General features: G+C 31.1%; 1 protein-coding gene and 1 long non-coding RNA gene across 2 annotated transcripts; one reads left to right on the forward strand and one right to left on the reverse strand.

Moving 5' to 3' along the window:
* Nucleotides 1-12,819: 12,819 nt before the first annotated feature.
* LOC132733967 (cGMP-dependent protein kinase 1-like) lies at nucleotides 12,820-96,890 on the reverse strand. The gene is made up of 17 exons (XM_060720664.1): nucleotides 95,931-96,890; nucleotides 90,131-90,297; nucleotides 57,923-58,036; nucleotides 56,599-56,704; nucleotides 26,965-27,028; nucleotides 23,248-23,325; nucleotides 22,824-22,918; nucleotides 22,025-22,096; nucleotides 21,189-21,260; nucleotides 20,898-20,985; nucleotides 18,344-18,483; nucleotides 17,939-18,028; nucleotides 16,355-16,496; nucleotides 15,614-15,777; nucleotides 15,079-15,201; nucleotides 14,114-14,243; nucleotides 12,820-13,850 (listed from the first exon to the last, which is right to left on the reverse strand). Exons 1-17 carry the CDS (start codon nucleotides 96,242-96,244, stop codon nucleotides 13,752-13,754), a joined length of 2,058 nt encoding a protein of 685 aa, XP_060576647.1. The 5' UTR covers nucleotides 96,245-96,890; the 3' UTR covers nucleotides 12,820-13,751.
* An 18,751-nt stretch (nucleotides 96,891-115,641) lies between these two features.
* Nucleotides 115,642-118,853, forward strand: LOC132733968 (uncharacterized). Its single transcript, XR_009626235.1, has 4 exons — nucleotides 115,642-116,441; nucleotides 116,924-117,016; nucleotides 117,696-117,883; nucleotides 118,491-118,853. It is a non-coding gene; the product is annotated as an uncharacterized LOC132733968 (long non-coding RNA).
* Nucleotides 118,854-124,935: the final 6,082 nt, after the last annotated feature.

Raw genomic sequence — 124,935 nt, forward strand, 5'->3', positions numbered from 1 at the left:
CAGGCTTGCAAAAAGTATTATCAATGCAATTTGTCAGGAAAACAAATGTCTATGATAGATTCGCTAGTGTATTTGTAAACATTCCACGTGATCATTACCTTTAGGTTAGAATGCTTATAGGCAGTCTCGTAAAAAGTAGTACAGTATGAGTCATTTTAGTTTGAAGAAAATATATCGCTAATAGAATGATCGTTGAATGTAAAATGGCCTTGAAATGGAAACAATATTGTTAAGTACAATACTTTATGCCTAAGATAATTTTTGCTTCTGCAAAAAAAAAACAATATCAATAAAATCTGGTAATGGTAGATTCCTCGAAGATCGGTGCAAACTATACTTAACAATTGCTAAAGGGCGTTGATGGTTGCTTGCATTTTACCACTAACGACCACGAACGGGCTTAATCAAGCCGAGCCTGTTACATTTTTAATTGTCCGATTTTGGATCTCTTATTAATTCCATGCCCTTTCCATTACTAATTGCGGAAAGCTATGGCAGTGTAAATAATATATAACCTGAGGGGAAGATTGAAATTAAAATGTAGACTGTTGTACTTATGTCAAAGAAAACACATAACGATTACAATTATTTATATGTCAATAGAAATGGTTGATGCATGCAGCAATTACAAAAATTGTAATACAAAAGAGATTGGGTTAAAACAAGTTATATGAGTCATGTTCATGATGATAAATGATGATGATTCTGTGTCTGCAAAAGGCAGATCCAGGTCAATCAAACAAATGTTAACATTTTTGTTCTGTTCTTGTTGTTATTTCCTATATCAGTAGAGCACGACCATCTTAATATAGTTAAACAATTGTTTAGTGCTTTATAGTGATTTGTATACATTGAAATGACTATTTAAGCTCCATGTCTTACTTACTTTGGTATTTTAGCAATAATTTACAAATAAATATACAGTATTATTTTATTTAAGGTATACTGCCTTACTTAGATTGATATTGAATCCGACTATACAAAAAAGAAGAAAAACCAATATTGGCATCGCATATTACTATCATCAAATTACTATCATGACATAGTGCAAGATAAGATAAAAAAGCTGTATTTACAAAAGCATTTGGTCGATTTTTGTGTGAATATTTGACATTGGTTATTGCGTTTGTTATATTCAAATCGTCAAAAGACGTGGAATTTAAATGTGTTTTGTTCTCATCTATTAAGTCCTAAGCCTGCAATAAAAATGAAATGGTTTTAATATTTCTTGTAACAAAATAACTAGTTTCCTCGAAACACAATAAAGTTGTTATTATCATTCTATTTGTCATATAATTAGCATTAAATTTTTATGAACGCAGAATAATATTTAATATTTATGTACAAGCATTCGTAGACATACTTACACAAAGGTAATTATAATTGTGATTCTTTATTTAGGACATGTCAAGAATGCCAATAAGGTTTTGGTATAATAAATTATCTTTGATATTTATTTTCTGCGTCATACTCGGATTGTTACCATTGATTTATTGATAAAAAACAATACAAAAAACATTCCGTGCTTACAAAAACTGCAGACGTGAAAAGTTAAGAGTTTCTTGAACAATTAGCAAATATGATTAAATAATGTAAAGATAATATTAAGATATGCAAATAAATATGTAAAACGTAGTCTATCAATTATAATGGAATATAAACGAAATTATCGTTTTACGGTATCTTTTATGCTGATGGATTTGACGTAAAAATGCATAAAAAAGCAAATTATTATGCAATGATATTAAAAACAAGACAAAAAAAACCCCAGAAATATAGTTTTACTTTTTTACAGCAAATCTTAGTCTCATTTTGTTTGCATGCGATATATTTTGTGTCAATCCTGAAACATTTTATTGCTCATATGCTCTCGATTTTCGTTCAAGATTAAAGCGTGACATTATGGCGAAGTTTCAAGTGATTCCACTTTTTATATAAGGGGACAGGAAATAGTTATCAGATTTGTGTAACACTTTATTTATTTAGGTCTAGACCAAATCAAATGGCCCAAAAATGTAAATCGTTGTAACATATTAACTCAAACTGGGCTAATAATCGCATACATTTTTTTTTTGTAAAAGGCACACAAACATTGCTGTTTGTATAAAATGCGTGTATATTTAGCATGCCATATTATAAAAAAGGCACGATGTTTTACATTTGGCGATTATTGTTTTCAGCAAAATGCCAACATTGATGGTCAACAGTTATTTTTGATTTCAGCTTTCATTTGTAATGGAATACCGTACTATACAATTGTTTTTGTCTGTAATATTTCATTGTTTAAAGACTATACATTTATTTCCTTGTCTCATTTACAGTTGCATTGACCTTGATCCAAATCAAAACAATTTTATTGTAGACGATATTCTATATAATATTATTGACTTAAAGGATAATGACGATTCCTTAACCGTTGAAGAATGAATAATGCTAAGGATGGTGCTCTTTGTATCATACTGTCACTTTTTTATGTAACTGATATGAAAATTAAGATATTTTGTCTTTGACTTGCCTTGACAAAGAATAATGCGTCAGAAATGTTGTATTATTTCTCGTTTGCATTCCTGCTACTGTATTATTACTATGCTGATTAATACAGTACGACGGTTACTCTGACGTTGAACTTTGCATAAAGGTTATTAGTTTGTCCACATTTAAAAGAAGCTAATACTTATTCAGTTGTGCAAAAGTATCTCTCCCATATAAAAAATTTCTTAATATTTTGTCGATTCTCTTATCTTGCATCGCACAACTGTTATGTTCCAAAGATTAAACAAAATACAATCGAGGTCGAAAATTTGTCTGATATAAAAAACTCTCTTCAACAATATTTAAGTGTCTACTTAGACGGTTTTGTGACTTACAAAGACTGTGAGAATGCCTCCAAGGATTGAAACCGGGGACGAAACTGTATATATCTATTGTTGATGAATACTTCTGTGTGTCCAAATATAAATAACATTGCTGTATACCAGTCATATATTGTTATTGTTCTTCAATGTATGCAAAGTGAATTTTGATAACAAAAATTGAAAATGTGTTGACAAAGAGTAATCCAGCGGCGAGAAAATACTTTCAGTCATTCTTAGTACTGCAGTATTTCAATCTACAGGATATAAGTATGTTGATATATTACTTGGATATTCAAGATAAGTAAATAACTCAAATCTAACCGATATTTGACCTATTTAATAAGGCTTTAGTTTTGTTTATGAGATATCATACCTTCCAATTTGGTAAATAGATGAAAACATATCTTATAGCAATGCAAAGTAAGATATATACTTATGTTTCAGTCAACTGCAGTTTTAAACGATGGATTGTATACATTTGTCGGGAAATGTACATGTATGTACATTCGCCATATGCTAGCAAAATGTGCATGTTCACTTAGAACTATGCGAAGCATGTTTGTTAACTCCCCTTTTCGGTATCCGTGTTTGAATGTTTGAAAGCTTGCAATGAAAGGAGTACACTGTATATATTATTACTGAAATAAAAAAAACATATTTCTTATAAAAACGCCGAAAATTTAACCTTTTTACCGGCACCAAGGGGTTAAGGTCGCATTTGTGATCACCTAATATTTCTTGTTCAACTCCTTAGAGAATACCATTGTAAATGCTCATTTAGTGTTTCTGTCGATAGACGCAGTTTTCAGAAGAGATGAATAATTTATTATTGATATCATTGCATAATTTGATTACTTTTTATATTGAAAGTTACATACTATTTTTTATTTTTGTTTTGTCAATTCCAGAAGAAGATTTGTGAAAATGTTACCCCACCGATGGCGGAATTAATAATTTGGTGTAATCTTTCCTACCATACATGACGTAGTTAAGTACTTTCATACATACTTTTAAACAAAGTAGGCATGCTATATCAATGCCAATAAACACACTTGACTTGACTTGCTATACATTTGGTAAGAATAATTAAGTACTATGTAATAATACTAATATGCAAGTATCAAATTTGTAAAAACAAGCATTTATACAGGATCACAATGTTATCATATAAACAATCTGACTAAAATAGTCTTTACCTGGTTAATTGGAAACTAACGAACCATTACATGTAACACTTTAAGTGTTGTACAAACATTTCCAGATGATGGCGAACACCAACAATCAGGAAATTAAACAACTGAGCCGCGTCATGACTTAACTTAATAAGAGGAAGATAAACATTATGGATAGCGGCAATAAATTACATATGGTCAGCGTACTTGGAACATGGCATGGTTCTAAATGTTTCCTAAATAGAAACTGCCTAACGGTGTTATATAAAGATTAAAATATTAGCATTAATAGATTTGCGATTATTTAAGCTTACGGTGAATGTCCTCCAATATGCACTTGTCTATCCTTGACATGATTTAACAACGTGCTTTACAGATAATTTGTGTTTCTACAACAACTGCAAAGAAAGCATGCCTTCATAAAAATGCTATGTTATTTCTGCATATTTTCTGCCACTTTCTAAGCTCTTTCATGTTGTATGTAAAACCAAAATGAATTTGTATGCCACATTCCAGTCTCGCATAAAACATAACAACAATAAATAACAGCCAGTTTCGCCTTTCATCGCAGTAATATTGTAAAGTGTTGTTTTTCGTGATTAGAGTAAATTGTTGCGTTCAGACGACCAATATGTTACTATAAATACATTTTTAGATTTTGCATGTACGATGGATGACGTTTTTTGCATGTATCTTGAACAAGTTTATTTTTGTTAATTGTAATTATATTTGTACCACATTGATCAAATGGCCTTGTGGAATGGTATTAATTTTTAATTTACTTTATCTTTGAAAAATATTCATTGTTTTCTTTACTTTGAAATGGCCATGGTTGTTTTCAAAGCTGTGAAAACTGATTTTAGGCACAGTGTTTGGCACCGGACAAGAAGGCAGGGGATGATGTAGTATTTTCAAAGGCAAACACTAAACGTATCTCGTCTTAAGAAAATCCCTTTATTTAGCCACATACAAATGTTTAACAATATTACCGGTAATTAATAGAAAAAAAAAAAATTGCGTAGGAATACTTATATAAAGGTAATGCATTACTTACATAATGACTTGATCACTTAGTAAAAAAGCTTTAACAATGCCAAAGATATTTTTGGGGTAATGCATTTCTATATTATCAATTTAATATTCTACGTCATACTAACTTATAAAAAGTTAGATTTCCATATTCATAACAAAAGTAATTTCAGAAATACATTCCGTGCTTCTAAATATAAAATACGCAAAACACAATCATAATGATTCCATTATGTAGGAAATAATCAAAGAAATTAGTCAAACGAAGTAAAACAAACCTGGCAGAAGTAAATTACTCATCACAAAATATGTTTTACGTAGTTTTACGTTGACGTAATTAGCAGAAAAAAGAGTACAAAGGCCGGAAGTCCATAAAAATCGCGATAAAAAGTGTGTCAAGGTGGACTTGCCTATTGACAGTGTAAGTAAAAGACGCCATTTGATGTATAGCTGATTCCCACTTAAGCCGGTACTAGAGTGCGTGGTCGATATCTTGCAATAACCACTTCCAAACATTAACAGGCTAACATCAATTTTGCCGTTTTCGTGCGTTTTAATTGATTGCATTTTCTCTATAATTTTATTTCGACACTAACGTCCCTTACATTCAAAAATATTTTGTTTTTGATTATCAAAACGAATAATGATGGAAGAAAAAAATTAAGGAACAAAACGGGCGGGGGTGTAAATATCACCTCCCTATGTTTTTGATTCATCTGCCCGTGAAACCGATGATCAACTCTAAGACTCAACTCAAAGACAGATAACTCAAATCAAGCATACTGATTTTGTCATTTATAAGTTACAAACAATTCTATCTGCGATAATTGCAATATCTGTCTTATTTCAATTTGCTTTAAAAAGAAAAGCATAAGTGGAAAAAATGCTTATTTCCATCATATATATCTAGAAATGCAGCAATTTAAAAATGATTTTTTTTGTAAATTTATGAGTGATATACAATAATTGTAACAGTTTTGGCATTAATTAGCGCATTGAATGCGACCATTTTGTTTCGTCGATATGTATTTATACAACAACGCATATATGTATTAACTATTGTTATATCGGAGACATTTGGCAAACGACTTGTTTCATACTACAATGAAATTAGCAGGCAAAATATGACAGACCATTTTTACACGTGCACCATCGAAAGGCTGGTCATCTCATATAAAGATACCTGAAAAACATTGTATCTGCTTTCTTTTAGGGTTATATGAAACTAGTAGTTTGGCAAACCGAAAGTCTTTTTAATTATTTAAAATTTAAGAACAATCTTGTTTTCCGTCTTTGTCTGTGTAATACATGAAGCAACTCTACTGAGGTATATTTTAGTATTTCATGCACTGTGAATATTTTTTTCTGTATTTTTGCCTCGTGTATTAAATTTATACCAACATTATCACTTATAAAAGTAGTTCTCTCGCCTACCAACGTTATCAAATCATTGGTTAAGGGCGTAAAAATAATGTAAAGCAGCCATGAAGCATTGTTATAGAAAGCTGTTTTAATTGATTAAAACATTTAACCATTCCAAACTTCCGCCATGTATTCTGTGCTTCAACAAATATTTTTTATTATTCCTTCGCTTCGACATAGCACTTGCACCAAGTAAGAATTAAAAGAAGCATTTTCGGCAACTTATTATTCTAACAAATATTTTAGCAAATACTTTCTGTAATTCTAATTTTGATGTCAAATAATAGAAATATTGTTATACAGACATGTGAATCTCGAATACTGTTTTGTATTCAACTTGCATAATGTTGAAGACATGTATTTTGTTTGTGTGTGCATGTATTTCCATGACACTTTCTTATTTTCCAATACAGATTATAATAATTACTTGACAAATGTCCCAATCGAGTTGTTCTTTTCCAATAAAGATGAAATTTATTCTAGCAAATCATGAAAATGTCCCTTTATATCAGTTTGCATAGTTTGTATGCCATAAGCCCCAGCAGATAAACGATATGAATAAAGTAGAATAGTTGTAAGACTTTTCCTTAATACGATCTTATATACTGTAACGATATAGACATACGCTTAGCTTAACAGTACATGTAACAATACACATTCTGTTCAAAGGTATTTTTTGATGCTGAAAATCAAATTATATGTTGATAAATATGATAATTTATTTTGGATTATATCATTCACAATTTGAGATCTCTTGTATAAGATAGTTAATGATGCAGGGTAAAATAGACATTTCTCCATCAGCTGTATTTCGTGTAGTAAGTATTAATAAGTGCATTTTCCTCTTATCAAACATCAATTTATTTAGTTAGATAATGTTCTATAAGAACATACAATTTCTCAGCTTTTATTGCCAAATCACTGTGTTCATAGATATCATATCTGTTTTATGTGGGATATTTATTGTTTTTATTTTATTTTCAGGAGAATGAGTAACTATTTGAAATGTTGTAGATTTATAAACATCATATACCTGTCCTAATATTAAAACTTCAGCATGGCACCTTTATATCACAAACAAAAACATGCATGTTTTCCTTCTACAATTGCCTCTAAGTCTAAGTATTTACTCAAATCATCTTCAAAACAATTCCTTCCTCCTAACGATTTTTTGTACATCAGAATGTGGACTTAAGTTGTTCTGGCAAAATGTATCATTTATGTTAATAAATTGAAAAATGTTTCACCACTTTAATCTCATATTGTTATATACGATACAAATTGACACATGTAGTATTTTTAAATAAAATAACAATGAGACATAATGCATTAATCTTTTAAACCGAGCATATATCCATATGATTATAGAACGATATAGCTTTATAGCTTTTTAATCTAATTTACAGAATAATTTTGTTCAGCAAAGCATAGTTAGTTTATTTCAAAGCCTTAATCAACTTGTACATGCAATCATATTAAATTTATGGAATAAGTCGTTAATTTCAAGGTACGGGGTAAAAGCAACGAAATCATTCAGATTTGATATTTGAGTTTAATACTTTGTTTCATATACTTAGATGATATATAAAAAGGAATGCATAGTCTTTTTTATGGTATCTATGGTACTAAAACTCATTAAGCCTATATCCATTAAGTTTAGATTCTTAGACAATATGATACTTAACAGTTCAATGGCGGTTCAAGTTAAGACATCTTTTAAAATATATTTTGTGTCTAACCCTACAGTTAAAGAAAACGTATTTACAATAAAAATAATCATCAATAGACTTAACTTTAAGCAACCACAAATGGCATGGGACAGAATAATGTAGAAGTGCCATTCCTTAAATGGTATAATTTTAATATAAAATGTCGATTTGTTAAAGTATCATTACTGCCTATCGATATAAATAAATTATTAGCTCAAATAGCACGTGCAGCTTCTGTGAATTTCCTTGGTAACAACAAATTATGCAAACATCTATCTGTCTACACAACCGCAATGAAAACTTTACTTCTTAAAATCATCACAATATTCCAATATATGTTATGCAATTTTCTTAACGCTTTGATGGTATATACAAAAACAAAATCCGCGTGTGAATGCTGCATACACGAATCATACGAAGCAAAGAGAAAATAAATAACAATGGTTTTCATCATTCAACATAGAAATATTGTTTGCTGTAGAGATTTGTTGATTAGAATAACACTGTTGCGAGATCATATTCTTTGATTTACGAGACGACCAAAAAACTTACTTATATTTAAATGTATATAAGCTATTTCTTATAAAATATATTATATTTTTTATAGGGTAAATTTATGTTGTATTTTTACCGTAATCTCCCGATCAATGCTAAACAGAGCTGTAAGTCTCTATTATTTGGCACATATGAATGCTGTACGTAAACAGAAAAGGAATGACTCGAACAAAAAAATGCTGCTATTTCGAGTTAGCAATTATTTCGTGCATGCGATATTCGCTCTTCTTCAAAATTCGAACAATATTTTTTATAACCTAGTGGCATGTTTACACCATTATATAAAAAGACCAGTATTTGAAACATGCACGTATATGAATGACCAAAATTTGAAATAATCAAAATATTTAAATGATAATTTACATGGTTATATTTTAAACATTTAATATTGGTTTTCAATTTTGCCGTTTTGGGCTTTCTTTATAGATTCATATATTCTCTATTTTATTACCACATCAGCGTTGTTTGTACCGAGAGGAAGCTGTGAAAAGTCGCCCCATACATTCAATCAGACATGTGATATTTCCGATCCTTAAAGATTGTTCAGCATAACATTATTGTTGTGTTTTGGCATTTTCTATTTGGGTGGTTCCAAAATTCCTACTTATATAATGTTGAATCCCCCTAAAGATATATTGCCTGTTTTTTAACTTTGTCTTTTGACATTTTACTGTGATATGTAGGCTTCATATCCTCTGACCAATCCCCTTTCAAAATTCAATTTTGTATAGTTAAGCCCATTGTTTTCTCGTTTAGGGCACATGCATTTTATTACTTGGGGACCATTTGGCGCTTTTCATGGCATGGCACGGAAGTGTCAGATTGAAGGTTCCATGATAACCGCCGTATGAATACTTCTGCGAATGTTTCAAAATTTTACAATTTCATTTTTTCAATGTTTAATTCCCTTAAGCTGGTGCTAGGGAGCTAGGACGATAGTTTGCACTTGACAGTACCGTCCATGAACAGACCCAATCAAACCGAGTCTGCAACATTTTCAGTTTTGCCGTTTTTGGCTTTTTTTTATAGATATTTATATTTTCTCTATTCTAGACACAATCCAAACAACGGCATGTATGTGCTTCTCACATCTATATTGCAACTGCATGCACTTTATGTCGTGATTAGTTATTGCCAGCTATTGCCAGTTCCTGGGGATATCACGCGACATATGATTACTGGCCAAGTTTGCTAGAACTCAGTGGGGAAAAAAGAAATGTGCATGCATAACGGGTTTGATTACGTCTTTCCTTTTGGCATTTAAGATTTGAATTACAATTATTCATCTGTCTTTGCTAGACAAAGCAAGCTCCTCACTTTTGACACACGGTATTTAGTTATTTGACTGTCATATGACTGTGCTCAACAATGATTGTATTAAGACAGCTGTCTTTCACCAATGAATTTTTAATCATGTCGCAAACATTTTTCTCGTATGGTTTAAATAAAATCACGGAGAAATTAGCCTAATATACTATTAGGCGATACAAATAAATAAAATATCATTTTTATGTCAAACTTGTACAACTTAATCACCAAAAGAGGCGCATATTTAAAGATTTTAATTCTCATTTATCAAGTAAAATTAGTATTTGTATACAATCTGACAATGACAATGAATATGTTATTTATTTGCATTTTGATTACAATGATAAATACACCCTGTCAGCTTTAGCCCAAATATATACGATTCTATTGTTTGCACTTGTAAAATATAAAACATTAACATATAAGTCATGCTGCTCTTGTTCTTGCATCGATACACAATATGATAACAAGTCACATTAAGTGCAATTGTTTGCATTAATTATAATTTGCTGCATATACTTATCTTCCTATGATGGCCAATTTATCTTTTGTATATCGTCGATAAATGGTGAAAACAGTCGACTTATGATATTATTACCTCCATATAAATTAGTCAAATGTTTCCATTAAACTGATTTTTAACGAGCTTGTTAGTACCTGTTGAGTATTGCAATTTTTGAAGAAATAATGTGACGTATTTTGTGTATTCAAGATGAATTCAAGATGAATTACCCTTTACCTGAACATAGTGCAATATGCCCTTTTTCATTACCTTATTTCCAGATTTATTTTGCTGCGATACACAAGTGGATATAAACGATGTTAAACAAATTTGTCTGTCTTTTTATTGTGGTTAGAAACAATAGAAAACTAATTAAACTAACAATTAATTCTGTAATATACATGTAGTTTGATTTTGCATAACGACAGCAGTCCTGTAATATATTTCGGTATTGCGTTATGGAAGTTTGATATAACCATCCCTTTGATTATATTGCTTAAGAATAGTTCATAATAGGTATACATTACAAATAAATATTTAAATGTTGGACGATATCGTAATATAACCTTACGATCAATTCATACAACTCAATTATTATTGTTAACAACAAACAACAACATGTGCTTAAGACTGCACTTTACTATAAGGACGGATAGGATGATAGTAGATAATGACAGCAATTACACCAATTATAGAAATATACTGGATAGGTATTCTTGAGTATGTCCATGACGGAAATAATTGTTAAACAATCCGGATACATAGGTATCAGCAAGAATAAATCCAGGATCTAGCATTGGCATAGGAAAATGTTACGAATTGTGCTATCAGCAACGTAAAAACTTAGCACTGTCGTTTATAATATTATACGTAGGAAAAAATATCTATGGCATGTTTAAATTATTTGTAATGCAAAAACAATACTTAAACTGTTAGCGTGTTCATTTAGATGTCATAAATTAAAGGGCAGTCATTTGAATTATCCTGTTAGTTCATATACAAAATGTATAATTAAATATATTCTTACATATTCTTTCAAGCACAAAAATGATTTTCTGAGCAAGCCTTCAAGGCTTTATATGCACTTAACTCGCTGTTTGATAACTTGTCTGTGAATGTTTCTGAAAAAATTAAACTGTTTGATTTTATGATAATGCCTATTCTTAACTATGGGTCTAAAATATGGCGCTTTCAAAATTCACCAGATATTAAGCGAGTGCATAATACGTTTATGAAGCAAGTATAAGGTGTTAGACAACAAACATGTAATGCTACCGTATATGGTGAATAAGGTAGAGTTCCCCTTATTGTTTTACATAAGATTAGTATTGTAAAGGTTTGGTTTAGAACTGCTGAGAATCTAGATTCATTTTTGTATAAACTTATGATGATGACAGATAATAACAATCAGTTTGTTAATAAATTGACCAATGATGTAAAATGTCTCTTACAAGACTTAGGCTTTTCTTATTTATAACCCTCATTCTATGTTTCTTAAGTCTGTTATCCAACGTATATATGATCAATATTATCAACAATTATGGTTTATTCTAGTAAACTGGATACGTACATGTATAGTTTAATTAAAAACACGTTTGGAAAAGAGAACTATCTTGATTGTATAATAAATAGTAAATTTAGAACAGGCCCTTTAACGTTTTAGATGTTCTGCTCATAAATTAATGATTGAAGAAGGAAGATTAAGAACTACTGAAAGAAATCAACGATTTTGTTTAAAATGCAATTTGAATGTAGTGGAAACGAAATATCCCTTTTTACATGCTTGTCGTAATACATTGATCTACGAAGAGATATTTACCTAAATACTACTGCTCTTGACCAAATGTACGCACATTTAAAATGTTAATGAATAACTCACACAGAATGTTATAAAGAAATTACCTAATTTTTTTTTAACTTTGCAACTTTAGCCAGAAAAACAACTAGAAGCTAATTCCAACTAATTTTAAACATTAATTATTATAGTCTAAGACTTAATATTGATTTCATGACTGTGATATTATATATGTAATATTACTTTTCTCGTATTTAGATGTTTTTGCATTTGTTAATATGTTTATATGTATGTATACACGTTTTTCTTGTTCATGGCAATATACATTATGTTTGTGCCTTAATAAAATTTTGATTCTTGAAAATCTTAAAATCTTATATGATTATACGGAAGCAATGGCGGCAATACATCAGTTCACTGTCAATTTTTAATCACAAAATGGAAACAGAATCATGAATGAAATAACAACAACTAGGTATTTATTCTTTATTTTGTTATGACAAGTAAAACTTCTGCTAATTCTAGCTTATACACAAACGACCGGCACTAACCGTGTCTAAAATATATTGAAAACAGAATGTTAATTACTGTAACAGTTATAAAGAAAAACAATATAATAAAAATAATACATGTTTAATATACTTTGGCAAGTATGCAAAGGCACCGAATTTCAAATACTTGGTATAAATAAGTCCAAATAATAGTTGTTGACAAAAAGTATATTTAAACAGGTGCCATTTCGTTAAAGGTTAATTTTGAAATAATGAAAACCAAGAAAGACGAATTACCACAGAAATGTATATATGCATTACAAATACAAACTTTGCTAACTAGTTTTTTTTATATATGTACACACGATTCTCCTATCGTTATAATATACAAACTAATTTCCAACATCGTTTTTCTCCGTCGTCAGTCGTGTTTATAACAGATGCATATGAAAAATCTAAGTCACAACCAAGTTGCATTAGCAATATTCATTAATAAACAGCTTTGTCCGTGGGTCAACCACTATAATATTCATGTATCCTCACACTGGCAAAATTATGTCATTATGAATAAAAAATAACCGTTCATATCACAAAATGTCCTTTGTATATCTGTCTTTTTTATCACGGAATATTTCAATAGATAAACAACAACATTTTAAAATATCGTATACAAATTAATATAACAGCTCATGCCGCCTTCATAATAATATCCGATATACTCTAGATATAGTCAATATCAGATCAGAACATCGTTACGTTTATTCTTTGATTTTGTGTCACCCTGAATTCTAGTTTAATACTTTTCAAGTCCACTATACAGATTGTTCATGTAACTATCAGCTTGTTAGATAACAATAGCTGAAAAAAGTCCAGTACTACTATACCAAACTTTAAAATGTCTCCAAAGACCCTATCAAAAGTCCCTGTCCCATCCGGTTAGATCATCTGGAGGAGGGGCTTCGTCGTCTTCGGGGTAATCATCAAAGTTGGACGTATCAACAGTGCTTTTAATCTGAAATTTATCGATCATAAGAACGTTATGACAAAATTACAACATTGTCAAATTAAAAAAATCAGGTAGCTACATAAAACAGTGTAAGGACAGAACAAGGAATTTGAAAATACGCAATCGTTATTTTGAAATAAAATAGAGGAATTCTTATTGAACTATTTTTATCATTCTGATTATTCAAAGTATGATTTTAAAAATAAATTCAATAACGGATTCTGCAAGAGAACAAAAGAAATTGTTGAAGTTAATATTTCATAAAATACCTTTGGCTGTAACGGGGCGGTAAGCGTTCTTTTCTTCAATCCCTCCCAGTTAAATCCCTCGAACCATTTATGCTTTTGTATCTCCCGTATTCCTCCTCGCCCGAAACCCAATCTCTCTGTAGGTATGTCCCTGAAACAATCATTGTTTAATTTATATGTTTTCTGTTACACAGTGTTGCTTAAATAATTGATGTAAGACGAAACCTTAAATTCAAAATGCGATTTCAATTTTGTGTGCAATATTTCAGGCACCAACTGGCACCTGAGTAGAACCACAGACGTTCCGTAAGGTATTTGAATAGCTTCATTGCATGAAAGAATCCAAAGTCCCTTTCAGGATTTGAATCCACAGTGATTAGAGGGACAAGTGCTTTGACATTGACCACTCGGGAACGGACTATCCGTAAGGGCAAGAAACGTAACAAAAGCAAAGCGTTTTCAAAAATCAGCACCCTTGATAACATTGATAAAATGAAAGAATTCATCTTTCTGTATGGTTTAGCTACGGTTAAGTGGAGGTAGTTGAGATATGCTACTTGACAGTTACGTCAATATGTCAACCATTTGCTTCTTATAAAACAATGATCAATGCGTTAAAACAATTCATAAAATATTAGGAAAACAAGAAAATCGTAAACAAATGAACTCATATTGCCAATAATCAAGGATTCATGAATACATTAAAGATTAAGATGAATCATCTTTAAAAAGAAAATTGTTATATCTACAATTAAAAAACCCTTTTGATCATTTTGGAGATTTTAAAAATGTTAAACGTAGAATCATAGACTGACTTAGATAATGTACATATAAATATAATACATTCTTTCCACGTTTGTGACCTTAGATATTATATTGTGATATGTTTTATAACCGAATAAGAAAGGTCGAATAACAAAATAAAGTAAAAAGAAATGAATGATTTTGTAAAATTAAAGTAGAATTTAAGTTTTGTATATTAGTACCTGCATAATTTTTTGATAAGGTTTGTAGCATTTTTCGTTATCTTTCTCGGGAATTCTATCGTGTCGATGCCTTTGAGTATAATGTTATATGTTTTCATGGGATCCTGCCCTGAGAACGGTGGACTGAAACAAATGATGTTATGTTGTTAAAAACAAATAAATTATTCATTATCATACATTTTCCAATACTTGTTTGTAAACTGTTTACCTTTTTTTCCAAAGCATTTTTGATGTTTGACTTGTTTTTTCTTTATGCATTTTGGGTCGGTTTTTTTTATTAGAGAAATACCACGCTATAATAATCATGATTAACAAGTCACTGAATAATTCTAAATCTCATAAACTACTATATGTAGTACCTTCGTAGAAGATAGATGACTTTCAAAAATATAAATGTACTTTACATATTCAATACGTTGTGCTGAACTTAAATTGTACATGCTTCGTTTAAAGGTCCTAAAACAAAATATAAGCCGTAATCAATATAAAATACAAAGAACGAACAAAATTAACTAAAGTATTAAGAGTTACTCACCTTCCAGTAAGAAGTTCGAACATTAATATTCCTAAAGACCAATAGTCGGCCGTAATATCATGACCTTTGTTTAAGATAACTTCTGGGGCAACATATTCGGGTGTACCGCAAAAGGTCCAAGTTTTACGCCCTAAACCAACTTTCTTTGCAAAACCAAAGTCAACCTTGAAAATCAAGAAAAGAGATTACTAAACATTGAGCACATACCAAATTTCAAATTAGTTTATCCGAACGAGAATTCAGTTAATCTGCCTCATTCGGAAATATTGCAAAACCGTTTACCTCATCATTCAATATTATGTTTTCAAATGCTTTGTAGGAAAGCAATGATTTCATTACAATAGCGTTTAAGACTTTTTAGCTATATTTCAAACCACACGACGGAATGGATGATAACTAATTTATTTTAGACAAGTAGCTAATCGTAAAGATCGAATTGTACATAAACATTCAATCATATTCCAAAATTATTATAAAAGGTATGTGATTTTTTTTGCATTACGTCTCTAACTTTAAATGTCAGACACTATAATGTATTTTTGTAATGTAATAAATACTGTTCCCATTGCATAAACGACACTTGTCTATATTTCGCAAAATTATAGGGCTTCTTGTGGGTTTAACGACAAATGTATAAAAACTTATAATGTGTTAAAATAGTTTCAGCTAATCTCAAATCTGTTGAACATACTTTTTCAAAAAACCTTGTGTCATATCACGAGTGACTGTAAATGTACTTACTAGTTTGCAATACCCGTGCGAATCAATGAGAAGGTTTTCCGGCTTGAGATCTCTGTACACAATACCTTTACTGTGAAGGTATGTGAAGGCTTCAAGAACACAACCTGTGTAGAACCTCGTTGTAGTGTCGTCAAATGATCCCCTGATAAATCAATAACAATTTTTTTAATCATAACGAGGTTAAAACAGTTCACTATAATTAACGTAATTTGAGAATACACAAAAATGCGTTGAAGAAAAAGATTGGTAAATTATTTGATACAATTTTACTACAGTTATGTTTTAAGTGGATATAACATTAATCATAATGGACGCTCAACATATCAAATTTAAAAAGGTATGATGGTTTCTTAAAAAATGAGACCTACATGTTTTGGTAAATATCCACATTGTTAAACCCGAAACCACAAATATGATATTCGTTCGGAATGGCGAGAAATACATTAATGTAATGATACACCTTATTTAAGAAGAACACAAAATGTAATGATATGCCGTATTTTCAGAGGTTCAGAGGACCACTAAATCGAAGAGTACAAGAGGATAGTATACATTTAATTACTGGATGAATATCCAATATGCAATATAAATGTGTGTTATGACTACTATGTACTAAATGTATACGCAAATAAATTATCTATATATTACTTGATTATGGTAAACCACATTCATATATCTATAAATATATATATATCAATTGTTTTCACAGATTGAAAATAACACAGTGTTTCTAGAATCTAATGCTATCAATTTAGATTTACACTGACAAAACATTGGCCGGGTTCGTTTTTACGCATGGTATGATTATATATATAAGATACTGCTTATATATGCATACCTAGGTATTAATGATAACACTGATGATAACATTAAAGTATGTAATATGTCAAAATATGATACCAGACATACAGGAACAGCGAGCATATCAATTAATGTCAATTTAGCTGAATTCACATGGTTAGTAAACTGGTTGCATAAAATATTTGTCGGTTGTTTCAGCCTTGAAAATATACTGAACTAAAGGCTAATAGGGCAAAGCAAGGGCAGCAGTAAAATGATAAGCCTTAACCTGGGAGTTTAGCTTATTAACTGATTTCGTTTATACCTAGACTTTATTTGAACTTTAAACTTATACAATGAGTAATTTCCACAGTATTTCGGTTAATGTAATTCAGGTATTTTTATTTTGTGTCGAAGGCAAAACGAAGTCGTATGTTTGATATACATGTAAAATCGAAATATGCAAATGTTAATATTTTGTTGTTGCTAGTTATATTGTACCGACCATTCCAAAATCATATGCAAATGTCAAAACATGCGTTATTGATCTTTTTTATAATACTGCACATATGTAACATCGCTTTTCATTGAATAATCGTGACGTTTAAATAGTTTTTTATACACGGCTGCTGAAAATCTTTGAAAAAAATACACTTATTTTTATAAGTTTGCTGTATTATAAATTCGTTATAAATTTATATGGCCTTATATAAACGGTGGCGGCTCGGATTTTATATATAAACATTTTATATAAGGCCATATAATTAATATTATTATAGTATTCCTAAACAAAGTAATACATACTTATCTCTCAGGACAGTCCACAGCTCTCCACCTAAACACACTTCCATTAACATATAGAGGTACTTTCTATCTTTAAATGTCCGAAACAATCTGCGAAAGAAATTATATTAATTTGTTTAGAAGAATGCATTGGGTATTAATAAGTTGTGTATATAATTACAGAAACTAACGCATCTTATGAATTAAAACATTTAAGATAATCTGTTTATTCAAAATTATAAATCAGTCGATTAAGGGATTTAACATCAAATTTCAATTCATATGAATCACCTCTTGTTGACATGCTTTCCCAATTTTAAATAAAAAATAAAAGATAAACTGGCACTATTGATAATAATAATGTTCATCGAGGCTACCAGATAACATTTGGCAATCTTCATTTCAACTGCTGCACAGATAACATACCTCACGATAAATTCTGATCTTGATTCAGACATAATTTTCTTTTCGTTCATGATATGTTCCTGCTGTCGTGTTTCCACTATATGATGTTTTCTCATTATTTTCAGAGCAAACGTTCGACTGTCGTCATTGTTTATTTGTACCTGGAAGTAAAATAAACATTTAAATAGAGTAAAAAAACAAACTTTGAAGGTCGTTCGACATGATTAATTTATTGAACGTATTGCAAGCTACGTTTCCCTGAACCGTCTAAGCTGCATGATTGGCTTAAACAGTGTGTAAAATTCAAGAATTTTGCAACAGACGTACATGCCCCAATGGATACAAGTGTTTATACGGCAGTGATCATGTAACATTCATGTGACTCTTTTAGATGATTCAATGCCAAGTGATACATGTACCATAAATTGTTCAAATATGAAAGAAGTTTGGGTTTCAGTACAATACAACGCAGTATTATCATAGATTTTCATCAGCAGAACAAGGAATTTACAATCATAAGTTAACGGTCGGTTCAAAGAGCATGTTTTCTTATGCAAATAATTAATATACCATATGTAGTACAAATACACACTTTTGAGAAAACACACTTTCTTCAAAACTGAAAACTTTACCATTTACATAACTTTAACCGACATATTTTCTTTTTCGGTGGTCAAGAAAAAAGTACACAAAACGAAAATGAAATGCATAAAACTTCAAGAGTCCATTGTGGAGATGTTTCGAAAAAAATATCATGAATACACACATTTTTAGACACAAAGTAAACTACAACAGGATTTAAACCCTTAATGCTCGAAACTGACGTGTGAAAATTAGCCAGATGCATTCTTCCAAATATAAGAGCTAACCTGAATATTTCTTCTGAGATTATGAGTTCGAATATTTGATCAACGACGTATAAATATTATGGCGGTAACGTGTAAACTAATGGAACATATGAAAGGAATATGATAATCTAAATGAGGATTTGTCTCGGCAAGGTGTCTGTGTTTTGTCAAGATATAAATAATTTGAAGTTCTTGTCCTAAATATTTGCAAGGATCTGACAAAGATGTGAATATGAGTACGGATTTGTTCGTCCAACAAGGCATTAAGTCAATTGACCAGAGACGTAAATATCGTTTACAAAAGAATTCAAAAACTCCATTTCAAAGTAAATTATATATTTAAAACTGATTGAAATTAAGCAAACATATACATATGCGCACAGCACTATGCAGTTTGATAAATTTAATTCACATGTAAATAGAGATGCCAATTTCTTTTCTACAAACTTGTAATCTTTTCGAAATTTACATTCATACCAAATTACGTAAAAAAATCATACATTTTTGTGTTGCTGTCAGTTATCATGCATAGTTGTCATGAATATAGCTGCTGACAAAAGTGTCGGTTTTTTCTTTCTTTCTTTTAATATGTCTTTTGTCTTTTCAATTTATGCTTCCAGAGAATAATAAACAGACACAATTGGTTTGGGTAATTTGAGAGTAACTTTTAATTTGGTGTTGGAAATCGTAACTATCTTTTAATTTGGTGTTGGAAAACGTCTCTTGGAAAACGCGTTTATCAAGAATATAACCCAAATCAAATACCAGAAAACATTTTGGTATTCAGAAATATTTTGCTAATTATAAATGAATTCATAAGTATTACGCAAGTATAAAACAGGTGAATGAACGATAATTAGTTTAATTTATATAAATACTATATGTGTCAGTAGCACTTGCAGCAAGGGCGGGCCAGTAACAGTGAAACATAAAATGGCATAACAACTGTTTATGTTTTTCATCAAATGATAAATGTTGAGAGCTTTTAAAATGAAACTCTTCTTCAATTATCATTGTTAATTATAATTTATGACGGCAAGTTTAATGAAAACTAGAAGTATTCCCTGTAGAATAGACTTAAATCACTGATTGTAGTGAAAGTAGAACACATCTTGTGAAATATGAAACAGGTTTTTTGTTGATGTAGCTAAATGCACACGTAACAACCGCAACAATGTAAAACAATCTGTTTTGATGTTGTAGGTCGCTGTTAGCTCAGACATGCAAATGCACCAACCTGCACAGATACAGCACAACCTCGTCATTTGTTGACATTGGTTAATGTTGTTGGTTAGTGCTGTTACTCTAGAGAGGTAAACTGTATTGTGAAGTTAATGATGATGTTGTAGTAAAAATTGCTTTTTCCTTTACTAATATCACTAAGCAGAGGGTAAACTGTAGTCCCTTGTCTGCATGATGTATCGTTTACTCTTCTTAACTTCAACCACACTGACGTTAGTGAGCCGTGTCATGACAAAACCAACATAATGGGTTTCGACCAGCATGGATCCAGACCAGCCTGCGCATCCGCGCAGTCTGATCAGGATCCATGCTGTTCGTTTACCAACTCTATTACAAGTAGAGAAACCGACAGCGAACAGCTCCGGATGCGCAGGCTGGTCTGAATCCATGCTGGTCGCAAACGCACTATGTTGGTTTTGTCGTGACGCGGCTCATATGTTAATCTAACACGTTGACTGTTGAATTATTTTTATTGAATCACTCACCAATTCAACTCGACCAAAACCACCGACCCCGAGAGTGGTAACTATGCTGAGATCTCCAAGTTTGAGTTTAGCAAATTCTGCCGCGACACTGAAAATCATCAAAAAACAGAACACATTAAAATTGCCATGAAAGAGAAACGAAATGGCTTCACAGTAATAATTAAATAAAAGTTTAAGTTAAAATAACTCGTTCAGGCTAAATATTATTCAGAACAATCCAATGTGTTTATTTTTGAAAGATTTTGAGGATTTGAGTTTGCTCTTCATAATTTGGAATATTTTAGTTCTTACTTGTTTACAATTTCATCTTCCTCGTAGTTTCGTTGTAAGTCGTCCAAGTTGCTAATAAGCTGAGTGTACGACCTGTGAAAATAAATATAAAATAGAAATTCAAGCTTCCGAAACGTTAACAAAGTAATACAATTTGTATACTGATGATGAAAAAATTGTTCACAAAATTGTTCTTTGTTTGTTTTTTCTTTCTTCTTTTTTTCTACAAATCCTTAAGGATATAGTAAACACATGATTGCATTTACACTGAATTTATGGTTTACGTGATGATATAATGATTAATGTACAAAATATGTTCATCAGTTGCAATCAATTTATTACCATCAAAGCAAACTACGTAAAAACACCACCAACAAAACAATGCCGTGGAACATCTTAAAACCATTAATCTAACGGAAATGACTGTATGTCAAATGTTTCATAATTTTGTATTTTTAAGGAAAATATCATTTCACATTTCTATATATTTGTCACGTTTAAATTAGAGAAAATAGGAATACAAGCATTAATGGTCAGCAAAATGAAGAGACTGCAATTTTGTGCGTTTTTCTCTCTTTTTGCGTTTTTATTTCTTTGATTCATTTATAATTTTCTTTTTAAATGATTTTCATTTCTTCGGCTTTATCAACATATGATAAAACAGAATATTATATTCGTTGCCATTTCAAACAGACCTACATAAAACTCATCAAAATTATTATAACCCTCGTTCTACAGGCTCTCTTAATAATTATTGTTGCCTAAACTCAGTAATTCTAGTAAGCTTTGTAATTCTATACAATATGTTATATTAACGTGCATATATGTAAAAGAAATGTATAGTTTTGTTAACTTACTCTCTGTCTAAAACTAGGCAGTCAACTCCATCTGGATCATCTGCTATAATATTAGCTGTTCTTATATCTTCCCTAAAAAAAAGAATCAAAGAATTTTCATAACCAACAGTCTAAATGTTCGAGACATGTTTTGATACCAGGAATGTTTTGCTTCTTTCAAGTATTGTAATTTTCAAATAGCAGGACGCTCGTTATATGTTTGCCCTTTATTCTTTATGTTGTGTGTCTGCAAGAATGATCCAGTGAAAATATTTACTAAGAATGTCCTTATTTCTGACATTGCTTGTCTTTTTATGCATCAATTCTCCAGAGATATATATTTTCATAAACTTTAACTTTGAATACATTAAACTATACGCTATCAGTCACTGTACTTGTAATAGAGTTGGTTAGCGAACAGCATGGATCCTGATCAGACTGCGCGGATGCGCAGGCTGGTCTGGATCCATGCTTGTCGCAAACGCACTATGTTGGTTTTGTCGTGACACGGCTCAAATGTTGTTGCTTCAGTAAAATTTGTTACGTGTTTTTAAATGTTCTTAAAATCACAGAATATTATAAATATTGTAAACAGGCTAAAGTTGTTATGCTACTCCTATGTTGTGTTTCGACTTTATTCTAACGTTCATATAATGAAATACCTTTACATAGAGTAAAATCATGCAGAAACGCTTATTAAAGTAATCATCAAAAGTTTGTAATTTTACTAAAATATAACTCAATATTAACAAGTAATCCTTATCAGCAAGGACTTTAAAGTGTGCAGCATGGTAATAATGAAGATGAAATATAAAAATACCCTTGTAAGGCTCTTTCACCGAAGAATTCTCCTCGTTGGAGATAACGTAAAGATTGGTCCTCTGAACCTTTTGAAGTTCTTTTGGTTACTTTAACCTGAAAACAGAACGCTAACAAGTAAAATTTGTAGTACTTTTTCCTCTTAGTTTTCACACCATAGAAAAAAGTAAAAATATAATTGATTAATGTTTATATTAAAGGCAAGTATTTTGGTATCTAATATATACAAAAGAGAATGCAATGTGGTTACTTAACACGCTAATTAGAAGAGTTTCACTCTGCTTCTAAACACTAGAGGTGAAGTACCAACAATGTACCAATTCCAGGGAGCAATTGTGTTTCTCTTATACAATCTCTAAAAATCTGAATAGGATGTTTTTGTTAGTTTTTTTTATCGTTAATAAGTTTGATTCAACGCTGCCTACCTTTCCCTTAGAAATAATATAAAATGTGTCCCCTCTCGCCCCCTGTCGGATAATACACTCCCCATTGTTGTAATGTGTCTGAAAAACAGAAAAGAGATAAATTAATATAATATAATGGTAGGAATTAGACTAGAATTGTACTTGGATTTCCTAAGGTTCAACATGGTTAATTTTTCGTTATCATTGAAATATCAATGATTATTTGGCACAATGTTAATAAATAAGTGGGCTGTAACAAAGGCAACTTGTTAGAAATATTAGCTTGTACCAGTTTAAGATTCAACCAGTATAACTTAACTAAAGAGGTTGTAGTTTTTTGTACTGTTTATGGAAATAAGATGTAATTAATGTTGAAACAATACAGTTTTGACAAGTGCATACAATGTTGTTGTCAGTGTGTTTGTTTCCTACAGGTTAACAAGTTCTTGCAAGAGGCAAACTATTATTGTTTTTTCCTCTATTTTATCAGTAGCAAAGCAACACATCTAGACGTTCGTATTAATTATATCATATTAATAGGAATTGATGGCTAACTACCAACTTGAACTTTTGCTGTGTGGGTCACTACGGTTATCTGTTTATATACGGGGTAATATTTCTTTGAACGTGATATATGATAGAAAATAGATTATCAACAAAATCATCGTCTAGTGAGTACAGATGTTAAATATCTACAAGCTGAACGTACAATGCAAAAATGCTTAGGGTCAAATGCCGATCTCTGATTCATTTCTATCTAAGACTTACAGGATTTCAGTAGAAATCATTTGTGTCTAAATCACTGGTGAACGCATGTGATTTTAGAGTTTGTTGTTAAATCGTCCAAATTTCCATAAAGGATTGACCACCCGAAAAATAGTTTTTATAAACATCAATAAATACATTGTGTGTACTTATTTTGAAACATCCCATGCACTTTAGTTTGAAATGATACAAGAATGTCTTAAACATATCTTTATCAGATAAAATAAAAAATGTGCAAATTATTGTGAAAAAAAGAAAACGTTTTGCTTCAAAGATAATGAAGCCATTTTGTTGTTGTTGTAGTTGCATACTGCAACAGTTATGAGAGAAAAGTTTTGTTTTTATTTTATTTCCTTCTTGATCTGTCCGCATTATCAAGCAACAATTTTAATTCATTTGATAAAAAGAGCGGTTTAAAAATAGTAAAGATAGGAAACAGCGCTATGTTTTCCATTTAGTGATAAGGATTTTCTCGGGCGACGCGGGGTTGAAATTGTTGATAAACATATATTTTGAAATAAAAGTTTGTATCTATGACTCATATCAGATATTCGTTCTGAAAATAAAGTCATGCAATAGTTTTTCCCATCTATGATAAATTAAGAGAAATGCATTTTTTTTCTAATTCTGTTGAAACATTTTTCACTTTCATATATTTCTAATCTATGTAACATATATTTAATTGAAAATATCTGACTAATTTATAAGGAATGCGGCATTAACCAGACACATGTTTCCCCGCCGGTCGTTTTAAATGATATGAATTAAAATAACAAGTTTCGTAAGTTAATTACGTTGCTAATTTTAGAAGCATGTAAACATGTATAATTGTGCATGTATTGTTATATACATATGAGTCGCGTCATGACAAAACCAACATAATGGGTTTGCGACCAGCATGGATCCAGACCAGCCTGCGCATCCGCGCAGTCTGATCAGGATCCATGCTGTTCGCTTACAAACTCTTTAACAAGTAGAGAAACTGATAGCGAACAGCATGGATCCTGATCAGACTGCGCGGATGCGCAGGCTGGTCTGGATCCATGCTGGTCGCAAACACATTATGTTGGTTTTGTCATGACGCGGCTCATTTAAGTCCACGAAATTCTCTTGGAATAAATATCTTTGTCTTAAAAAGCATTTAGAACTTGTTGTATATAAAAGCTCTTGTAACATATAAGATATACTTACAGACATAATTAGTGCACTAGATAAACGTATTATAAATAATGCCGATTTTAATTCCTACTGCTAAACCCCTTGTACTTAAAAAGAGGTATAAATAAAATTTATACTATTGTGTAGGGATATACAAGAGGTGACCGAATGACCTTTTACCCAAAGGTGACGTTTAACGTGATTAAGCTTTGCCGCCAGTAAAAACAATATTCAAACACTGGCAACAAGTGGTTTTAAATGGTTTAGAAAAATCGTCATAATCTAAATATAAGATCATAAAAAATGAATTTTTTGTCTATAAAAACATTATCATCAAAACATCTGTTTTTAAACTGTAATTCGTTCTTTCGTCTGTAAATATCTAAAAAGAAATTGCGTCGTTTCGGATGGAGATTAAATGTTTTACTCTCTAATTCATTAAAAAGTATAGATACAATCTGATTACTGATTTACAAGCATATGGAACAGTACAGATAATCATATAATAACTCTTTTTCTGGTATCTTATCTAACAAACTGAAAGACAATTTGTAAATACGAAAATTGAATTATTTGCAACGCAGAAAAACCAACATAACATCCGTGTTCTTAATGATGTCTTCGCATGACATTGATTGTATCTGATACAAAATGTATATTACAATCTGCATGATGTAAACATTTTCGGCGTCCCAGGAACGAAATTATTTTTACGTTTTTTCTTCAATAATGAATGTCTCATAACTGCAGAGGTGTTCAAGGTTTTAAATTATTCTATTTATTCATATGACTTAAATTTATATTGAACACATGACTTGTTTTCATTTTCAATTTAAATAAATTTAACCAATAAATAGGTGGTTGAAAACTTGAAAAAGAAACAAACTACCGGTATTTCTCAAAGGGATTTGTAAATATGTCTACGAAAATGCATTATGAAACACCTAACGTAAAAGCTATAAGTGTAACAACAATATGAAGAAACTAAAAATTAATATTATTTCATTGATTTGATGAATTTTTTACCGAATCTGAAAACTGTTTTTATAAGGGAAACAAAAGAATATTCATAAAAACATCAATCCCTTTAACATAACTGTGAGGCCTTACCACAAATGAAATTTCAATTTTTTGCGAATTAACAAAACAAAACAAAATGCGTTAATCTTATTACAAATATATCTTTAGAAGTATTTTATGAATAATCATTATAGTAAAAATTATATTATTATTACTATTATTATTATAAAAAATAATAATAAAGAAACATTATTATACATATATATATTACTCATAATATACAAATAAACAAGGATGTTCTAAGTGGATTTCCGAATAATAGCATCTGCTTTAATTACGTTTTCGTAAAATAATGTTTACATACATAATCAGGAAGTTAAAACATATCAACGCGATACAGTTTCTGCCAAAAGGTGATTGCACACATCATCGCGTTTGTACCATAAACATTTTCATCTAACAGCGGTTTTCATAGGCATACACGGTTTGAGCTTAAAAAACCCCTATAATTGTATTTTGTTAAGTTAGAATATCTTTTAACCTACCGTATGCCTTTTATTTATGATGGGCAACAGTTTTATTTTATGGAAGTGATCGCTAAAAAATTGTATAAACATTTACACACTCTGGCATCTCAACAGCTTATACAGCTGTTTAGTAAATGGATTGTTAAATGTGATTGATATGATTTTAAGAAATATTATAATAGGTACCCAATTTGCTAAAATTATCTACAGAGTCATTCAACCATCTCTTGACCTTTTCTTTAACCAACTTTATGAATAGTTCGCTTACCTCCTCTAACACATCCGCTATTTTACTAATCGTCTCTTCAGGTAGGTTTTTAAACGAGGGAACACTGAAAATAGAATAAAGATAATTAGATAATTGCAACTTCAAGAGAGGGGCAACCTATCAACCTTTGTTGAACAAGAATAACCACTCGACAAACATTAAGTGTACTTTATTTGAAACAAAGTTTTTTTTTATTCCTGTAACAATTAAACATTTGGATTTGTCAATCAAAGCAATTGATATAGTTTTTTGCGCAGCAGAAATATAGGTTTGATTGTCTTAAATGTGATTTTGATTGTCGATATATCTTTGATGAAACATGCTGGTTTTGTTCAGTCAATCAAAGCATATTTAAAAATACGATTTATTGTACTCTTCAAATGAAGCATTCCGACAGTTGCAATAAGGGGAGTTGTATTCATAAATAGTTTATTGTCATTGTTCTATTTCTCTACTTGCATTCTTTAAACACGATCTTTTTCACACTATTGTATCGATACTCTCTCTTTTATCTACTTGAGGGGCTTCATTGGCTGATTGGTTAAGACTGTTGACTTCAAACAACTTGCCACTCACTGCTGTGGGTTCGAATTCCGACATGGAAGCTATCTAGCAAGCTTATGGAACGTCGGCGGTTCCTACTCAGGTGCCCGTTCGTGTCTGAAATAATGCACGGAAGGGTTCCTGAGGTCTTCCGCCACCAGTAAGGCGGAAAAGTTGCCATAAGAGCTGTGCTGTGTTGGTGCCACGTAAAACCCAGCAAAAAATAATTACTTCTACTTCGTATCAATACATTAATCATTTATATCGTTAAATTCTCCTATAAACTAGTGTACACTCCCTTTGTTTATCAGCTTTCATGAACTATTTAATTTATTTTGTCGTATTTTACAAGACAAACACAGCAATATCAAAAATACAGAGGGAACAAGGGAACAAGAACGGGATAACTGCAAGTTAACAAACATGATTATCGAATGTTCTTTTTTTATTGTCCTGATATCTTCAAAGAATTCTGGAATTGCCTTTGGTTGAGATTTTAAAATTGATACATTCGAAGTACATTTTGCCTGCACGATTCTTTATTTTGGACAGGTGCAGTCTTTTAATGTTATACAATACGATTAAATTTTATGAGGATTTCAAGCCTGGGGAAGACCCTTTCGACATGTTTATGACAATTTTATAGTCTCTATCCCCCAGCAACGTGTTACATGTTAGTTTTCTGTTGTCAATAAAAGTACAAAGGTGCGTTTTGTTAATCTATGTGTATACGGTTGAATCACACTCACATGAACATAACTTGTGTCCGTCAGTGAGTAGCAGAATCATTTTGTCTAACGTGTTACTAGTTTTCTTTAAAGATGTAACAATTTATCTAAAAATCACAATAAACTTGGTGTCATACGATTATTTAGGACAGAATGTACTTAATATTTGTACATATTGCAAGACATATTGCTTATTTCAATTTGCAGAACATTCCTGTAAGATAATAAGGATAATTGTAATGTTGGACAATACAAAATGTAACGGAACCGTAAATATTGTGAAGAAAGATTACGCCACATGCCAACTAAAATTCTATGACGTGCTGACAACTGGACCCTGTCCAATCCTGTCAAGGAAATTATATTGAATCAATATCTGAATCACTTACACATAGCTTAATTACAACCGTATTATAACGTTGGCATGTTTAGGCTATCGGATAAACCAATTAATTAATTGATTTATTCCTTCAGATTCTTTAATTAAATTACTTTCTGAAAACAACCGCACAATTGGTTAAAGCTAAGGAACATTGATCTAAGCAAACAAAAATATCGCAATTCAATTGAATATGTATCCTTGCATCACTACCATGAAGGTGTGTGTAAATCATTTCATCAAATAAAAGTCAAAGACATATAACAACTAATATTAAGTCTTATACAAAGGTGCACGAAATAAAAGATGTTACCGTGTGAATGTCATTTTTATCTGAACTAAAGTTCTCAATTGTATTCTTTTATTTGATCAAATATGGCATAAAAGTGTTAATAGGATCACTCTTTTGCCTTTATTTTCCATATACGTTTCGAGTTTAACAATTATTCTTAACAATTTATTTATGTGGCAATCATTTAAATGATATTAAATAACACAGGCGTGTCCTATCCGAAGAGATTTAACTGCATTTCAATGTAAAAACAGCGACAACAAAAGTGGTTTGACCATTTCGAATAGCCGGATTCAATCTATCATAATGCCATGTAACAACGGAAAGTAAAAACACTGTGTAAAAAGGCATTTAAAAGCAAATTGATATCATACATCAATTAACATAGTTCGGCTTTGTTGTTTTATCTAACGTAAATACAGGTTGCCATGAAGAGAAAGTGTTTCGCCACCTGCCAAATCAGTTAGCATGTCTTAAGAAGACTTATCGTGACAAGTATATCGTAATTCAAACTCAGCATTTAACGTTATACATTATATATTTACTGCGTGGAAGATCATTTTAGCAAACTTGTGTTGATTTTTATCGTATATTTATACATTAGCAAGCAAGCTTCATGCAAACACATCTATCAATAGTGTGAACTCGTAATGTCTGTACAAGGAACACCTTTTTTATATCGCACTTTATGGATTATTTAAGTTATATCGTTAAATGAACTACTGTAAGTCAGTATACTATGTTTACAAGAATAAAGAGAGTATATTAATACATTTTTCCTTTCACTATAGTCATTATAACATTACCATGTTTTTTCATATTGATTTCTTTCCTTTTTATATTATATGATTTAATCAAGTGTTGACTGTATTTGTAAAGGAGATGGGCAATGGCACATTGTTGCCATTTACATGTACATGTTTTTATAGTCAGACTAATCTTTTTTCATTGCCCAAATTTTATGTATTTTCCCATAGCTTCTTCCTGGCTTATTTTGTTTTCTAAAACGTCAACATTCTCAGAACATTGTCCAAATATCTTTCAAAAAATTCTGAACAGTTTATATCAGTGCATTATAAAGTTTTGGAAGGTGTTCAGGAAATGCATTTTATTGATAAATATATATCGCGGTCTTTATTATTTACATTAAATGCTTCAAGTAGGTCACTAGAAAGATTTTTAACACAATATCTGACGTAATTTATTTCTATTGAAAATTAAAAAAAAAGCATTTGTATTCCTAAACATAAAAAGTATGGTCACTTACATAAGTATTCCAATGCTCTTATAGGTAATGGGCTACACAACAGATTATAACAACATATTTACTTAATTTATACGATTAAATTAGTAGCGAAATAAAAGCAATTGTTTTTTGTATAGAAATACAAAATTGTTATACGTCTGCATTCCGTTTTAGCTTCCATAAATCTCATAAGTTTACAGTACAACTGTAAAAAACGTTCAAGGAAGTGGCAAATTATCATCTTCTATATTGCGGCGACAAACATCATTGACAATTAGCAAAACATGACAGTAGATATGCACGGTTTTACAGAGAGAAAGAAATGCGAATAGCGCTGGAACCTATTGCAGCAGCGAATACGCTATTTGCGGTAAATATCAAAGAAGACTTTGCTGCTCTTAGAGAATATTTTTACAGACATGCTAAATTGCTGTGGTGAATGGAAGACAAGTTAGACTCATTTGTCAGTTGAAGTGTCAAGCCAAATATTGTTTTGTTATGTTTATTTGAAAAGGAAAAAAAAACAGTTATTATTGCATTTGCAGTACCGTTTATTTCTACACTGTTAACAAAGATCTACAAAAAATACTTCAGGACCTAGAATGTGTTAATGTCCACCTTGCATACAATTTCCTCCGTTTTCAAATAGTGTTTGAAAATTTGAAACTTACTGTATTTTTGAATTGATAATGAATGGTAAAAATCAGATTAACTGTCAAATTGTCAATTTCTTCCTCTTTGCATACAATCCCTTTCGCTTTCAAATGTGATAAAATAATTTTACAATTGTTGGGAATATTAACAAAAATGGTTTTAGGTTTCTAATCAAGGATAGGATCAAATGTTTTAAGTTTCTTTTTTTTAAGTTTCCAATATTTAAGAGGTCCCGCGCTCTGCAAATTTTCTTCCAGACAAACGAGCACTTAGCATAGAAAATTCTCAAAATCTTCAGAATTTATATAAGTGTTTTGAAATCGTCTTCTTCTTTATTATTAAGAAGCTAAAAAATATTTTTCGTTTACTCATCAACTTCATGCGCCAACAGCATTCGGCGATCGGATTAAAATGTTCATTTGGACGCAGATAGTATACTTTATTTACAAACATCATTGATGGATCATAGATAAATAGAAGAAAGCAATGGTCTTGGAACAAAATTATTAATTTAGATTAGAAAACAATACAGGTGTTATAAAATTAACTTTTAAGGCTGTTTAATATAAATCTAATTTGTTTCTGGTCGCTGTTAGTTCTTTCCTCTACAATAAATGAATACATAACATTATTAGACGCAGATAATATGTAATGGTACTTTATTCAAGGCTGTGATGACTGACAGATTAAGTAGGTATATTATGTCTATCAACATGAAATTTACATTTCATTTTTTTACCTAGGTAAACTTCTAGTTTTACAGCTGTCGGTTCCCCGATGGGCTTCACCTGTTTCTATGTTTCTTATTCAATTTCATCTTTGATAATAGCACTAAAATCTAATAAGTACTCCTATTGGCTTAATTGAAGTTTTAATTGAAAATACCACTTGTTTCGCTGCAATTAATGAAAGATATAGTCTAAAGAAAATGAAAGCCTCTTAAAAATATTGCATGGCAACATAGTAATTCTGAGCAACTTGATTTTGTTGTTGATTAACATAAGCATAAAGTGTTTTGAATGTTCAGATAATTGTAAAATACCGCCACGCAGTAAATGTATAGAACTGAAAAAACACAAATTTTAGCTTTTTTGAAAAGAACATTTGATTTAACACATTTCCTATTATTGTGTGTACTGTTGTTCATCTAAAGTAAAATAAAAATCGTGAATGCAAATAGATAAATCATAGCCGATATACCCCTTTCTTCTGGTTATTGCCAATCGTATGTCAATGGCATATTGCGGCAATTTAGTTATATTTGTGCTATTTTTATGACCTATGTGTTATTTCTAGATTACTTTTATATCAAACTAGTTCACTAACCGTTTATTTATATAACCGTTTGGCCATCTGGTCGAATGCTTGATTCGGCATAACGATTTTGATAGAACGTTTCCAAATACAAACTAGCATAGTTATAACATGTCTTTGCATACTTACGATGACAGAACAAATGTTTTTTTTTTAATTTTCACATGCTAGATGGCACGTAAAAGTCAATTTTACATTAAACCATAATAACCGAATACTTAAAAAAAACTTTTCTCATCTGATTGATACATCTCTACGTTGCATTTTGCTTACTGAATTGACACTTTTTAATGTCATCAAACTTAATACTTTCAGGATATTTAATTTCGTCAAAATATAACTGTCATTACTTTTAGGATGAAAACTCATTTTCAAATACTTGCAATTTTGTGGAAGCAAGTGTTGTTATAGTGTTATATCATATCTAAATCAGTATAATGTACCTTGTAAATAATTATTTTTAAAACTCTCAACATAATATAACAAAACTCCAATACTTGGTGAAATTAAGCGCATTTATAAAAAAACATAAATTACAAAGATCAAACATTTTGCGCCTAATGATTATAAAAGATCACATGCGTCTTCTTTTTTAGGTTATACATGGAAATTCATTTTAAATACTGTAAGAATTATTTAAACAAAAATATAAAATATTAAAAAAAAATATTTTTAATATGTTTTGAAAAAAGTTAAAGTTATCAAAATAAATCCAAGTAATAGTATAAAACATAAGTAGAAAATTAAATTTTATATTCCTGTGACGGAAATTAAAATAATGCATCTATTTAAGAATGTTACAAGTAAAAGCAAATATATAAATACTAAAAAAAAGAATATAAATGTTATTAAAAGTTTAAATTGTAATCTTACTTTCGAGCAACCCTTTCAAATCTCCTCAGAAGTAATTTATTTGTTACTTTCATCCGGGTGTTTGGTCCTTCAGCCGTTGTGAAGAAATAAACAATGAATAAAGGTAATATTTTTGCATTTTCTTGTCCTAATTAGCTTATCAACTAAAATTCACAATTGCTATACAATTACTAACTGGTCACTTGGCTCTAAGTCCTTTCCCTTTTCTTTATACGAAAGAGTTTCTAGATAAAATACAACTCTTATTCCATGTAATTGTTATTTTTTGTTTTCGTATTTTCACTTTCTAATTGTTTTAAAGACGTAAAAAACGACTATAAAAACGGTTAAATAAGTTATATATTAATTTTGTTTTAGCTATTAAAAATCATCAATAATCCAATTCTGCAAACTGTATAAATCCGGTTTGTCAATAATCTGCCGGCTCGAAACACAGTTCTAATACATAAGCACGTATTCTGATTCCGATATGCACCCATGCGGTTCTGTCTACGGACTTTTAGTCTGAAATGATAACCGTTTGCCTAACTTCTAATGATTTATCTATCATCTACCGTTTCTCCCTCCACCTTCGGGGTAGATGATGCGATAATATATCACCATACAATCGGTTTAATGTAAATTGAACGGCCTAGTTCGGCTCGTGAAAACAACTCAACACGTATTTGTGAAAATCGCGGAAAGATTGTAGTGGTATTATTAGAAATGATGAGTCTCTAGCGGTATTATCTCAGCAATATTACAAAAAGTAATCCGTCAAGAAGTTTATATCTGCTGTGTAAATTATGGCAGGCTATTTTGGCACAATTGTTGATATGATTAAATGCAGTGATCAGAGGTATCAAAGCAAACGGGAGACAAAATGTAAATATATCCTGACTGTTCTAAAGAACAGATGAGAGAAAACGTCTCCCGAGGCCAATTTGCTATGTAAAAAAACAATAGTACGGATAAAAAAACCACCTTTTTGTTCAAGATAATTACATTTTAAGTTTTAAAACAGGCCTACGATTTGTTTTGAAAAATATACTCGTATTTCTAACTGACCTTTGCCATAGTGATAAAACAATCAAGATTTGAGATCGTACTTGCAAGTATATATATATATATATATATATTTAAATAAGTCTATTAGTCAATTATATAGATTTTAATTCTTGATATGTAATGATAAAAATGACTTTCATTAAATGAAAGCTCATATTTGTCACCTTATTGTCTAGGTATTGTGTTGTTTTTTAAAGTTATAATACGTATGATTTTACGTTGTTTCAGTCCGTTGAGTACTATGACTGATTTTGAGATACTAGTTTTTGCTCATTAATATTACGAATATTTCCATCACCCTGCAGTGTGCATATAGTTTTATTTCTTTCTGTACATAGGGAAGTCTTGAAGATTTATATTTTCTTCAATTATAAATATGATTAATAGTTTTTGGCAGCCTATTCACTTATTAACACTTAACGTAATATTTATCCATATTGTAAATAATTAATCGTGCATTATTGGACAGTGAATATTCTAGATCAACATATTATTATTCCATTATTTTTACATTGTAGAACGAGGTCAACTTCCTAGGTGCCTTTCTAGGTCATGACATAGGTAAATAACGCGTATGTCACGTGACCTGATATTACGTTTTGATAAATATAATCTCTATAATAACATTTCAGAACAACTGTTACAAGAATATTAGACAGACAAAATAAAATATATAAGTCGAGTGCTTTCTCATGTTAATAAATAAGTCATTAAATGTGTTATCGTACAGGGTTTGAAGAGTTGTTATGGAGGTACCCGTATGTTAGTGCCGATTGCCACCAGATTTACGAAAATATGAGAGTGCATGTAAGTACACAACACAAAAGAAATAAAATCGTTAAAGTGTAAAACGAAAACATGAAAGGGCATGTAAGTAGCTAGTGCGTAACACAAAACAACAACAAAAAGACTTTAAAGTGCGAACGAACAAAGTCCTTAACACGAGGCTGATTTTATTAGAAAGTTAAATAAATGCAAGTCAATGAAAATAATGTAGTTCCTAGACAAAAAGACACTAGTTCTATGACGCTATATTACGATATGTAAAACTTATTCTTTATAGTTATGATGTCATTCATTATTCTGTACATGATGTACTTCCTAGGCTTCGCGTTCCTTTAAAATACATTTTTTTGTTTATGTTATTCGGATACTTATTTACTCGATGGTATATAAATGTATGTACCATCTCAGCCGTACATTCAGGTACACTCACATCAGGGTTTCGATATAAAAGCCTTAAGGATGTTTTCCTTTTAAAAGAATCTATGAACTTGCATCATTAAAAGTATATCTGATCAAGTTTATAATAAAAATTTAATTAGTTTTATACGTTTATACACCGTCAAATCCTTTGTATTTTTTTTTAGATATTCTATGGGTATTTTTTATAATGTTATGATGGTAAATAAGTTTTATTTGCAGACAACAAATATATTAATATAAATGCAGATCAAAGGACTGTAAGGCTTTAAAACAAATTAACCAAGTACATTATATTTTTCATATAATATAAAATTGCACATATAAGATAAATTGCAAAGGTGAATATGTTCAAAATAGATTTATAAGCATTAAAATGGCATCAGTGGATCACGTTCAGACAGGTTCTACAATAAATTTAAAAACAAAGAAAGTTTGATGTTATTCACAACATGTTAAATATTTTAAAAGGGTTCATTGCTTTGTGAAAGTACAGGTACTGACCTCACAAAGTTTTCTCCTTATCACATATTTAATGTTTCCCTTATCAAAGACATATTGGTAAACACAAACCGGTTATATAATATAATTATTATGTTTTTTTTTTAAAGGGACTATTTGCTATCACGTGTCCAATCATCGCCTGAACAACCAGATACAAAATGTACAAATTTATTGTCACTTATATTTTTTCAGGATTGTTCTACAGGTATACTTCTGCATAACTTTAATTACAATAATACATAATAATATGGTTATTTAAGTCAACATTGAATAATGAATATCAATAATCAATAATGTATAACAATAACTGTTCAAACGATCTAATGTAATAAATGAGAAGATATCAGAACAATCCTAAGATAATATGTTAGAGTAAACGCAAAATACATATCATCTCGATCATTACTTTCTATTAAACGAGTTGTATATAAGGAAAGAACAAACACCACGCGTACGGAACAGTACTTCTATTATAACATATGAAAAATTGAGTTTTTATTATCAATCGCCAAATTACAAAATATAACGTTTTTCATTATACGAGTATATCTTAATCTGTATTCGTGTATGTTATAATTTCGCGCATTGTTATATGTTAAGCAATTTATGCATGAATTGGCCGCCTGTTAGCCTATAGCTAAACATTCGTTATGATTCTGAATTGGCCGCCTGTGAGCCTAACATTCTTTATGATTCTATATTCATTGATTCTGTATTCTTGACTGAGACGATAATAAGGAGACAGAAAGTGGAACATAAGCTACGATGATATTCAGACTCAATCACATTGAGCCCGCAATATTTGCAATTCGATCGTCGTGGACGTTCTTTAGGAATTATTTGTTCTATATCTTCTCGATAGGTTTGGACCAAAGAAAACTGTTATCATAAGAGCAAATGCAAACTATATTTATTTTAGCAGGAAACCTGTAACTGGTATAAAGTTGTGTGACATTCTTGTTCAACTCAAATGAAACTGCTTAAATGCATGAAAAACAAATATATCATCGACTTTTATTTTGGCATCCTGTTCAGGGACCAAACCACTGTAAAAACCTTAATTTCATTAGATATTTTACAGAGTAAGAATGATACGTACTGGCTACATAATTTCGAAGCATAATTGTACCAATTCAATTCACAAATAGAATTGCTTTTAAGCAAAGAAGACAGAAAATGATATTTTTGTTCTTTTAAGGGGCTACAGCTCAGTTCATAATAGGATTTGATCATTAAGTAAGGGAAACAAATATATTCAACGGAGACATATTAAATGCAAGCTTGTTTCTAATCATATCAAACCCGAAACTAATACCATGCAGAATAAAGCTTAACTAATGCAGTGTGACAAAATATGCATACGTTTTGCTCTCTCAGGGGCCATGATTTTGAAATGCATACTCAGGTGAGCAGACCATCAGATTAACGATCTATTTGTGTAATTTTATGAATAATAATTAACACGTGCATCGTTCGTGCTTTTTTGTCTTCCTTTGAAAGATCTTCAGCTGTATCTCAACAGCATCAGTTGAAGCATGCTGTGATAATTTTCTGATATTTCCTCTAGCCATGAACTCAAAATATAAACAACATATTACTTTTTACTTTAGATTAAACCAAAAAGGAAATAATAATCTTTCCTCTCGCTTAATTGCTCCCCATTACTTTGAAATCTATTAAACAAAGTATGAAAGCAACGACCTGACGATAAGATGGAATATAATAAAGCTTGCAAAAACAAGACCAATAAATCATAAAGAGGTTTAGTCTTCTATTTTTTTTCTCATAAGGGTCTTATTTTAAGTTTTTTGCTCCGCGAGTTTCATGTCTCCAGCAAAAGCCGACGATTCTCGTATAAAGAACATAATGATAAGTGTTAAAAGAAAACAGAGCTATATGCCAACATTTTAACATTTTACGATTTCCATATCTCAATTTTGCAAAGTGAATGACGTATTTATGTGACACATATTTGTTTAAAGAGGATCCATATTATAAAGAGTGTGAAAAAATATTTTCCCTCTTTATAACGACGGTTACAATTGCTTTTTTGTGTAAATTGATCTGACAACAAAGCTACCATATGATAAATGGCAAAGAATTACAATAGATAGAAGCATGTAATATGTCAACACATACGAAAATAACGGCTCGTCGTGGCTGTCTAATGAACAAAATTTCTTTCGAACTATTCCAATAAACTTACTGAAGTTTAGATACAAATGTAAAACATACTATCTTTTACTTCATGTACATATTACACAGTAGCACATTTCTTTGTCAAAAAGTTTTATGTTTCAAAAGAACTATATCCTAAAAAATTAGAAAAAACTTTCAGAAGTATCGAATGAAAAAGAAGTATCACATCACTCAAGAGCCCTTACCAGACTGAGTATTTTGAATATTCAAAATCTCCATCAGCTATATAGATATATACAACGTGCAAGCTTTCAATCAATATCTTAATTAAGAACACTTTGCAACTTGATTAATTATGCACACCATGCAATTCAATTGCTTTTTGTAATTTACTGATCCATGACTTCTCACTCCTAAAAAGCGAACAATTTAAACGCTATTGCAATACGCTACAGCACCAATAGAAAAGTACGTATAGCATTTTACATTTAAAATTGAATAAATTATTTTCATAAAGCACACGAAACTAGATTATACTGCTGAACTACAAAGTTATCTACTGCAAATCTTGTACATCGTTATGATGATTTAATCTATTTTCATTTTATGGAAAAGAAAAACTAAACAATTATAACATGTGTCAAGATAAATTTATTGCAAAGACCAGCCGGTTATGAAAGAAATGGGCGACACGTGTTGTGCATCATAGTAAATGCGTGTCTTTACGCGTTATTTCTATTTTTCTTAATATAAAAATTATACTTTAGTTATGTATTAACACGTGGAGACGATATAAAAGTCAATTACATCATAAAAGACAGTTTTTTGTTTCTATATTGCCCTGTAAGTCGCTCCAAAGACACTCGACAGATATGATAATCTCTCTAGTAAAAGTGTCAAGAATCCTACTGATTTTGTAACAAAAATAAAACAAGCATTTGTAGACAATTCTTGCACACTTTATTGTTTAATGGGATAAAAATACTAAAAATATTAGCATAAAACGTTAAGATAGGCACCGAATGTATTGCATTGCAAGCACCTACTGACAATTGTAATAATAATCCATCGGTCTTAAAAAAATTGTGCATGAGGGAAGTTTCACGGATATATCAGCAAAATGTTTATGTGGAAGAAAAACGATGTTTCCAGGCCCACTAAGCATAATATGATATTATTTTTTGATAAGCTTTTAAGGTTTTTGTTGTTCTGTTTGTAGGAGCATAATGTCACTTTAATTTTGTATTACGTCTGAAACAAAACAGGTTTATACCAATCTAGTTCATAGTTACATTCATTCACAAAATTTATAGATAACACACATGCACACTGCTTCAAATGTCTTTGATTGGAAAAGAAAGCCAATGATTTATTTTGTAAACATGTTATATATACATGTATATAAACAATTCAATAGTGTTTTATTTTGAAGAATTGCCTGTTATAACTGAGATGTCTTCACAAAATGAAAACAAAAATACACTATAAAGTTCTACTGTAACACTGAAATCAGACATACTACATTGCAATGTTCAATTGATTGAGGTATATCAATGGAATAAAATTGGTGTCGTTTAACATTTCTAGTCAATGTTTTAAAGTACACAAAACCGCCAGGTATGGTTTTGTTGTTGTGGTCTGAACTGGCAAATACCAACACTTACTATTTAGTCTGACTTATCGGAATAAAAAAACCTTCATTCCCTTAGTAGACATTTTCCAATCATCAGCCTTTCTTCCTGAAGATCCGTGGCTGTTTTATTCTAACGCCACTTTAATTATCACGAAAGAATTATGGTATGAATTTTCTATGTTTTATACTGTTAAGTTAGTCATGCAACGAAGACATGTGAAGTTTATGTATGTCGATTATATGATAATATTGCTTTTACAATATACTTACATAATTATCTTTTTCGGTGCAATTTGAGAAAAATTACTAACAAGGACATTGGCTATATTTTAACCGCTTGAGATGCGAAAGTCACACTTGAGTTTAGCGTCGACATTTTTCGGTTGAAGTCAAAATATGTCTTTTTACTTTCAAAACTAAAGACATTTTAACGATACGTGGGTATGATCTCTCTTTTCACACCTTCCCTCTTTTTTTAACTTTCAGCTTTCTACTTTTTTATGAAAGATATAAAAAAGCTATGACATAAGTAAAATTAAAGTTAGAAAAAACATTCACTAAAAACAAATTATGGTATGATTTCATATTATGATAATGTATCGATGTGAAATGAATGTATGTGAAATGTATGTACATGTATGTCATAAAGGTATAATTAATTAAAAAAAATATTTTAACCGCTTTAATTGTTAAATGAATAGAAATAGAACAATCAGCATAAAATTGTGAAATATTTAAATGAAGCTCAGGGAAACCTAGGCGTGATTGCCGAGTGTTATCCTTCAGATACCACACGTGACCTAAATCTAAATCAGACAAAAATTCATTCGCAAAACATATCAGATATCTTATCAGGAAGTTTTTTCTATTTTTTTCCTTGCTGTTTTGGATGAACTTCTTGCCTTGTCAGTCTTTTTAGACGCTTTCTACAAAAAATCCACATTATTAATACCCGTCTTATCATAGGTACTTTATTTTTGGGGATGATTTGTATCCGAGAAAATGTTTTTGTCTACTTTTTCAGATTTTTAAGTTGATTTATCGTTAAAAGATAATTGTGTTGAGAGCTTACAACGGTGTTACCCTTGTTGGTATTAAAAGGTCAGTTCTTTACCAAGGTTACAACCTGTAGCTTAAATAACGTTAAAATAAAGTCATTGGGTCTTCATCAATGATCGGACCACTAAGACGAAGTTTGAAGCAACGGCGTCAATGTGATACTAAATCAACGAACAATATTGAGACACGCAAGTCAAACTTGAGTTTAGATTTATTCAAGATAATGAACTTGGTAATCGTCGACATTGTGTGTTTGAAGTCAAAATATGTCTTTTTATTTTCGTAACCAAAGACATTTCAAACCAGTTATATAACAGAACTTAAAATATCAATAAATAAGCGTATCACATATTGTCTCAACCATCTGCATACTTACGTTTGAAAGTCGTTCCAAACTTATATTTTTAGTTTTCAAAAGAAGCAATGATAACAATTACGTATATGTATATAACGATCTTTTTACAAATTAGTTCTTTATTGACAAATGACAATTAAACATAACGTTCTGGTACTTGAAAACTCACTTGCTGTTTTGAAGCCAACAACATTGACGGCCAGGGATATTTGTAAGCAATTTTGTTTTCAGTGTAAACTTTGCAAAATTTTAGTGTCTGAATAAACAGTTTATTGTATTCTTTTCAAAAAAAGGTTGACATTAAGCTTATATTATATTCTGTTTAAATGTTTCTATGAAGTAACCATCAAACACTTACTAGTTATAATTTCATTATATTTGTTGACACAACGCCACGGAGGTACAAAAGCTCTTACCAATCTCATTTGTAGAAACATGAACAAGATAAAATGTTGAAACACACCTATGTTTTCACAAGAAGTTAAAATAACAAATGTAAAATTAATTTAACTATAATATATTATTCGGTATTGTTACAGACATATTTGTTAAGTAATGACAAATATACAAAAAACGCAATGTGTACTTTTATAGCATGTTTCCTTTTTACAGAACAATTTTTTCAAGACAGCTCACTCGGTTTAATTCTATAAAGTGATTTTTAAAAACACATGAATCAAACATTTTGTTTTCCACACTCTGGCTCAAAAAGTGACATAGAGCATCGTACTTTCAAGACAATAAATATATTTTGGTATTTCTCTTTTTTTTAAATCATTTAAAAAATTCAGAAATCATAACTTTGTTTAACATCTTTATAAATTGATTTTTAATAGCACATGAAACAACATTTATATTGTTTTGCTTCCAATCTCGGTCAGAAAGTAATATAAAAACACCCCACAGAACATAATACTAACAACTTTGATAGGGAATGTAATTAAAATTATTTTTATCAGACAACCTTAGTGTTATTTTTGTGGTATTATTAGATATATTGCTGATATAAACAAGTAGAGAACATAATGCTCCAGGTATAAGATACAGAGCATGTTCAATAGCATAATGATTTAAATGTGTTCTTAACAAAGTGCAGAAATATAAAATATAAGGACATGCATTAAAAAAACTTCGTATCTAGATTTACTTGATATTAATTTAATTCAATTCAGAAGGAAAAGATTTCATGTCGGATCAAATCATGGTTCCGTTTAATCATAATAATGTAATAAATGCAACTGTATTATTTTTCAGCAATGAACTTTCAAAGGCTAATTTTGATCAAAGATATTGAAGGTAACAAGGCAGTTGCCTTGGTGCAGAGCTATTTTTAGATCTATCTGATTTTTTAATATTTCATTAAAATAGTTCAAAAACATTAAATAAGGGTGCAATAGGGTTCAGAACTAATTAAATTGAAATAAAAAGTAGTAAAGTTTCGTGATTTCCTGAAAGTTTTATTTTAATACACTTACAATTTCAGAAGTTCACCGTGTTTATCAGTAAATATCTTATATTTCAAATTTTCTAGAATAATAAGGACGTCTATTAAAACATTATTGTTATTATTGTCATTGCTGCAGAAAAACATTATCCTTGTACGATTGTTAGAAACACAACATTACTATGTTGGTTAACATATATTATGTGTTTTATACATCATTATTTTCTATTTTCATAATTTATTAAAATACAATTTATATGCATTTGTGACAATAATAAGCATATGTGTAAATTATAAAACGGTGTATTAATCTTTATCGCATCGCCTTGTGTATTACATAAATAAATATTACACAAGATAAAATATTCGTATCTTAAACTAAATCTGACCTGAATATATATGACAGCAAATTTATCAACCACAAAAGAGTATCTATTATCTTATATTCCTATAAAGATTGTTCCTCCGGATAAAATGTTCTTGCCTTGTCAATCATTTAGACAATGTAAAAACTTAGCATTCTTTACGACTTTCTATCAAAAGCTCAATGTTCAGTTTGTCCTGACATAGTTGTATTTATTCCTTATGGTTTTCAAGTTTTCAATCTTGATATCAATCGCCGAGTTTTGCAAAATTTGAAGGTAATGCTTCTAATGGAAATAGAAATGTTAGCTGTGTTGCAGCAAATACATGGGGCATCATAAGAACATTATCATTCTAGCGTCACGAGATAAAGCTTTCCGACTTATATGTGTTATTAGTTAAAAAAAGAGTAACAACACGTATGCTTGTTCATCTAATCCCATGCACCTGCGCACTAAGTGCACATGTCAAACTGTTAAAGACTTACACCGCCTTTCTAAATGTTTTTATCTTTGCTGTTATTAGCTCGTTACATCAACAAATTAGCATGATTTTACACAAATTACTTGGTTTGGTTACATTTTATTTGTAAATATGAAGAAGAATTACTCTTTGCTCTCCCGGTTAAACTGCTACACAGTCCGTACATATTATTTATTTCACAATTTGCGACAAAATGAACTTATTTCGTTCTTTTTTTCTGCTTTTCCTTTGTTTTCAAGAATCTTTTGAATGGTCTTGATAACAATACTATTTGATAATGCATGTTTAAAAAAAATGTAAATGAATTTATTATAGTTTACTTCAAAATTACAATGTAATAAAATGAAGAAAGTTAAATAAATTCTATCGTTAATTTTTATTTTCGAAAACTTCAAGTTCAAAACCTTCCATCATAATATTGATGATCTATAAATGTATGACTCAGCAATCAGATCATTTTGAATGAAATGTGTCTCTATCAAGTATGGTTTATCGTTAGCAAATTATGAAATCATAAAAATAGATTTCTGATTGGTTAATTTGTTGAAGACGGAGTATTCTCCAATGACAAATCATGGTTGATTAAAGTGTGTACCGGATTAAAATATTTGAACCGAATATAAAAAAAATATATTCAAATTTGTTATAATACTCAACGCAAAGTAAATGTTCACCTATTTCATACTCCCTTTAGCCATCGAAACTGATAAACTATCTTATGAAGAATCCTAATATGAACTTTTTAATATACTTTAGATTACATGAATTTTCCATAAGTAAAATATTTTGAATAATTGAGTTTTTATAGCATGACGCTAGGTGTATCCCAAGTAGCAAATTCCTCCATTTATCTCCGAAAAAGAAAGATATCAGTAATGTTTTTGTAAAAAAGGCATTTTTAATGAGAAGCTTTCAAAAATTGTTTCAAAATAATCACTGAAATTACATCGAAAGTACGTTTTTGTAAGTATAACTGAATTTGGCATATAAAATGATATAACAAAGTAAAATTATTAGAAATAGAACATAAATTGCAACATATTCAAATGATAAATATAATTTTGGCATATAAACAGAATACAAATTTTGTATCTCATTTGATATTAGTGTAATTAATAAAACCGTAATGAATTACAGGAAAACACTTCAGTAAGTGATTAATATACTAAAATGAAACAAACAAAAACACTAACACTTGATGTTATGAAACCTCATTAAAGACTTGTTTATACAGTAGATAAGCGTTGCAACTATTGTTTCCTCCATAATTATAATCATTAGTAAACTGGAATAATTCCAGTTTTGATAAATATTTTGTATTTTAAAATATGGGCGGTAGTATAAATGGATATATGATAAGATTTAACTGTTTGAACATAAGTTTCCACTTATTTTAAAATGTAACAGGACACGTGGTCAACTTGAAAAATATAAGAAATGAGAGCCGAAGAAGAAGCACATGTGCAAACCATAAAGAAAAGCCAAAACAAAAAATAGATAGATTAACATGCAGCGACTAACACTAATATATAATTATCATTCATTATTTTTTTCTTTTCTTATTTTATAAGTATGAACAATTTGAAAGTTAAAAGCTTGTAGATGCATTTCACGAACGCTTTAAATAACAAACTTGTTGTTGATTATTTCTTTTCACTATATTGATCATATAATTAAATATGGAAAACATATTTAATTCGATTGTTATAAATGTAGTATTTCCCGAGTCTGCAAATACCGGTACGTTTACTTACTTATTTGCTATTCTGACTCCGTTGCTAAACATTTTAACCCTAATTTGTTTCCTTATTCATTTGAATTATCTTCGTTTTAGAAAAATCATTTTCATATGCAATTGTAATGATGGCAGGCATATGTGTTTGAATACTTTGTCAAAGTTTTGTAAACTCTATTTCTCACAAATTATAGTGCTTGAAACATGTTAAGTTAAAACATCACCGTATAGATCCTAAATTCTGACATAAATATACTCGTAAGTCAGCAAAATTATCAGCCATACAAAATATCTATTATCTCTTCTTTTTATAAACTTCAAGATAGTTCCTCAAGATAAAATTTCTTGCCTTGGCAATCTTTTAGACAATGTAAAAAACGCAGTATTATTCAAAAGATCAATGTTGGTTTTGTGCTGATGTCAGTGAATTTGATTTAAGTTGTATTTATTCCTTTTGGTTTTTGAGTTTTCAATCAAAATAATAATCAATGTGTTGATTATACAAATTTTGAAGGAATTGCTTCCAAAAGTGATAGGAATCTTAGCTGTGTTAAAGTAGGAGACACAACCGTATACATTGTACAACAAAATAAACACGTTCAATTTTAGCTTCACGGGATAAATCTTTCCAACTTATATGTGTTATTCGTAAAAGAGTAACAACACGTATGCTTCTTTATCTAATCCCATGCACCTGCACACTAAGTGCACATGTCAAACTGTTAAAGACGTGCACCGCCTTGCTACATGATTTCATTTTTTTGTGGTTATTTCCTCGTTACTTCAGCCAATTATTTCAATTCTACATACTTTACTTGTTTTAGTTGTGACTGACTTTGAAGAAGAAATGACTTTAGTTTACTCATCCGAATTTTGTAAAATAGAGTTCATACAATTTACTCATTGAAATAAAAAAAGAATCCGACATAATTATATTTGCTTTTCGGTTGTTTTTATGCTCCTTCTGTTGTCATAAAGATTCATCTAAACTATCTTGATACCATTTATGTGTGGAAATGTATTTTCTGCAAAATTTGAAAATATATTTTAGATTTTACATAGAATGATTATTTTGTAAGATGATAAATGTTATATAGCTTTTGTTCTTTGATATAACGTTATATTAAGATCTGCCTATTCAATTCTGAGTTTTAAACCATACATCATAATAAAGATGATCTATGAATGTATGAGTCACTGCTTTTAAAACAGCGTTGGGTATGTATTATTTATATAGCATTCTGAAATATTTCTCTATCACGTGGATTTTATCTGCAATTGTACTACTCTAATATTGTAGACGGAAAGAGAGAAGTCTTATTTCTTCCATTTGAAAAAAAACCATTAATATGACGCATACATATATCTTCTTAAGTTTATATTAGTTCATGAATCGGGGGATCTACAGAAACACAAATTAAATCAGTGTTGAATAACATTTTTTACAAATTATTTAGATATTTTGTAAAAGACACAGATACATCCTTTAAGTATCGTGTACAAAAAATGGCAAAGTTTGATGTTTGGACAAAGTTGAAGACGGAGTGACAATACCAAGTGAAATTATTTGGCTTAAAATCAAAACCGAAGTAATGCGTTTTCATCTATGAAGGAATACTTATATGAACTAATATAATAACTAAATGTATTCTTAATCAATATAAAAATGCATTAGTTTATATAGCATTTGATCTATCTTCAAGTAATAATGTAAAATATCGATCGGTTTTTTCATTTAAGTTTCAACATGCATTGCTTTTTTTTGTTTTGATTTTTTTCCATGTGTATGACAAATATATAGTAAACAAGTCCTGTATTCATTTTATTGTTGTCTTATTTTTCTGGCATTCGGGATTATTGATTCGAGCCCATCAAGTGTAAAGGATTGAATATGCTTAGGCTGGTGATACGGGGCGTCAGAGCTATACACATTCCCATTGACCCTCATGAATATACTCAATCTAACATAGTCTGCTATTTTAATTTTCGCGTATTGTTGTATATCACCCCTTTTCTAGATTAAGACTTTGTGTCGAGAGTCCAGCAAGTTTTAGACTAACTAGAGATATGTATATGAAGTATATGTTTTTAACATCTTAATATCCTCAGTACTTTAACCCGAAATGGAGAATCACTAAATTAACATGCTTTATTTATTCAATTGTATCAACCAAGAAGTGATGATGTGAGTATATCAATGGTTTCATTTCAGGTATATATATATAATAGACATATTTGGTTCAAATTGAATGTTTTTTGTTTTTTTCAACGAAACTGTTCTTTTAACTAGCATAAGTATATACTTATTGTTAGATTTTATTTCAAGGAATTGCAGCTCATCCAAATGAGAATGGGATTTCGTATCTCATTTAATATCCATGTAGTTAATTAGACTGTTATCATTTACAGGAAAACACTTCAGTAAGTCATTAATACACTAACCAGAAAACAAAAAACTAAAAATTGATATAATGAAACTTCATTCCAGACTTATATAATACTGCAGGTAAGCGTTGCAACTTCGCAATCACTAGTGTTTAAAGTTGGAATATTTCAGTGTTTTTATTTCAAAATGTGGGCGGTAGTATAAATATAAAATATTCTATATATATATATAAGATTTATATTGTTTGAACACAAGTTTCCACTTACTGTAACATGTAATAGGACGCATGTCAAACTTGAAGATATCAGAACTGAGAACCGGACGAGAAGAACATGTGCAAACCATAAAGAAAAGCCAAAACAAAACATAAATAGATTTACATGTGAGAAAAATGCTGCTACTTATTTCAACATAATATGTTAACAAATCATTTTAATTCTTTCTTGAAAGGAAGTTTCATCTTTAAAAGTCAAACATCTGCAAATAAGATTTTTTTTAGTAACTAAAGTTCCACCTTTTTGTACCTAATAGTTCGCAACCTCCTATTAATCAGAAACAATTATTTGCAAGGACAACATTTTGAATGATATTTCCTGACAGACTTACTAAGTACATATCTTTATAAATACAAATAGGAAAATTTTCATTACAATGTTATACAAGAATCTTGTTAATATAAAATGAAACAAAAATGTACTAATTTATTATGTTGTAATATTTCTTTTTATTCAAACGTCATTTTAGATAATCGTATATACATGACTTTATGATTTTTTCTTATAGTTATTAATATACAACATAAATGCTGAATGTTTAGTTTAAATTAAGGAAAGCGCATAACTGCTGCTTCCTTTCTAGCCTTATTGCATATTCTGTAACAGATTAGAACAAACCATAATATTATATTGTCCAGAGAACTATGGTCAGATCCATAATTCATTTATCCGGTGTATAAAATATTACATGTAGCATTCTACTGTATAAAAGAGTTTTTACAGCAAACACAAGTCAGTAAGCGTAAATTGTTTTCAAACTTGCAACATATCATTGTGCTTAATGAATTGTTAGTGTTTCTATAAAACGTTCCAAAGCCACCCATGTATGTTCAAAACAATATTGGGTTACTAGACCCAGCAGTAAGAATACAATTTTAATCACTCGTTAGAAAATGTTATCTGAATAATAATATATCAATATTATTTGTTGGCTTCATAATTTAACAGGGATATACCAGAATGCTTTCCAGAGACATTTCACGAACAAAGTTAAGATCATGACCCTTGCTAAGACATCTTAATCTAGGACATAAGGTCAGATAACATCGCCTCTGACACCATGACCTGCAATTACAAATGTGACATAAAACGTCCTAAATACAACCCATGCAAACCAACTGTTTCTATGATCTTAGACGGAAAGTAAAATAAAACACATCACAAGGCGCACATAACGAATGATAAAAAAGTAATAATATATATTTTATTGGAAAACCTGGGAAATATGTTTGCGGTAATATCGGACTTATCTACTATATAAACAGGTTTGAATCATTAAACTTAAAAAAATACTGGGCGTTATTAAAGAAACACCGCAAGCAATTTAGAAAATAAATTTAATCAGATGCAGAACTATTGAAGGTAAAACTGGCTTGAAATGATTTATGAATATTTGAAGTTTCAACGGTTTAGTGCAAAGGAGTTAAAAGCTTATTAAAATGAATACAATAAAAACATCACCACGGCTTCTTCCAATATTCTTGTCTTGAAAGTGTGAGCACATGGAGAAATAAAATGTCTCATTATTTTTAACTTGATATTTTTTACCCGTAGCAATGCGTAAATGTTTTATAACTTTTATTGTAATTTTGCCATAAATAATTGATTTCTATAGACAGCAATACACGTTTGCTTTTCATCAAGTTCTTGTGTTTTTGTATTTATGCATACATCCGACTGTTTGCCGATTTGCAATAAAATGTGAAAGCTTGACACTTTCTATAAACCAGAATCTAAGTGATGCAATAAAATTACATAATAAACGTTATGTACACCCTGCATTGAGACTATTGAATTGAAAACTATAAATACCAAATGATTTTATAAAATAAAATTATTATCTTTAAGAAAAAATAAATACAAAAAGCTTTAAATTTACTTTAATGAATTAAATATATCTCCATTGATCACTACTTACGATAATTCACCAGAAAGTAACCAGGCAAGAGTTTATACTATTCGTTGTTAAATATTCGCATATTGTAAAGAAATCAGATACGAGCACAAACGCATTTATTTACATTCGGCAAGTAGCAAAATATTAAGGAAATCAAAGTTGTAAAAAATGTAGAAGCTTATGATGCATTAAAAAACTTATTGATACTTTCAGGATTTGTCAATTCTTGCCAAGAAAAAATGCACTTTCGCACTAACACTGTACCATTTATATATACATATGTTAATTCCAAACAATGCTTTTTAACAAACACGAACAAGCATGGTGTTATCACATTGCCTTGCCGCAAGGTGAAATAAATGATAAAATGATAAATGTTTCGCTACTCTATCATGTTAGATTTGGATCGAAATCAGATAAAGAGTCATCAATGTTTGAATATCTGGAATATCTTCTATCCAATCTTCTAACTATACATGTTTCCTTTCAATAACACAGTCTAACTATTGTCAGTTTAGACACATGACACCAGCCCATACTACTTTTTATCACTTTTTTATGTCAATCGATGCTTTATGTTTTGTGCTGACGAAACGATTCCTACTGAACTTATTTATATTGACGATTGTTGATGCTTTTTCACATTTTGGTTCTATTTTATACCTTTTACCTACCGCGTTTTGGAAATGTTGTATACAACGTTATGAAAGTTGAACACATATTATTGATGATTCGTCTATTAAATGCATAGATGAATACATGAATTTCCATAAACATTTTGCGAACGGGAGCAAACACCAATCAGACTTTTATCATGTACGAGGATATACTTATTTTATAGTTTATACTAAAATAACTACAAATTAAAATGAAAACATATTCTTGATTAAAAACTCTTAATAAAGTATTTTATAATGATGCAGGTAAGGTAAGCATTTTCTTTTTGTTCCAAATAATAATTATCTTTAGAAATTGGAATTATTCCAGACTCATTCTTTATGATTAATTTGATTTTAAAATGTGGGCGGTACCATGAATATTATATATTCGCTGAATGTACAATTTGTTTATGTTGTTTTTTGTTTTGCAATAATAGCATAGCATACGAACCTGCTTTCTTTTAATTATATAACAGGATGTACATGTCAAAACAGTTTAGAGATAGCAAAAACAAGAACTGAATATTTTGTAAGTAGGTACAAGCACATGTAACAAATCTTTATAAACCTTTAATGTACCTTATACTTCACATTTGAATATCAACTATTGGTAAGCCATCCGTTATTATTCTATCTGGTAAGAACCGTCATTTTGAATAGACAAAATTGTGTTATACATAAGAAACAATGGTTTTATGTAACTTTCGATGACATATCAATTGTTTGACATACCTAATAGGTATGTCAAAGACAATCCAATATGAAGATATTACCGGTGTATTATAGTATCTTAATTGCCGATATGCTGGACTTTATGTTCATATTTTTGCAAATTATGGAAAAAATGCAATGGAAAAAAACTACCGTGAACATGTATCAATAAAACCTGTTTGACTTAGGAGTGATTATCTGATTATACTTGTACATGATATTCCTTTATATCAAACAACGATTTATATGCAGTATGATACATAATTTAGAGCAATTGATCATCTAGAAATCCCATCAGGGTTTGTTCAACTAAAATATGAAAAAGATAGAGTTATTGAATAAAATTGTTTTAATGGAAGCAAATAAACTCCAGATTTTCAAGTAGAATGCATTAAGTTTATTTGGATTATATTTAAATTCACGAACAAAACATAAACTGATTACCTTCACTGATACAAGGAAATGAAAGCTGATATCAAGGATCTGGTTTTAAGAACCATGAACAAATCTCAAATTTTTAAATACATTATATTCATTAAAAATAAATATAATAAATTTCAACATTTACTTTTACATTCATATAGTCTCCATACAGACGCCATAATAATGTCATTATAAATACGGAGAATACCTAAGTTATCCACACATTTTGTATAGGGTATCTTTAGTGTATATGTCTGAAATTTAGTTATGCGCTTTCTTATTGGACTGTTTTCATTGCCGTAGTTTTTTAAATTGTTATTTTCATTCTGTGTTATTTATACTTGTTTCAACAATTCCGAGTGTTTCTTGTTACTTTTTCATTGTATCAGATATTATTATGCGTTGGAAAAGTCATATTCCGCACGACCGGAGGTGAGCTGTCAATATTTCTACATTGCGTGGCCTCGGTTGCTACAACAACATAATTTTCCTTTTATAATATATCTATCAAATTAATTTTAGTCAAAAAGAGATTCGCTTTACTGAACTTATACCAAATATTTCACAAATTAAAATACAACTGTTTTGCAAAAGTTACAATGTCCTTAGTAGCATCGGTTCCCGTTTCCAAATATTGCGTTACGCACAGTCAAAGAAAAATATTTCAGCATTTACATATACATGTATGGTAACGTATCTGTCACTAAAATAATAAAGCGAGCGTTGGCCTAGTTGGCCTAGTCGTTAAGGTGTCTGCCTCATAACCCATGTATCATGGGTTCGAGCCCTACTTGGTCACAACCATGTTTCTTCATATGACATCAGTACTGGTTAGTTCAAGGAAGCAGTCTTGAACCTGATTGATATAAGTCGCAAGAATATGTTTCGTAATCGAGCTTAAATAAGTTACATTAAACTAAATATAATACTGTTATTTCTATCTGTTTAATTGAATCAAAACTGTCTGATTTGCGTGTTTTAATGGAGAAAAATACAGTTACATAATAGAAATTAATATTGTAGGTAGATTTCGGATAAATAGTGCATTTATATGTGAACTATATTTTCTAATTTTAGTAACCTACTACTGTGACATGGTACTTCCATGTGCTATAAAAATAATTAGAAATACGTCAGGAATAACTATACGAGTTTGTTTTTCAAATGCGCCTGCTTTATGTGAATCATGCCCGTAATATATATTTTTATGTATTTTTCAATAAAACTTTCTCTTCAAGGGTACTCTCAGCATACAATAATAAAACTGCTGGCACAGTTGGCACTAGTTCAAAGATATTTTAAACCACAATTTTCTGAGAAACGATGTACTTTGATAAATCGTATAAAACACTAGAATTTAAGAACATAAAAAGTGCATTTCTGAAGAGAGGATTAATAAATCGCCCAGATCTAGATCTGTGATGCACGATTACAACCATTTATACTTCTTAACGGATTTTTGCGACGCAAAGGAATCAACACACGACATATATTTTGGACAAATGCTGACGCCACGTTGTATTCGTCATGACGAAAATTCAACTGTCAATTTTGAAGACAACATATATAAAAAGTAATGGGTATTGTTAAAAGTTTAACCAAAATTTTAAAAACCAGAATTCATTACAAATTTAACTGGAATATATATCATATACTCGTTTAGCATAAACATGATAACGTAGAAAAGGAAATACAAAATGATAATAGAATCATTGTTACGTGTCTGATAACAAATGAATACATTCCGGGTACAATTAGAGAACAGTGTAAAGATTATTAAATATCTGAAACTAGGTCATTAGTTCAGATCACAATGCCTCTGACACATGACCCGTTATTACAAATCTGACATAAAAAGTCCTAAATACAACCTATGCAAACAACTGTTTCTCTGATCTTAGACAGAAAGTAAAATAAAACACATCGCAAGGCGCACATTAACTATGATAAAAAAGTAATAATATTTATTTTATTGGAAAACCTGAGAATTATGTTTACTGTAATATCAGATTTATCTATACGATAGATACAAGTTGGAATCATTAAACTTCAGAAATAGAGGCGTTTGATAAAAAAACAACTCCACCAGCAATTTAGTCGAGATAGTTTTAATCAGTTTCAGTAATAATAAATGTAAAAAATATGTTTCTATATAAAACAACATTATGTTTAATCTGATATTAATATTATGCAAATTTGATAGCATAATATTTACATCGGACCATTTTCTTACTACACTTTCATTATATTCAATAATAAGCACGTGTACTTGCACCAAGACATTTTTTTTACATCATCAAATCAAAACGAATTTTTGGATACTTTTACTGGTGCAAAGGTATTATAACATATATTTGATTATAGATATATATAATCATAAGAAGAAGCATCTTCCAAGTTCGAAGGAGTTAAAACAATATAAAAATATATTATTACTGCTTCTTCACGGGTGCCATTTTTATGGATGCCATTTTTATTTCTAGTATTATATATCAAATTTGTATTTCTGAGCAATCAAATATCTAGTGCGGTGATATTCTTTCATAATATATCGATTTTTATAAAAGAAAGCAATATTTTTTATTCAAGTGTCTGCAGTTGCTTATATGAGCCGCGTCATGACAAAACCAATATAATGGGTTTGCGACCAGCATGGATCCAGACCAGCCTGCGCATCCGCGCAGTCTGATCAGGATCCATGCTGTTCGCTATCAGTTTCTCTACTTGTTATAGACTTTGTTAGCGAACATGTTTTTCAACAGACAGAAGGGGAATAATTGTGATGCTACGACTAACGTAAAAAACAACAATTGAGAGACAAAATCATAATAGATTTCTATCTATTGAATTTATTGAAAATTTAAATTATATCGTAATATATCAAATATTGAAATGGAAATAATAAAAAAACACATCTAAAATGCTTCTTGATTACATATCAAAATGGAGGGTGCTGAATTTGAAAGGGTAATTTAAAAGATAAAGATATCTGCGAAATATTCGGTTAACGGCGTAGTCAAGTATTAAAAAAAATAGAACGCGTTATTTGAAACAATAGGCAATTCAGTTATAAATATCAACATTATGTTGTGACACTTTCATATTCTGTTTTGTTTCATTAATAAAAAACAGTCCAAATTATGTTCTACTAAACGATAAAATTATAATTTCGGAAATGTCCAACTGATTTTGACACTATTGCGAGTTTAATATTACAATTCAATAAAGGTAGAACACTAAAATACAATTTTATGAAGATTATTTTCAGAATGTGTTTTAGATATCTGAATGGTTTTATAAATGAGAAGGAATCGAAGTATGCTGGCAATATAAGATATTGATATAGCGACCTTTGTGCACTCGATTTTAACTTCTTTTTTTGGCACAGAATAGACAAAGTCAATTTCGCAATGCGTCTGTTTTTATTCCTAAACACATAAAATGTCTCCGATGATTAATTGCCCTTAACCTTTAGTTATCTAATCAGGGGAAAAAACGTGCTTTGATCTAAAATAAAAAGTGACAGGAAGAATTTTACAAAAGATAATGCAGCATTACAAGATTACATAACCTGTCAATCAATTAAAAGAATGTTTTGCGGAAGGTCTTCGGCCTAGTTTACATTTTTAAATTGGTAACTTAGTCTACTTTTTATAAACAGATTAAGTATAAAAATTACTGGTATATTTCGTTTTCTTCATGTGGGTCTAGATAAATGTGTGTGAGATATATTTTCCCAATATTTACATAACAGTTGAACATGACAATGCTACGTGGGATATCCAAATACGTTAAAACAAAAGGGTGATTAAAAACAATGTGGGTATTCGTTCCTCGGCCATGAAGTAACAAGAATTCCTTTTTTCTAAAGCGGTCTTAACCTATTTTTATTCGGTTTCTTTCATTATACAATTCATTGGAAACTGTCTAAATGAATTAGTGGGGGGATAATGTAACTTACCATAGTTTGATTATTATGATGAAGTTGAATAGTAAGGAAGTTGTCCTTCAACATATCTAACATTGTACAACATCATTCACTTCTTATATACTTATATAATAACAACAACAGGAAAGGTTAGTTTTATGTGAATTTTAGCATTAACTTTTCTTTTCACTTAAGACGTGTCCTTTCTGTCGTTATCTTACAAAATATTCGCTGATAGCACAAAATCTTGCACCATGTACAATTAACAGGAAAATAAATCTATCACAAGGTATCAAAGAGTATAACATTAAACTTTTGTTTTTAATACATTAATGTACCAGTCAATTCAATGAATCATTTTTTTTATTTTGATATTTCACAAAATGAAACCTTCAGACAAATAACACCATGAATTTTATTAAGAATATTATAGAAACGTCTGGTTGTATGGATGATAAAAATACACTTGAGCCGCGCGTTATGGGTTTGCGACCAGCATGGATCCAGACCAGCCTGCGCATCCGCGCAGACTGATCAGAATCCATGCTGTTCGTTTACAAACCCTATTACAAGTAGAGAAACTGATAGCGAACAGCATGGATCCTGATCAGACTGCGCGGCTGCGCAGGCTGGTCTGGATCTATGCTGGTGGCAAACGCATTACGTTGCTTTTGTCATGACGCGGCTCATTTATAGTGTACTTTTTAGCACGATGTACTTACGAATATAATTATGAAAACAAAATTATTCAAATAAAAAAAATAATATGAATTTCTTTTAAAAAATGAATTTCTTTACTATTTCTCTTAAAAGATTATATACGATTTTTCTTCTTATTATAATAGATAGCTCTGTTATCAAAAGTAGAGAAATATCCAGCACAGATCAAGAGCGAAAGTGACTTTATCAAATTCGATATCTTTCGTCTTAGATTGTAAATCGTATGCACTATTTCCAAAGAGTTCACGAACCAGAACCCGGAGCAAACTATTACATATACAAGTAATAAATTAAGGTAAGCGCTAAGAGGATTAAAGAAGACATTGTGAAACAAATAGAGGTACTGATGTTTTGGATAGATGAGAAAAGGCCCCAAGTGTTTTGAAGATATCTTGTATTTATTGCAAAATCAGACTTGCAATTAAATATGTCATGTACCTTTCTTTATTCATTGGTGATTTTCCCCGATAAATATTTAAATAGAATTAATAGTATGCAATTTTGGGCTTTGTGTGGTTTTTATTTTTTATTGGATATAACGTACACAATTTTTTAATTGTGCATGCAAATAAGTTTTAAGGGAGGTAAATCTGCCAATCATTTAGAGCATTGCACATAGTAAGTTATTAACAGTTACCTACCTTTTTAAGAATTCTTTATGCTCGATCTGTCTCAGAAGACCTGATCTCATCATAATACTTTGAAAAGATGGCCGATCAATTGCCCATAATTTACACGCCATCAATGCTGTAAATCAAAATAATGTCAAGGTCAAGTAGAAATCATTACAATATCATATATCTATCTCTAACGTGTTATCATTTAATGTGAAACCATGATATAACGATATATAAATTATGATGAGGTGATAAGATAATAGGTTTTAGACTAATGACTCAGTAGGAGAAATGTAAAAGTACTGTTATCATGAATTTACAGTCTAAACTGTATTAATGATCATCTCCTTTTGGCAGTCACATAACCTAAACGGCGATTTTGTGACGCCCATGACGTAAATCACTCTATTTTATACATCTGTTCAACGGTCACCTGCTGACCACGGTCGACGTCCCGGCCATCTAAAATGTTCCCGAATCTAAATTTCGGTCATCTTAAGCGGTCAGCGCAGGTGAAACGAAACTTTTGTGTATTTTAATTAACTATATCTTAAAGTCCCAAAAGCCTAAAATCAAAATATGAATTGTTTACATAGATTAAGGACCACAATGGAAATAAGAGCTTGCTCTTTTTTGTGTTATCCTTGGTTTTGGGAACATGTCATGGTTTACATAATATATAGTATTTATCCATTTATTTATTTATTTATTCATTTATTTGTAATTGTGTTAATCTATATTGTGTTTGTTTATCATGTAACATGTTTACCTTTATGCCGAAATAAATCTATCTAAATATATCTATCTATCTATTTGCTGGGGCATTCATAAATAGGAAATATGCAAATGATAATTCAGAACAAAAAAGGAAAATCGTATTTTTTGTGCAATTCATACCCTCTTAAACTTTTTTATTCACAAAGATTTATTCTGGAAAAAACGGAGTGAGTCACTGATCTGAAGTTTGGCACACAATTTATTGATCTAGACCTACATCAAATGGAACATAATCCCGAAAGAAAAGTCCATTGCCTACATGTCAAAAATCCTCAGTGGTGTCACTTAAACATTGTACTGACAAAGGCACTGGAGGGAGAGCTAACATACATTGTGTATGTTACAACTGGAACATTTTTGTGCAAATATTTCGTTTCTTCATTCCTTTTTAACTTAATAAGTTCCATGTCCATGATTTCTATTTGTTTATATATACAATTGCCAATTTATTTATATTATATACTATCTTTGATGCGTTAATGATCTCCGCATTAAGAACGAACTCGCTATTATCCAAAGGGAAATAAATGCAACATGCTTACTAGCATTTGTACTGAACAGAGTTACATACCTTTAACACTGGCAGTCCTAGTACAGTTGTATAATATTGCAAGTTCCCCAAATACTTTCTCTGGACCCATCGTACATAATTTGGAATTCCCTTTTGTTACTTCAACTTTGCCCTCTGAAAACAAGAAATTGTGAAAGTACGTGTATCAACAGTGTATTTCTACATATTGTAAAATGTAAACAAAGAGCGAAATGTAATTCATCCTCTATATAGAGTTGTAGTTTACATACTGAGCTCATGTATAGAAATGATTTACATAAATAATCTTTTTTTTTCATATTTATTATCAGTTTTAAACCACTGTTTATAAATAAAGCTCGTGACATTTAACTTCTTGCACGGAAGTTATTGAAGAAACGACAATTATTATATATTTCATTTCCCGGAGCACTAGCAAGAAGAAAATACCGTAAAATATCAATGAATCTAAAGGTATCATTCATGTTTCTGTAAACAATTCGATAATTACGAACAACATGTTGAAATGAATTATTAATTCCTAACATTATCGGGAAATATAACCATATCCTTGAAAACGAATCTGCAAACTTTTATATACATAATGCGTTGTCCAAAGATTAAGCAGGTCACCTTAAATTTTTAATATCATATGTGAGTAGAAAGATTTTATTTATTATCATCAATATTTGTTCTTAACTTTTTCAAAAAAGTTGAGATCATAACATCGTCGGGAAATAGAATGATAAAAAAAGGAATCCCCCCCCCCTTTAAAAAAACAAAAAAAAAAACGACCAGGGATTTCAGCATTTGTTATGTTATTATAGTTGAGATTTTTGCCTGTATTGATATTCATAAATACCTGATATTCCGATCAATATGAGTATATTTGATATGTGCGAAGTCTACTTGACAGAAAGTGTAATAAGTAAAAGACCTGTGCAGCTAGGTATGTAAGTACTCATAGATTCTGACTCATTGATTATTATTTTCTAATACCTATCCGACTCACGTACAAATTTTGGCAAGCATTATAGAAGAGCATTTAAAATCCATTTTTGAATTTTAGAATGGTCAGGATCACAAGCGTGTCGGTATGTAACAAGAAATATTGTTGAAAAAATACTGGTGTAGTTTACTTGTTTAACAAGTGAAAGTTGGGTGAAAAATTGTTACAACACTTCAAGAGAAAATGTGTTTCTTCCTTCCGCAAAATAAATAAAGGAATACAAATGTATGCCAAAAAAGAACTAATTAAGGCAGAAGAAGATTCACGAAGTGTCATTATATACTAAATGTTGTTTTATAGCTACATTTAGTTTCAATGTAACCGTTATTTAGAAAGAATTTGAACACAAGCGAGGCATCTTTTATAATAGGACCTCTACTGAGGTAAAAACTCCCTTAAACAGTTTAAAATTGTTACATAAATAAAATAAAGCACAAATGGACAAAACTGGAGAGGATAAAGAAATAAGTCCAGAATCAAATTTGTTTATTGATATTTGTGATATTCTAAGCCCGTTTAGAGTAAATTTAGATACCGATTATTATTTGTGGACCAATTTGGACAATAAAAATTATGGTTTTGGAAACACGGAGTAGGGGAATGTTCTGAATTTTTGCACACAAGTTATCGCTCCTGACCTATTAATACAAAATTTTAATTGTTACACAAATCCCGGAAAAATATGTTCAGTCCCATCATGCGGAGTCCCTTTACGTTGGCTAATGTACAATATACATTGACAATTAAGCTATTGTTAATTTCATTAATTAGATATACTAACGCTTACTTCTCTTTTAAACGTGCTTGATGTTTTAAAAATTATATAATACATAATAATTCACTCAGTAATCTATTCATTATTCCTAAGGGAAAGGTTTTAAATACTGTTTAAATTGAAAAAAAGGGGAAACTTTCTGTTTTAGGGTTTTTTGTAAGGTACTGCTGTTACCTTTTTAAATTTTAAAACTAGTTTTAAAACCCGTCTAGCAATTAAGAAGAAAATTACTTCTTATTCCCTTTTATCCCCCCCTTTCAGAATTCCCGTAAAATAACAAAACGGAAGGGAATTTTAAAAATATAAAAAATAAGGGAAAAAAAAAGAATTTAATTTCCCAAATGAATTTAGCTTTTGGTTTATAGCAGAAGAAAGGTGCCGTAACTAGACAATCCCGGGTTTTTGTCTGACCCAAAGAGTCAATTTTAAAAATTTCTGAATTTAATTAAAAATTTAAAATTTTTTTTTGATTTGCCCGTACAAAATTTCTTACAAGTGTCTTCCAAATTTTTTTTGCTTCAAACATGCCCCGGGAAACGTAGTTTTCCTCGGAAAAAACAGATTTCAGATTTTTCTTCAATTTTAATCTCAGCTGAAAAGTATACATATCAGGTTAATTTCTAATTATCTATTTCACTTCATGAACTGTCAGCTATGAGATTTGATTTATTCAAGACATAAACATGTTCCAAATTATCAATACGTTAAGTGTATTTCTTCGTACGTTTGCTTGTTAAGACACGGTAGCAAACAAACACCGTGACACTATCTATAATTTTATCTTCAATATTTCAATTAAAACATGTATACATATGACAGATATAACGGTTATTCGTCCTCAAATAATCTTACAACCATCAGCATGGAGTTTATAGAAGAAGAAAGCAAGATTCTCTTGTTTTCGACAGGATATCAACTGGTAGATGAAGTGGCACTGACCCCAAACCAAGGTCAACGTCATGGTCCTCTTTGTTTAGCCACATAAACTTTAATAAAGAAATCAACTGCATGTGCACCTAAGTGAGTGAGTGAGTTGGTGAGTGAATGAATGAGTGAGTGAGTGAGTTGGTGAGTGAGTGAGTTGGTGAGTGAGTGAGTTGGTGAGTGAGTTGAGTGAGTGAGTTTGGTGAGTGAGTGAGTTTGGTGAAGTGAGTGAGTTGGTGAGTGAGTGAGTTGGTTAGTGAGTGAGTGAGTTGGTGAGTGAGTGAGTTGGTGAGTGAGTGAGTTGGTGAGTGAGTGAGTTGGTTAGTGAGTGAGTTGGTTAGTGAGTGAGTTGGTGAGTGAGTGAGTGAGTGAGTGAGTGCAAACATTATGATTGAAGAATTGAATGATTTTATCATTAAGCCACTGCACATAATAAGATCTAAATTAAATGTAGAGTTATTAAAGCAAGACATACAGTTACTTTCCTCAATGAATAAACAAAATTGTATCTATCTTAACAAACATCTTCATTGGAAATGAACATGGTAAGGCTACAATTTTCTTGTCCTGAAATCAGTTCATCTTAAACAGAAGTGGTAAAGAATGTATTAAAAGGTAATTATATTTCAAATGAAAAATGTTAAAAAGTACGATTCAATGCAGGTGTTCTCGTTTATCTAAATCGCTAACACGAGTGGAATTTTATAATTTGACGCCTAATCTACATTCAAGCATTCACCGTACACAGTTTTTCATGATCTCTCATCTATAATATCAGCAGTATTTTTTATTTCATTTTTTTTAAGATCGGCAGTGAAAATACGCTAGAATATCACAAAACTGGGTGTAACGCCCTACGATAATATATTATGATCCTCTAAAAACAAATTTTATTTAAATATATGAAAGAATAGTAAGTAACCAGTGGCAACATGGCCTCAGTGGCAACATGGCCTCGACTTTGAGATAAAAATGAGATGATTACATAATTATTCTGAATAAGATAACAATTGCATGTGACTATATTTAAGTGGACAACTGTAGCATACAATTTGACAGATGTGTTTATGACTTTATACAAAATGGGGGGAGAGAAGAAAAATAACCAGGCTTGCTTGCAATCCCCCATTACATATCTCATTATTTTACCTTCATATTAAAGTGACATTATGACCATCCAAGTGTACAGGTTAAAGTAAAAAATAACTTTTATTTTGTCCATAATTGTTTTGCTATCAACTACAACATTCGATTAGGCCCCATGCTGTCCCGTCCGTCTCCACTAACCTATTATCAAAGTTGTCTATCCTAAGAGTGACAAAACAGCGTGCAATTTGTGAGATCCATATCTTAATATGTTACGCTGCAAAAAATTTTACATAGGATATTTGTTTAAATACACTTCTTAAATTATTTTGTTTACATTTACTTGATAAAAAAGAGTGGGACAGTCTTTTTAATGTTTCTTAGGCATAGTTATAATTCAATCCCTGCTTATTTAACAATTATCAGTTATATTTTTATCCTTCCACATATAACTATAATAATTATTCAATACTTCAATCTTTTGAAATTTTGTCATAACCATGACTACGGGGAAAACATTTAGCATAATGTTAACTTTTCACTAATGTTATTGTACCCTTCAATTAGCCGCCGACAATTAATTATTACACCCATGACTAGTAAGTTAGTACTAGAAAAGTCGGAAATGTTCATTCCAGCGAAGATTTAACAGAAACTGTTCGTTTAAGAGCCATTTCTTCTCTCTCGGTTTTGGTCAGCATTTAGTCTTTAACAATGCTGCATCATTGCGGTGTCTTCATATTAAATGTGGCAACAAAAGATAAGACAAACACATTTGATAAGTAAATAAATAAACCAAACCCATCGTGTGTAAGCTATAAACAGTATTTTCAGAAAGCACCAAGACAATGTTTTGTCGACCATAACTATTTAAAACAGTAATATTTCTCGTCTCACACATTACGTAATTCTATCATTGGTTTATTACATGGAAATTGTCCGATTAACGAGGTAAACGACCTTTTATCACAATGATTTGGCGGGAAATATCAATAATCAATACTGCTTAATTTTTAATACGTGCTTTATAACAAATATCGTTATCAGTTATTATGTTGATTGAGATTATATAATATTTGGATGTCAAAACATTTTACACCCGCTGCATCACCTATAAAATGTGCAGGTATATTTTATGATCGTAAAATATACGAATATTTATAAATATCAGTTAGCATTCTGCTAAAACAATGCTTTGTCTACGGACAAATGTTTAACATTAAATTTTTTACTTTTTTTATTTTCGCACAAAACATTTACATAAAACACGAATTGGCATGTTTCTACGGAATGGCGCCTCAACAAAATCGAAGTTCTAAAAATGTTTACGAGTACAGCTGCAGATGAAATAAACATAATGTTGAAAGACAACAATGAATTATTTATTGTTATATGTGTTTACCAGTAGTATCCTTGTCATTGTCAATATTGTGTAATGTTTGATGCCAAATAGGGTTTATTTCAAAAAAGTAAAATCCAAATGGGACTCAAAGATGTCCAGTAAGGTATAATACAAATGTACTGTAAATTCTGTATCAGACAAATGTGTGGTTACTATTTTACACAGAATTTATTTTTGTTTAAACTGTGTTGGAAGCTATAAGCTATAAACTCTCGGATTTGTTCCTGGAACCAATCAGTAAAAAGCAATGTATAGTTTCTTGATCAATGAAACAACAGAATGCTCTTGACGGGTAGTGCCAACGAAGTCAGCAGTCCTTAGATTACTAGTCCGAAGAATGAACCAACCACTCGCCTATGCCGCCCCACATGCGATTATTATTAATTACAAGGCAAAGTCTTGAGTCGAGTAACTGACACGACGTACTTTACATAAGAGTTGCATGCACTTTATATTAAACTTGATTTATCTTGTTTTCTAGTTTGTGTAAGATGATGATACTGGTTATATTTTATTTATTTCATCGAGAAACTTGTAATATGTTTTTTTCCTTTCAACTGATTAATTTGATGAAATGTGCAATTGTATTATTTGTCTTTTTAATTATGAATTTGTAAATTTCTTGTATTTTTCATTGTCTGTAGGCGGGTTTGTATGTTTCCCGGAAAGGAGGACAAGCGGCAAGTGGTTTTAATTAAATCCCGGTTACACAGTAATAATTTTTAACTTGAAATATTGAATTAAGAATAAGTAGTTTATTCATCACAATTACACAATAGTTTATTTATTTATTTTGTAAAAATAAGTTGCCATGCAATTTAGGTTTAAGACATTTAGGTACTTTGGAGACTCTTTTCACGTAGTTGTATAAAACACTGTGGTGCCAGCTCTACAAAGAAATTGTAAATTCGTGCGTTTGTATGCTTTGTTTTAATACTTTGGTCTTCAGTCTTAAGCTTATATAAATCGTTGAGGGTAAACTATAGCGCCCTATCTACATCCAATCTAGGTAACTCCCTTCGGAGCTCACTAAATAAACCCTTGAATTAATATTCCCAAATGTACAAGTTCTGGGTTTAATTGATTTCAAAAGTTTTTTTTACTGCATCTGTAATCTGATGTTACTTTATTTTGCAATTAGTTTAAATTTTCGCCTTTATTTTCAAAAAGGAGGAATACATGTATTTCGAATTTCATCAGCAGTGTTTTGAATGCTCACAGTATGCGTTGTTTATTGATAAATTTCTCGAATTACCGAACAATCTTCAAGATTTTCCACAAGTATTCAATCATTCTATCTATCCAATGAATTGTGCACCTTTTAAATGTTAGAGTAGAATCTTGATTTTAATAAAGAAAAAAGTCCATCCAGCAGGGCTACATGGGTTGAGGGAAAAAGAAATATCAGTAGGGTTCAGACTTATCATATTCGTATTTCATGTTGAAGTATAGGATAAAAAATATTCAGTATTATCCTACATGTATTTAAGTCTAAACTTAAACTACTAAACGTAAAGGGTAAAAAGGTTAATATAAGACAAAATATCAAAGGAATCTTCATTTACCTAATAAATAACATTGAACAATATGAAATATGATTGGATTAAAGTGAATCATCTTTCCATTGGTTTGAGAACAATCACGTTTTATTCAGTCTCCGTCGTTTACAAGATTTTCTGTTGCGCTCTTGTTCACGATCGACACTTTTTATTATTATATGCATAAGATAAAACAAGTGCCAAACTTTAAGCATATATAAAATAATTATAGAAAATAAGAATCCCTAAAGAAAGCCGCCCAACACGGCAAAATTGCAAATGTTGCAGGCTCGGTTTGATACTTTAAATGCATCATAGATACTAACTGGCTAATATTTGTAATTTCAATATCAGCGATATGCAACTTATGCATTTAAAATTAATCTAAAATTAGCGAAACTGATAATTATTAAGAACAGATATTTGATTATGCACTGGCCTTCTGTCAATGATATAGTAAAAATAATAACAAAAATATTGTTGATATGACATGTGGGCAAAAGGAGAAAAGGCCTAGCATTAAATAAGATTTAAGTAATCTGGTAACATTTTTGAGAAACAGGTATGCTTATGTCCCTTAAACGTGATTGATGTTTTGAAAATTACATTATACATAATAATTCAATCAGTAATTTATTCATTAATCCCGAAGGGAAAGAGGTGAAACACTTTTTATGTCGTAAGAAGGAATCTTTTTCTATAGGTACTGCTGTCTTTTTCTAAATTTAGTTCAATTCTAGTAACTTTTATTGTAAAACTAGTTAAAACCAGTGTAGCATGAAGTAAATATACTTCTAAGTCATATATCCCCTTCTTTTCAGAATTCAGTAGTTAACAAAACGGATGGAATTAAAGATATAAACATAAGAAAAGAAAAGAATGATCCAAATGAATTCAGCTTGGATTGGTAAAGATAAGACAAACATATTTGATAAGTAAATAAATAAACCAAACACATCGTGTGTAAGCTATAAACAGCATGTTTCAGAAAGTACAAAGACAATGTTTTGTCGACCATAACTATTTGAAACAGTAATATTTCTCGTCTCACACATTCCGTAATTCCATCATTGGTTAATTACATGGAAAATTGTCCGATTAACGAGGGAGACGACCTTTTATCATAATGAATTGGCGGGAAATATCAATAATCAATACTGTTTAATTTTTAATACGTGCTTTATAACAAATATCGTTATCAGTAATTATGTTGATAGAGATTATATAATATTTGGATGTCAAAATATTTTACACCCGCTGCGCATCACCTATAAAATCTGCAGGTAGATTTTATGATCGTAAAATATACGAATATTTTTAAATATCAGATAGCATTCCGCTAAAACAATGTTTTGTCTATGGACAAATGTTTAACATTAAATTTTTACTTTTTCTTCATTTTCGAGCTAAAAATTTAGATAAAACACGAATTGGCATGTTAATACGGAATGACTCCTCAACAAAATCGAAGATCTAAAAATGTTTACGAGTACAGCTGCAGTTAGAATAAACATAAAGTTGAAAAACAACAATGAATTATTTATTGTTATATGTTTATACCAGTAGTATCATTGTCATTGTCAATATTGTGTAATGTTTGATGCCAAATAGAGTTTATTTCAAAATAGCAAAATCCAAATGGGACTCAAAGATGCCCAATAAGGTATAATACAGATGTACTGTAAATTCTGTATCAGACAAATGTCTGATTACTACTTTACACAGAATTTATTTTTGTTTAAACTGACTTGGAAGCTATAAGCTATAAACTCTCGGATTCATGGAACCAATCAGTACAAAGCAATGTATAGTTTCTTGATCAATGAAACAACGGAATGCTCTTGACGGGTAGTGCCAACGAAGTCAGCAGTCCTTAGATTACTAGTCCGAAGAATGAAGCAACCACTCGCCTATGCCGCCCCACATGCGATTATTATTAATTACAAGGCAAAGTCTTGAGTCGAGTAACTGACACGACGTACTTTACATAAGAGTTGCATGCACTTTATATTAAACTTGATTTATCTTGTTTTCTAGTTTGTGTAAGATGATGATACTGGTTATATTTTATTTATTTCATCGAGAAACTTGTAATATGTTTTTCCTTTCAACTGATTAATTTGATGAAATGTGTAATTGTATTATTTGTCTTTTAACTATGAATAGTAAATCTCTTGTATTTTTCATTGTCGGGTCTGTATGTTTCCCGGAAAGGAGGACAAGTGGCAGTTGGTTTTAATTTAATCCCCGGTTACACAGTAATAATTTTACCTTGAATTATTGAATTAAGAATAAGTAGTTTATTCATCACAATTACTCAATAGTTTATTTATTCATTTATTTTGTAAAAATAAGTTGCCATACAATTTAGGTTTATGACTTTAGTTACTTTAAAGACTCTTTTCACGTAGTCTTATAAAACATTGTGGTGCCAGTCCTACTAAGCAAGTGTAAGTTCGTGCGTTTGTATGCTTTGTTTTAATACTTTGGTCTTACGTCTTAAGCTTTGTATAATTCGTTGAGGATAAAATATAGCGCCCTATCTACATCCGATCTAGGTAAACTCCCTTCGCACCACACTAAATGCTCTTAAGTTAATATTCCTAAATGTACAAGTTCTGGGTTAAATTGATTTCAAAAGTTTTTTCTGCATCTGTAACCTAATGTTACTTTATCTTGCAATCATTTTTTATTTTCGCCTTCATTTTCGACAAGGAAGATATTTCGATTTTCATCAGCAGTGTTTTGATTGCTCACAGTGTGCGTTGTTAATTGAGAAATTTCTCGAATTACCGAACAATCTTCAAGATATTCCACAAGTGTTTAATCATTCTATCTATCCAATGAATTGTGCACCTTTTAACGGTTAGAGCAGACTCTTGATTTTATGAAGAAAAAAAGTCCATCCAGCCGAGCTACATGGGTTGAGGGAAAAAGAAATATAATTAGGGTTTAGACTTCGTATTTCATTTTGAAGTACAGGATGAAAATATTCAGTATACCCTACATGTTTTTAAGCCTAAACTTCAACTAATGAACGTAAATGTAAAAAGGTTAATATAAGACAAAAGACCAAAGGAATCTTCATTTACCTAAATAAATTTCATTGAACAATATGAAATATGATTGGATTTAAGTGAATCATCTTTCCATTGATTTGACAATAATCACGTTTTATTCAGTCTCAATCGTTTACAAGACTTTCTGTTGCGCTCTTGTTCACGTTCGACACTTTTAATTAGTATATGCATAAGATAAAACAAGTGCCAAACTTTAAGCATATATGAAATATAGAAAATAATAATCCCCAAAGAAAGCCCAACACGGCAACATTGCAAATGTTGCAGGTTCGGTTTGATACTTTAAATGCATCATAGATACTACATGGCTCATTATTGTAATTTCAATAGCACCGATATGCAACTTATTCATTTAAAATTAAACTAAAATTAGCGAAACTGATAATTATTAAGAACAAATATTTGATTAACAAATATTTGATTATGCACTGGCCTTCTGTCAATGATTTAGTAAATAATAATAACAAAAAATATTGTTGATTTGATTTGTGGGCAAAAGGAGAAAAGGCCTAGCATTAAGTAAGCTTTAAGTAATCTGGTAACATTTTTGAGAAACAGGTATGCTTATGTCCCTCAAACGTGATTGATGTTTTGGAAATTATATTATACATAATAATTCAATCAGTAATTTTTTCATTAAAGCTACATTAAATAAATATGTAAAAATATTTTGCCGTCAGCATAAAAATCAAACTTTCTACAGTTTCATCAACCTGTTAAATAGTTTTGTTGTAAATCTCATCAAATATTGTTCATAAATAAGGATTTTAAACGGGAAACCTCACGGTAACACTAAAGTTCGTATACGAATTTTAACATGTAAATGAAGACTATAATCAGCTCGTGTATGCGCTACGTCACAGTTTTATAGTTGCTATCCGGAACACAGCAAATGTGATATTTTCTTGTGCAAACACACGTCAACCGTTTTAGCTTCACGGTGCACTAAACCTGGGTTCAGTAAAAGTAATCATCTCGTAAAAAGATTATATTTGTATGAAAACATCCGTTACAATGCGGAAATATACCGTTAAATTAGGACTGCTACTTATAGTCATGTTTGTTGATTAAATATTTATGTACGGATGATCCGAAGGTGGAGTTTCTCATGCAAACAGAAATTGTACTTCCCATTTCGCCACAATGAGGTTACCCATTTTTATGCTAATAAAACTCATTTTGGTTGCTGGACACCAAAATAAGACCTGGAGTCGATATAAAACCCAATTCATTAATGATATTTCGCTATTTAGTTTTTTATGAAATTTATTAAATGTAACTTTAATCCCGAAGGGAAAGAGGTGAAACACTTTTTATGTCGTAAGAAGGAATTTTTTTCTAAAGGTACTGCTGTCTTTTTCTATATGTAACTTTTATTGTAAAACTAGTTAAAACCCGTATAGCATGAAGTAAATATACTTCTAAGTCATAACAAAACGGATGGACTTAAAGATATAAACATAAGAAAAGAAAAGAATGATCCAAATGAATTCAGCTTGGTTTGGTATAGCAGATAGAAAGGTGCCTGTAACTAGACAATCCGATTTTTGTTTGACATTGAGTCAATTAAAATTGCTGAATGATTAAATTTTAATTGACATGATAGCAGTACAAATTGCTTACAAGTTGTCTACAATAGTGTTTTGCTTCAAACATGCAGAACCGTATTTTTACCTCGAAATACAGATTCAGTTTTTTTCTTCAATTTTAATCTCAGCTGAAAGTATACATACAGGTTAATTTCTAATTATCTATTTCACTTCATGAACTGTCAGCTATGAGATTTGATTTATTCAAGACATAAACATGTTCCAAATTATCAATACGTTAAAGTTACATTTAATAAATTTCATAAAAACAGAAAAAGCGATATTTCATTAATAAATTAGGTTTCACATCTGCGGATGTTTCAAAATTCAAAAATGTACTATTTCACGTTTAAATGTTGAATTCTGCTTAAGCCGGTGCTAGGGGGCGTGGAGGGTAACTTGCACTTTCCAGTACCGTCCATGAACAGGCTCAATCAAACCGAGCCTGCAACATTTTCAATTTTGCCGTGTTTGGCTTCTTTAGGGATTCTGTATTTATCTATTTCATATCGACTCCAGGTCTTATTTTGGTGTCCAGACAACCAAAATAAGTTTTATGAGCATACAAATGTGCAAACTCATTGTGGCGAATTCGGAAGTACAATTTTTGTTTGCACGAGAAACTCCGCCTTAAGATCATTCAATGTTATATCAACTAACATGACTATAAGTAGCAGTCCTAATTTAACGGTATATTTCCGCATTGTAACGGGTATTTTCATACAAATTTAATCTTTATGAGATGATATTTTTTTCTGAACCTTGTGCACCGTGAGGCTTCAACGGTGAAATTGTATTTGCACAAGAAAATCTTATATTTGCTGTGTTCGGATAGCAACTATAACACCGTGACGTAGCGCATACACGAGCTTATTATAGTCTTCATTTGCATGTTAAAATTCGTATACGAACTTTAGTGTTACCGTGGGGTTTTCCATTTAAAATTCTTATTTATGAACAGTATTTGATGAGATTTAAAACGATACTGTTAAAAATGTTATTGAAACTGTAGAATGCTTGGTTTTTAGGCCGACAGCAAAAATATTTTTACATATTTATTTAATGTAGCTTTAAGTGTTTTTCTTTGTACGTTTTCTTGTTAAGACACGGTAGCAAACAAACACCGTGACAATATCTATAATTTTATCTTCTATATTTCAATTAAAGATATACTATGCTCATCTTTGAGTAAAATATTTCAATCAAAGAAATTTGTTAAAACCTATGAAATCCTTACTGAATATTTCTAATTTGAGTAAAAAAAAAGATATAACTATGCATTGGAAGTCGCGTTCCTTTTTACAGGATAAGTAAAGTTGGTCTTTTTCTTAAAAAAATGCCAGTTTTTTAACGTCACTATATATTCATAGTGTGACCACTTATAGTGTGTAGAGTTTTACACATGAAATATCTACTTTGTGTGAAGTCAAAACATGTTAAATTTTATATGTACAGAGAGACTGTGTAGTAATTACCAATAATTCCTGATCATAGTATATCTTTAAAACATGTATACATATGACAGATATAACGGTTATTCGAGGACCTCGAATAATCTTACAACCATCAGAAGAAGAAGGAAAGCAAGCTTTTTTGTTTTCGACAAATATAACTGGTAAAAGTGGAAAGGAAAACCAAAACTGAGCATGGCCTTTTTTGGTCCCAAATTTAATAAAATACCACCCGTGCTTCAGTGAGTGAGTGAGTGAGTGGTGAGTGCAACTTGACGTTTTTTATAAGGCTTTTGCACATAAAGGGCTAATTAAGTTATTAAAGGGGAAAAAAAACTCGAAAAAAAAAATGTTTTATTTACAAAATTTCATAGAAAGAAATGGGAAGGGAATTTTTTTTTCCCGAAAAAGTTATTTATACAAAATATGGATCAGAAAGGGAAAAGAAAGGTTAAAAAAATAAATTATATTTAAAAGAAAAATGTTAAAAGTACATTTTAAAGAGGTGTTTCCCCTTTATTAAATTTGTTAAACCCAGTGGAATTTGATAATTTCAGTCTTTCTACTTCAAACGTTCACCTTTTCACAGTTTTTTCTATAATATCAGCAGTATTTTTTATATTTCTGTCATTTTTTAAGATCGGCAGTGAAAAATACGCTAGAATATCACAAAAACTTTGGTGTAACGCCCTACGATAATATATTATGTTCTCTTAAAACAAATTTGATTTAGATATATGAAAGAATAGTAAGTAACCAGTTGCAACATGGCCTCGACTAAGAGATAGAAATGAGATAAATACATATCCTGAGCTAGATAACATTTGCATGTGACGATATTTTAGTTATACAAACTGAGAGATAACTTTTTTATTTCGCCATAATAGTTATGCCCCCGCTACAACTTAGGGATATTTAAGATAAGGTCATGCTCTCCGTCCGCCCCATTGACCTATTATCAAGTTGCCTATTCTAAGAATAACAAAAACAATGGGATTTGTGAGCATCCGTGTCCTATGATTTCAATTTCAAAAGATGACAGTATATTTGTTTTAATTTTTCTTCATTATTTATTGGTAACATTTACTTGATTAAAAGGCAGGTTTATTATTCAGCCTTGTTATTTAATATTATCAGTTATGTTTCTATCCTTGACATATAAATTTATCAATTATCCAATACTCAATCTTTTGAAATTCTTTTCATGGAATGGCACGGAAGTGTCACATTGAAGGTTCCATGATAACCGCCGTATGAACACATCTGCGGATGTTTCAAAATTCAAAATTTTACTATTTCATGTTTAGATGTTGAATTCTGCTTAAGCCGGTGCTAGGGGGCGTGGACGGTAGTTTGCACTTGACAATACCGTCCATGAACAGGCTCAATCAAACCGAGCCTGCAACATTTTCAATTTTGCCGTGTTGGGCTTTCTTTAGGGATTCTGTATTCATCTATTTTATGATCACATCCGTGTTATTTGTGCCGTGTGGCGGCTGTAAAAAGTCTCCCCGTACATTTAATCAATGATGTTATATTTTCGATCCTTGAAGGTCGTTCAGCACGACATTATTGTTGTGCTTGTGGTATTTTTAGTTTCAACTTTTCAGCATTTTCTAGTTGGGTGGTTCCAATATTCCTACTTGAATAATGTTGAATCACCCTTAGGATATGTTGCCTGCTTTTTAAATTTGTCTTTTGACGTCTTATCTGTGATACGCAGGCTTCATAACCTCTGATCCCCTTTCAAAATTCCATTTTATTTAGTTCCGCCCATTGTTTTCTCGTTTAGGGCACACGCTTTTTATTACTTGGGGACCATACGCCGCTTTTCATGGAATGGCACGGAAGTGTCACATTGAAGGTTCCATGATAACCGCCGTATATGAACACATCTGCGGATGTTTCAAAATTCAAAATTTTACTATTTCATGTTTAGATGTTGAATTCTGCTTAAGCCGGTGCTAGGGGGCGTGGACGGTAACTTGCACTTGACAGTACCGTCCATGAACAGGCTCAATCAAACCGAGCCTGCAACATTTTCAATTTTGCCGTGTTGGGCTTTCTTTAGGGATTCTGTATTCATCTATTTTATGATCACATCCGTGTTATTTGTGCCGTGTGGCGGCTGTAAAAAGTCTCCCCGTACATTTAATCAATGATGTTATATTTTCGATCCTTGAAGGTCGTTCAGCACGACATTATTGTTGTGCTTGTGGTATTTTTAGTTTCAACTTTTCAGCATTTTCTAGTTGGGTGGTTCCAATATTCCTACTTGAATAATGTTGAATCACCCTTAGGATATGTTGCCTGCTTTTTAAATTTGTCTTTTGACGTCTTATCTGTGATACGCAGGCTTCATAACCTCTGATCCCCTTTCAAAATTCCATTTTATTTAGTTCCGCCCATTGTTTTCTCGTTTAGGGCACACGCTTTTTATTACTTGGGGACCATACGCCGCTTTTCATGGAATGGCACGGAAGTGTCACATTGAAGGTTCCATGATAACCGCCGTATGAACACATCTGCGGATGTTTCAAAATTCAAAATTTTACTATTTCATGTTTAGATGTTGAATTCTGCTTAAGCCGGTGCTAGGGGCGTGGACGGTAGTTTGCACTTGACAATACCGTCCATGAACAGGCTCAATCAAACCGAGCCTGCAACATTTTCAATTTTGCCGTGTTGGGCTTTCTTTAGGGATTCTGTATTCATCTATTTTATGATCACATCCGTGTTATTTGTGCCGTGTGGCGGCTGTAAAAAGTCTCCCCGTACATTTAATCAATGATGTTATATTTTCGATCCTTGAAGGTCGTTCAGCACGACATTATTGTTGTGCTTGTGGTATTTTTAGTTTCAACTTTTCAGCATTTTCTAGTTGGGTGGTTCCAATATTCCTACTTGAATAATGTTGAATCACCCTTAGGATATGTTGCCTGCTTTTTAAATTTGTCTTTTGACGTCTTATCTGTGATACGCAGGCTTCATAACCTCTGATCCCCTTTCAAAATTCCATTTTATTTAGTTCCGCCCATTGTTTTCTCGTTTAGGGCACACGCTTTTTATTACTTGGGGACCATACGCCGCTTTTCATGGAATGGCACGGAAGTGTCACATTGAAGGTTCCATGATAACCGCCGTATGAACACATCTGCGGATGTTTCAAAATTCAAAATTTTACTATTTCATGTTTAGATGTTGAATTCTGCTTAAGCCGGTGCTAGGGGGCGTGGACGGTAGTTTGCACTTGACAATACCGTCCATGAACAGGCTCAATCAAACCGAGCCTGCAACATTTTCAATTTTGCCGTGTTGGGCTTTCTTTAGGGATTCTGTATTCATCTATTTTACTGTTTCAACTCACCATGACTTCGGAAACATGTCATTTTCAGTATAATTGTTGCATTTCAATATCCGCGACTATAGCTATACACCAATGACTAGTTAGATTGTACTAGAAAAGTTGTAAATGTTCATTATAGCCAAGAATCAACGGAAACCATTCAAATAAAGATGTTTTAAGATATGGCAGGGGCTCGACCTCCTCACTGCAACATGCAAGAGACATTTCTTCTATAGCATTTAGTCTTTAAAAATGCAGCATCGTTGCGGTCTCTCGTCGTTTTTAATTTGGACAAACATAATTATTTTAATAAGTAAGTAAATAAACCAAGTGAAAAAGCGTGTTACCCATCTTGCGTATATTATTCCCTGCGGTCTGGAGACCGCAGGGTATTGGTACGCGTTTAACTTTTGAGGCATGGAGGAGCACGTGACCTGTGTTCGGTACATGGAGGAGCATGTGACCTGTAAACCGTACATGATTGGTTAATTGACCTTATCGAAAACCTAGCTAAATACCGTTTGCCGGTACATTACGGATTTACCTGTAGGGAATTAGTCCGAATTACAACTTATTAAGAACAAAAAACTATTACGTGATATTTCTAATTTTCTATAATTATTTTACCGTTTAAGGTGGATAAACTTGAATGATGTGTTTGAAAATTATCAATGTTTCTTTAATATCTATCTCAAAATTTACAAACAATAAATTGTTTATACTGAAAATTACAAAATTAAAATATTCTTAGGGGCATCTGCCATAATAAATAGAGATATTTTCTGCGTAAACTTGTGTGTTTACTTTATTTATTTTTTTGCTCGGAATTATTCATAAAATGGTAGGCCTATTTAATCATTTTCTTAAAAAGAAATAATTGTTTTATGTTCGACCTACTCCGGTCTTCAACGGTCACCAGTTTCCAAAGACCTTCTTCTATATTGATCGTTTATTCAATTGTCAACTATATTCCTGATACAAACGTTTATTTATCCCCCTCCCCAAATAATGTTGAAAATAGTTAAATGAAATATCTGTATATCATTAAAATGGTCACCGCAGGAAACCATTTTACTTGTATACAGTATGTTTCGCAAAGCACCCCGGCAATATATGAGTCTGTTTTGTCGACCATAAGTATTAGAAACAATAATATTTCTCGTCTTATACATTCAGTAATTCCATCATTGGTTTATTATATGGAAATTATCCAATTAACAAGGGAAGCGACCTTTTATCATAATGATTTGGCGGGAAATATCAATAATCCTTATTGTTTAATTTTTAATACGTGCTTTATAACAAATATCGTTATCAGTTATTATGTTGATAGAGATTATATAATATTTGGATGTCAAAACATTTCACATCCTCTATATCACATATAAACATCTGCAGGTATATTGTATGATTGTACAAAAAACTTATATTTATAAATATCAGTTAGCATTCCGCTAAAACAATGTTTTATCTATGGACAAATGTTTAACATTAAATTATAACTTTTTTATTTTCGCACTAAACATTTACATAAAACGCGAATTGGCATGTTAATACGGAATGGCTCCTCAACAAAATCGAAGATCTAAAAATGTTTACGAGTACAGCTGCAGTTAAAATAAACATAGAGTTGAAAAACAACAATGAATTATTTATTGTTATATGTGTATACCAGTAGTATCCTTGTCATTTTCAATTTTGTGTACTGTGTCATGTCAAATAGAGTTTATTTCAAAATAGCAAAATCCAAATGGGACTCAAAGATGCCCAGTAAAGTGTAATACAAAGGTACTGTAAATTCTTAATCAGACAGATATGTGATTATTACTTACAAAGAATGCGTTTTAGCTAAATTGTTTTGGAAGGGAAGCTATAAGCTTATTGAAATTCTCGGATTCGTTCCAGGAACAAACCAGTACTAAGCAATGTACAGTTTCTTGCTCACGGAAACAACAGCTTGTATCTTGACGGGTTGTATCAACGTGACCAACAATACTTAAATTATTAGTCCGGCACATTAACCACTCGGCCATGTCGTCACACACGTGATTTTTATTAGACAGATATTTATAAACAAAAGAAATTGAAAGTGGTTACACTACATGCCATGACAGATGACAAGACAAAGTTTTGAGTCGAGTAACTGACACGACGTACAATATATTAGAGTTGTACGGCAGGTTTCAAGTCCCATGTACCAGCTGTAAAAAGTTGCCCCGTACTTCAAGTCAGTAATATTTTTTTTGGTTCTTTGGATCATTGGTTCCATCAGTTTTAAGTGTTGAGTGCTAGGGGGCGTGAGGGATGTCGCATTTTTTTCTAATTACCTCTCATGTACAGACTCAATCAAACCGAGTCTGCAATGTTCATGTCCTTTTGTTTGGATTAATGGTACCGAGGGATCACACTTTATCCAAATATCCAATATTTTTAATGTATTTTATATCAAATCTGATTTATCTTGTTTTCAAGTTCTTGTACAGTGGTAATGATAAGATTTTATCTATTTATTTTATTGAGAATTTTTTCCTTTCAACTGATTAATTTGATAATTTGTGTAATTTTATTATTTGTCATTCATATATATATATATTTGTAAATCTCTTGTATTTTGCATTGTCTGTAGACTGGTTTGTATTTTTCCCTGAAAGGAGGAAAATTGACAGACTGTTTTAATTTCATTCCCGGTTACACAGTTATAATTTTTACCTTGTAATTATTGACTCAAGAATAATTAGTTTATTCATTACAATTACTCAATATTTTATTTATTCATTAATTTATAAATTTTGAAAAAAGATAAGTTGCCTTACAATTAAGGTATAAGACATTTAGTAACTTTGAAGACTCTTTTCACGTAGGCGTAAAAATATACAATAATTAAGAATCCCTAAAGAACTCACAAACGCCACAATTTAAAATGTTGCAGGCTCGGTTTGATTGAGCCTGTGCATGAACGGTAATGGAAAGTGCAAGTTACCGTCCACGCCCCCTAGCATAACACGAGTATGGTGAAATTTTGAATTTTGAAACATCCGCAGATGTCATCATGAAACCTTCAATAAAACACGTTAGTGCCATAAATACACTGTAGTACCAGCTCTACAAAACAAAGACAGTGTAAGTTTGTGCGTTTTGTATGCTTTGTTTTAATACTTTGGTCTTTAGTCTAAAGCTTTGTATAAATCGTTGAGGATAAAATATAAGTAGCACACCATCCACAGCTGATTTAGATAGCGAAAGAAAAATTCCAAAATGCTCAAGTTCTAGCTTTAATTGATTTCAGAAGGTTTTATTTTTTCTGCATCTGTAATCTAATGTTTCTTTATCTTGCAATTATTTTTCATTTTCGCATTCATGTCCGACAAGGAGGAATATTTCGATTTTCATCAGCAGTGTTTTGATTGCTCACAGTGTGCGTTGTTAATTGAGAGATTTCTCGAATTACCAAACAATCTTCAAGATTTTCAACAAGTATTCAATCATTCTATCTATCTAATAAATTTTGCACCTTTTAAAGGTTAGAGCAGAATCCTTGTTTTTATGAAGAAATAAATCCATCCAGCCGAGCTGCATGGGTTGAAGGAATATAAATATCAGTAGGGATCCGACTTATCTATTCTGTTCGTATGTCATGTTGAAGTATAGGATAAAAAATATTAAGTATTATCCTACATGTATTTAAGTCTAAACTTAAACTAATATACGTAAAGGTAAAAAGGTTGATATCAGACAAAAGACCAAGGGAATCTTCATTTACCTAAATAAATTACATTGGACAATATGAAAATATGATTGGATTTAAGTGAATCATCTTTCCATTGATTTGAGAACAATCACGTTTTATTCAGTCTCCATCGTTTACAAGATTTTCTGTTGCGCTCTAGTTCACGATCGACACTTTTTATTATTATTATAGCATAACATGAAACAAGTGCCAAACTTTTATCATATATGAAATATAGAAAATAAGAATCCCTAAAGAAAGCCCAACACGGCAAAATTGCAAATGTTGCAGGTTCGGTTTGATACTTAAAATGCATCATAAATACTAATTGGCTAATATTTGTAATTTCAATAGCAGCGATATGCAACTTATGCATTTAAAATTAAACTAAAATTAGCGAAACTTATAATTATTAAGAACAAATATTTGATTATGCACTGGCCTTCTGTCAATGATATTGTAAATAATAATAACAAAAAATATTGTTGATTTGATATGTGGACAAAAGGAGAAAAGGCCTAGCATTAAGTAAGATTTAAGTAATCTGGTAACATTTTTGAGAAACAGGTATGCTTATGTCCCTTAAACGTTACTGATGTTTTGAAAGTTATATTAAACATAATAATTCATACAGTAAGCTTTTCATTATCCCGGAAGGGAAAGAGGTGAAACATTTTTTATGTCGTAAGAAGGAATTTTTTTTATAGGTACTGCTGTCTTTTCTATATTTAGATCAATTCTAGTAACTTTTATTGAAAAAACTAGTTGAAACCCGTATAGCATAAAGAAAATATACTTCTAATTCAAATATCCCCTTCTTTTCAGAATTAAGTAGATAACAAACGGATGGAATTACAGATATAAACATAAGAAAAGAATGATCCAAATGAATTCAGCTTGGTTTGGTATAGCACATAGAAAGGTGCCTGTAACTAGACAATCCGATTTTTGCTTGACATTGAGTCAATTAAAATTGCTGAATCATTAAATTTAAATTGACTTTGAAAGCAGTACAAATTGCTTACAAGGTGTCTTCAATTATGTTTTGCTTCAAACATGCAGAATCGTAGTTTTACCTCGAAATAATGATTTAGTTTTTTCTTCTTCAATTTTAATCTCAGCTGAAAATATACATTTCAGGTTAATTTCTAATTATCGTTTTAACTTCATGAACTGGCAGCTATGAGATTTGATTCATTCAAGACTTAAACATGTTCCAAATTGTCAATACGTTAAGTGTACTTCTTTGTACGTTTGCTTGTTAAAAATATTCGTACAATCATCAGCATAGAGTTTTCAAGCTTCTCTTGTTTTCGGCAGGATATCAACTGGTTGATAAAGTGGCAATGACCCAACACCAAGGTCAACGTCATGGTCCTTATTGTTTGAGCCACAAAACTTTATTAAATAAATCAACTGCATGTGCACCTAAGTGAGTGAATGAGTGAGTGAGTGAGTGCAAACATTATAATTGAAGAATTGAATGATTTTATCATTAAGCCACTGCACAGAATAATATTTTATGTAGAGTTTTCAAAGCAAGACATACGCTAACCTTCCTCGCTGAATAAATAAAATTGTATCTATCTTAACAAACATCTTCATTGGAAATGAACATGGTAAGGCTACAATTGTCTTGTCCTGAAATCAGTTCATCTTAAAGAAAATGATGAAACAGAAGTGGTAAAGAATGTGTTATAAAGTAATTATATTTCAAATGAAAATGTTGAAAAGTACGATTCAATGCAGGTGTACTCGTTTATCTCAATCGCTAACACGAGTGGAACTTTATAATTTTACGTCTAATCTACATTCAAGCATTCACCGAACACAGTTTTTTCATGATCTCTCATCTATAATATCAGCAATATTTTTTTTTTCATTTTTCAAGATCGGCAGTGAAAATACGCTAGAATATCACAAAACTGGGTGTAACGCCCTACGATAATATATCATGTTCCTCTCAAAACAAATTTGATATACATATATGAAAGAATAATAAGTAACCAGTGGCAACATGGCCTCAGTGGCAACATGGCCTCGACTTTGAGATAAAAATGAGATGATTACATAATTATCCTGAATAAGATAACAATTGCCTGTAACTATATTTAAGTGGACAACTGTAGCATACAAACTGACAGATGTGTTTGACTTTACACAAAATGGGGAGAGAGAAGAAAAATAACCAGGCTTGCCTGCAAGCCTCCATTACATATCTCATTATTTTACATTCATATTAAAGTGACATTATGACCATCCAAGTGTACAGGTAAAAGTAAAAATAACTTTTATTTTGCTATAATTGTTATGCTCCCACTACAACTTTCAATTAGGCCATGCTGTCCGTCCGTCTCACTAACCTATTATCAAGTTGTCTATCCTAAGAGTGACAAAACAGTGCAATTTGTGAGCATCCATATCTTATATGTTACGCTGCAAAAAACTACATAGGATATTTGTTTAAATACACTTCTTAAATTATTTGTTACATTTACTTGATAAAAAGAGTGGGACAGTCTTTTGATATTTTAGACAAAGTTATAATTCATCCTTGCTATTTAACATTATCAGTTATATTTGTATCCTTCACACATAACTTTGATAATTATCAAATACTCAATCTTATGAAATTTGTCAACATGACTACGATAACATTAGCATAATGTATCTTTCACTTATGTTATTGTATTTCAATAGCCGCGAAAATAATTATACAGCCATGACTAGTAAGAAATTCGACCTCCACACTGCAACATGCAAGAGCCATTTCTTCCCTCTCGATTTTGGTTAGCATTTAGTCTTTAACAATGCTGCATATCATTGTGGTGTCTTCGTATTTAAAGTGGCAACAAAAGATAAGACAAACATATTTGATAAGTTAATAAATAAACCAAACCCATCGTGTGTAAGCTATAAACAGCATGTTTCAGAAAGCACAAAGACAATGTTTTGTGGACCATATGTATTTGAAACAGAAATATTTCTCGTCTCACACATTCCGTAATTCCATCATTGGTTAATTACATGGAAATTGTCCGATAAACGAGGGAAACGACCTTTTATCATAGCGATTTGGCGGGAAATATCAATAACCTATACTGTTTAATTTTATATACGTGCTTTATAACAAATATCGCCATCAGTAATTATATTAGAGATTATATAATATTTGGATGTCAAAACATTTTACACCCGCTGCATCACCTATAAAATCTGCAGGTATATTGTATTATCGTAAAATATACGAATATTTATAAATATCAGTTAGCATTCCGCTAAAACAATGCTTTGTCTATGGACAAATGTTTAACATTAAATATTTACTTTTTCTTCATTTTCGAGCTAAACATTTAGATAAAACACGAATTGGCATGTTAATACGGAATGGCTTTTCAACAAAATCGAAGATCTAAAAATGTTTACGAGTACAGCTGCAGTTGAAATAACCATAATGTTGAAAGACAACAATGAATTATTTATTGTTTCACGTGTATACCAGTAGTATCCATGTCATTGTCAATATTGTGTACTGTTTGATGCCAAATAGAGTTTATTTCAAAATAGCAAAATCCAAATAGGACTCAAAGATGCCCACACACGTACTGCAAATTCGTAATCAGACAGATATGTGATTATTACTTACACAGAATGTGTTTTAGTTAATTTTTTTGGAAGCTATAAGCTTATTGAAACTCTCGGATTCGTTCCAGGAACAAACCAGTACTAAGCAATGTACAGTTTCTTGCTCAAGGAAACAACGGCTTGTATCTTGACGGGTTGTATCAATGTGACCAGCAATCCTTAAAGTATTAGTCCGGCACGTTAACCACTCGGTCATGTCGTCACACACGTGATTTTTATTAGACAGATATTTATGGACGCAAGTAATTGAAAGTATTTACACTACATGCCATGACAGATGACAAGACTAAGTTTTGAGTCGAGTAACTGACACGACGTACATTATATTAGAGTTGTACGGCAGGTGTCAAGTGCCGTGTGCCAGCTGTAAAAAGTTGCCCCGTACTTCAATTCAGTGTTGTTATGTTTTGTTTGGTCCTTTAGATCATTGGTTTCATCAGTTGTTAGTGTTGAGTGCTAGGGGGCGTGAGGGATGTCGCATTTTTTCATTACCTCTCATATGCAGACTCAATCTAACCGGGTCTGCAATGTTCATGTACGTTGGTTTGGATTAATAGTACCGAGGGATCACACTTTATCCAAATATCCAATATTTTAATGTATTTTATATAAAAATCTGATTTATCTTGTTTTCAAGTTCTTGTACAGTGATAATGGTAAGATTTTATCGATTTATTTCATTGAGAATATTTTCCTTTCAACTGATTAATTTGATAAAATGTGTAATTGTACTATTTGTCATTCAACTATATATTTGCAATCCTCTTGTATTTTGCATTGTCTGTACGTAGACTGGTTTGTATTTTTCCCGGAAAGGAGGAAAATTGACAGTTTGTTTTAATTGCATCCCCGGTTACACAGTTATAATTTTACCTTGTAATTATTGACTTAAGAATAATTAGTTTATTCATTACAATTACTCAATATTTTATTTATTAATTGATTTATTCATTTTGAAAAAAATAAGTTGCCTTACAATTAAGGTATAAGACATTTAGTTACTTTGAAGACTCGTTTCAAGTAGGCGTAAAAAACAGATTAATAAAGAATCCCTAAAGAACGCACAAATGCCAAAATTTAAAATGTTGCAGGCTCGGTTTGATTGAGCCTGTTCATGAACGGTAATGGAAAGTGCAAGTTACCGTCCAAACCCCTAGCACCGGCTTAAAGTGACATTTTGCCCATCCAAGGGTATATAGTGAGTGAACGGGTGAAGATCAAAATAAGTTTTCATTTTGTCATTATTCCCTTTAATTTTATAATTTAGTTCACATAAATAATAAATAACTCACATAACCAAATGAAATGTCTGTAAATATGCATTAGACTTTACCTATAACGCTTAGTTTATAAAAAGAGTGGGGCAGTCTTATTATATTTTAGGCAGATGTATAATTTTATCCTGAACATTTTTCAATATCAACTGTTGGTTAAAACACCATTTTGACAATCAATCTTTTGAAATATAAAGTCAATTCAGTTCTACTTGACTATAAAAATATGAGCATAATGTCACTTTAAGCAGTATTCAATATTTAACATGAACTGGTAAAATTTTGAATTTTGAAACATCCGCAGATGTGTTAATATGGCGGTCATCATGGAACCTTCAATAAGACATGCTAGTGTCATAAATACACTGTGGTACCAGTTCTACAAAACAAAGACAGTGTAAGTTCGTGCGTTTTGTATGCTTTGTTTTAATACTTTGGTCTTTAGTCTGAAGCTTTGTATAAATCGTTGAGGATAAAATATCAGTAGCACACCATCCACAGCTAATTTAGATAGCGAATGAAAAGTTCCAAAATGCTCAAGTTCTAGCTTTAATTGATTCCAGAAGGTTTTATTTTTTCTGCATCTGTAATCTAATGTTACTTTATCTTGCAATTATTTTTCATTTTCGCATTCATTTTCGACAAGTAAGAATATTTCGATTTTCATCAGCAGTGTTTTGATTGCTCACAGTGTGCGTTGTTAATTGAGAGATTTCTCGAATTACCGAACAATATTCAAGATTTTCAACAAGTATTCAATCATTCTATTTATCCAATGAATTGTGCACCTTTTAAAGGTTAGAGTAGAATCTTGATTTTTGTGAAGAAAAAAGTCCATCCAGCCGTGCTACATGCGCTGAGGGAAAAAGAAATATCAGTAGGGTTCAGACTTTTCATATTCGTATTTCATGTTGATTAATAGGATAACAATATTACGTATTATCCTACATGTATTTAAGTCTTAACTTAAACTAATAAACATAAAGGTAAAAATGTTAATATAAGACAAAAGACCAAAGAAATCTCCATTTACCTAAATAAGTTACGTTGAACAATATGAAGTATGATTGGATTTAAGTGAATCATCTTTCCATTGATTTGACAACAATCACGTTTTATTCAGTCTCCATCGTTTACAAGATTTTCTGTTGCGCTCTAGTTCACGATCGACACTTTTTATTATTATAAGCATGAGATGAAACAAGTGCCAAACTTTAAGCATAAAATTATATGAAATATAGAAACTAAGAATCCCTAAAGAAAGCCCAACGCGGCAAAATTGCAAATGTTGAAGGCTCGGTTTGATACGTTAAATGCATCATAGATACTACTTGGCTATTTTTGTAATTTCAATAGCAGCGATATGCAACTTATTCATTTAAAAATAAATTAAAATTAGCAAAACTGATAATTATTAAGAACAAATATTTGATTAACAACTATTTGATTATGCACTGGCCTTCTGTCAATGATATAGTAAATAATAATAACAAAAAATATTGTTGATTTGATATGTGGACAAAAGGAGAAAAGGCCTAGCATTAAGTAAGATTAAAGTAATCTGGTAACATTTTTGAGAAACAGGTATGCTTATGTTCCTTAAACGTGATTGATGTTTTGAAAATTATATTATACATAATAATTCAATCAGTAATTTATTTATAAATCCCGAAGGGAAAGAGGTGAAACACTTTTTATGTCGTAAGAAGGAATCTTTTTCTATAGGTACTGCTGTCTTTGTCTATATTAAGTTCAATTCTAGTAACTTTTATTGTAAAACTAGTTAAAACCAGTATAGCATGAAGTAAATATACTTCTAAGTCATATATCCCCTTCTTTTCAGAATTCAGTAGATAACAAAACGGTTGGAATTAAAGATATAAACATAAGAAAAGAAAAGAATGATCCAAATGAATTCAGCTTGGTTTGGTATAGCAGATAGAAAAGTGCCTGCAACTAGACAATCCGATTTTTGTTTGACATTGAGGCAATTAAAATTGCTGAATGATTAAATTTTAATTGACATGATAGCAGTACAAATTGCTTACAAGTTGCCTTCAATAGTGTTTTGCTTCAAACATGCAGAATCGTAGTTTTACCTCGAAATACAGCTTCAATTGAAATCTCAGCTGAAAGTATACATATCAGGTTAATTTCTAATTATCTATTTAACTTCATGAACTGTCAGCTATAAGATTTGATTTATTCAAGACTTAAACATGTTCCAAATTATCAATACGTTAAGTGTATTTGTTCGTACGTTTGCTTGTTAAGACACGGTAGCAAACAAACACCGTGACATAATCTATAATTTTATCTTCTCTATTTCAATTAAAGATATACTATGCTCTGCTCATCTTTGAGTAAAATGTTTCAATCAAAGAAATGTGTTAAACCTATGAAATCCTTACTGAATATTTCTAATTTGAGTAAAAAAAATAGAAATAACTATTGATTGGAAGTCGCGTTTCCTTTTACAGGATAAGTAAAGTTGGTCTGTTCTTAAAAAATGGCAATTTTTTAACGTCACTATATAATCATAATTTGACTACTTATAGTGTGTAGTGTTTTATACATGAAATATCTACTTTATGTGAAGTCAAAAAATGTTTATTTTATATGTACAGAGAGACTGTGTAGCAATTACCAATAATTCCAAAAATCATCATGGAGTTTATAGAAGAAGGAAAGCAAGCTTCTCTTGTTTTCGACAATATATCAACTGGTAGATGAAGTGGCAATGACGCAAATTCAAGCTCGACGTCATGGTCCTTTTATTTGAGTCACTAAAACTTTAATAAACATACCACCTGTGCATCTCAGTGAGTGAGTGAGTGAGTGAGTGAGTGCAAGCATTGGACGATTTTATTATAAGGCTTTTGCACATAACAAGGTCTAATGTAGAGTTATTAAAGCAAGACATACTCGAAAAAACAAAAGTGTATCTATCTTAACAAACATCTTCATTGGAAATGAACATGGTAAGGTTACATTTTTTTGTCCTGAAATCAGTTCATCTTATACAAAATGATGGATCAGAAGAGGAAAAGAATGTGTTAAAAAGTAATTATATTTCAAATGAAAATGTTAAAAAGTACGATTCAATGCAGGTGTTCTCGTTTATCTAAATCGTTAACACGAGTGGAATTTGATAATTTCACGTCTTATCTACATTCAAGCGTTCACCGTACACAGTTTTTTCTATAATATCAGCAGTATTTTTTATATTTCTGTCATTTTTTAAGATCGGCAGTGAAAATACGCTAGAATATCACAAAACTTGGTGTAACGCCCTACGATAATATATTATGTTCCTCTTAAAACAAATTTGATTTAGATATATGAAAGAATAGTAAGTAACCAGTGGCAACATGGCCTCGACTTAGAGATAGAAATGAGATAAATACATATCCTGAGCTAGATAACATTTGCATGTGACGATATTTTAGTTAACAACTGTAGCATACAATCTGAAAGATAACTTCTTTTTTTTTCGCCATAATAGTTATGCCCCCGCTACAACTTAGGGATATTAAGATAAGGTCATGCTCTCCGTCCGCCCCATTGACCTATTATCAAGTTGCCTATTCTAAGAATAACAAAAACAATGGGATTTGTGAGCATCCGTGTCCTATGATTTCAATTTCAAAAGATGACAGTATATTTGTTTTAATTTTCTTCATTATTTATTGGTAACATTTACTTGATTAAAAGGCAGGGTTATTATTCAGCCTTGTTATTTAATATTATCAGTTATGTTTCTATCCTGGACATATAAATTTATCAATTATCCAATACTCAATCTTTTGAAATTCGTTACTCTTTAAACTCACCATCACTTCGGAAACATGTCATTTTCAGCTTAATTGTTGTATATCAATAGCCGCAACTATAGCTATACACCCATGACTAGTAAAATTGTACTAGAAAAGTTATAGATGGTCATTCTTGCCAAGAATCAAGAGAAACCAATCAAATAAATATGTTTTTAAGATATGGATGTGGTTAAACTTTCACACTGCAACATGCAAGAGCCATGTCTTCTATAGCATTTAGTCTTTAAAAATGCTGCATCGTTGCGGTCTCTTTGGACAAACATATTTTAAATAAACCAAGTGAAAAAGCGTGTTACCCATCTTGCAGTATGTTTCGAAAAGCAACCCAACAATATATGAGTCTGTTTTGTCGACCGTTAGTATTTGAAACAATAATATTTCTCGTCTTATACATTCCGTATTTCCATCATTGGTTTATTATATGGAAATTATCCAATTAACAAGGGAAACGACCTGTTATCATAGCGATTTGGCGGGAAATACCAAAAATCCTTATTGTTTTTTTTTTGTTATTTTCAATACGTGCTTTATAACAAATATCGTTATCAGTTATTATGTTGATTGAGATTATATAGTATTTGGATGTCAAAACATTAAACATCCTCTGTATCACATATAAACATCTGCAGGTATATTGTATGATCGTAAAATATAAGAATATTTATAAATATCAGTTAGCATTCATCTAAAACAATGCTTCGTCTATGGACAAATGTTTAACATTTAATTATATCTTTTTTATTCTCGCACTAAACATTTACATAAAACACGAATTGGCATGTTAATACGGAATGGCTCCTCAACAAAATCGAAGATCTATAAATGTTTACGAGTACAGCTGCAGTTGAAATAAACATAATGTTGAAAGACAACAATGAATTATTTATTGTTATATGTACATGTATATACCAGTAGTTTCCTTGTCATTGTCAATATTGTGTAATGTTTGATCTGATATGCAGACTCAATCTAACCGAGTCTGCAATGTTCATGTCCTTTTGTTTGGATTAATGGTACCGAGGGATCACACTTTATCCAAATATCCAATATTTTTAATGTATTTTATATTAAATCTGATTTATTTTGTTTTCAAGTTATTGTACAGTGGTAATGGTAAGATTTCATCTATTTATTTCATTGAGAAATTTTTCCTTTCAGCTGATTAATTTGATAAAATGTGTAATTATATTATTTGTCATTCAACTATATATTTGCGATCCTCTTGTATTTTGCATTGTCTGTACGTATACTGGTTTGTATGTTTCCCGGAAAGGAGGAAAATTGACAATTTGTTTTAAGTTCATCCCTGCTTACACAGTTATATTTTTTACCTGGTAATTATTGACTTAAAAATAATTAGTTTATTCATTACAATTACTCAATATTCATTTTGAAAAAATAATTTGCCTTACAATTAAGGTTTAAGACATTTAGTTATTTTGAAGACTCTTTTCACGTAGGCGTAAAAATAGAGTAATAAAGAATCCCTAAACAACGCACAAAACGCCAAAATTTAAAATGTTGTAGGCTCGGTTTGATAGAGCCAATTCATGAACGGTAATGGAACGTGCAAATTACCGTCCACGCCCCGTAGCACCGTCTTAAGCAATATTCAACATTTAACATGAAATGGTAAAATTTTGAATTTTGAAACATCCGCAGATGTGTTCATATGGCGCTCATCATGGAACCTACAGTATGACACGTTAGTGCCATAAATACATTGTGGTACCAGCTCTACAAAACAAAGACAGTGTAAGTTCTTGCGTTTTGTATGCTTTGTTTTAATACTTTGGTCTTTAGTCTAAAGCTTTGTATAAATCGTTGAGGATAAAATATAAGTAGCACACCATCCACAGCTGATTTAGATAGCGAAAGAATAGTTCCAAAATGCTCAAGTTTTAGCTCTAATTGATTTCAGAGGGTTTTATTTTTCCTGCATCTGTAATCTAATGTTACTTTATCTTGCAATTATTTTTCATTTTCGCATTCATTTTCAACAAGGAGGAATATTTCGATTTTCATCAGCAGTGTTTTGATTGCTCACAGTATGCGTTGTTAATTCAGAGATTTCTCGAATTACCGAACAATCTTCAAGATTTTCAACAAGTATTCAATCATTCTATCTATCCAATAAATTTTGCACCTGTTAAAGGTTAAAGCAGAATCCTGGTTTTTATGAAGAAAAAAATCCATCCAGCCGAGCTGCATTGGTTGAAGGAATAAAAATATCAGTAGGGATCCAACTTATCTATCCTGTTCGTATTTCATGTTGAAGTATAGGATAAGTATATTAAACATCATTTCGCATTTAAGTCTTAACTTAAACTAATAAACTTAAAGGTGAAAAGGTTAATATAAGACAAAAGACCATATCAATCTTCACCTCTCTAAATAAATTATGTTGAATAATATGATAAGTGGCTGGATTTAAGATTTCATTAAACTTTTTTTCAATTTATTTTATCACATTACGTTCAGCCTCCGTCGATGACACGACTTTCTGTCTGTTGTGCTCTTGTTCACGATCGACACTTATTTGATACGCATACGATCGATATGGAATCTGATATAAACAATTGCAAAAAATTTAAGTATTTTTTGAAAGACGAATTACTTTAAATGCATTATAGATAATTGAATATACCTAACTGGCTAATTTTTGCAATTAAAATAGCAGCGATATCCAGCTAATTCATTTAATGATATTCTGTTATTTACTTGCAGAATCAGGCCATTCAAGCATATTTCTACTTTAGAATGTTATCTTATTAATAAAATACGCGAAAAAATCACTTTAACATGAATGTATTACAAATTTTCAATGCCAATTAATGCAGGAATTAAACTATATTCATCATATTTTCCGGACGTTTTCAATTATTACTGGCGTACAACATATTTGCTTATGCTCTCATTTAAACATATTTCGAACAAAATGAAATAACTTACTTTTCATTAATATTTATTTGTTTTTGATTAAGTTTAAACTTGAATTCATTTAATAAGCTAGTTTGTAACGCAAGCAAGTAATTAATTTGACAACTCTTGCTAATTGGTGGCATGTGGAGAAACGCGGTCGAAAACAAAGTAGGGATCGAACCTACTTTCCATGAGTTCAGAGGCATACATTATAATCTTACGAGGGAGAGGTACAGACTTGTGTAAACAACTTATACATCCTTTCTATGGATTCGGATTAAAGTATAAAAACGTAAGTACTCAAATGAAATATTTACGGACAGACGAATGGTAGCTTAATGGTAGAAATCGACCAACTCTCGTATGAAGCAATTTGCAATGTGTTGTCTTAAGTATTTCCTTATCCAACACTTAAAATTTAAACTTTTAGTTGTTGAGAATTGAGTACTGCTTAAGTCGTCGCTAGGGGTCGTGAGGGATGTTGCACTTTTTCAGTCCCTCATGTGCAGACTCAATCAAACTGAGTCTACAATTTGCATGTAATTTTGCTGATTTTAATGCTTTCGATGGATCACTTTTTACCAGATATTTTTACAAATTAAATCACCATTCACTTTATCGCATTAGCTAAAAATCTTGTTCTTACCTTCCATGACATAGACTAAAGACCCGACATCTCCTTCCTTGATTATCAAGCTGTTCTTGGAAAACTCCACTGGATGCATACATTCTACTATGTCGTGGATTTGACTCAATTCGAGATTCTTCATAAAATCATTGTCTAGTATGGCTCGTTTGATTAGTTCTTTGGAACTGAAATGACAAAAAGTGTGTTTTTAATATCTATGTTTCAAAATAATGAGACAACTTGGTACTAAATATTATGTTTATCAATAAAGCAAATTAGTTCGTTTGCGGATTCACTCCAGAGAAACACGTTACGTTTGAACTTATTGTGATAATATATTAGAACTAGATGCTCTGCTTACAATAGATTTTAAGTTTGCAGTTTAACAAAGATGGATTGCTCCACAAAGATGTACTGAGAAACGTCACGATATGATCCCTAACATTGACTTACTTTTGTACGACACAAAAGACCAAGAAAATGTATTTTAGGACAAAACAACTTTCACAATGTTATGTAAAAACATGTTACAACTACAGATTCATTCAATCATATAACTAGCCATTTTATGTTTAAATGTAAAAATTGCAAATGCATTGTATCTGTAGTATAAATTTTATTTTTATTCATCTCATAAATTATTTCCAAAATCTGTGTAACTTCTTGAAAGAGTAAAATCTCCAAAAATTAAGGTTGGGAAGCTGCTTCCATGCACTACGGAAACAACCAAGCATTCCAATTTTTCGATGCATTGTATTTGAGTAAAGATAATTTTTGTTACTTCCATATTTTTTCTGCTTATGTACAGTTAGAAAGTCGTTATTTACACTTATGTTTTAAAAGATATTACAATGCAATTAGCAAATTACATCTATATTTGAAAAATAAGACTCCATTGCACAAATGCGAAGAAAACTGTTGATATTTATAATTGTCAAGCTACTAGTCAAATAACTAAAAAAAGATAAGTTTCAGAATAATATCATTGACAGTAAGAAAATATACCAAGGAAAAGCGAAAAGGGTTAAACTATCATAACATTATTTATGTGCCATCTTTTTTTTCAAGCATATAAAGTAAAAACTTATGTAGACCAGCCGTTTGAAGGGAAACTTTGATTTTACAACAACAATATCATTTCTTCCTAAAATAAAGATTTCAACTCCTTTTTACATCTGTAGAGCAACACCTCGAAGCAACAACCAATATATCTGTCTCCCAAAAAGGTGTTGGTCTGGAGAGGTTATACTGTATTCTGCTTTGCAACATGAATACCTTGCCGTGTAGAACAGTAAGCAATAGATTTACGTATATAAAAGGAATTTTTGTGTTTGATCTTTTCCCGATCATTATCATGTAATCTGATGAATGAACAGTTAAAAAGTTGTTATGGTCTTTGTTAGCCAATTTGAAAAAAAATGATTTAAATGTTTTGTTGTCATTGTATTTTGATAGTAGGAATATTAATAAGTGTTGTTCAAAAATGTTTTTCCAGTTCCGTCATGTGGAGTTACTTTAAAACAACATCGAGCAATAGTTATACGACATCTAAAGAAATGTGTGAGCAAACTACCACGGTAATGAAAGACCGGTAATGAAAGACATAAATTCATTTAAAGAACAGACTGATTCAAATATCGGAACAGAATATAGATATAAGCAAGCGCATTGGTGGTGCCAAATTACCCCCATCATTCCAAGAAAAGCAGTAAATATTGAAATTAAGCCATCAGAACGACAGGCTTTGAACTGAATTCAAACAAATTCATTCACACCACAGCAGTTAAGATCAAACTTTGAAAAGAAGAAATAGTTGTGTCAGTTCCGTTAATTTTCTTAAAGACATATTTATAATAGACGTTTGTTAAAATTGTTCCAGCAGAGAAATTCTTTGCAGCATATTGATGGTAAAGGGACCCTGCTGAGCGTTTTTGACATGGCTTGATTGGAAATATTTGTTTTCAAGATTATTATTCTATTTGATGTAGGTCTAGACCAATAATTTTTGTTCAAATTTTTAGATAATTCACTCACTTCATTTTCCAGAATAATAGTTCAAATTGTGAAAAATGACCTAAAAATTGAAAAGCGTTGCAACGCTTTTCACTCACATACGGGTAAGAATAACACAAAAATGCGATTTTCAATTGATTGCTGAGTACATGTGTATATTTCCTTACTATTGCAATCTTTCTGTTAAAGTTCCAAGCTGATCTATGTAAATAATTCAAATTTTATGTTTTTAGGCTTTATTTAAATTAAATATATTTATTTGAGTTGAACGTTACGTATCACATGGGTTATAATAATAATAATAATAATAATAATAATAATAATAATAATGATAATAATAATAATAATGATAATGATAATGATAATGATAATAATAATAATGATAATAATAATAATAATAATAATATTAACAAAAATGATAATTATAAGAATGATAATAGAGCTTGGCCCAATGTACAAAAGTTTTTTATTAGGTAGATTTCCACATTCATAAGCGTAAATTTGATAGTAAATCAAATTTTTTTTTCTCTTTTTATGTTTACATTGCGAAATTCTCCAGTTCGCTATTCATTGTACATATCGCGACATTTCATTTTTAATGATCAAACACCCTCATACCAATCGGAATCATCGGCTATTATGACCGACTAAAAGGCCTGACAAGTTGCAATTGCCCTTTTTCATTCCACAAGGGGCGTTGCGCTTCGGCGCGGACGCAAATAATTAATATCAGATAATGTATCTAAAACGTGCCAACAATTTTCATGTATAATTTTTCCATGGATTGTTGTTATGGCTAATACTTAATACTACTTAAGTAATTATTTGTTGTGTTACAGACTTTCCATTATATACCAATTCACTTTTGGACATATGAATTTACACGGTTGCAGCAAATCTATGATACATTTTCATTTTAACAAAAGCTACTTTGCGGTATCATAAATTTGTTACGGAGGTTTTTAGCAGGCTATATGACTGACTGTATATATATTTATATAAATAGTTGTCTGCTATATAACCTTAACCTAATAGCTTAGGTTATAAAAGCCTACCATCGTTTCAACTGGGCTGTACAATTTATTTATTTTTATTTTTCATTTGTAGCAAATAGCATGTACCTATCTTGAATAACAAACATTTTTGTTTACAGGAAAGCCTTGTTAAAATGGTGGGACATTAACCAAACATTTCCTTGATAGAAAGCCTTCTTACCGAATACTAACCTAGAATTTTACTCAAGAAAAAAAAACTAACTTCAAACTTTGGTTATTGCGAAATGTTAAATTGTTTGGGTAAGTGTCCAATAACAATAACTATTTTCCGTCTTTGTAATCGTTCAAAAGTAATTAACTGAGAGTTCGTAATTTACCTTTTTGTCTGAACGTAAATACCATTTTTCAGAGATAATTGACTTTTTGAGTATGTAAAACGTTCGTACTTATTCTTTATACTTATTATAGATTTATTATCCTCTTATTATTTCTAGACAACTAAATTTCTTTATAGTGTCTGGCCGTTTAAAGGAAGAGTATGTATCAATATTGTCTGCAATCCATGCTTTTTACATGTACATGTTCTTGTATATTGAACATATCACATGGTTTATATAATGATCAGTTACAAATACATTATTCTGTCAGAACGTATATTTCACTGAACTTTGGCAATAATTACTTACTTTCAGTAAATACAGTATATAATTAGATATTGACTATCGTAAAGATTAAACAATACATCATGTAACTATCAATCTTATTGTACGAAACAATGAGAAATGAGCCGTGTCACGACAAAACCAACATACTGCGTTTGCGACCAGCATGGATCCAGACCAGCCTGCGCGTCCGCGCAGTCTGATCAGGATCCATGCTGTTCGCTATCAGTTTCTCTACTTGTAATAGATTTTGTAAGCGAACAGCATGGATCCTGATCAGACTGCGCGGATGCGCAGGCTGGTCTGGATTCATGCTGGTCGCAAACGCACTATATTGGTTTTGTCGTGACGCGGCTCAAATGTTTACAGGTAAACAAATGCCTGGTCATCAAATTATCATTAATGCTAATAACTGGTGACCGGTAATCGCAGCGCATTTCGAATACGAGATACTCCCCTTTAGAATCAGTTAAAGATCCTGTATGTTGTGATCAAAGTGGTAAACCACACTAAGTGAAATTATATATATATGTACATAATAATGCAAATAAAATAATTGTTTAAGATCGAAGAATATGTACATTATCAATATGTACTGCAAATATGTATGCATATTATATGTAATCACATTAAAATATATGCATTCATTTCTTATTGTAAAATTTGACTTAAACTTTATAGAAAATAGATTTTTATTAACTCCCTTTATTTACATGAAATGTTAGATTCGGATACGTCTTTATAATTAATGCTTTTCGGAACCTAAAATATTGATAAATTTTAATTTGAGCATCATATTTATGAGTTAAAACCATGAGAAAATGTGATACAGGATCTTTAATATGTGATACAAGTATAAGATACAAATTGAAAGTTGTATTTATAGAAAGATATCATTGTGATACAGGAAGGAAAACATAAGCTGCAGATATCCTTCATAACATATATTACTATCTTTAGAAACATTAAAAGAGCGTTTACAAGTTTGCATGAGATCTTTTACATTGTTCGGTTCAATATAAATTTTGCAGTTGTGTACGAGTCCAATAAAATCAGTATTGTATACAGCAATGTATAATGACTTCATTATATTACATCACAAATTTTAAATATTTTGATAGAACTTTTATACTCCGAGTACAATAGAGATTTGATATGGTCTTTGTGGACTCAGAAAATGAAAACGAGGCTATATAAGGTACAATATGGGTTTGGTATTGATTTATTTTCTCAGGAAAGAAAACGAGACTAAATTGATAAGATTGATTGAATCAGTATCAGATATCTTTAAATTCAATATAAGCATCTGAAATTTAAAAGTAAAAAGCTATAAAGTGTAATAAACCTTCCTCTTTCTTATGACCACATATTTGCCCCCAAGAAAACAATTTCTTAGTACAATGAAATAAAAGAATGCACCTGGGTTGTTTTACGATTCATTCATTACTTAAAGGCGGGTTTAAAAGTTCAACTTAAAGTACATACAGCAGTATATTTTGATTTACTGCGGGGGAAACATTCTCTTATTTGCGAATGTTTTGCTATCCTATCTTTATCTATTTTTCAATACTTTTGTTGCTTTTTAAACTGTGTATCCTTTTGATAGCTTTAGAGAGTAATAAAACTTTCGGCACAAACTGTTTACATTATACTGAAAACGTTTGTTTTTATTCGGATACTTCTGAGAGTTTGAAACTTCCCACCTGTAACAATTACAAAATTTATGCACGAGCGCGTCTCGTGAAATCTTTTGGAATTCATCTTTTGTAAGGTAAAGAATGATTCCTCCGTATTTTCGGACTACAGTCAAAACTTTGCTTCAAGACATACGTGTATATAGTCAACTTTGCTGGAATTTGTATTTAGAATTATAACTAACACAAAATTCAAGAATGTATTAACAAGTTGTAGCAAGACTCATCCTAAGAGTCAGACACATCTTAAATTATTTTCTTGTCCTTTTTCAAACTTTCAGACGTCAATGTACCTGGAAATGGCTGTTCGGCAATGACTGTTATCACATATTTATGTTATGTACACAAATGTACACAATAACTAGCGTTTTTAGAAACAATTTCATGGACGAATTCATGCAATAAGTTAAAGGTTCTCGTAAAAAATATATATGAGATGTACTTAAAAACTTACCGGAGCGGTTTTTTGTGGCGCTTCAATTTATGATAATCAGTTACTCTAGTTTTACAAGATTCGGCTGATATTGCCTGACGTTTCTGTCTTTCATTTGCTCTAGACTGAACCGCTGCCGTTATAGAAACTTTAACAGCGGATTTGTATTTTTCTAGTTCATTACGTAACGACTGAATAAGTTCATCCTTTTCATCTAGTTCCTTTTCTAATTCGTCAATCAACTCATCCCTTTGTCTAACTTCCTCCATCTTTCCTGCTAGAGCGATTTGAAGATCTCTTAAAGTCGCCATTAATAGTTCAATAGAATCATACATTTATGAGGTATTACGGTATTACAATCTCTTTATAACTGTCTTTAAGTTTTTTCCGGATTTCTCACTAACTTAAAAGTATATGTTTACAATAGTGTAGTTACATCCCAAAATAACTTACAATGTGGTTGCACTTTGTTATATTGATCGGTTATTTCAAAATAATCCACCACCAAAGGAAACGTGTTTTTCATTGATTAAAATCTTGCTCCGATTGCATAAACGTGAGCATAATTGATAAAATATCATCCAAAAATACTATAATGCGGTTTGTATTGCAACATCGTTTAAAACTTTAAAAAAAAATATCCACACCAATCCATTCAACGTATAACTCGCTTAATAGTTCCCCTTAAGGTTCACACTTTCACTATAAAAAAACAACAACTTACACTTAATATAATATATATTTATACTTATATACTTATGCGATTTTCGTTATAATGTCCTCGGTTTATTAATTATTTCCGCCGAAGGATAGACACTAACAAACGGAAAATAAGTATTTATTTCAAGTAGGATGATTTAACAGATAAGCTTTATCTTAATACACCGTACAAAACCTTCAGATTGTGCACACTATTTTAAAACACAAGCAATATTCTTGGAAATGGCGAGAGTCATAAAATTGAATATAACGAGACTGCATGCCTTGGAATTTGCCGCAAAAATTATCTCCTGTAAACTAAACTCAAGTTTATAGATTACGGTTTACTCCCTTTTATGTTTTTTACGGGAGTTATTGACGTTATCCTATTATGTAATCACGTTTTTTATGATTATTCATCAAAACTTAGTGTATATTACATTGTACAATGGTATGTTTTGTAAAACAATAATTGATATTTTAAAAAAATAATAACATCCAATTTTCTTCTTTTAAAGTGCACAAATTAATCCATACGCAAAAATCGTTTCGTTAAAAAGTAAAAATAAAGTTGAATAAATATATTAAATGCGTTCGTTAATAAATGCATTAAAATCCGACAAATCTTTAGTCACTCATAACACTGATACGTCTTAATTCATTTTACACATTTTTTTCACGAAACATATTTTACATATACACCGGTCGTGCTACTTCTACAATCACTTTAACTTCCGGTGGCCGAACTCATTATTTCCCGAAAAGACGACTTATCACCTGTGATAAAACAGATAAAGTATCGCGTGTAAGATATTATCTGATAATAGCATCAGCTACCTATCTATTTAGATAGCGGGGAGCAGTAATTGGCATCGGCACATAATTGAATTAATTGACAGTTTTCAACTACATCAATTATACAATTCAGTATATGATAAGCAACATCAGCTGTACGCTATTTTGTTCTCATAATTTTGGTCTTCAAAGTTACATTGTATTCATTGCCAAAAACGATATTCAAATAGAGAAATATAGTTTATTTCATCAAATATAAGATAAGTAAAAAGTTTAATCAAAATTAACAGATGAAGATGAGTACTACTCTAAGCATTGATTTCGAAGTCTTTACCCAATGACCAACCCCCGACCAACAGTCAGTCGGTGCGAGGCTTGGAAAGTATACATGACCTCGGTCACATTTTTATAGATAAAATAACTTTTTTTATTCAAAATGTTTTAAAACGTCTTATTTTCAACAAAGCAACGAAAGAAGGTTGCCTGTGGCCCGGTCGAATTTCTCAGTTTAGTATGTATTAAGTCATCTGTGCAATATGTAATATATACGATCTAACAGCATATTTATAATTCTAGAGTATAAATGAATAGCGACTTATATTCAGTTTTAAAAATAAAAGAAACTGTTAGAGTCTGCAAAACTTTCATTAGCCTTAAGCTTAAAATCATAATATCTCAGACAAAGCTAAGCTACTTAGCATGATAATAGATTTTGTTATTGCATCCCCACTCTTCAAACACTTAGTCAAAGTCATTATTTCCAATGTTTTCCTTCAAGCATACATCTTGTCATAAATTCGAGTATGTGAGACAGTGTGAAGCTGTCCGAAATGATTATAGCATACTTGTTCCGTGTTTAACAAATGGGTTAAACAGGAGGGGAAATTTTAAATTGTATGTTCGGCTTTTCATGTGCTTTGCCTAGTCAATAGTATAAGAATTAGCTTATTCCAAAATTCCTCAAATACTGGTATGCGTGTGCTAGATATATGAATGTTATTTTTTACATTTTTTTTCATTCAAAAAGTCAAGATAAAAATCTTAGAATCTTAGGAACTGTGATTTTTTTACAAGATTTTTTTGTTTATAAATTTATAAAGAAATGAGTTATTGGAGAGGTCATCAGACCTCTCCATAGTGTTCAGACTGATTGCTGGCGGCATCCATTTTTGCGTATCTGATTGCAGTGAATGAATCTCATTTTAAGCGTAAAATCATTAGGAGCAGTCTACAAAAATTGTTTTGCGCATGCGCCTTTTATAAACACGGCTTAACTTAAACGAAAAATTAACATCGAAGTGAACAAATCGGTCCATAGAAAAATCGGAAAATATCATTTATGTTACTTAACACTACGTGCATGGATGCTTCATTCCGTAACTGTATAAATCGATCACCGTATTGTTATCTGAATAACGTTTTACTATTTCACGTTTTGATAAATAGTTACAGTGAACATTATAGCTACAATATAACCATGCACGATAGATACCCCTTCCGTGGTCGAGGGGTTAGAGTCGATAACTTTTAATCCAGTAAACTCTCTGGCGTGGGTTCGTTCCCCGGGAGATGCTTTTTTTTTGTTAGTTTAGCGCGGAGGAAGGTTGTCTAGTACTGGTGTAACTCTCCAGGAACGATGGTTAGGAAACTACCCGCCTATATGACTAAAATACTGTTGGGAAGTGGCGTACAATGAAACAAACAAACATATTATATGACCGAGTGAACCGTGTATTGAACCGGTATATCTAAATAACGCAAAGGGAGATTTTTTGGCGCAAATGGCACACATTTTATCTCAAGTTTGATTTTCTTCTAATGTTGTGGTTGGAGGCATGCACCTTTATATACTGTTTATTCCAATAAATAGTATATAACAGTGTAACAGTATATAACAGTATTTACTGTTTATTCCAATCGAATGATATCAACATTTTTTATGTAAACTTGTTTGATTAACATACTTTATACTCGTTTTGGAAAATGTAGAGGAAATGCTTCCTTATATTTAACAAAACAGTGACCGAAAATTTGCTTATTGAACTTTACTAGAAACTTTTATTTTGAAAATACTTTTAATATATATATAATTTTTCTACAAAGGGAACTGTCTTTAAAATACAAATGTAAATGATATATATCATTTAATTTATATTAAGTAATTTTACAGGGAAACGGACAAATATCTTTTTTCTTGTATATCTATTGTGCGTATCTGCTAATATACAGCTGTAAGCATTCAAATAAGATATTATTTTTCTCTTTCTTACTAAATTCTAAAACAAAAAATACTTAAATAGGTGTTTGTCTATTTGTACTTTTTTGTGAGTTGTTTTATTCTTCAATCATTTTTTTCTCCTTTTTACTGTTTGCTCTTACATATGTTACATACTTAACTCTTAACTATTATGTGAATGTCTTTGAATACTTCAACTAACCGTTGTGTATGATAATGCCATGAACTGTGATATTGTAAATTATTATAACTGGGAGAGGACATTTATAAGCTTTATAGCTTTCTGCCCAATCCCAAAATGTACTTTGTAAATATTGTTCACTTGTTAAATGTTTTGTTGAATAAATATCTAAACCAAGTAATTTTACATTTTTTTTGTAGAAAAAGTATCCCTAATGCGCCAAGAAAAAAGTCCATTTCTCCGGCATATAATCTTTTAAAACATTAAAAAAGATGAAATGTATTTAACAAACTTTCATTGCAATATATATAATAAATTCTATTTTGTTTAATAATTGTAATTTATAAACATTCATTGTGTCTGTTATGCAAAAATATCCCCAAATATTTTCGACAGCAGCAAAAAGACCTCTCGCAGGCTTCTTTTTAAAGAAGCAAACTTGTTATTTTTCAATGATATTATTTCGTTCATTATCATTATCACTAATTTTACTATTTTTATCACCGATGTGTTCGACATTGTAAAATTATGATGATTAATATCATCATAACCGTGTTTATAACATTTTTATAACGTTAGCTACATCAATATAAAGATAATAATCATTTACGATGGGACCCATTGTAAGTCACGTGATAAACCAGTGTTGCTGTATCCAAGCAAATGAATATATGAGCCGCGTCACGACAAAACCAACATAGTGGGTTTGCGACCAGCATGAATCCAGACCAGCCTGCGCATCCGCGCAGTCTGATCAGGATCCATGCTGTTCGCTATCAGTTTCTCTACTTGTAATAGAGTTGGTAAGCGAACAGCATGGATCCTGATCAGACTGCGCGGATGCGCAGGCTGGTCTGGATCCATGCTGGTCGCAAACGCACTATGTTGATTTTGTCGTGACGCGGCTCATATGATTAAACCATACTAATTTAATTAAAACTACAATAAAATATAAAACATTTCAGACAAAGGTTTCATCCATCTTTATCTCAGAGTAACATAAATGGACACACAAACAATAAAGCATCCAAGTTAATTTTTATGTTTATGACAGATGCGCATCATCAAAGCACTTGTTTATGATCACGAATGGCGATATGTAAACAAAGCACGATTTATTACTCCGCAACTCGGAAGTGCATGAAAACATCTAAGGTACGCAAGGCAATCTCTACGGCAAAATAAATTAATGATTTTACGATAAAGTTAATGATCGGGTAATCAATATCAATTACGTAACAGTTTGGTATAATATCGTAGCACTAATCTGAACTTTAGAGAGGAAAAAAATTCTCTGAATTTCAGTAACATCACTCGAACCTCAAATTTCCGACTATCTTTTATTTCTCTTAAACACGTCAGGCCCTGGAATGTTGAAACTCGTGATTTATGAATGAACATGTCAAAAATACGATTTGAAGAATCCCAGGTAATGAATGTTGAAAGAGGCACTTTTGCTCACAAAGATACCTTAATTTTTCTACCGTTGTAAAAACGTGTCTAATAATAGAAATAAAACTAAACCCAGTTTAAAAAATAATTAATTTTAAGAAAAAATATTTATCAGCAGACTAAATGTAAATAATATCATTTAAGCTTACATGTTTCTTCTTTGTATATTTTAAGATTATTCTTGATATTTCAATACGAATATTTCCAGTGTAATTTCTGTGCACGATTTTTACGGGATTACATGAGAAACGTCAGTACGCACTGTAATTTCAATTACGCGAACTTCTTATCAGTCGGGCATACTTCCTGATCGGGAAACAAGGGGATTTCCCCTCAAGGTTTCCCGATCAGGCAACAAACGTCAAAATCTTTCCCGATCGGGAAGTTTTTTTAGGCCTTTTTTATGTAGTTTAAGAAAAATGGCCGGTGCATAACAATTTTCAATCCACTTCAATATGAATATTGCATTTTGGTTCAGAAAAGATACATCTAAAATCCTACCGAGTCATTTTCTTTTTAAATGTTTACAATTAAAATAATCTGAAAGTGAACTTAAGTAAAGTTTTTAGATTTCACCAAAAACTAGCCACTTCCCGTTTTGGGAACATTGCTTCCTGATCAGGCATCTAGCAAAATATTCATCATTAAAAGTTTAAGATACATTGCTTCCCAATCTGGAAGTACCTTATATTTGTTGTAGTTCCTGGCCTTGGTGATTAGAAATTGCCAAGCCTGGTCAGGTATTAAAGACATGTGGCACATAATTCAATCACGACGAGTAGAATATATCTGGGGAAACTTATGTTCTTGTTAGGCGTAATATACCTATCAAAACATTAGCTATACTTGACGGACAGTACAAAAATCATCATTACAATACAAAAGTTTCATACTGTTAAGATTGTAAAGCACAATGTTGAACAACATTGCATAGAGTGTTATTTCTCAAAACAATTACCAGGCAGCTCAAATAATTCAAATGTTGACTAGAGCTCACATAATTTTTTTTTTGGCTATAGCTCAAGACGTGTTTGCATACTACATGTGTTTGTAGTGTCTGTGTCATATTTCTGAAACTTAAGTGTATAAAGCTATATATCTGATGCAAAAATTATTGTTAAAATTTTAAAAAAGTATACTTCCAAAATTATTGTGTGAAATAAATATGGTAATTTATTGCCTTAAACGCGAATGGCTAATATAGCAAAACAGTATTGTGTTCCTGTTTACTTACAAGATTCATTTGTATTTAATAACAGTGATATTCTATGTTATATTACTTTTTCAGGAGTCAACCATATAATAATGGAACCAGCATAATTTTGCTGTTAATAAATATTTAAATATTTCGTAAGATATAGAACATACCCTTAAAGCCACTTTAATTTTAAAAAATGAATAAAATATAAGATAAAATAAATAAATAAAACAAGAAATATCATAATGACATATATGCCCCCCTTTCTAGCTGAAATTGAATGAAATCTATCATTAGTAAGTTAAACAAAATGGAGAATAGCTTGAATAAATTATATACTATCATGTAAATGTAACTATGAGCATCTACTTTGAACATTCAAGGTTATTGTAACCTTGTCCTCTGATCTAGTGACCTCAAAATCAAAAGGGGCCCTCTACTAGTTATGAACAATTAAAATGTGAAACACAAAAACTTGATAACGGGTAGTTTTGAAGATAATGAGTAGAAACCATTCTGACATTTAACGTCCTTGTGACCTTTGACCTAAAGACCTCAAAATCGACAGGGGTCATCTACTAATTATAACCAATCAATAAGTGGAATATAAAAGGTTTAGTGATAAATAGTTCACAAATAATGGTTAATAGTTTTCAAAATAATGAACGCAAACCATTCTGACATTTAAGGACCCTGTTACCTTTAAACTGGTGACCCCAAAATCAATAAGGGTCATTTACCACATATGACTTATCAACACATGAAATAGGAAAACTTTGTGAAAAATACTTTTCAAGATATTGTGCGGATACTATTTTGACATTCAAGTCACTGTGACCTTGACCTTTGACCTAGTGACTCCAAAATCAAAAGGGTCATTTTCTAGTTATGACAAATCAATATGTGAAATATAAAGACTTTCTAATAAATAGTTTTTCAAGATAATGAGCGGAAACGATTCCGAAATTTAAAACACCTGCAACTTTGACCTTTAAGCTAGTTACCCCAAAATTCAATATATGTTATCTAATAGTTATGACCAATCAGTATATGAAATATAAAGCCTTTTTTGATAAATAGCTTTTAAGATAATCAGCAGAAACAATGTGGTCTAACGACGGATAAACAAAACATACTTAAGGTCCCTGTGACCTTGACCATTGACCTAAGACCCAAAAATTGATAGGGTCATCTACTACTTACGACCATCAATATGTGAAATATAATGACTTAGTGATAGATAGTTTTAAAGATAATGAGCTTAAACCATTCCGACATTTAAGGCCCCTGTGACCTTTGACCTTTGAACTAGTGACCACAAAATCATAGGTGTCATCTACTACATATGACTAATTAATTTGGAAATATTAAGACTTTGTGAGAAATAGTTCAATCAAGATAATGAGCGGAAACCATTCTGACATTTAGGGTCCCTGTGACCTTGACCTTTTGACAAAGTGACCCTGAAATCAATAGGTTTTCATCTACTATAGTTATGACCAAATAGTATGTAAAAATATGAAGACTCTGTGATTAATAGTTTTTAAGATAATAACTGAGGTCTACCAATGGACTGGCCGACCAACATTAAACATAACATAACATTTTTTTTTTTTCAAACATAAAAATTGTATACATTGCAATTTATAGCCATGACAGAGATTGTGTGGACATTAGCAAATCAATATACCCGCTCTTCTTCGAAGTGGGGCATAATAAAATAACTAGGGCCGGGAACGAATAAGAACTTACATTGATGTTTGAATATTCGTTTTTTTCCATATTCGAATATATTCAAATTTTTATTTTTACAAAATTTTAAGAAGACACCACCTATGATGCTATCATTTGTATCTGAACTGCTAGACACCCTTCAGACTTTCAAAAACATTCACACCATGACTCACATGTTGATTTGTTGCACAGATAACTTTATTTGTTGGTGTTGTCCCAAGCAATAATTCCAGAATAGAACGCGCTAACTTAAAAGAAGAAAAACTTCCCAAACGGAAAACAAATTTAATAGTGAATATTATGCTAGATGCCTGATCAGGAAACAGTGTTTCCAAAACGGGAAGCCGCTACTTCTTAGTAAAAAATCGTAAAACTTCACTCAAATTCACTTTCAGATAATTTTAGTTTTAGGCATTTTAAAAGAAAATGACTCGGTAGGATTTTAGATGTATCTTTTCTGCACTTAAATGTGATGTTCATATTGAAGTGGGTTGAAAACTATTATGCAGCGGCCATTTTTCCTGAACTACGTAAAAATAGGCCAAAAAACTTCCCGATCGGGAAGGATTTTGACGTTTACTGCCTGATCGGGAAGTCTTGAAGGGGAATCCCCTTGTTTCCCGATCAGGAAGTATACCCGACTGCTTATTGGCTAGAAACAAAATGTATTTGTAAAATAGATTGTTTGTTGTGAATACCTCTTATGCAAATAATGGAAAGTAATTACAACTAAATAGTTTAAGTCTTAATTCTTTTGTAGTAGGTATGATGGTCGCTTAATTGTGAAAACTTGAAACTAATCTTTGTTAAGATAGATATACATGTATTCTTATGGACCTTGAAAATCACATTCGCTTTAGTTGAAAATAAAAGTTTAAAACTTCCTTTTCTACTGAATCTAGTTGTCCGTGCTAGAAACGTATCCGACAGATTTGATATGTTTTGAAGTCAAGTTACGAATGGTCAAAATAATATCAAAATTATCTTATTACAACATTAATTGACTGTAAATGAATAATGAGTTATTATGACGTCATTATGTACATATATGTATGTATATACCGTAAATCTTATATATTTTTATAAGAAAGACCATCGTCTTTTTTTTTTAAAATAGGTTCAATGGTGTTATTGTTGCAATTTATAAGTTTGAATCGTTTTAACCACGTGGTTTATATATATAACATTAATATATACCAAAAACGCTCCGAAGCGAACTAATAGTAGAAAATACCCTATCGCACCGAATACTTTTATTGTTTAACATATTTTTTCACGTGTCATTTCACAATTCTAATAACTAATCCGTAACTGTCATAGATTTATCGATATAAAGCTGGAATTTTATTTTCTTCAGATAAAGGATAAATCACTAATAGGTCTAAACATTTGCTGACACATTATTTTTAAATTCCATTCACTTGAAGGGTGAATTCTTCCTACACGTAATATCCATTTCTTATCACAAGAATTTGTTCTACAATTTATTCCAGCCCATTTTAATCGTGTTATAAAACATTGCTTTCCACTGATAGGTGGTTCTACTCAGTACACACGGAATAAACAAGGAAAGAAAAAAAAAGAAAAATTATATCCAGGAAAAAAATGTCTTATCTATCTAGAATAATATAAAAAAATCAAATGTTCAGAATCTGAAACGTTTTTGTCTTTATCTTAACGAATTTTTAGATAGTAGATTTGAAATATTCCTAATTGCAAGACGAAAATTCAATACATCACTCCCATGTACCGGTTGTAAACTTTGAAAGAAATAGCGTAAAACATGTTTGGCAAACGTAGGTTCTTATTTTGTATACATTTCTTTGAGGGTTTAAAGAACCTGGGATGGATTTGGAATGCAGTGTACTTGAACTCTATGACTATATGTACTCTAAAGTTATGATAAATTTTATTAGCACCTCCTGTTATTAGACTATGATCTGATATATTTGGTTAATAGGTATTTCTAATTTATTGATAATACATAAGTTACCAAGAGCTTTGTAACGCTATTAAAGACGTATCATTTTGGAATACGCACACAAGGACGCACGCACATATACATCTTTGCTAAGCGCTCATTTTTAAATGGTTGAAATTTATGTTAAACATGGCACAAATATATTTACATTCATGTATTAATAAATTTGACACATTTTTGGTATAATAATTATTTTCTACATTTTTAACATTTCTTCTCAAGAGGTGATAAATGATGTGATTTTACAAGAGGTTACATTTCCTAATCATCATGATGATCAAATATTTATATTTCTTTAAACAAACTTTGATCACATATATAAACAGGTGGAATGTAACGATAAACTGAAGGTATGCCAATGTAAAAATATAACATACCCGAATATTCGCAATTAGGCATTGTTTTAAGATAAGACTCGTCAATATTAGATATCATCTTCAATAACAAATGTTAACATGCAAATAATCACTTTAAGTTCACATCGATGTGTACTTTCAGAGAAAAGATATGTTATATATATATATGAAATTAATATATAACTCCACTGAGATCTAAAAGCATGAAAACTTAATATTTGCTCCATACTTCACTCCATTGTTGTTATATTTTTGCGTTCCTTCCCAACACTTTAAGTGTTGAAAATTGAGTACCGCTCAAGCCGGTGCTAGGAGCCTGCGGGATGTTGCACCTTTTCATTATCCCTCATATACAGATTAATCAAACCGAGTCTGCAATATTTATGTAATTTTGTTGTAATTAATTCTTCCGAGGGATCACACTATTCCAGATTTCCTTTACTTCATTGCACACTTGACAATATTTGTACTTAAATTAGAATCTTGTAGCGTGCTGTATTAAAATAAAAACTTTTCAAGAATATTATACTAATTACATTATTTAAACATGTTTGAGACTTAAATAAAAGTATTATAAGCTATTGAAGTAGAATATATTATTCACTGCTTGAAGCATGTATAATCGATATATCAAAAACTGTTAAATATAGCTGGGACATGTCCCAGAATATAGATTGTGCATTCAAACGTTTGAGATAAAAAAAATATCTAGATTTAAAAACCAAAACTACCTCCTCTAATCAGTGCAATACATGCACTGCCAGAACTGAATTTGATAATAACTTTGGGCGGGTGGAAGGTTCCCCTTGAGTAGTAATCCAAAATCATGCGGTGTCATATCCGAATATCTGGCCTAGATCATAGATAAGAGAATTTCGTGCCAGTAATTTTTTTAAACAGCCAAAACTTTATTTGTTAGATTGAAAAATTGGCAAATCATCTACATCTACACACTTCAGTGCCTTGAATATCTGTCAGGAATCTGGATTATATGATAAAAATATAACCAGCCCCGAGAGCTTAATTTAAAGTTGTTGATACAGTTAGGAAGTCCTTTAAATTTCAAGGAATGGGCAAGAAAAGTTTAGGCATGTCATTTTGTTGTTACTGTTCCATTTTCTTATCTTATCAAGTATTCCAGGCTTGTGCATTGCACAGAGGACTCAAATGTCCATATTTGTGACCTGCTTAAAGTATTCATGATTAATTTATAATAACATGTTCTGCACATTTCCTTCATTTAAATTAAATAATAAAACATATATAAATTTCCTACAGTCTTGTATATAAGACAAGATAATCGCAACAAAAGCCCGTTGACAATCAAACATACAGAGTTATATGAGCCGTGTCACGACAAAACCAACATAATGGGTTTGCGACCAGCATGGATCCAGACCAGCCTGCGCATCCGCGCAGTCTGATCATGATCCATGATGTTCGCTATCAGTTTCTCTACTTGTTATAGAGTTTGTAAGCGAACAGCATGGATCCTGATCAGACTGCGCGGATGCGCAGGCTGGTCTGGATCCATGCTGGTCGCAAACCCATTATGTTGGTTTTGTCGTGACGCGGCTCATATGCACATCTGACATAGACCATTTTTCTCCCGTCGACAGACATTAATTTGTGTACAGTCTAATCAAATCTTTATTTGTGCAAGCATTTCTTTTTAGCATCACCTATGATTTATTTTCAAACATAAATTGAAAATGAATATCTTTGCTATGACTCAAACCATTATAATCATTAAAAACAAGTTGTTTTCTCTTTAAACTTTTGTAAATGTTGTTGAAAAACAGTTTAAGATAATTATAAGGCGGAAGAGTTTACTTTCATCTCAAGAGGTATATACGTTTTATATTATGTGTTCTTTTTGCTTTACAATTTTTTTCGGTCTTATTAAAATTTTGATAAGCTATACTCGCAAAAAGTATTATTATAATGAAACAATATGTTTATGTGAGAAAGAATATTAAGGTATTTGTTAGGGGTATATTCTATTTTAGGAAAATTTAAGACTTCCCAGTGAATAAAAGTACATAAATGTTGCTTTTCGGCTTCTATATCTATTGGATGTTGCGCCTGCAGTCTTTCTGCACGGCATATCTAAGTTTCTAAATATATTCAGTATCTGTATGATGCAGATAAAACGCTTAATGTCAAACAAGCCTCTGTTAACATCTTTATGTGTATATTAAAATTATATAACTGTCAAAACTTGGAAGCTTCAAATAAAATATTTCCTCGAAGTTTTGTACCACTGCTTCATTTCAGCTTTTATATTTTTTTAATTGCATGCGAAATTATAATGGAGGTCATAATGAAAAAAATAATCATACATTTTATAATGAATGCGTTCACAGCCAAATAAGAAAAAAAATCCGAGAAAACGTCAAAGAAATTATCGGTAATGATTATGCTTACATATGTTATTAATACACATCAAAACTTGACCATGTAACTTTTGAAAACCTTCACAACTAATTTAGCAAATTTGCAACAAACGCAAGTCATAAAATTACATATGTTTTCTTTATTTTAAAATCCAATTATACCTAAGAAATTCAACATTTTGAAAGAATTGCAAAAATAGTTCGGAGGCATAATGTGCCTTTAAAATTTAGACTTTTCTACAAGAACTAGTTTGGCCAAATTTTAATCAGAAGGTACACCTTACAAGCAGATGAAACATGTATATTATTCACGTGGCAAATTCTTACAATTCAATTAGTTATCTACGGCCAGATAGCTTATCAACTTTAATGTTATAAACTTGCGATCTTTTAACTTTGATGTTTGATTTGCATAAACATCCATCCAATACATGCCGTGTGGCTTCCGTTTACTAGTATATGTACATGGCAACTGGGACTTGGTAACTAAGTTGTGTAAATTTTCTGAACAGTTTATGTTCTTAAGTTTTAAGAAATACAAAACAGTTCGATGCCATTACAAACTAACTAAAGTTCCTATCTACTTATTTCTTCCTAATGCGTAGCGTTATTTAAGAGCTGTTTTTAATCAGATAAATTGCAAATAATGAATGAAATTGTAAAAGTACAAATTTAATTACCAGTACATCATATTACATATGCACAAAACACGTTGTTTATAATAATAATAATAATAATAATAATAATGATAATAAGTATTATAATAATAACATAAATGATACTTCTACTAATTATTATTATCATCAGTATTATTATCATATTATTTTTATTATTATTATTATTATTATTATTATTATCTTCGTAATCATTATTATTATCATTTTTATTATCATTATTCCTGACTGACTCATTTCGGGACAAAGACGCAACTTTATTCAACAGATAGAAAATGATTCAATTCTCACTTTTCGAAATTACAGACAAGTTAACATTCTTTTGAAATTAGATATATTCTTCAAATACTTATATAGGCTCTATATCCACTCATGTAAATTGTTATCATAAAATAAACTCTTCTTTTATCTCAAGTGTAGAATTATGATTATCTTTTGAGTTTTGCAGCATAAGTGTAATACTTCATTAACTTTTAAAGTTGAACATTTGACAAGTCTCCATACTGTCTATAGCTATGTATTAGAGGGAGGCTACTATGTAAAAATTGTCTAAACACACAGCGCATTTACCTCCCTTTTATATTGAGATGTCCCTTTACAATAAGCATGTGTTTTAAACAAGGTTATTATAATTAACACAGGTGTGAACTTACTGACAATTACTTAAGACCAAAATTAGTTTCAGAGTTCTTTTTTATTTCTTCTTTGTTGTTGTTATTATCAATTCAATTCAATCTGCAGTTATAAACTTGCATTTGATCTAGTTCAACAACAAGGATTTTGTCTATGCTTTATCTATTTCAAAGAGCACGTATCCGCCCCCATACGGACACATGTAACTGGCTATTAAGATAAGCAATGATGCTAAAGTTGAATATATCCAGCAGTTTATTACGATATATGTGTTAGGAGTGACGTTTAGATTGACTTTTAATTAGAAACACTGCGTTGATTGACGCTAAATGCAAAACACATCGTCAAAATCACTCAAACTGAGTAAAAAAAAATGAACATATCTTTTCAACCATAAATTATCTTTAAAAAAATACAATGAATAAATGAACCTTTTTCGTTGCTTTTTTGTGAGGGTTGGGGTGGGGGAGGCGGGCGCTATGCAAACAATGATTTTACAATGTAATGCATTTCAAGGAATAAAAACAGTAAAGGTACTGATATTTCAGAATTGTTTGGGTATTACATCGTTCCTGAATTGATTCACTTACTTTTCAGCTTATATGTTATCTAAATTATGCTAACTGTTATAATTTATGTCCTTTAAAAAGTTTGAATAATTAACTTTAATACTGAAAATCGTCTTATAGGAGGTATGGTTTTTTCCTTCGTTCGAGGAATTTAGACGTTCTCGTGGTGCTGCTGTGAGATTAAAGACCGATAACACAAAAAGAAGAAGCTTTGTTATACATTAATTGTGCTTAGATTTGTAATCTACAGTACGTAATTTATGTGTTTGAAATTTGGAACCATACTGTTAGAGTGACACAAACAATCACTCAATTACTTAACTTCTCCCGGAAATTACGATGTGCCAAAATAGTTTGTGATCTTTTTAAACGTATATCTAATACCGTTTCGGATATAAAAAATACACTTTTTTGAAAGTATACGAAATATATCACTTAAATGTAACATTTGATACTACATTTGAGCAGATATACCTGATTTTAACAACTGTACTAGGCATAAAACCTATCAATAATGATCGTTTTCCTGATTTTAAAATCTTGCTTATACTCACATGTTTGGCTGGACCTTGCCAAGTGCAACATGGTATTTATGATGTTTGGTAGACAAATTTTTCATATGAAGACCTTATTATAATATTTATTTTAGTAAAAAAAATTGTTTATGATAAATAGTATTTCCAGAATCTTCATCAGTATTATTATATATGTTTGAGCTCTGGTTTAAAGCTTAAATGAGCCGCGTCACGTCAAATCCAACATAGTGCGTTTGCGACCAGCATGGATCCAGACCAGCCTGCGCATCCGCGCAGTCTGATCAGGATCCATGCTGTTCGCTTACCAACTCTATTACAAGTAGAGAAACAGTTTTCTGATAGCGAACAGCATGGATCCTGATCAGACTGCGCGGATGCGCATACCGGTCTGGATCCACGCTGGTCGCAAACGCACTATGTTGGTTTTGTCATGGCGCGGCTCAAATAGTGTTTTTAGGCAAAACAAAGCATGTCTTTGTGATTTAACTTCAGGCATTCAGTACTTGAGATTGAAGAACTAGGATCATGTACAAATATAAAATGCTGGGTATAACAATTTACCATCTCAGCCATTAGGTATTTCTCCACAAGTAAAACTGAAAAGTCGCCATATGACTTTTACACTATTGGTGCGACGTAACGACTCCCACCCCGAAAAATATCCACAAAAAATAAATAAATACATACATAAGAAAGCCTAATGCTAAATTCTGTATAATGTTACTATACAGGAATTTAATGTGCTACTTTCTCATTTCTTTCTAAAGTTAAAACCGCCAGTCTCTGAAATACTGCATTCCATTAAGTCTTAATTTTAACACATTCAATTAACTAACTTAAAACTTTTTTTCCAAATACTTTACATTCTCAAATGCCTCCTCAATTGATTGCCACTTAAGATTGCAATGCCTGAATCCAATTTTAGTTGTATTTTTGTTGTATCAAGAGAGACAAGCATAATCTTAACAAGTTAATTATTTCTAAATAACCATCGCACTATGCAAGACAATGGTCTCTTGAACGTTAATCAATATGGAGCGATATATAGACTTTCAACTTCAAAGGAGGCAATTCTGTTTAGATTGTGTAGGTTTATGTTGCAGTTATCTCCACTGTCTGCAAAAAACTATTCGATAAAAAAGAGTCTCTGACAAATAAGTTGGTAACAGAAATGTCATTTGTTCTGTAAAAAAGAAGAATACCAGGTGTTGTTTGAAATTTTTAATTTAAAATGAATTACAGTACTTGTAGTATAATTATCCCACGGGAAAGTTGTAATTAATGAAATACAAAATCTGCTTAATTAAACGTGTTACAATTAACAAAAAAGTTCTAAAACATTTCTACAAAATGCCAAATACTGCGTCACTAATTATCGGCGAAATAGAATTGTTGCCTCAATATGTTGTAACTTATTTTTTTAAATATCCAATTAATTTTCACATTTTTTATGACGTCCCTAGTATCCAATGTTATGTGTTTCAAGAACTATTGTAGCGCGTAAATGTATTGTTTACTACGAAAGACCGGTGGTATCATATCAACTACGCTACTACTACTCAAGCTTTTAACTGTACTAGTGCAGACAACGATCAGTCATGGAATGGATCATGATCTGAATTGGTCACTATTTCAGTTAATACATAGTTTTTCTTTTTTTTTTTTTTGTAACTTTTAAAGTTATTATAGAGGGTTTGTTTCATATCTAACCATATTCATCGTAAACTTGCTTTACAAAAAGGAAAACCGTGTAAAAAGCTATATATATATACACGGTAAAAAGCTATATATATTTACACGGTTTTCCTTTTTGTAACTTTTAAAGTTATTAAAGAGGTTTTGTTTCATATCTAACCATATTCATTGTAAACTTGCTTTTCGGTTTATACAAGTTTCCTTTTCACAGAATGCCGAGGACACCTACCTACAATTGCTCCGATATTTTATAAAATGCTATAATTATTCTAATTATCTCAACAAGGAAAATGTTAATGGTAGGTTAATCTTAAAGTTTGATGAAATAATAACTAAATTACTATTTAAGATATGTTACTGAAGAAAAAAAGTCATCCCTTTTCCAAAATGAATCCTTTATTTGTAGAAAAAGTTAGATCTGTAAGTATTTTAGAACGTCGTTGCATGTATGCATATGACCTGTTTCAATCATAAATGGACATGGTCCTGATATTGATTGCTTTTTACTGACCTATTAGTAACTTTTTACCTACACGGAATTTATTCACATAGTCAAGCCGCCGGCTACTTTGCAGCAGAGATGATTTCGTTTCTATCTCCACCACATGGGTTCATATGGTTCGATTTAAGTGCTAATTGATATATGTGATTATTTATGACATTTACTGTCTAAGATCTCATATGCAGTACATCATATTCAGTTTTATCATTATTTTGTAATATCCTACAGGGGTATTTTGATTTAAGTAATATACATAATTTTTGCAAACGCCTGAACATCTTTATATTTACTGAAAACTAATACAAATGGATATATCAAAACACTACTCTCGTCTTCTATGTTTGATAAGCGAAGAGCGTGGAGTTTTGGATTTGTTGTTTGAATACTTTTTAGATATTTTAGAGAATATTAGTATTACATCTCTGTTAATACAAATCTTAAACAACAAGCATTACTTTGTACCCTGTAAAATGTCGCTACCGAAAACCATTTTTTCCAGACAAATCAAGCAATATTAATAACAATTGAAACACTTTTCCCAAACTGTGAACGTATTACATGTAACATTATAAACCAACTGCCATTAAAATAACAATATTTCAATGAGTCGTGGTGAAACATGTCAATAAAAAAATCGACTGGAACTAAAATATACGTTTGTCAAAAATAATCTTAATTCTTTATATGAGCCTCGTCATGACAAAACCAACATAATGGGTTTGCGACCAGCATGGATCCAGACCAGCCTGCGCATCCGCGCAGTCTGATCAGGATCCATGCTGTTCGCTTACAAACCCTATTACAAGTAGAGAAACTGATAGCGAACAGCATGGATCCTGATCAGTCTGCGCGGAATCGCACGCTGGTCTGGATCCATGCTGGTCGCAAACGCACTATGTTGGTTTTATCATGACGCGGCTCATATATCTCTACATACACTGTAAGGGTAATAGGAATATAGTACTTCTCATAACATAATTGAACGATTGAACGATTGAAAGACTCGCTGAACTTATGCAGTTACAAATTTCTTATATGGAAACAGTTGGAAGTCATAGCAGTGTGCTACCCAACTTTGTTGAAAGTGGAGTTTTGAAAAGGAACTCATGTGGTGAAGTTGAGTATGACTTTGGGCCTGAAGCACACTTTGTGTCTCTCTGTGACCTCCCAAATATTAAACAGGAGAAATCAAAACGTCAGCTTGATGACACACCACAACACGGTGCACGTAGAAAGAGACCACTTACATCAACCCCAAGGTCAAAATAAAAACATCTATAAAACAAATTGATTTTTTTTTTCAATTTGTCTGTATGCTTTACTCAAATGCAGTTATTTTTGTTTCCTGGTTTTGGGATTCATTTTTTCATGACAAATTAAATTCTTCAAAAAGGTTAAAAACGTAAGAATGTGAGTCACGGAAAATCATCTCGGTTTTACAAAAATGCTATTTAATATAGCGTACTTTCAGTTCTTTGTATTATCTGGTGGTGGTTTAAGCTGCTATTAATAACAAGCTTTTAAATATCCATGGATGATGTACATGTATTTATTATAAATTCATGATTTTCACACAGGTTGCGAAAATAGTTTTATTGTGTTGATTTGAATTTTCAAAGAAGAATCAATCAGGTACTTGCAAACTCTTCAGACATAGACATTAATATTTGTTTTACTACATTTGTTTGGAATGCGGCATGCAGTACTACTGATTTATTGATTTGTTATATCAGTTTCCTTAACTGCATCTTTGTTTACTTATTCTAAACTGTAAAATACCTACAACTTTCTGTATTAAATCATGCATGTATTTTAAAACTGTAAAACTTAATGTAACACTATGACAATTAATGGCTTTGTTATTATATTTGTAATCAGTTGTTAAATCTATATAAAACATATTTCACAGAATCAACATTATTTTCCTTCCTTAGACCTTATCTAATGTTGAGGTGAAATCAATCCACACTGACCACTGGTAAATGGCCATATTGTTTCTGATAAGAGTTGTATCGATAATGCACCATGGACAGTTTATAGTTCACGCCAGGGTTATAATAAGATATCCTGCAGAGCAGTTTTTGGAAGGAAATTTTTTCAAAAAAAAATTTCCTTTCTATATTATCGGTCTGCCTATATTGAAAAAGAACGAACAACACCTAATTGAATTCTGTTTAAGCTCAATAGAAAATAAGTAGTTAATGCGACCAAGAAAGTAGTGCAGCAGAACTATATGTATACTTTCAAACGTGGATGACTTGAAGAAAAAGCTGATGTTCAAAAAAACTTGAAATGATGATATTCAATGTTAGCTTACATCAATGGAACATAATCTTAAACGTGTACGGAAAAAAAACATCAGTATTATTACGCATTAGGCCAAAGAAAAGTTTGTGTCCATGTACCTATGTACAATAAATTGAATATAAATAAGGTGTAATTTTGTAGCAGAGATGCTGAAAAGTTCACATATATAAGTCAACCGAAGGGAAATGAAAGTATTTATTGTATATATTTAGCAATTTATTGAATAGCATTTTATGCCACCGCTGATTTTTTTACGTCGATAACTCAAGAGGAAACTATGTGGGCTTTGTGGCCTTAAAAAGGCGTTCTGTACTGTACTATTTTCGCAAAAAATGGTTCGCAAACTATCATAGCTTAGAATCAAAGCGTTTGAAACAAAAATATTATTATATAAATAATAAAAAACAAGATTACAATACAAGTCTTTCAAAAGTATTCTGGAATTAACGGATGCAATTTGGTAAAACTTGGTGTTGACTAATAAGTAGGGCACACCCGCCATTGTTCGGACCATCGACAGAATAACGTTCGTGTTTTTGAGATTTCTCCATCCAAGACATAGATTTGCTGATGAATAACATCGCAAAGGTTTGTGGAAATGCTTTTATTTCTTTGTTCAAAATCGTTTTTGTGTTTGCAGATGTTAATTTGTTAGACAAACGAAATTAGGTCAAGGATTGTTTACATTATTGAATTTACAGGTAAACTCGGCCCTATACCAACTCGGGACAGGCCAACTCGGCCCTCTATTAAAAACCATATATTAGGATATAGATTGTTTAGTTAATAACATATTGTTTGAAATTATCTTTAAGATAAATAATCTTTAAGATTAGGAGAAAATATATATATGTTCATTCTTTGTAAAAATGTTAGAAGACTTGCAAGTTACCGACTTTATCATTGCATTTATTTATTATTGAAAAAATGCTGAACAGCTAGTCTCAACAGTATTTATAGGCTAGAAATTTTCAGTTTGCATTAGGGCCAAAATTATTAAATATATTGTAAGTCATGACGGCTTTCCCATTGCTGTCATCAAACTTTAACCTTGTTCATAACTTTTTCAGATCTTGGTGTATTGTCTTCATACTTGGCCACAACAACCCTTCAAATAGACCAGACTAAACTAAATTAGCTTGACCACCATATTAACATTCAAGGTATATGTCTAAATCTTCTTGATTTTTGCTATTAGTGGCTATAACTTTGTTATTTTTGAATGGATTGTCTTCAAACTTGAACAACAATCTTTCAGGATTATAGGACCTGACTCACTCATAAATGTCCTTGAAGCTTTTGTGATCAGAAGTTGTACAGAATAATACAAACCCAGAGCAATTTCATTTACTTGGTTTTGCAACTTCTGAGAAAATGGATTTTAAAGATAGTTGTTTTCTTGAAATTTCAGGACAGTATAGTAGATAGTAAAGACATTTAATACATACTGTATATACACTATAATTACTATAGTATACTATAAAAATCTTTATGCTTGGACAATTTTGAACAAATTGTTTCTTAAACAGCTAGTGTAAGAAATTAGGATTTGAATCGACTAGGCTGGTCGGACTACTAGATTGGAATATTCACTTGCCCAAAAGACATTTCACTAGCACGATTCATTTGTTCAAAACAGTTGTTTATATTGCCTCTGAAAATACAGTAGCCTGGTCGGGCTTGTTACTGTGAAAAGTTGATAGCCCGAGGAGAAATTTAGTAGTCGGGCTCTCGGACTACTGCTAATTTCGAACACTGCTTAAATTATTGATTTGATATCAACTAACATAATTATTGGGATACTATATGTATATCTAATAATAATTATATTTTATGTTTCAGAAGTTCGGCCTACATGTCAGATTTATGAATGTGAACAGCAGGATATCGATTTTAAGGATGCTTTAGGGTCAATGACAATGAAATCACGAGAGATAAAGGCTAAAATGTGAGACTGTAAATCTGACTAACCTTGAAGTGAACAAATGGAAAAAATGTTTCTTTCAATAGCATGGGCTTTTAAGGAAGAGGTACATGATTATTTAGAAGTATTTGTATATGATATTTCTTAATTATTATATTCTAATAGCTTTTTTTTTTCTTGATTTGTTTAAAGGCTGACACAGGACAGTTTATTTTAAGTCGGTGAGCTTCGGTCACTGGATAGACTATTGTCACAAAAAGCCAAATTTATAAAAAAGAATTACAGTGTATTTAAATATCTTTTACAAGAAATTAGGAACAAAATTAATAGCAAGAACAATAATTGTGACATGTAACATGTATTTAGGAATTCAGCTTTCTTTTCCTTTTTACCTCAGGACAATTCACATTAAAATATTGAATATTCACAGTAAGCAGTGTTAGCACTCCGACTTATCTGACATATATGATCATCTTATCATCACTTAGCTGTCTATAGCTTATCAGAATCACTCACATTTATGAATTTAAATAATTTTGAAAAAATTGCTGCTTAGCAAATAGATAAAAATACTTGGGGTGTCTGTGACTGATTGGTTTTAGTTTCTTGACTTTAAACCTTTAAGCCTTTCACTGCTGTAAGTTCGAGCTCGGCAAGGGTTTACAAGTGGAATTTTAACTTTGCAATTAACTTTTTCTAAACAAATATTTCAGGAAACAGAGGCGCTTATATGATAGAACAGTAAAAGCAGGAGTGATAATGAAAGATACATGTAGATGTGTCTTCATGTCGGAAACACTAAAGAAATAGAAATATTGTGGTTTTATAAAACTTAAAAGAAATTGGAATACCAGGAGACTGCCTGCCCTTTGCAATGTTGGATAAAGAGTTCTTAGATGTGATGTCGAAAGCCTCATGAAGCCCATGACTTAATCTAATTAGAAAAAGAAATGACATTGAAGAGAAAACTAGTCACCAGTCTTTCACCAAGAACTAGAGATAACTTTCCAATATTTGAAATATCATAATATGAGCCGCGTCATGACAAAACCAACATAGTAGGTTTGCGACCAGCATGGATCCAAACCCGCCTGTGCCTCCGCGTAGTCTGATCAGGATCCATGCTGTTCGCCATCAGTTTTCTACTTGTAATAGAGTTTGTAAGCAAACAGCATGGATCCTGATCAGACTGCGTGGATGCGCAGGCTGGTCTAGATCAATGCTGGTCGCAAACCCATTATGTTGGTTTTGTCATGGCGCGGCTCATATGTATAGAACTTTATTGAGCCACCAGTTTTCACCAGGAAAATAAGATCACTTAACTATTTTTAGCTCACCTGTCACAAAGTGACAGGGTGAGCTTTTTTGATCGCTTTTCGTCTGGCGTCCTTCCGTAAACTTTCACTTAAAATGACATCTCCTCATAAACCACTAAGCCAATTTCATCCAAACTTCACAGGAATGTTTCTTTGGTGGTCACCTCTAAATATTGTTCATAGAACGCTGGTTGCCATGGCAACCAAAAAGAAAAAAACTTAAAGTATCTTCTTTTAAAGAACCCAAAGAGCTAGAGCTTAGACAAAGTATCTTCTTTTAAAGGTATGAAACATTCTCTTCTAGTGAGTGTCTACCAAGTTTGTTCAAATAAAAGCCCTGGGGGTCAAAATTGGCCCCTCCCCAGGGGTCATTGAATTTCCCTATATGCATATAGTAAAAACTTAAAAATCTTCTTTGAAAAAAAACCAAAATAGCTAGAGTTTAGATATTAAGCATGAAACATCTTCTGGTAAGTGTGTACAAGGTTTGTTCAAATAAAAGCCTGGGGTCAAAACTGGCCCTGCCCCAGGGGTTTCATTGTTTCTAACTATTTGTGTAAAGTAAAAACTTAAAAAATCTCTTTTAAAAAACCCAATGAACTAGAGCCTAGATGTTTAGCATGAAACATCTTATGGTGTCAACCAAGTTTGTTCAAATTTAAGCCCTTGTATAAAAATTGGCCATGCCGGGGTGGGGGTGGTGCAGAGGTCTTTTGTTTTACATTATATGTGTGTAGTAAAAACTTAACATCATGAACATCTTCTAACGGGTGTCTTACAAGTTTGGTCAAATAAAAGCCCTGGGGTTTAAACTGGCCCCGCTCCAGGGGCCTATATATACATGGCCCTCTTGTTGAAATATGTATGAACAAATCTTTATCAACTTCAAGCTTTTATTGAAGGAATTTGAAATAACTTGGCACAAATGATTGTTATTAATAAGACAATGAGTCATGTCAACAACCAGACCCCTACCTCCAGGGTCAATGGTCGCACTTGCTCATTCAAGGTCAACATTGTCTATTTGAAAGTATATCTCGTGTCCGGTCTATAACTTCCTATTCTAAGGGATTTTGTAAATACTTGCCACAATTGCTCACAAATAATGAGAAGATGTGTCATGCTCAACAACAGGTCACCTGCCTCCAAGGTCAAGGTCACACTTGGAGGTCAAATATTAGCACAGCCTGTTACAGGGTATATTTCGTGTCCGGTCCATAACTTTGTCATTAATTGAAGGAATTTGAAATAACTTGGCACAAATGTTTGTTTATAATAAGACGATGATGTGCAACAACCAGACCCCTACCTTCAGGGTCAAGGTCACACTTGCTCATTCAAGGTCAACATTGTCCATTTGAGGGTATATCTCGTGTCCAGTCTATACCTTTCTTATCTTTGAAGGGATTTTGTACATACCTTGGCACATTTGTTCACAACAATGAGATGATTGTGTCATGCGCAACAATCGGTTACCAACCTACAAGGTCAAGGTCACACTTGGAGGTCTAGATTAACATAGCCTGTTATAGGGTATTTTTTTGTCAGGTCCATAACTTTTTTGTATATCAAAGATTTTGAAAAAACTTGGCACAAATAATTCACTATAATAAGACAATGTGTCATGCGCATCACCTGCATCCCTACCTCCAAGGTCAGGGTCACATTTCGAGGTAAAAAATTAACATTGTTTTTTTTTAAAGGGTATATATTGTGTCTAATGTAGAACTTCTTCATAGTTCAAGGGATTTTAAAATAACTTGGCACAAATAGTCACAATAATAAGACGATATGTCAGTTACAACACCTGCACCCCTGCCTCCAAGGTCAAGGTCACACTTAGAGGTATAAAGGTAACAAAGTCTGTTATATGGTATATTTTATGCCCCGTCCATAACTTCTTCATAGAAGAAGGGATTTGGAAAATACTTGGCACAAGTAGTCACAATGATAAGATGATATGTCATGCACAACACCTGCACCCCTACCTCCAAGGTCAAGGTCACACTAAGAGGTCAAAGCATGGATTTTTTCCAGGATTTTGGGAACATAACCCATAGTGCCATACCCATGCAACTGGGAATTTCAGCGATATTTTGTTAAAATTGGGAAAAAATGCATGACTGAAAGTTTTGCAGTGATTAAATGTATGCAAGCAATCACTGCCTAGGATGGCTTCTTCAAACATTTAAACACTGTTACAGTAAAGAAGCCCTTAATATTTTCAAAGATTTTAAATTCTTTATTCAATATTTATATTTTTTGTAAACTTTCAATTGGAAATATTTTCCTTTGGATTGGAAAATAATAACTATTTTCAATTGGGAATATGTCCCAATAACGGTCTATAAAATAAGCCAAAAAAATCCCTGCAAAGCTTAACATGAATACATTTTGAATTCAGTATTTCATTTTATTTCTTTAATAAATTTATTGTTGCATTTGCAGATCTAGCATTGATCATAATTTTTGGACTGAAAATCCTTAGATCCCCTGCCTCAATCTTTTGAAAATAGCACAATATTTTTGCTTCATATAAAACTTCCCTGAGGCGGGGGATGTTGGTATTTTCTGTTACAAATTCTTGTTTATTTTACCAACAAGTGTTCACTTTCAAACTTTTGATCATTGTTATTATATTTTTGTACTACCTTTTGTATAATGTTGTATTTTATTTATGCTTCTTATTTTAAGATTAGCAATGGCCAAACTCATGAAAAAGTCCAAATGAATGGTCAACTTTTTTTATTGTTTTTTTTTGTGTTGTTTTTTTTTTTTAACATTATTTACTTTATTTTTACAGTGTTCCTCTGAATCATACATTCTGTTTTAGTTAAACATGCACTTCTTGTTACTTATTTTCCCATACTTCATATTACATTGATCACAGTTTGTTGATTGATGCTGGCTCATAAAATTATAAAAAATATCATTTCTTTGTACTTTACCTAGTAAAATATGAAAAAACAGAAATCTCTTTGTAAGCTAACCTGTTCTATGTTTATATGCCCATGCAATTTATTAAGAGAATGGTGACAGGGCATTAAGTGTTTTACCCTGTCTGTCAGTCCGGTCAGTATGTGAAATTTCCACTGAAATTTTAGTTTCCAACCAATAAGATTTGTACACCTTTTTAAGGATTCAATTTATAACTGGTATATTCAACAATATATCAAAACACAGGTCAATTATGATTTCAGTTACATTCCACAAATTTATACAACATTATGCCTTTCTTTACCAAATCATATGCAAAAAATTGATTTTAAACTGATAATATTGAAATGCTTTTGAAATCTATAAAAGATTTTTCATATAGTTCTGGACAAAATTTAACAGTCTTTAGTGAGTTGGAGTTAGTATGAAAAATCAGGTGTCTGTAAATCAAGGTCACTACTTTGCGATCAAAAGTCAAATAATAACTTAAAAACATGAGAGTATATTTCTATATACATGGCTGGATTTACATAACATTTAATCACAAATGTTCACTTACGTATACATCTTTCTCCCCAATCTGAAGCTTTAAGGTTCAGTTCTGAATAATTGGCAACAGGCTTGATATATGCTGCCAGTGGGCTTCTTGTCTAATTATGTACATATTTTGATTACCCACTCAATATAAGCATTGTTCTTAACGCAGGCATTCAAGTCCTATGGGCCACATTTCTACTTTTGACTATATTTTGTTGTATAATGTAAGTCTTGTATGTAAAAAAATCCTTAAAACAGCACCTCCTATATTACTGGCCGTTTGCATTAAAGCTTCTTTCATTCAGATTATTATAACTTGTGTCACGTCAATATGTAACAATAATTTAAAGGGACTTAGTCCATTGAGGATTTAAAAGCCTAAAACATAACATTTGAATTTCTACAGAAATGAGCCGGGGCCACTTGATACAGAAATATATGCACACATAGTGAAGAAATATACTTTGAAATAAATTGAAAATCAATTTTTTTATGCTTTTCTCAGCCTGATCTGCGTGAAATGGTTTAAATGCTTTTTCATTTTGGGTCACTTTTTTTACAATTTGAATAATTATTCTTGAAAAAGGAAGTGCGCAAAATGATCTGAAATTTTTTCTCAAAAGATTAGTGGTCAAAAACATACATCAAGTGGTACATTTAATCTAGAAAAAAAATTTCAGTCTCATCATGTCAAAAAAACCTCAGTGGAGTTCCTTTTACACATTATTATCGACAAACTAAATTTCATTATCTCCATATATTTAATCATTTATTTTTTATATCACATATATTTTACTTTTATGCAAGTTTTGACAAATAAAAGTTTATTTTAAAATCATTGTTCTTTGTTTTGCTATGACTTTAACAGCTTGTACATCAATTTCATACTACAAAACACAATTAGTTATGTTTGAACTTACAAATGTAAGCACATGATGAGCTTTCCTTGTCCTTGAGTTTAAAATAAAAAGTCTCTTCATTAACTATGATTAAATAATGCTTTATGGCATGGTCTTGAATTTTAAAGTAGTTATATAAGTCATGGCCGATTTAGGTCAAACTGAGTGGTTCTTTGTGTTCATAATGCCAGTATATTAAATTATTAATTCATTATTTACTTAATTAGTAACAGCAATTTGCCCTATGATTTCAATCTGATTTATGAGTGTCACAACTTATGGGGTATTGAGGCCCTGGGTCAAGAACTAGCTTTCATCATCCACTGAACATGAGTAGTGGCAAAAAACGGAAACAATTGACGCTTCACATTTTACGTCATTCAAATCAGAAGCTGTTATTGAAGCTTGCACATATTCCTTTGTTTTTAATTCACACGCATTGGGAATTTCTATGAAAATTTCCTTCCAACAGTACTTTCAGTCCTTTGATTAAGATAGACAGTTACCTTGTACTAGGGAATTTCTGGCAAATGTGGGCATATATTACAGAGTGCTTCTGTAGACATTGAACCATCACTGGGGAACACTTGACAGGTAAAGCAGAATTGTAAATAAAACAAATACTCCCTTTTAATTGTCTATGATTTCCGATAAACATGTAAATAAATAAGACAAAATAGATCGGCAAAGTTGAGTTCATTCGATGCAGTTTTGCATTTCTCTTTCTGTACAGAAGAATGGAACGCACGAAGAGTTTATATTTATTGAACTACATTATTTTCTGACACCAATATTTGTAATAAGGAGAGTTATATTGGAAATTGTCGGTCAGTTCTTTTTCAATTTATTGTTCTTTTCAATCGCCTATATCATTCTCTAGAAAAATTAAATGAATATCAAAAAAACGCCTTTTCTATTTCAGGGCTTGCGTCATCGCATTAATGAGTTGTTGATTTGGGGGTGAGTTCCTACACCATAATGATTCCAACCAAGGGTCTGAGTGTTAATTTGTGTCACAACTTTATTGTTGATAGTAAGATATAACAACTACATGTAATCCTAGAACTTTCTTCAAAATGAGTCCAAAAATGTTTAAATCAGAAACATTATGTTTCTGTTTCAATGATTTTTATATAGTTTCATTAGGATATAGAAATGCCTTCATGAAATCAACGTGTCTTCCAATCTTTGAACGATATTACAAAGATATGAAAATGAATATTCTTAACTATAAATTATGACGGAACGACAGGTTTCAAGATTTATCGTGAGAATCATCCAATAAAATAGACAATATGCATTAAAATTGTTTAAAGACTTGTTCAACAACTAAAATTACCCATGTGATGATTGCGAGTTCAACTGTTACAGGTCTATAAAACTCACTCAGGTATTTCATGCCACCTAAGTTTTTTGAGATGTGTTATGCCACCTAGGTTTTTGAGGTAGTCAAAGTGCCAAATTCTTCT

The sequence above is a fragment of the Ruditapes philippinarum genome, unplaced genomic scaffold (assembly GCF_026571515.1).
Source record: "Ruditapes philippinarum isolate M1 unplaced genomic scaffold, ASM2657151v2 ctg36_1_1_1_1, whole genome shotgun sequence".
Taxonomy (NCBI): Eukaryota; Metazoa; Mollusca; class Bivalvia; order Venerida; family Veneridae; genus Ruditapes; species Ruditapes philippinarum.

What these genes read in the sequence shown, in the direction of transcription:
- LOC132733967 (XM_060720664.1), bottom strand. Translation starts at nt 96,244, where the DNA reads ATGTATGATTCTATTGAACTATTAATGGCGACTTTAAGAGATCTTCAA. An exon ending in CGCCACAAAAAACCGCTCCG is followed by an intron (nt 90,298 to 95,930) that starts GTAAGTTTTTAA and finishes TTGTCATTTCAG; the next exon opens with TTCCAAAGAACTAATCAAAC. An exon ending in TTCGAACTTCTTACTGGAAG is followed by an intron (nt 15,202 to 15,613) that starts GTGAGTAACTCT and finishes CATTTGTTTCAG; the next exon opens with TCCACCGTTCTCAGGGCAGG.